Genomic DNA, 144179 nt, shown 5'->3' on the forward strand with positions numbered 1-144179 from the left:
CCCTGAACGAATTTTGTAAGAATTTCTCTCTCTTTCACTGTCTTTGTTTCACGGGTTTTTAAAAGTTAATTGATTTTCCTAATGGGGTTTAGCTGCTTTTCACTGCTGTGTTTATGCCGCTTTACTCCCACTTGACTCACTTACGGAGAGATATCAATACATAGGTTTGAAGATTCTTACTAGTCAGATCTATTCTTGGGCGGTGAATAGGGGGTGTTGAGTCCAGTTCACTGAGCAAGGAGTAGGTCTTGTCTATTACATATTGGGTTTATGGAACGGTATCTGAGCTAATTTGAAACCCTTGTTTTATGCATCACCCCACCTCGCCTTTCCCGTTAGGCAGCCATAGTGTGTTTTCTAAATGTGTGACTCTGTTCTGTTTTGTAATTCAGTTCAAGTGTAGCGGTTTTTACATTCCCTCTATAAGTGATATCTTATGATTAGTGTCTTTTTCTGTGTGACTTATTTCACTTAGAACCGTCGTACCTGAATCCACTCATCATGCTGCTACTAGCCTTATGACGTTGATTTCATGGCTGAGTGATATTCCATTGTACCTAAGGACCACAACTTCTTTATCCATTTTTCTCTTTCCTGGGATATTTAAGGTGGAATGAAGTGGAGGTTCTTGTCAACAGAGCAACCCTAAACTTTGGAGTGCCTGTGCCTTGCTGATTTTTAGTTTTCCCAAATTAGACGCCCATGAGTGGAAGTGCCCTATGCTCTCTAAGCCGAGTTTTTTAGATATTTCAGGACACACCGTACACTTCTCCAGAGTGGCTGTTGGCAATTTACCTCCCGCCCATCAGCGTAGCAAGGCTCCCATTTCTCCATGGCCTCTCCTGCATTTCTGGTTTTGACACTTTATTCAGCATGGCCCTTTTGACCGATGGGAAGCGAGACTTCTTTGTAGCGCTGATTTGCCTTTCCAGGTTGCTTGGTTGGCCAAAAAGGGCGTATGCGTTTTTTCCTGAATATATTCAGGAAAAAACGCATACGCCCTTTTTGGCCAAGGGCATCATTGTCGAGGTTTTGCCGCTTTTCCTGTGCTTTAAAGGCGATTCGAATCTACCTCCTGAAATCTGTTTCCTGCAATTCTGCCTTGCTTTCAAATCCTCTTCGTTGCCTTCCCTCAATATTTTTGTGGGCGAGAGTTATCATTTCTAACTCTGCAGGTTTGTGATTTGCAGTGCCCCTGAGCTCCATTTTTCAACTCGCTTTTTTGGGAGCTGGCCGCAAAAGCGTAGGATTGCTTCAGGCCCTATTCTGGTTCCGGGCGGCAGGCTGAGCCTGTGGTTAATTCTTCTTCCTGATGGGAAAATAGAGTGACCTGTGCCTTTCCCAACACCTAGAGCTAGTCGCTCATTGGTTCCCCCTCTTCCCGTTCATCCTCAGGACAAATTGCAACCTGTACGGAACAGGAGGTTAAAGGTGCTGATTCTCCAAGGAGGGAGATTGCTAGTAAAGCGGCTGGAATGGCGAACCCGAGCACAAGGAGATGAGAAATGAGGTGCGTTTTAGAAACCTTTCCCGATCACACGGTGTACCATCTTCTGGGGTTCTCATGCATGTTTTCGATGTAGGAAGATGCCCTTGAACCTGGAGATTTGGAACCCATCAGACGGGTACCACGCAGTATTAATTTAAAGGGTCTGCGTTTGCTCACCCAACCTCACCAAACCTCTCAGCCCCAAGAGTGTCCACCCTTATGTCTCAATCAGCTGTGGGTCTAGATATGGTCAATCCAGGTGGCATCACAGCTCCTGAACGAATTTTGTAAGAATTTCTCTCTCTTGCACTGTCTTTGTTTCACGGGTTTTTAAAAGTAATTGATTTTCCTAATGGGGTTTAGCTGCTTTTCACTGCTGTGTTTATGCCGCTTTACTCCCACTTGACTCACTTACGGAGAGATATCAATACATAGGTTTGAAGATTCTTACTAGTCAGATCTATTCTTGGGCGGTGAATAGGGGGTGTTGAGTCCAGTTCACTGAGCAAGCAGTAGGTCTTGTCTATTACATATTGGGTTTATGGAACGGTATCTGAGCTAATTTGAAACCCTTGTTTTAGGCATCACCCCACCTCGCCTTTCCCGTTAGGCAGCCATAGTGTGTTTTCTAAATGTGTGACTCTGTTCTGTTTTGTAATTCAGTTCAAGTGTAGCGGTTTTTACATTCCCTCTATAAGTGATATCTTCTGATTAGTGTCTTTTTCTGTGTGACTTCCTTCACTTAGAACCGTCGTACCTGAATCCACTCATCATGCTGCTACTAGCCTTATGACGTTGATTTCATGGCTGAGTGATATTCCATTGTACCTAAGGACCACAACTTCTTTATCCATTTTTCTCTTTCCTGGGATATTTAAGGTGGAATGAAGTGGAGGTTCTTGTCAACAGAGCAACCCTAAACTTTGGAGTGCCTGTGCCTTGCTGATTTTTAGTTTTCCCAAATTAGACGCCCATGAGTGGAAGTGCCCTATGCTCTCTAAGCCGAGTTTTTTAGATGTTTCAGGACACACCGTACACTTCTCCAGAGTGGCTGTTGGCAATTTACATCCCGCCCATCAGCGTAGCAAGGCTCCCATTTCTCCATGGCCTCTCCTGCATTTCTGGTATTGACACTTTATTCAGCATGGCCCTTTTGACCGATGGGAAGCGAGACTTCTTTGTAGCGCTGATTTGCCTTTCCAGGTTGCTTGGTTGGCCAAAAAGGGCGTATGCGTTTTTTCCTGAATATATTCAGGAAAAAACGCATACGCCCTTTTTGGCCAAGGGCATCATTGTCGAGGTTTTGCCGCTTTTCCTGTGCTTTAAAGGTGATTCGAATCTACCTCCTGAAATCTGTTTCCTGCAATTCTGCCTTGCTTTCAAATCCTCTTCGTTGCCTTCCCTCAATATTTTTGTGGGCGAGAGTTATCATTTCTAACTCTGCAGGTTTGTGATTTGCAGGGCCCCTGAGCTCCATTTTTCAACTCGCTTTTTTGGGAGCTGGCCGCAAAAGCGTAGGATTGCTTCAGGCCCTATTCTGGTTCCGGGCGGCAGGCTGAGCCTGTGGTTAATTCTTCTTCCTGATGGGAAAATAGAGTGACCTGTGCCTTTCCCAACACCTAGAGCTAGTCGCTCATTGGTTCCCCCTCTTCCCGTTCATCCTCAGGACAAATTGCAACCTGTACGGAACAGGAGGTTAAACGTGCTGATTCTCCAAGGAGGGAGATTGCTAGTAAAGCGGCTGGAATGGCGAACCCGAGCACAAGGAGATGAGAAATGAGGTGCGTTTTAGAAACCTTTCCCGATCACACGGTGTACCATCTTCTGGGGTTCTCATGCATGTTTTCGATGTAGGAAGATGCCCTTGAACCTGGAGATTTGGGACCCATCAGACGGGTACCACGCAGTATTACTTTAAAGGGTCTGCGTTTGCTCACCCAACCTCACCAAACCTCTCAGCCCCAAGAGTGTCCACCCTTATGTCTCAATCAGCTGTGGGTCTAGATATGGTCAATCCAGGTGGCATCACAGCCCCTGAACGAATTTTGTAAGAATTTCTCTCTCTTTCACTGTCTTTGTTTCACGGGTTTTTAAAAGTTAATTGATTTTCCTAATGGGGTTTAGCTGCTTTTCACTGCTGTGTTTATGCCGCTTTACTCCCACTTGACTCACTTACGGAGAGATATCAATACATAGGTTTGAAGATTCTTACTAGTCAGATCTATTCTTGGGCGGTGAATAGGGGGTGTTGAGTCCAGTTCACTGAGCAAGGAGTAGGTCTTGTCTATTACATATTGGGTTTATGGAACGGTATCTGAGCTAATTTGAAACCCTTGTTTTAGGCATCACCCCACCTCACCTTTCCCGTTAGGCAGCCATAGTGTGTTTTCTAAATGTGTGACTCTGTTCTGTTTTGTAATTCAGTTCAAGTGTAGCGGTTTTTACATTCCCTCTATAAGTGATATCTTCTGATTAGTGTCTTTTTCTGTGTGACTTATTTCACTTAGAACCGTCGTACCTGAATCCACTCATCATGCTGCTACTAGCCTTATGACGTTGATTTCATGGCTGAGTGATATTCCATTGTACCTAAGGACCACAACTTCTTTATCCATTTTTCTCTTTCCTGGGATATTTAAGGTGGAATGAAGTGGAGGTTCTTGTCAACAGAGCAACCCTAAACTTTGGAGTGCCTGTGCCTTGCTGATTTTTAGTTTTCCCAAATTAGACGCCCATGAGTGGAAGTGCCCTATGCTCTCTAAGCCGAGTTTTTTAGATGTTTCAGGACACACCGTACACTTCTCCAGAGTGGCTGTTGGCAATTTACATCCCGCCCATCAGCGTAGCAAGGCTCCCATTTCTCCATGGCCTCTCCTGCATTTCTGGTATTGACACTTTATTCAGCATGGCCCTTTTGACCGATGGGAAGCGAGACTTCTTTGTAGCGCTGATTTGCCTTTCCAGGTTGCTTGGTTGGCCAAAAAGGGCGTATGCGTTTTTTCCTGAATATATTCAGGAAAAAACGCATACGCCCTTTTTGGCCAAGGGCATCATTGTCGAGGTTTTGCCGCTTTTCCTGTGCTTTAAAGGCGATTCGAATCTACCTCCTGAAATCTGTTTCCTGCAATTCTGCCTTGCTTTCAAATCCTCTTCGTTGCCTTCCCTCAATATTTTTGTGGGCGAGAGTTATCATTTCTAACTCTGCAGGTTTGTGATTTGCAGGGCCCCTGAGCTCCATTTTTCAACTCGCTTTTTTGGGAGCTGGCCGCAAAAGCGTAGGATTGCTTCAGGCCCTATTCTGGTTCCGGGCGGCAGGCTGAGCCTGTGGTTAATTCTTCTTCCTGATGGGAAAATAGAGTGACCTGTGCCTTTCCCAACACCTAGAGCTAGTCGCTCATTGGTTCCCCCTCTTCCCGTTCATCCTCAGGACAAATTGCAACCTGTACGGAACAGGAGGTTAAACGTGCTGATTCTCCAAGGAGGGAGATTGCTAGTAAAGCGGCTGGAATGGCGAACCCGAGCACAAGGAGATGAGAAATGAGGTGCGTTTTAGAAACCTTTCCCGATCACACGGTGTACCATCTTCTGGGGTTCTCATGCATGTTTTCGATGTAGGAAGATGCCCTTGAACCTGGAGATTTGGGACCCATCAGACGGGTACCACGCAGTATTACTTTAAAGGGTCTGCGTTTGCTCACCCAACCTCACCAAACCTCTCAGCCCCAAGAGTGTCCACCCTTATGTCTCAATCAGCTGTGGGTCTAGATATGGTCAATCCAGGTGGCATCACAGCCCCTGAACGAATTTTGTAAGAATTTCTCTCTCTTTCACTGTCTTTGTTTCACGGGTTTTTAAAAGTTAAATGATTTTCCTAATGGGGTTTAGCTGCTTTTCACTGCTGTGTTTATGCCGCTTTACTCCCACTTGACTCACTTACGGAGAGATATCAATACATAGGTTTGAAGATTCTTACTAGTCAGATCTATTCTTGGGCGGTGAATAGGGGGTGTTGAGTCCAGTTCACTGAGCAAGGAGTAGGTCTTGTCTATTACATATTGGGTTTATGGAACGGTATCTGAGCTAATTTGAAACCCTTGTTTTATGCATCACCCCACCTCGCCTTTCCCGTTAGGCAGACATAGTGTGTTTTCTAAATGTGTGACTCTGTTCTGTTTTGTAATTCAGTTCAAGTGTAGCGGTTTTTACATTCCCTTTATAAGTGATATCTTCTGATTAGTGTCTTTTTCTGTGTGACTTATTTCACTTAGAACCGTCGTACCTGAATCCACTCATCATGCTGCTACTAGCCTTATGACGTTGATTTCATGGCTGAGTGATATTCCATTGTACCTAAGGACCACAACTTCTTTATCCATTTTTCTCTTTCCTGGGATATTTAAGGTGGAATGAAGTGGAGGTTCTTGTCAACAGAGCAACCCTAAACTTTGGAGTGCCTGTGCCTTGCTGATTTTTAGTTTTCCCAAATTAGACGCCCATGAGTGGAAGTGCCCTATGCTCTCTAAGCCGAGTTTTTTAGATATTTCAGGACACACCGTACACTTCTCCAGAGTGGCTGTTGGCAATTTACCTCCCGCCCATCAGCGTAGCAAGGCTCCCATTTCTCCATGGCCTCTCCTGCATTTCTGGTTTTGACACTTTATTCAGCATGGCCCTTTTGACCGATGGGAAGCGAGACTTCTTTGTAGCGCTGATTTGCCTTTCCAGGTTGCTTGGTTGGCCAAAAAGGGCGTATGCGTTTTTTCCTGAATATATTCAGGAAAAAACGCATACGCCCTTTTTGGCCAAGGGCATCATTGTCGAGGTTTTGCCGCTTTTCCTGTGCTTTAAAGGCGATTCGAATCTACCTCCTGAAATCTTTTTCCTGCAATTCTGCCTTGCTTTCAAATCCTCTTCGTTGCCTTCCCTCAATATTTTTGTGGGCGAGAGTTATCATTTCTAACTCTGCAGGTTTGTGATTTGCAGGGCCCCTGAGCTCCATTTTTCAACTCGCTTTTTTGGGAGCTGGCCGCAAAAGCGTAGGATTGCTTCAGGCCCTATTCTGGTTCCGGGCGGCAGGCTGAGCCTGTGGTTAATTCTTCTTCCTGATGGGAAAATAGAGTGACCTGTGCCTTTCCCAACACCTAGAGCTAGTCGCTCATTGGTTCCCCCTCTTCCCGTTCATCCTCAGGACAAATTGCAACCTGTACGGAACAGGAGGTTAAAGGTGCTGATTCTCCAAGGAGGGAGATTGCTAGTAAAGCGGCTGGAATGGCGAACCCGAGCACAAGGAGATGAGAAATGAGGTGCGTTTTAGAAACCTTTCCCGATCACACGGTGTACCATCTTCTGGGGTTCTCATGCATGTTTTCGATGTAGGAAGATGCCCTTGAACCTGGAGATTTGGAACCCATCAGACGGGTACCACGCAGTATTACTTTAAAGGGTCTGTGTTTGCTCACCCAACCTCACCAAACCTCTCAGCCCCAAGAGTGTCCACCCTTATGTCTCAATCAGCTGTGGGTCTAGATATGGTCAATCCAGGTGGCATCACAGCTCCTGAACGAATTTTGTAAGAATTTCTCTCTCTTGCACTGTCTTTGTTTCACGGGTTTTTAAAAGTAATTGATTTTCCTAATGGGGTTTAGCTGCTTTTCACTGCTGTGTTTATGCCGCTTTACTCCCACTTGACTCACTTACGGAGAGATATCAATACATAGGTTTGAAGATTCTTACTAGTCAGATCTATTCTTGGGCGGTGAATAGGGGGTGTTGAGTCCAGTTCACTGAGCAAGCAGTAGGTCTTGTCTATTACATATTGGGTTTATGGAACGGTATCTGAGCTAATTTGAAACCCTTGTTTTATGCATCACCCCACCTCGCCTTTCCCGTTAGGCAGCCATAGTGTGTTTTCTAAATGTGTGACTCTGTTCTGTTTTGTAATTCAGTTCAAGTGTAGCGGTTTTTACTTTCCCTCTATAAGTGATATCTTATGATTAGTGTCTTTTTCTGTGTGACTTATTTCACTTAGAACCGTCGTACCTGAATCCACTCATCATGCTGCTACTAGCCTTATGACGTTGATTTCATGGCTGAGTGATATTCCATTGTACCTAAGGACCACAACTTCTTTATCCATTTTTCTCTTTCCTGGGATATTTAAGGTGGAATGAAGTGGAGGTTCTTGTCAACAGAGCAACCCTAAACTTTGGAGTGCCTGTGCCTTGCTGATTTTTAGTTTTCCCAAATTAGACGCCCATGAGTGGAAGTGCCCTATGCTCTGTAAGCCGAGTTTTTTAGATATTTCAGGACACACCGTACACTTCTCCAGAGTGGCTGTTGGCAATTTACCTCCCGCCCATCAGCGTAGCAAGGCTCCCATTTCTCCATGGCCTCTCCTGCATTTCTGGTTTTGACACTTTATTCAGCATGGCCCTTTTGACCGATGGGAAGCGAGACTTCTTTGTAGCGCTGATTTGCCTTTCCAGGTTGCTTGGTTGGCCAAAAAGGGCGTATGCGTTTTTTTCTGAATATATTCAGGAAAAAACGCATACGCCCTTTTTGGCCAAGGGCATCATTGTCGAGGTTTTGCCGCTTTTCCTGTGCTTTAAAGGCGATTCGAATCTACCTCCTGAAATCTGTTTCCTGCAATTCTGCCTTGCTTTCAAATCCTCTTCGTTGCCTTCCCTCAATATTTTTGTGGGCGAGAGTTATCATTTCTAACTCTGCAGGTTTGTGATTTGCAGGGCCCCTGAGCTCCATTTTTCAACTCGCTTTTTTGGGAGCTGGCCGCAAAAGCGTAGGATTGCTTCAGGCCCTATTCTGGTTCCGGGCGGCAGGCTGAGCCTGTGGTTAATTCTTCTTCCTGATGGGAAAATAGAGTGACCTGTGCCTGTCCCACCACCTAGAGCTAGTCGCTCATTGGTTCCCCCTCTTCCCGTTCATCCTCAGGACAAATTGCAACCTGTACGGAACAGGAGGTTAAACGTGCTGATTCTCCAAGGAGGGAGATTGCTAGTAAAGCGGCTGGAATGGCGACCCCGAGCACAAGGAGATGAGAAATGAGGTGCGTTTTAGAAACCTTTCCCGATCACACGGTGTACCATCTTCTGGGTTTCTCATGCATGTTTTCGATGTAGGAAGATGCCCTTGAACCTGGAGATTTGGGACCCATGGGATGGGTACAACCCAGTATTACTTTAAAGGGTCTGCGTTTGCTCACCCAACCTCACCAAACCTCTCAGCCCCAAGAGTGTCCACCCTTATGTCTCAATCAGCTGTGGGTCTAGATATGGTCAATCCAGGTGGCATCACAGCCCCTGAACGAATTTTGTAAGAATTTCTCTCTCTTTCACTGTCTTTGTTTCACGGGTTTTTAAAAGTAATTGATTTTCCTAATGGGGTTTAGCTGCTTTTCACTGCTGTGTTTATGCCGCTTTACTCCCACTTGACTCACTTACGGAGAGATATCAATACATAGGTTTGAAGATTCTTACTAGTCAGATCTATTCTTGGGCGGTGAATAGGGGGTGTTGAGTCCAGTTCACTGAGCAAGCAGTAGGTCTTGTCTATTACATATTGGGTTTATGGAACGGTATCTGAGCTAATTTGAAACCCTTGTTTTAGGCATCACCCCACCTCGCCTTTCCCGTTAGGCAGCCATAGTGTGTTTTCTAAATGTGTGACTCTGTTCTGTTTTGTAATTCAGTTCAAGTGTAGCGGTTTTTACTTTCCCTCTATAAGTGATATCTTATGATTAGTGTCTTTTTCTGTGTGACTTATTTCACTTAGAACCGTCGTACCTGAATCCACTCATCATGCTGCTACTAGCCTTATGACGTTGATTTCATGGCTGAGTGATATTCCATTGTACCTAAGGACCACAACTTCTTTATCCATTTTTCTCTTTCCTGGGATATTTAAGGTGGAATGAAGTGGAGGTTCTTGTCAACAGAGCAACCCTAAACTTTGCAGTGCCTGTGCCTTGCTGATTTTTAGTTTTCCCAAATTAGACGCCCATGAGTGGAAGTGCCCTATGCTCTCTAAGCCGAGTTTTTTAGATGTTTCAGGACACACCGTACACTTCTCCAGAGTGGCTGTTGGCAATTTACCTCCCGCCCATCAGCGTAGCAAGGCTCCCATTTCTCCATGGCCTCTCCTGCATTTCTGGTTTTGACACTTTATTCAGCATGGCCCTTTTGACCGATGGGAAGCGAGACTTCTTTGTAGCGCTGATTTGCCTTTCCAGGTTGCTTGGTTGGCCAAAAAGGGCGTATGCGTTTTTTCCTGAATATATTCAGGAAAAAACGCATACGCCTTTTTTTGCCAAGGGCATCATTGTCGAGGTTTTGCCGCTTTTCCTGTGCTTTAAAGGCGATTCGAATCTACCTCCTGAAATCTGTTTCCTGCAATTCTGCCTTGCTTTCAAATCCTCTTCGTTGCCTTCCCTCAATATTTTTGTGGGCGAGAGTTATCATTTCTAACTCTGCAGGTTTGTGATTTGCAGTGCCCCTGAGCTCCATTTTTCAACTCGCTTTTTTGGGAGCTGGCCGCAAAACCGTAGGATTGCTTCAGGCCCTATTCTGGTTCCGGGCGGCAGGCTGAGCCTGTGGTTAATTCTTCTTCCTGATGGGAAAATAGAGTGACCTGTGCCTTTCCCAACACCTAGAGCTAGTCGCTCATTGGTTCCCCCTCTTCCCGTTCATCCTCAGGACAAATTGCAACCTGTACGGAACAGGAGGTTAAAGGTGCTGATTCTCCAAGGAGGGAGATTGCTAGTAAAGCGGCTGGAATGGCGAACCCGAGCACAAGGAGATGAGAAATGAGGTGCGTTTTAGAAACCTTTCCCGATCACACGGTGTACCATCTTCTGGGTTTCTCATGCATGTTTTCGATGTAGGAAGATGGCCTTGAACCTGGTGATTTGGGACCCATGGGATGGGTACCACGCAGTATTACTTTAAAGGGTCTGCGTTTGCTCACCCAACCTCACCAAACCTCTCAGCCCCAAGAGTGTCCACCCTTATGTCTCAATCAGCTGTGGGTCTAGATATGGTCAATCCAGGTGGCATCACAGCCCCTGAACGAATTTTGTAAGAATTTCTCTGTCTTTCACTGTCTTTGTTTCACGGGTTTTTAAAAGTAATTGATTTTCCTAATGGGGTTTAGCTGCTTTTCACTGCTGTGTTTATGCCGCTTTACTCCCACTTGACTCACTTACGGAGAGATATCAATACATAGGTTTGAAGATTCTTACTAGTCAGATCTATTCTTGGGCGGTGAATAGGGGGTGTTGAGTCCAGTTCACTGAGCAAGGAGTAGGTCTTGTCTATTACATATTGGGTTTATGGAACGGTATCTGAGCTAATTTGAAACCCTTGTTTTAGGCATCACCCCACCTCACCTTTCCCGTTAGGCAGCCATAGTGTGTTTTCTAAATGTGTGACTCTGTTCTGTTTTGTAATTCAGTTCAAGTGTAGCGGTTTTTACATTCCCTCTATAAGTGATATCTTCTGATTAGTGTCTTTTTCTGTGTGACTTATTTCACTTAGAACCGTCGTACCTGAATCCACTCATCATGCTGCTACTAGCCTTATGACGTTGATTTCATGGCTGAGTGATATTCCATTGTACCTAAGGACCACAACTTCTTTATCCATTTTTCTCTTTCCTGGGATATTTAAGGTGGAATGAAGTGGAGGTTCTTGTCAACAGAGCAACCCTAAACTTTGGAGTGCCTGTGCCTTGCTGATTTTTAGTTTTCCCAAATTAGACGCCCATGAGTGGAAGTGCCCTATGCTCTCTAAGCCGAGTTTTTTAGATGTTTCAGGACACACCGTACACTTCTCCAGAGTGGCTGTTGGCAATTTACATCCCGCCCATCAGCGTAGCAAGGCTCCCATTTCTCCATGGCCTCTCCTGCATTTCTGGTATTGACACTTTATTCAGCATGGCCCTTTTGACCGATGGGAAGCGAGACTTCTTTGTAGCGTTGATTTGCCTTTCCAGGTTGCTTGGTTGGCCAAAAAGGGCATATGCGTTTTTTCCTGAATATATTCAGGAAAAAACGCATACGCCCTTTTTGGCCAAGGGCATCATTGTCGAGGTTTTGCCGCATTTCCTGTGCTTTAAAGGCGATTCGAATCTACCTCCTGAAATCTGTTTCTTGCAATTCTGCCTTGCTTTCAAATCCTCTTCGTTGCCTTCCCTCAATATTTTTGTGGGCGAGAGTTATCATTTCTAACTCTGCAGGTTTGTGATTTGCAGTGCCCCTGAGCTCCATTTTTCAACTCGCTTTTTTGGGAGCTGGCCGCAAAAGCGTAGGATTGCTTCAGGCCCTATTCTGGTTCCGGGCGGCAGGCTGAGCCTGTGGTTAATTCTTCTTCCTGATGGGAAAATAGAGTGACCTGTGCCTTTCCCAACACCTAGAGCTAGTCGCTCATTGGTTCCCCTCTTCCCGTTCATCCTCAGGACAAATTGCAACCTGTACGGAACAGGAGGTTAAACGTGCTGATTCTCCAAGGAGGGAGATTGCTATTAAAGTGGCTGGAATGGCGAACCCGAGCACAAGGAGATGAGAAATGAGGTGCGTTTTAGAAACCTTTCCCGATCACATGGTGTACCATCTTCTGGGTTTCTCATGCATGTTTTCGATGTAGGAAGATGGCCTTGAACCTGGTGATTTGGGACCCATGGGATGGGTACCACGCAGTATTACTTTAAAGGGTCTGCGTTTGCTCACCCAACCTCACCAAACCTCTCAGCCCCAAGAGTGTCCACCCTTATGTCTCAATCAGCTGTGGGTCTAGATATGGTCAATCCAGGTGGCATCACAGCCCCTGAACGAATTTTGTAAGAATTTCTCTCTCTTTCACTGTCTTTGTTTCACGGGTTTTTAAAAGTAATTGATTTTCCTAATGGGGTTTAGCTGCTTTTCACTGCTGTGTTTATGCCGCTTTACTCCCACTTGATTCACTTACGGAGAGATATCAATACATAGGTTTGAAGATTCTTACTAGTCAGATCTATTCTTGGGCGGTGAATAGGGGGTGTTGAGTCCAGTTCACTGAGCAAGGAGTAGGTCTTGTCTATTACATATTGGGTTTATGGAACGGTATCTGAGCTAATTTGAAACCCTTGTTTTAGGCATCACCCCACCTCACCTTTCCCGTTAGGCAGCCATAGTGTGTTTTCTAAATGTGTGACTCTGTTCTGTTTTGTAATTCAGTTCAAGTGTAGCGGTTTTTACATTCCCTCTATAAGTGATATCTTCTGATTAGTGTCTTTTTCTGTGTGACTTATTTCACTTAGAACCGTCGTACCTGAATCCACTCATCATGCTGCTACTAGCCTTATGACGTTGATTTCATGGCTGAGTGATATTCCATTGTACCTAAGGACCACAACTTCTTTATCCATTTTTCTCTTTCCTGGGATATTTAAGGTGGAATGAAGTGGAGGTTCTTGTCAACAGAGCAACCCTAAACTTTGGAGTGCCTGTGCCTTGCTGATTTTTAGTTTTCCCAAATTAGACGCCCATGAGTGGAAGTGCCCTATGCTCTCTAAGCCGAGTTTTTTAGATGTTTCAGGACACACCGTACACTTCTCCAGAGTGGCTGTTGGCAATTTACATCCCGCCCATCAGCGTAGCAAGGCTCCCATTTCTCCATGGCCTCTCCTGCATTTCTGGTATTGACACTTTATTCAGCATGGCCCTTTTGACCGATGGGAAGCGAGACTTCTTTGTAGCGTTGATTTGCCTTTCCAGGTTGCTTGGTTGGCCAAAAAGGGCGTATGCGTTTTTTCCTGAATATATTCAGGAAAAAACGCATACGCCCTTTTTGGCCAAGGGCATCATTGTCGAGGTTTTGCCGCATTTCCTGTGCTTTAAAGGCGATTCGAATCTACCTCCTGAAATCTGTTTCTTGCAATTCTGCCTTGCTTTCAAATCCTCTTCGTTGCCTTCCCTCAATATTTTTGTGGGCGAGAGTTATCATTTCTAACTCTGCAGGTTTGTGATTTGCAGTGCCCCTGAGCTCCATTTTTCAACTCGCTTTTTTGGGAGCTGGCCGCAAAAGCGTAGGATTGCTTCAGGCCCTATTCTGGTTCCGGGCGGCAGGCTGAGCCTGTGGTTAATTCTTCTTCCTGATGGGAAAATAGAGTGACCTGTGCCTTTCCCAACACCTAGAGCTAGTCGCTCATTGGTTCCCCTCTTCCCGTTCATCCTCAGGACAAATTGCAACCTGTACGGAACAGGAGGTTAAACGTGCTGATTCTCCAAGGAGGGAGATTGCTATTAAAGTGGCTGGAATGGCGAACCCGAGCACAAGGAGATGAGAAATGAGGTGCGTTTTAGAAACCTTTCCCGATCACACGGTGTACCATCTTCTGGGTTTCTCATGCATGTTTTCGATGTAGGAAGATGGCCTTGAACCTGGTGATTTGGGACCCATGGGATGGGTACCACGCAGTATTACTTTAAAGGGTCTGCGTTTGCTCACCCAACCTCACCAAACCTCTCAGCCCCAAGAGTGTCCACCCTTATGTCTCAATCAGCTGTGGGTCTAGATATGGTCAATCCAGGTGGCATCACAGCCCCTGAACGAATTTTGTAAGAATTTCTCTCTCTTTCACTGTCTTTGTTTCACGGGTTTTTAAAAGTTAATTGATTTTCCTAATGGGGTTTAGCTGCTTTTCACTGCTGTGTTTATGCCGCTTTACTCCCACTTGACTCACTTACGGAGAGATATCAATACATAGGTTTGAAGATTCTTACTAGTCAGATCTATTCTTGGGCGGTGAATAGGGGGTGTTGAGTCCAGTTCACTGAGCAAGGAGTAGGTCTTGTCTATTACATATTGGGTTTATGGAACGGTATCTGAGCTAATTTGAAACCCTTGTTTTATGCATCACCCCACCTCGCCTTTCCCGTTAGGCAGCCATAGTGTGTTTTCTAAATGTGTGACTCTGTTCTGTTTTGTAATTCAGTTCAAGTGTAGCGGTTTTTACATTCCCTCTATAAGTGATATCTTATGATTAGTGTCTTTTTCTGTGTGACTTATTTCACTTAGAACCGTCGTACCTGAATCCACTCATCATGCTGCTACTAGCCTTATGACGTTGATTTCATGGCTGAGTGATATTCCATTGTACCTAAGGACCACAACTTCTTTATCCATTTTTCTCTTTCCTGGGATATTTAAGGTGGAATGAAGTGGAGGTTCTTGTCAACAGAGCAACCCTAAACTTTGGAGTGCCTGTGCCTTGCTGATTTTTAGTTTTCCCAAATTAGACGCCCATGAGTGGAAGTGCCCTATGCTCTCTAAGCCGAGTTTTTTAGATATTTCAGGACACACCGTACACTTCTCCAGAGTGGCTGTTGGCAATTTACCTCCCGCCCATCAGCGTAGCAAGGCTCCCATTTCTCCATGGCCTCTCCTGCATTTCTGGTTTTGACACTTTATTCAGCATGGCCCTTTTGACCGATGGGAAGCGAGACTTCTTTGTAGCGCTGATTTGCCTTTCCAGGTTGCTTGGTTGGCCAAAAAGGGCGTATGCGTTTTTTCCTGAATATATTCAGGAAAAAACGCATACGCCCTTTTTGGCCAAGGGCATCATTGTCGAGGTTTTGCCGCTTTTCCTGTGCTTTAAAGGCGATTCGAATCTACCTCCTGAAATCTGTTTCCTGCAATTCTGCCTTGCTTTCAAATCCTCTTCGTTGCCTTCCCTCAATATTTTTGTGGGCGAGAGTTATCATTTCTAACTCTGCAGGTTTGTGATTTGCAGTGCCCCTGAGCTCCATTTTTCAACTCGCTTTTTTGGGAGCTGGCCGCAAAAGCGTAGGATTGCTTCAGGCCCTATTCTGGTTCCGGGCGGCAGGCTGAGCCTGTGGTTAATTCTTCTTCCTGATGGGAAAATAGAGTGACCTGTGCCTTTCCCAACACCTAGAGCTAGTCGCTCATTGGTTCCCCCTCTTCCCGTTCATCCTCAGGACAAATTGCAACCTGTACGGAACAGGAGGTTAAAGGTGCTGATTCTCCAAGGAGGGAGATTGCTAGTAAAGCGGCTGGAATGGCGAACCCGAGCACAAGGAGATGAGAAATGAGGTGCGTTTTAGAAACCTTTCCCGATCACACGGTGTACCATCTTCTGGGGTTCTCATGCATGTTTTCGATGTAGGAAGATGCCCTTGAACCTGGAGATTTGGAACCCATCAGACGGGTACCACGCAGTATTAATTTAAAGGGTCTGCGTTTGCTCACCCAACCTCACCAAACCTCTCAGCCCCAAGAGTGTCCACCCTTATGTCTCAATCAGCTGTGGGTCTAGATATGGTCAATCCAGGTGGCATCACAGCTCCTGAACGAATTTTGTAAGAATTTCTCTCTCTTGCACTGTCTTTGTTTCACGGGTTTTTAAAAGTAATTGATTTTCCTAATGGGGTTTAGCTGCTTTTCACTGCTGTGTTTATGCCGCTTTACTCCCACTTGACTCACTTACGGAGAGATATCAATACATAGGTTTGAAGATTCTTACTAGTCAGATCTATTCTTGGGCGGTGAATAGGGGGTGTTGAGTCCAGTTCACTGAGCAAGCAGTAGGTCTTGTCTATTACATATTGGGTTTATGGAACGGTATCTGAGCTAATTTGAAACCCTTGTTTTAGGCATCACCCCACCTCGCCTTTCCCGTTAGGCAGCCATAGTGTGTTTTCTAAATGTGTGACTCTGTTCTGTTTTGTAATTCAGTTCAAGTGTAGCGGTTTTTACATTCCCTCTATAAGTGATATCTTCTGATTAGTGTCTTTTTCTGTGTGACTTCCTTCACTTAGAACCGTCGTACCTGAATCCACTCATCATGCTGCTACTAGCCTTATGACGTTGATTTCATGGCTGAGTGATATTCCATTGTACCTAAGGACCACAACTTCTTTATCCATTTTTCTCTTTCCTGGGATATTTAAGGTGGAATGAAGTGGAGGTTCTTGTCAACAGAGCAACCCTAAACTTTGGAGTGCCTGTGCCTTGCTGATTTTTAGTTTTCCCAAATTAGACGCCCATGAGTGGAAGTGCCCTATGCTCTCTAAGCCGAGTTTTTTAGATGTTTCAGGACACACCGTACACTTCTCCAGAGTGGCTGTTGGCAATTTACATCCCGCCCATCAGCGTAGCAAGGCTCCCATTTCTCCATGGCCTCTCCTGCATTTCTGGTATTGACACTTTATTCAGCATGGCCCTTTTGACCGATGGGAAGCGAGACTTCTTTGTAGCGTTGATTTGCCTTTCCAGGTTGCTTGGTTGGCCAAAAAGGGCATATGCGTTTTTTCCTGAATATATTCAGGAAAAAACGCATACGCCCTTTTTGGCCAAGGGCATCATTGTCGAGGTTTTGCCGCATTTCCTGTGCTTTAAAGGCGATTCGAATCTACCTCCTGAAATCTGTTTCTTGCAATTCTGCCTTGCTTTCAAATCCTCTTCGTTGCCTTCCCTCAATATTTTTGTGGGCGAGAGTTATCATTTCTAACTCTGCAGGTTTGTGATTTGCAGTGCCCCTGAGCTCCATTTTTCAACTCGCTTTTTTGGGAGCTGGCCGCAAAAGCGTAGGATTGCTTCAGGCCCTATTCTGGTTCCGGGCGGCAGGCTGAGCCTGTGGTTAATTCTTCTTCCTGATGGGAAAATAGAGTGACCTGTGCCTTTCCCAACACCTAGAGCTAGTCGCTCATTGGTTCCCCTCTTCCCGTTCATCCTCAGGACAAATTGCAACCTGTACGGAACAGGAGGTTAAACGTGCTGATTCTCCAAGGAGGGAGATTGCTATTAAAGTGGCTGGAATGGCGAACCCGAGCACAAGGAGATGAGAAATGAGGTGCGTTTTAGAAACCTTTCCCGATCACATGGTGTACCATCTTCTGGGTTTCTCATGCATGTTTTCGATGTAGGAAGATGGCCTTGAACCTGGTGATTTGGGACCCATGGGATGGGTACCACGCAGTATTACTTTAAAGGGTCTGCGTTTGCTCACCCAACCTCACCAAACCTCTCAGCCCCAAGAGTGTCCACCCTTATGTCTCAATCAGCTGTGGGTCTAGATATGGTCAATCCAGGTGGCATCACAGCCCCTGAACGAATTTTGTAAGAATTTCTCTCTCTTTCACTGTCTTTGTTTCACGGGTTTTTAAAAGTAATTGATTTTCCTAATGGGGTTTAGCTGCTTTTCACTGCTGTGTTTATGCCGCTTTACTCCCACTTGATTCACTTACGGAGAGATATCAATACATAGGTTTGAAGATTCTTACTAGTCAGATCTATTCTTGGGCGGTGAATAGGGGGTGTTGAGTCCAGTTCACTGAGCAAGGAGTAGGTCTTGTCTATTACATATTGGGTTTATGGAACGGTATCTGAGCTAATTTGAAACCCTTGTTTTAGGCATCACCCCACCTCACCTTTCCCGTTAGGCAGCCATAGTGTGTTTTCTAAATGTGTGACTCTGTTCTGTTTTGTAATTCAGTTCAAGTGTAGCGGTTTTTACATTCCCTCTATAAGTGATATCTTCTGATTAGTGTCTTTTTCTGTGTGACTTATTTCACTTAGAACCGTCGTACCTGAATCCACTCATCATGCTGCTACTAGCCTTATGACGTTGATTTCATGGCTGAGTGATATTCCATTGTACCTAAGGACCACAACTTCTTTATCCATTTTTCTCTTTCCTGGGATATTTAAGGTGGAATGAAGTGGAGGTTCTTGTCAACAGAGCAACCCTAAACTTTGGAGTGCCTGTGCCTTGCTGATTTTTAGTTTTCCCAAATTAGACGCCCATGAGTGGAAGTGCCCTATGCTCTCTAAGCCGAGTTTTTTAGATGTTTCAGGACACACCGTACACTTCTCCAGAGTGGCTGTTGGCAATTTACATCCCGCCCATCAGCGTAGCAAGGCTCCCATTTCTCCATGGCCTCTCCTGCATTTCTGGTATTGACACTTTATTCAGCATGGCCCTTTTGACCGATGGGAAGCGAGACTTCTTTGTAGCGTTGATTTGCCTTTCCAGGTTGCTTGGTTGGCCAAAAAGGGCGTATGCGTTTTTTCCTGAATATATTCAGGAAAAAACGCATACGCCCTTTTTGGCCAAGGGCATCATTGTCGAGGTTTTGCCGCATTTCCTGTGCTTTAAAGGCGATTCGAATCTACCTCCTGAAATCTGTTTCTTGCAATTCTGCCTTGCTTTCAAATCCTCTTCGTTGCCTTCCCTCAATATTTTTGTGGGCGAGAGTTATCATTTCTAACTCTGCAGGTTTGTGATTTGCAGTGCCCCTGAGCTCCATTTTTCAACTCGCTTTTTTGGGAGCTGGCCGCAAAAGCGTAGGATTGCTTCAGGCCCTATTCTGGTTCCGGGCGGCAGGCTGAGCCTGTGGTTAATTCTTCTTCCTGATGGGAAAATAGAGTGACCTGTGCCTTTCCCAACACCTAGAGCTAGTCGCTCATTGGTTCCCCTCTTCCCGTTCATCCTCAGGACAAATTGCAACCTGTACGGAACAGGAGGTTAAACGTGCTGATTCTCCAAGGAGGGAGATTGCTATTAAAGTGGCTGGAATGGCGAACCCGAGCACAAGGAGATGAGAAATGAGGTGCGTTTTAGAAACCTTTCCCGATCACACGGTGTACCATCTTCTGGGTTTCTCATGCATGTTTTCGATGTAGGAAGATGGCCTTGAACCTGGTGATTTGGGACCCATGGGATGGGTACCACGCAGTATTACTTTAAAGGGTCTGCGTTTGCTCACCCAACCTCACCAAACCTCTCAGCCCCAAGAGTGTCCACCCTTATGTCTCAATCAGCTGTGGGTCTAGATATGGTCAATCCAGGTGGCATCACAGCCCCTGAACGAATTTTGTAAGAATTTCTCTCTCTTTCACTGTCTTTGTTTCACGGGTTTTTAAAAGTTAATTGATTTTCCTAATGGGGTTTAGCTGCTTTTCACTGCTGTGTTTATGCCGCTTTACTCCCACTTGACTCACTTACGGAGAGATATCAATACATAGGTTTGAAGATTCTTACTAGTCAGATCTATTCTTGGGCGGTGAATAGGGGGTGTTGAGTCCAGTTCACTGAGCAAGGAGTAGGTCTTGTCTATTACATATTGGGTTTATGGAACGGTATCTGAGCTAATTTGAAACCCTTGTTTTATGCATCACCCCACCTCGCCTTTCCCGTTAGGCAGCCATAGTGTGTTTTCTAAATGTGTGACTCTGTTCTGTTTTGTAATTCAGTTCAAGTGTAGCGGTTTTTACATTCCCTCTATAAGTGATATCTTATGATTAGTGTCTTTTTCTGTGTGACTTATTTCACTTAGAACCGTCGTACCTGAATCCACTCATCATGCTGCTACTAGCCTTATGACGTTGATTTCATGGCTGAGTGATATTCCATTGTACCTAAGGACCACAACTTCTTTATCCATTTTTCTCTTTCCTGGGATATTTAAGGTGGAATGAAGTGGAGGTTCTTGTCAACAGAGCAACCCTAAACTTTGGAGTGCCTGTGCCTTGCTGATTTTTAGTTTTCCCAAATTAGACGCCCATGAGTGGAAGTGCCCTATGCTCTCTAAGCCGAGTTTTTTAGATATTTCAGGACACACCGTACACTTCTCCAGAGTGGCTGTTGGCAATTTACCTCCCGCCCATCAGCGTAGCAAGGCTCCCATTTCTCCATGGCCTCTCCTGCATTTCTGGTTTTGACACTTTATTCAGCATGGCCCTTTTGACCGATGGGAAGCGAGACTTCTTTGTAGCGCTGATTTGCCTTTCCAGGTTGCTTGGTTGGCCAAAAAGGGCGTATGCGTTTTTTCCTGAATATATTCAGGAAAAAACGCATACGCCCTTTTTGGCCAAGGGCATCATTGTCGAGGTTTTGCCGCTTTTCCTGTGCTTTAAAGGCGATTCGAATCTACCTCCTGAAATCTGTTTCCTGCAATTCTGCCTTGCTTTCAAATCCTCTTCGTTGCCTTCCCTCAATATTTTTGTGGGCGAGAGTTATCATTTCTAACTCTGCAGGTTTGTGATTTGCAGTGCCCCTGAGCTCCATTTTTCAACTCGCTTTTTTGGGAGCTGGCCGCAAAAGCGTAGGATTGCTTCAGGCCCTATTCTGGTTCCGGGCGGCAGGCTGAGCCTGTGGTTAATTCTTCTTCCTGATGGGAAAATAGAGTGACCTGTGCCTTTCCCAACACCTAGAGCTAGTCGCTCATTGGTTCCCCCTCTTCCCGTTCATCCTCAGGACAAATTGCAACCTGTACGGAACAGGAGGTTAAAGGTGCTGATTCTCCAAGGAGGGAGATTGCTAGTAAAGCGGCTGGAATGGCGAACCCGAGCACAAGGAGATGAGAAATGAGGTGCGTTTTAGAAACCTTTCCCGATCACACGGTGTACCATCTTCTGGGGTTCTCATGCATGTTTTCGATGTAGGAAGATGCCCTTGAACCTGGAGATTTGGAACCCATCAGACGGGTACCACGCAGTATTAATTTAAAGGGTCTGCGTTTGCTCACCCAACCTCACCAAACCTCTCAGCCCCAAGAGTGTCCACCCTTATGTCTCAATCAGCTGTGGGTCTAGATATGGTCAATCCAGGTGGCATCACAGCTCCTGAACGAATTTTGTAAGAATTTCTCTCTCTTGCACTGTCTTTGTTTCACGGGTTTTTAAAAGTAATTGATTTTCCTAATGGGGTTTAGCTGCTTTTCACTGCTGTGTTTATGCCGCTTTACTCCCACTTGACTCACTTACGGAGAGATATCAATACATAGGTTTGAAGATTCTTACTAGTCAGATCTATTCTTGGGCGGTGAATAGGGGGTGTTGAGTCCAGTTCACTGAGCAAGCAGTAGGTCTTGTCTATTACATATTGGGTTTATGGAACGGTATCTGAGCTAATTTGAAACCCTTGTTTTAGGCATCACCCCACCTCGCCTTTCCCGTTAGGCAGCCATAGTGTGTTTTCTAAATGTGTGACTCTGTTCTGTTTTGTAATTCAGTTCAAGTGTAGCGGTTTTTACATTCCCTCTATAAGTGATATCTTCTGATTAGTGTCTTTTTCTGTGTGACTTCCTTCACTTAGAACCGTCGTACCTGAATCCACTCATCATGCTGCTACTAGCCTTATGACGTTGATTTCATGGCTGAGTGATATTCCATTGTACCTAAGGACCACAACTTCTTTATCCATTTTTCTCTTTCCTGGGATATTTAAGGTGGAATGAAGTGGAGGTTCTTGTCAACAGAGCAACCCTAAACTTTGGAGTGCCTGTGCCTTGCTGATTTTTAGTTTTCCCAAATTAGACGCCCATGAGTGGAAGTGCCCTATGCTCTCTAAGCCGAGTTTTTTAGATGTTTCAGGACACACCGTACACTTCTCCAGAGTGGCTGTTGGCAATTTACATCCCGCCCATCAGCGTAGCAAGGCTCCCATTTCTCCATGGCCTCTCCTGCATTTCTGGTATTGACACTTTATTCAGCATGGCCCTTTTGACCGATGGGAAGCGAGACTTCTTTGTAGCGCTGATTTGCCTTTCCAGGTTGCTTGGTTGGCCAAAAAGGGCGTATGCGTTTTTTCCTGAATATATTCAGGAAAAAACGCATACGCCCTTTTTGGCCAAGGGCATCATTGTCGAGGTTTTGCCGCTTTTCCTGTGCTTTAAAGGTGATTCGAATCTACCTCCTGAAATCTGTTTCCTGCAATTCTGCCTTGCTTTCAAATCCTCTTCGTTGCCTTCCCTCAATATTTTTGTGGGCGAGAGTTATCATTTCTAACTCTGCAGGTTTGTGATTTGCAGGGCCCCTGAGCTCCATTTTTCAACTCGCTTTTTTGGGAGCTGGCCGCAAAAGCGTAGGATTGCTTCAGGCCCTATTCTGGTTCCGGGCGGCAGGCTGAGCCTGTGGTTAATTCTTCTTCCTGATGGGAAAATAGAGTGACCTGTGCCTTTCCCAACACCTAGAGCTAGTCGCTCATTGGTTCCCCCTCTTCCCGTTCATCCTCAGGACAAATTGCAACCTGTACGGAACAGGAGGTTAAACGTGCTGATTCTCCAAGGAGGGAGATTGCTAGTAAAGCGGCTGGAATGGCGAACCCGAGCACAAGGAGATGAGAAATGAGGTGCGTTTTAGAAACCTTTCCCGATCACACGGTGTACCATCTTCTGGGGTTCTCATGCATGTTTTCGATGTAGGAAGATGCCCTTGAACCTGGAGATTTGGGACCCATCAGACGGGTACCACGCAGTATTACTTTAAAGGGTCTGCGTTTGCTCACCCAACCTCACCAAACCTCTCAGCCCCAAGAGTGTCCACCCTTATGTCTCAATCAGCTGTGGGTCTAGATATGGTCAATCCAGGTGGCATCACAGCCCCTGAACGAATTTTGTAAGAATTTCTCTCTCTTTCACTGTCTTTGTTTCACGGGTTTTTAAAAGTTAATTGATTTTCCTAATGGGGTTTAGCTGCTTTTCACTGCTGTGTTTATGCCGCTTTACTCCCACTTGACTCACTTACGGAGAGATATCAATACATAGGTTTGAAGATTCTTACTAGTCAGATCTATTCTTGGGCGGTGAATAGGGGGTGTTGAGTCCAGTTCACTGAGCAAGGAGTAGGTCTTGTCTATTACATATTGGGTTTATGGAACGGTATCTGAGCTAATTTGAAACCCTTGTTTTATGCATCACCCCACCTCGCCTTTCCCGTTAGGCAGCCATAGTGTGTTTTCTAAATGTGTGACTCTGTTCTGTTTTGTAATTCAGTTCAAGTGTAGCGGTTTTTACATTCCCTCTATAAGTGATATCTTCTGATTAGTGTCTTTTTCTGTGTGACTTCCTTCACTTAGAACCGTCGTACCTGAATCCACTCATCATGCTGCTACTAGCCTTATGACGTTGATTTCATGGCTGAGTGATATTCCATTGTACCTAAGGACCACAACTTCTTTATCCATTTTTCTCTTTCCTGGGATATTTAAGGTGGAATGAAGTGGAGGTTCTTGTCAACAGAGCAACCCTAAACTTTGGAGTGCCTGTGCCTTGCTGATTTTTAGTTTTCCCAAATTAGACGCCCATGAGTGGAAGTGCCCTATGCTCTCTAAGCCGAGTTTTTTAGATATTTCAGGACACACCGTACACTTCTCCAGAGTGGCTGTTGGCAATTTACCTCCCGCCCATCAGCGTAGCAAGGCTCCCATTTCTCCATGGCCTCTCCTGCATTTCTGGTTTTGACACTTTATTCAGCATGGCCCTTTTGACCGATGGGAAGCGAGACTTCTTTGTAGCGCTGATTTGCCTTTCCAGGTTGCTTGGTTGGCCAAAAAGGGCGTATGCGTTTTTTCCTGAATATATTCAGGAAAAAACGCATACGCCCTTTTTGGCCAAGGGCATCATTGTCGAGGTTTTGCCGCTTTTCCTGTGCTTTAAAGGCGATTCGAATCTACCTCCTGAAATCTGTTTCCTGCAATTCTGCCTTGCTTTCAAATCCTCTTCGTTGCCTTCCCTCAATATTTTTGTGGGCGAGAGTTATCATTTCTAACTCTGCAGGTTTGTGATTTGCAGTGCCCCTGAGCTCCATTTTTCAACTCGCTTTTTTGGGAGCTGGCCGCAAAAGCGTAGGATTGCTTCAGGCCCTATTCTGGTTCCGGGCGGCAGGCTGAGCCTGTGGTTAATTCTTCTTCCTGATGGGAAAATAGAGTGACCTGTGCCTTTCCCAACACCTAGAGCTAGTCGCTCATTGGTTCCCCCTCTTCCCGTTCATCCTCAGGACAAATTGCAACCTGTACGGAACAGGAGGTTAAACGTGCTGATTCTCCAAGGAGGGAGATTGCTAGTAAAGCGGCTGGAATGGCGAACCCGAGCACAAGGAGATGAGAAATGAGGTGCGTTTTAGAAACCTTTCCCGATCACACGGTGTACCATCTTCTGGGGTTCTCATGCATGTTTTCGATGTAGGAAGATGCCCTTGAACCTGGAGATTTGGGACCCATCAGACGGGTACCACGCAGTATTACTTTAAAGGGTCTGCGTTTGCTCACCCAACCTCACCAAACCTCTCAGCCCCAAGAGTGTCCACCCTTATGTCTCAATCAGCTGTGGGTCTAGATATGGTCAATCCAGGTGGCATCACAGCCCCTGAACGAATTTTGTAAGAATTTCTCTCTCTTTCACTGTCTTTGTTTCACGGGTTTTTAAAAGTTAATTGATTTTCCTAATGGGGTTTAGCTGCTTTTCACTGCTGTGTTTATGCCGCTTTACTCCCACTTGACTCACTTACGGAGAGATATCAATACATAGGTTTGAAGATTCTTACTAGTCAGATCTATTCTTGGGCGGTGAATAGGGGGTGTTGAGTCCAGTTCACTGAGCAAGGAGTAGGTCTTGTCTATTACATATTGGGTTTATGGAACGGTATCTGAGCTAATTTGAAACCCTTGTTTTATGCATCACCCCACCTCGCCTTTCCCGTTAGGCAGCCATAGTGTGTTTTCTAAATGTGTGACTCTGTTCTGTTTTGTAATTCAGTTCAAGTGTAGCGGTTTTTACATTCCCTCTATAAGTGATATCTTATGATTAGTGTCTTTTTCTGTGTGACTTATTTCACTTAGAACCGTCGTACCTGAATCCACTCATCATGCTGCTACTAGCCTTATGACGTTGATTTCATGGCTGAGTGATATTCCATTGTACCTAAGGACCACAACTTCTTTATCCATTTTTCTCTTTCCTGGGATATTTAAGGTGGAATGAAGTGGAGGTTCTTGTCAACAGAGCAACCCTAAACTTTGGAGTGCCTGTGCCTTGCTGATTTTTAGTTTTCCCAAATTAGACGCCCATGAGTGGAAGTGCCCTATGCTCTCTAAGCCGAGTTTTTTAGATATTTCAGGACACACCGTACACTTCTCCAGAGTGGCTGTTGGCAATTTACCTCCCGCCCATCAGCGTAGCAAGGCTCCCATTTCTCCATGGCCTCTCCTGCATTTCTGGTTTTGACACTTTATTCAGCATGGCCCTTTTGACCGATGGGAAGCGAGACTTCTTTGTAGCGCTGATTTGCCTTTCCAGGTTGCTTGGTTGGCCAAAAAGGGCGTATGCGTTTTTTCCTGAATATATTCAGGAAAAAACGCATACGCCCTTTTTGGCCAAGGGCATCATTGTCGAGGTTTTGCCGCTTTTCCTGTGCTTTAAAGGCGATTCGAATCTACCTCCTGAAATCTGTTTCCTGCAATTCTGCCTTGCTTTCAAATCCTCTTCGTTGCCTTCCCTCAATATTTTTGTGGGCGAGAGTTATCATTTCTAATTCTGCAGGTTTGTGATTTGCAGTGCCCCTGAGCTCCATTTTTCAACTCGCTTTTTTGGGAGCTGGCCGCAAAAGCGTAGGATTGCTTCAGGCCCTATTCTGGTTCCGGGCGGCAGGCTGAGCCTGTGGTTAATTCTTCTTCCTGATGGGAAAATAGAGTGACCTGTGCCTTTCCCAACACCTAGAGCTAGTCGCTCATTGGTTCCCCCTCTTCCCGTTCATCCTCAGGACAAATTGCAACCTGTACGGAACAGGAGGTTAAAGGTGCTGATTCTCCAAGGAGGGAGATTGCTAGTAAAGCGGCTGGAATGGCGAACCCGAGCACAAGGAGATGAGAAATGAGGTGCGTTTTAGAAACCTTTCCCGATCACACGGTGTACCATCTTCTGGGGTTCTCATGCATGTTTTCGATGTAGGAAGATGCCCTTGAACCTGGAGATTTGGAACCCATCAGACGGGTACCACGCAGTATTACTTTAAAGGGTCTGTGTTTGCTCACCCAACCTCACCAAACCTCTCAGCCCCAAGAGTGTCCACCCTTATGTCTCAATCAGCTGTGGGTCTAGATATGGTCAATCCAGGTGGCATCACAGCTCCTGAACGAATTTTGTAAGAATTTCTCTGTCTTGCACTGTCTTTGTTTCACGGGTTTTTAAAAGTAATTGATTTTCCTAATGGGGTTTAGCTGCTTTTCACTGCTGTGTTTATGCCGCTTTACTCCCACTTGACTCACTTCCGGAGAGATATCAATACATAGGTTTGAAGATTCTTACTAGTCAGATCTATTCTTGGGCGGTGAATAGGGGGTGTTGAGTCCAGTTCACTGAGCAAGCAGTAGGTCTTGTCTATTACATATTGGGTTTATGGAACGGTATCTGAGCTAATTTGAAACCCTTGTTTTATGCATCACCCCACCTCGCCTTTCCCGTTAGGCAGCCATAGTGTGTTTTCTAAATGTGTGACTCTGTTCTGTTTTGTAATTCAGTTCAAGTGTAGCGGTTTTTACATTCCCTCTATAAGTGATATCTTCTGATTAGTGTCTTTTTCTGTGTGACTTATTTCACTTAGAACCGTCGTACCTGAATCCACTCATCATGCTGCTACTAGCCTTATGACGTTGATTTCATGGCTGAGTGATATTCCATTGTACCTAAGGACCACAACTTCTTTATCCATTTTTCTCTTTCCTGGGATATTTAAGGTGGAATGAAGTGGAGGTTCTTGTCAACAGAGCAACCCTAAACTTTGGAGTGCCTGTGCCTTGCTGATTTTTAGTTTTCCCAAATTAGACGCCCATGAGTGGAAGTGCCCTATGCTCTCTAAGCCGAGTTTTTTAGATATTTCAGGACACACCGTACACTTCTCCAGAGTGGCTGTTGGCAATTTACCTCCCGCCCATCAGCGTAGCAAGGCTCCCATTTCTCCATGGCCTCTCCTGCATTTCTGGTTTTGACACTTTATTCAGCATGGCCCTTTTGACCGATGGGAAGCGAGACTTCTTTGTAGCGCTGATTTGCCTTTCCAGGTTGCTTGGTTGGCCAAAAAGGGCGTATGCGTTTTTTCCTGAATATATTCAGGAAAAAACGCATACGCCCTTTTTGGCCAAGGGCATCATTGTCGAGGTTTTGCCGCATTTCCTGTGCTTTAAAGGCGATTCGAATCTACCTCCTGAAATCTGTTTCTTGCAATTCTGCCTTGCTTTCAAATCCTCTTCGTTGCCTTCCCTCAATATTTTTGTGGGCGAGAGTTATCATTTCTAACTCTGCAGGTTTGTGATTTGCAGTGCCCCTGAGCTCCATTTTTCAACTCGCTTTTTTGGGAGCTGGCCGCAAAAGCGTAGGATTGCTTCAGGCCCTATTCTGGTTCCGGGCGGCAGGCTGAGCCTGTGGTTAATTCTTCTTCCTGATGGGAAAATAGAGTGACCTGTGCCTTTCCCAACACCTAGAGCTAGTCGCTCATTGGTTCCCCTCTTCCCGTTCATCCTCAGGACAAATTGCAACCTGTACGGAACAGGAGGTTAAACGTGCTGTTTCTCCAAGGAGGGAGATTGCTATTAAAGTGGCTGGAATGGCGAACCCGAGCACAAGGAGATGAGAAATGAGGTGCGTTTTAGAAACCTTTCCCGATCACACGGTGTACCATCTTCTGGGTTTCTCATGCATGTTTTCGATGTAGGAAGATGGCCTTGAACCTGGTGATTTGGGACCCATGGGATGGGTACCACGCAGTATTACTTTAAAGGGTCTGCGTTTGCTCACCCAACCTCACCAAACCTCTCAGCCCCAAGAGTGTCCACCCTTATGTCTCAATCAGCTGTGGGTCTAGATATGGTCAATCCAGGTGGCATCACAGCCCCTGAACGAATTTTGTAAGAATTTCTCTCTCTTTCACTGTCTTTGTTTCACGGGTTTTTAAAAGTAATTGATTTTCCTAATGGGGTTTAGCTGCTTTTCACTGCTGTGTTTATGCCGCTTTACTCCCACTTGATTCACTTACGGAGAGATATCAATACATAGGTTTGAAGATTCTTACTAGTCAGATCTATTCTTGGGCGGTGAATAGGGGGTGTTGAGTCCAGTTCACTGAGCAAGGAGTAGGTCTTGTCTATTACATATTGGGTTTATGGAACGGTATCTGAGCTAATTTGAAACCCTTGTTTTAGGCATCACCCCACCTCACCTTTCCCGTTAGGCAGCCATAGTGTGTTTTCTAAATGTGTGACTCTGTTCTGTTTTGTAATTCAGTTCAAGTGTAGCGGTTTTTACATTCCCTCTATAAGTGATATCTTCTGATTAGTGTCTTTTTCTGTGTGACTTATTTCACTTAGAACCGTCGTACCTGAATCCACTCATCATGCTGCTACTAGCCTTATGACGTTGATTTCATGGCTGAGTGATATTCCATTGTACCTAAGGACCACAACTTCTTTATCCATTTTTCTCTTTCCTGGGATATTTAAGGTGGAATGAAGTGGAGGTTCTTGTCAACAGAGCAACCCTAAACTTTGGAGTGCCTGTGCCTTGCTGATTTTTAGTTTTCCCAAATTAGACGCCCATGAGTGGAAGTGCCCTATGCTCTCTAAGCCGAGTTTTTTAGATGTTTCAGGACACACCGTACACTCCTCCAGAGTGGCTGTTGGCAATTTACATCCCGCCCATCAGCATAGCAAGGCTCCCATTTCTCCATGGCCTCTCCTGCATTTCTGGTATTGACACTTTATTCAGCATGGCCCTTTTGACCGATGGGAAGCGAGACTTCTTTGTAGCGCTGATTTGCCTTTCCAGGTTGCTTGGTTGGCCAAAAAGGGCGTATGCGTTTTTTCCTGAATATATTCAGGAAAAAACGCATACGCCCTTTTTGGCCAAGGGCATCATTGTCGAGGTTTTGCCGCTTTTCCTGTGCTTTAAAGGTGATTCGAATCTACCTCCTGAAATCTGTTTCCTGCAATTCTGCCTTGCTTTCAAATCCTCTTCGTTGCCTTCCCTCAATATTTTTGTGGGCGAGAGTTATCATTTCTAACTCTGCAGGTTTGTGATTTGCAGGGCCCCTGAGCTCCATTTTTCAACTCGCTTTTTTGGGAGCTGTCCGCAAAAGCGTAGGATTGCTTCAGGCCCTATTCTGGTTCCGGGCGGCAGGCTGAGCCTGTGGTTAATTCTTCTTCCTGATGGGAAAATAGAGTGACCTGTGCCTTTCCCAACACCTAGAGCTAGTCGCTCATTGGTTCCCCCTCTTCCCGTTCATCCTCAGGACAAATTGCAACCTGTACGGAACAGGAGGTTAAACGTGCTGATTCTCCAAGGAGGGAGATTGCTAGTAAAGCGGCTGGAATGGCGAACCCGAGCACAAGGAGATGAGAAATGAGGTGCGTTTTAGAAACCTTTCCCGATCACACGGTGTACCATCTTCTGGGGTTCTCATGCATGTTTTCGATGTAGGAAGATGCCCTTGAACCTGGAGATTTGGGACCCATCAGACGGGTACCACGCAGTATTACTTTAAAGGGTCTGCGTTTGCTCACCCAACCTCACCAAACCTCTCAGCCCCAAGAGTGTCCACCCTTATGTCTCAATCAGCTGTGGGTCTAGATATGGTCAATCCAGGTGGCATCACAGCCCCTGAACGAATTTTGTAAGAATTTCTCTCTCTTTCACTGTCTTTGTTTCACGGGTTTTTAAAAGTTAATTGATTTTCCTAATGGGGTTTAGCTGCTTTTCACTGCTGTGTTTATGCCGCTTTACTCCCACTTGACTCACTTACGGAGAGATATCAATACATAGGTTTGAAGATTCTTACTAGTCAGATCTATTCTTGGGCGGTGAATAGGGGGTGTTGAGTCCAGTTCACTGAGCAAGGAGTAGGTCTTGTCTATTACATATTGGGTTTATGGAACGGTATCTGAGCTAATTTGAAACCCTTGTTTTATGCATCACCCCACCTCGCCTTTCCCGTTAGGCAGCCATAGTGTGTTTTCTAAATGTGTGACTCTGTTCTGTTTTGTAATTCAGTTCAAGTGTAGCGGTTTTTACATTCCCTCTATAAGTGATATCTTATGATTAGTGTCTTTTTCTGTGTGACTTATTTCACTTAGAACCGTCGTACCTGAATCCACTCATCATGCTGCTACTAGCCTTATGACGTTGATTTCATGGCTGAGTGATATTCCATTGTACCTAAGGACCACAACTTCTTTATCCATTTTTCTCTTTCCTGGGATATTTAAGGTGGAATGAAGTGGAGGTTCTTGTCAACAGAGCAACCCTAAACTTTGGAGTGCCTGTGCCTTGCTGATTTTTAGTTTTCCCAAATTAGACGCCCATGAGTGGAAGTGCCCTATGCTCTCTAAGCCGAGTTTTTTAGATATTTCAGGACACACCGTACACTTCTCCAGAGTGGCTGTTGGCAATTTACCTCCCGCCCATCAGCGTAGCAAGGCTCCCATTTCTCCATGGCCTCTCCTGCATTTCTGGTTTTGACACTTTATTCAGCATGGCCCTTTTGACCGATGGGAAGCGAGACTTCTTTGTAGCGCTGATTTGCCTTTCCAGGTTGCTTGGTTGGCCAAAAAGGGCGTATGCGTTTTTTCCTGAATATATTCAGGAAAAAACGCATACGCCCTTTTTGGCCAAGGGCATCATTGTCGAGGTTTTGCCGCTTTTCCTGTGCTTTAAAGGCGATTCGAATCTACCTCCTGAAATCTGTTTCCTGCAATTCTGCCTTGCTTTCAAATCCTCTTCGTTGCCTTCCCTCAATATTTTTGTGGGCGAGAGTTATCATTTCTAACTCTGCAGGTTTGTGATTTGCAGTGCCCCTGAGCTCCATTTTTCAACTCGCTTTTTTGGGAGCTGGCCGCAAAAGCGTAGGATTGCTTCAGGCCCTATTCTGGTTCCGGGCGGCAGGCTGAGCCTGTGGTTAATTCTTCTTCCTGATGGGAAAATAGAGTGACCTGTGCCTTTCCCAACACCTAGAGCTAGTCGCTCATTGGTTCCCCCTTTTCCCGTTCATCCTCAGGACAAATTGCAACCTGTACGGAACAGGAGGTTAAAGGTGCTGATTCTCCAAGGAGGGAGATTGCTAGTAAAGCGGCTGGAATGGCGAACCCGAGCACAAGGAGATGAGAAATGAGGTGCGTTTTAGAAACCTTTCCCGATCACACGGTGTACCATCTTCTGGGTTTCTCATGCATGTTTTCGATGTAGGAAGATGCCCTTGAACTTGGAGATTTGGGACCCATCAGACGGGTACCACGCAGTATTACTTTAAAGGGTCTGCGTTTGCTCACCCAAGCTCACCAAACCTCTCAGCCCCAAGAGTGTCCACCCTTATGTCTCAATCAGCTGTGGGTCTAGATATGGTCAATCCAGGTGGCATCACAGCCCCTGAACGAATTTTGTAAGAATTTCTCTCTCTTTCACTGTCTTTGTTTCACGGGTTTTTAAAAGTAATTGATTTTCCTAATGGGGTTTAGCTGCTTTTCACTGCTGTGTTTATGCCGCTTTACTCCCACTTGACTCACTTACGGAGAGATATCAATACATAGGTTTGAAGATTCTTACTAGTCAGATCTATTCTTGGGCGTTGAATAGGGGGTGTTGAGTCCAGTTCACTGAGCAAGGAGTAGGTCTTGTCTATTACATATTGGGTTTATGGAACGGTATCTGAGCTAATTTGAAACCCTTGTTTTAGGCATCACCCCACCTCACCTTTCCCGTTAGGCAGCCATAGTGTGTTTTCTAAATGTGTGACTCTGTTCTGTTTTGTAATTCAGTTCAAGTGTAGCGGTTTTTACATTCCCTCTATAAGTGATATCTTCTGATTAGTGTCTTTTTCTGTGTGACTTATTTCACTTAGAACCGTCGTACCTGAATCCACTCATCATGCTGCTACTAGCCTTATGACGTTGATTTCATGGCTGAGTGATATTCCATTGTACCTAAGGACCACAACTTCTTTATCCATTTTTCTCTTTCCTGGGATATTTAAGGTGGAATGAAGTGGAGGTTCTTGTCAACAGAGCAACCCTAAATTTTGGAGTGCCTGTGCCTTGCTGATTTTTAGTTTTCCCAAATTAGACGCCCATGAGTGGAAGTGCCCTATGCTCTCTAAGCCGAGTTTTTTAGATGTTTCAGGACACACCGTACACTTCTCCAGAGTGGCTGTTGGCAATTTACATCCCGCCCATCAGCGTAGCAAGGCTCCCATTTCTCCATGGCCTCTCCTGCATTTCTGGTATTGACACTTTATTCAGCATGGCCCTTTTGACCGATGGGAAGCGAGACTTCTTTGTAGCGTTGATTTGCCTTTCCAGGTTGCTTGGTTGGCCAAAAAGGGCGTATGCGTTTTTTCCTGAATATATTCAGGAAAAAACGCATACGCCCTTTTTGGCCAAGGGCATCATTGTCGAGGTTTTGCTGCTTTTCCTGTGCTTTAAAGGCGATTCGAATCTACCTCCTGAAATCTGCTTCCTGCAATTCTGCCTTGCTTTCAAATCCTCTTCGTTGCCTTCCCTCAATATTTTTGTGGGCGAGAGTTATCATTTCTAACTCTGCAGGTTTGTGATTTGCAGTGCCCCTGAGCTCCATTTTTCAACTCGCTTTTTTGGGAGCTGGCCGCAAAAGCGTAGGATTGCTTCAGGCCCTATTCTGGTTCCGGGCGGCAGGCTGAGCCTGTGGTTAATTCTTCTTCCTGATGGGAAAATAGAGTGACCTGTGCCTTTCCCAACACCTAGAGCTAGTCGCTCATTGGTTCCCCCTCTTCCCGTTCATCCTCAGGACAAATTGCAACCTGTACGGAACAGGAGGTTAAACGTGCTGATTCTCCAAGGAGGGAGATTGCTAGTAAAGCGGCTGGAATGGCGAACCCGAGCACAAGGAGATGAGAAATGAGGTGCGTTTTAGAAACCTTTCCCGATCACACGGTGTACCATCTTCTGGGGTTCTCATGCATGTTTTCGATGTAGGAAGATGCCCTTGAACCTGGAGATTTGGGACCCATCAGACGGGTACCACGCAGTATTACTTTAAAGGGTCTGCGTTTGCTCACCCAACCTCACCAAACCTCTCAGCCCCAAGAGTGTCCACCCTTATGTCTCAATCAGCTGTGGGTCTAGATATGGTCAATCCAGGTGGCATCACAGCCCCTGAACGAATTTTGTAAGAATTTCTCTCTCTTTCACTGTCTTTGTTTCACGGGTTTTTAAAAGTTAATTGATTTTCCTAATGGGGTTTAGCTGCTTTTCACTGCTGTGTTTATGCCGCTTTACTCCCACTTGACTCACTTACGGAGAGATATCAATACATAGGTTTGAAGATTCTTACTAGTCAGATCTATTCTTGGGCGGTGAATAGGGGGTGTTGAGTCCAGTTCACTGAGCAAGGAGTAGGTCTTGTCTATTACATATTGGGTTTATGGAACGGTATCTGAGCTAATTTGAAACCCTTGTTTTATGCATCACCCCACCTCGCCTTTCCCGTTAGGCAGCCATAGTGTGTTTTCTAAATGTGTGACTCTGTTCTGTTTTGTAATTCAGTTCAAGTGTAGCGGTTTTTACATTCCCTCTATAAGTGATATCTTATGATTAGTGTCTTTTTCTGTGTGACTTATTTCACTTAGAACCGTCGTACCTGAATCCACTCATCATGCTGCTACTAGCCTTATGACGTTGATTTCATGGCTGAGTGATATTCCATTGTACCTAAGGACCACAACTTCTTTATCCATTTTTCTCTTTCCTGGGATATTTAAGGTGGAATGAAGTGGAGGTTCTTGTCAACAGAGCAACCCTAAACTTTGGAGTACCTGTGCCTTGCTGATTTTTAGTTTTCCCAAATTAGACGCCCATGAGTGGAAGTGCCCTATGCTCTCTAAGCCGAGTTTTTTAGATGTTTCAGGACACACCGTACACTTCTCCAGAGTGGCTGTTGGCAATTTACATCCCGCCCATCAGCGTAGCAAGGCTCCCATTTCTCCATGGCCTCTCCTGCATTTCTGGTATTGACACTTTATTCAGCATGGCCCTTTTGACCGATGGGAAGCGAGACTTCTTTGTAGCGCTGATTTGCCTTTCCAGGTTGCTTGGTTGGCCAAAAAGGGCGTATGCGTTTTTTCCTGAATATATTCAGGAAAAAACGCATACGCCCTTTTTGGCCAAGGGCATCATTGTCGAGGTTTTGCCGCTTTTCCTGTGCTTTAAAGGCGATTCGAATCTACCTCCTGAAATCTGTTTCCTGCAATTCTGCCTTGCTTTCAAATCCTCTTCGTTGCCTTCCCTCAATATTTTGTGGGCGAGAGTTATCATTTCTAACTCTGCAGGTTTGTGATTTGCAGTGCCCCTGAGCTCCATTTTTCAACTCGCTTTTTTGGGAGCTGGCCGCAAAAGCGTAGGATTGCTTCAGGCCCTATTCTGGTTCCGGGCGGCAGGCTGAGCCTGTGGTTAATTCTTCTTCCTGATGGGAAAATAGAGTGACCTGTGCCTTTCCCAACACCTAGAGCTAGTCGCTCATTGGTTCCCCCTCTTCCCGTTCATCCTCAGGACAAATTGCAACCTGTACGGAACAGGAGGTTAAACGTGCTGATTCTCCAAGGAGGGAGATTGCTAGTAAAGCGGCTGGAATGGCGAACCCGAGCACAAGGAGATGAGAAATGAGGTGCGTTTTAGAAACCTTTCCCGATCACACGGTGTACCATCTTCTGGGGTTCTCATGCATGTTTTCGATGTAGGAAGATGCCCTTGAACCTGGAGATTTGGGACCCATCAGACGGGTACCACGCAGTATTACTTTAAAGGGTCTGCGTTTGCTCACCCAACCTCACCAAACCTCTCAGCCCCAAGAGTGTCCACCCTTATGTCTCAATCAGCTGTGGGTCTAGATATGGTCAATCCAGGTGGCATCACAGCCCCTGAACGAATTTTGTAAGAATTTCTCTCTCTTTCACTGTCTTTGTTTCACGGGTTTTTAAAAGTAATTGATTTTCCTAATGGGGTTTAGCTGCTTTTCACTGCTGTGTTTATGCCGCTTTACTCCCACTTGACTCACTTACGGAGAGATATCAATACATAGGTTTGAAGATTCTTACTAGTCAGATCTATTCTTGGGCGGTGAATAGGGGGTGTTGAGTCCAGTTCACTGAGCAAGCAGTAGGTCTTGTCTATTACATATTGGGTTTATGGAACGGTATCTGAGCTAATTTGAAACCCTTGTTTTAGGCATCACCCCACCTCACCTTTCCCGTTAGGCAGCCATAGTGTGTTTTCTAAATGTGTGACTCTGTTCTGTTTTGTAATTCAGTTCATGTGTAGCGGTTTTTACATTCCCTCTATAAGTGATATCTTCTGATTAGTGTCTTTTTCTGTGTGACTTATTTCACTTAGAACCGTCGTACCTGAATCCACTCATCATGCTGCTACTAGCCTTATGACGTTGATTTCATGGCTGAGTGATATTCCATTGTACCTAAGGACCACAACTTCTTTATCCATTTTTCTCTTTCCTGGGATATTTAAGGTGGAATGAAGTGGAGGTTCTTGTCAACAGAGCAACCCTAAACTTTGGAGTGCCTGTGCCTTGCTGATTTTTAGTTTTCCCAAATTAGACGCCCATGAGTGGAAGTGCCCTATGCTCTCTAAGCCGAGTTTTTTAGATGTTTCAGGACACACCGTACACTTCTCCAGAGTGGCTGTTGGCAATTTACATCCCGACCATCAGCGTAGCAAGGCTCCCATTTCTCCATGGCCTCTCCTGCATTTCTGGTATTGACACTTTATTCAGCATGGCCCTTTTGACCGATGGGAAGCGAGACTTCTTTGTAGCGTTGATTTGCCTTTCCAGGTTGCTTGGTTGGCCAAAAAGGGCGTATGCGTTTTTTCCTGAATATATTCAGGAAAAAACGCATACGCCCTTTTTGGCCAAGGGCATCATTGTCGAGGTTTTGCCGCTTTTCCTGTGCTTTAAAGGCGATTCGAATCTACCTCCTGAAATCTGTTTCTTGCAATTCTGCCTTGCTTTCAAATCCTCTTCGTTGCCTTCCCTCAATATTTTTGTGGGCGAGAGTTATCATTTCTAACTCTGCAGGTTTGTGATTTGCAGTGCCCCTGAGCTCCATTTTTCAACTCGCTTTTTTGGGAGCTGGCCGCAAAAGCGTAGGATTGCTTCAGGCCCTATTCTGGTTCCGGGCGGCAGGCTGAGCCTGTGGTTAATTCTTCTTCCTGATGGGAAAATAGAGTGACCTGTGCCTTTCCCAACACCTAGAGCTAGTCGCTCATTGGTTCCCCTCTTCCCGTTCATCCTCAGGACAAATTGCAACCTGTACGGAACAGGAGGTTAAACGTGCTGATTCTCCAAGGAGGGAGATTGCTATTAAAGTGGCTGGAATGGCGAACCCGAGCACAAGGAGATGAGAAATGAGGTGCGTTTTAGAAACCTTTCCCGATCACACGGTGTACCATCTTCTGGGTTTCTCATGCATGTTTTCGATGTAGGAAGATGCCCTTGAACCTGGAGATTTGGGACCCATGGGATGGGTACCACGCAGTATTACTTTAAAGGGTCTGCGTTTGCTCACCCAACCTCACCAAACCTCTCAGCCCCAAGAGTGTCCACCCTTATGTCTCAATCAGCTGTGGGTCTAGATATGGTCAATCCAGGTGGCATCACAGCCCCTGAACGAATTTTGTAAGAATTTCTCTCTCTTTCACTGTCTTTGTTTCACGGGTTTTTAAAAGTAATTCATTTTCCTAATGGGGTTTAGCTGCTTTTCACTGCTGTGTTTATGCCGCTTTACTCCCACTTGACTCACTTACGGAGAGATATCAATACATAGGTTTGAAGATTCTTACTAGTCAGATCTATTCTTGGTTCGGTGAATAGGGGGTGTTGAGTCCAGTTCACTGAGAAAGGAGTAGGTCTTGTCTATTACATATTGGGTTTATGGAACGGTATCTGAGCTAATTTGAAACCCTTGTTTTAGGCATCACCCCACCTCACCTTTCCCGTTAGGCAGCCATAGTGTGTTTTCTAAATGTGTGACTCTGTTCTGTTTTGTAATTCAGTTCAAGTGTAGCGGTTTTTACATTCCCTCTATAAGTGATAACTTCAGATTAGTGTCTTTTTCTGTGTGACTTATTTCACTTAGAACCGTCGTACCTGAATCCACTCATCATGCTGCTACTAGCCTTATGACGTTGATTTCATGGCTGAGTGATATTCCATTGTACCTAAGGACCACAACTTCTTTATCCATTTTTCTCTTTCCTGGGATATTTAAGGTGGAATGAAGTGGAGGTTCTTGTCAACAGAGCAACCCTAAACTTTGGAGTGCCTGTGCCTTGCTGAATTTTAGTTTTCCCAAATTAGACGCCCATGAGTGGAAGTGCCCTATGCTCTCTAAGCCGAGTTTTTTAGATGTTTCAGGACACACCGTACACTTCTCCAGAGTGGCTGTTGGCAATTTACATCCCGCCCATCAGCGTAGCAAGGCTCCCATTTCTCCATGGCCTCTCCTGCATTTCTGGTATTGACACTTTATTCAGCATGGCCCTTTTGACCGATGGGAAGCGAGACTTCTTTGTAGCGCTGATTTGCCTTTCCAGGTTGCTTGGTTGGCCAAAAAGGGCGTATGCGTTTTTTCCTGAATATATTCAGGAAAAAACGCATACGCCCTTTTTGGCCAAGGGCATCATTGTCGAGGTTTTGCCGCTTTTCCTGTGCTTTAAAGGCGATTCGAATCTACCTCCTGAAATCTGTTTCCTGCAATTCTGCCTTGCTTTCAAATCCTCTTCGTTGCCTTCCCTCAATATTTTTGTGGGCGAGAGTTATCATTTCTAACTCTGCAGGTTTGTGATTTGCAGTGCCCCTGAGCTCCATTTTTCAACTCGCTTTTTTGGGAGCTGGCCGCAAAAGCGTAGGATTGCTTCAGGCCCTATTCTGGTTCCGGGCGGCAGGCTGAGCCTGTGGTTAATTCTTCTTCCTGATGGGAAAATAGAGTGACCTGTGCCTTTCCCAACACCTAGAGCTAGTCGCTCATTGGTTCCCCCTCTTCCCGTTCATCCTCAGGACAAATTGCAACCTGTACGGAACAGGAGGTTAAAGGTGCTGATTCTCCAAGGAGGGAGATTGCTAGTAAAGCGGCTGGAATGGCGAACCCGAGCACAAGGAGATGAGAAATGAGGTGCGTTTTAGAAACCTTTCCCGATCACACGGTGTACCATCTTCTGGGGTTCTCATGCATGTTTTCGATGTAGGAAGATTCCCTTGAACCTGGAGATTTGGGACCCATGGGATGGGTACCACGCAGTATTACTTTAAAGGGTCTGCGTTTGCTCACCCAACCTCACCAAACCTCTCAGCCCCAAGAGTGTCCACCCTTATGTCTCAATCAGCTGTGGGTCTAGATATGGTCAATCCAGGTGGCATCACAGCCCCTGAACGAATTTTGTAAGAATTTCTCTCTCTTTCACTGTCTTTGTTTCACGGGTTTTTAAAAGTAATTGATTTTCCTAATGGGGTTTAGCTGCTTTTCACTGCTGTGTTTATGCCGCTTTACTCCCACTTGACTCACTTACGGAGAGATATCAATACATAGGTTTGAAGATTCTTACTAGTCAGATCTATTCTTGGGCGGTGAATAGGGGGTGTTGAGTCCAGTTCACTGAGCAAGCAGTAGGTCTTGTCTATTACATATTGGGTTTATGGAACGGTATCTGAGCTAATTTGAAACCCTTGTTTTATGCATCACCCCACCTCGCCTTTCCCGTTAGGCAGCCATAGTGTGTTTTCTAAATGTGTGACTCTGTTCTGTTTTGTAATTCAGTTCAAGTGTAGCGGTTTTTACATTCCCTCTATAAGTGATATCTTCTGATTAGTGTCTTTTTCTGTGTGACTTATTTCACTTAGAACCGTCGTACCTGAATCCACTCATCATGCTGCTACTAGCCTTATGACGTTGATTTCATGGCTGAGTGATATTCCATTGTACCTAAGGACCACAACTTCTTTATCCATTTTTCTCTTTCCTGGGATATTTAAGGTGGAATGAAGTGGAGGTTCTTGTCAACAGAGCAACCCTAAACTTTGGAGTGCCTGTGCCTTGCTGATTTTTAGTTTTCCCAAATTAGACGCCCATGAGTGGAAGTGCCCTATGCTCTCTAAGCCGAGTTTTTTAGATGTTTCAGGACACACCGTACACTTCTCCAGAGTGGCTGTTGGCAATTTACATCCCGCCCATCAGCGTAGCAAGGCTCCCATTTCTCCATGGCCTCTCCTGCATTTCTGGTATTGACACTTTATTCAGCATGGCCCTTTTGACCGATGGGAAGCGAGACTTCTTTGTAGCGCTGATTTGCCTTTCCAGGTTGCTTGGTTGGCCAAAAAGGGCGTATGCGTTTTTTCCTGAATATATTCAAGAAAAAACGCATACGCCTTTTTTGGCCAAGGGCATCACTGTCGAGGTTTTGCCGCTTTTCCTGTGCTTTAAAGGCGATTCGAATCTACCTCCTGAAATCTGTTTCCTGCAATTCTGCCTTGCTTTCAAATCCTCTTCGTTGCCTTCCCTCAATATTTTTGTGGGCGAGAGTTATCATTTCTAACTCTGCAGGTTTGTGATTTGCAGTGCCCCTGAGCTCCATTTTTCAACTCGCTTTTTTGGGAGCTGGCCGCAAAAGCGTAGGATTGCTTCAGGCCCTATTCTGGTTCCGGGCGGCAGGCTGAGCCTGTGGTTAATTCTTCTTCCTGATGGGAAAATAGAGTGACCTGTGCCTTTCCCAAAACCTAGAGCTAGTCGCTCATTGGTTCCCCCTCTTCCCGTTCATCCTCAGGACAAATTGCAACCTGTACGGAACAGGAGGTTAAAGGTGCTGATTCTCCAAGGAGGGAGATTGCTAGTAAAGCGGCTGGAATGGCGAACCCGAGCACAAGGAGATGAGAAATGAGGTGCGTTTTAGAAACCTTTCCCGATCACACGGTGTACCATCTTCTGGGTTTCTCATGCATGTTTTCGATGTAGGAAGATGCCCTTGAACTTGGAGATTTGGGACCCATCAGACGGGTACCACGCAGTATTACTTTAAAGGGTCTGTGTTTGCTCACCCAACCTCACCAAACCTCTCAGCCCCAAGAGTGTCCACCCTTATGTCTCAATCAGCTGTGGGTCTAGATATGGTCAATCCAGGTGGCATCACAGCCCCTGAACGAATTTTGTAAGAATTTCTCTCTCTTGCACTGTCTTTGTTTCACGGGTTTTTAAAAGTAATTGATATTCCTAATGGGGTTTAGCTGCTTTTCACTGCTGTGTTTATGCCGCTTTACTCCCACTTGACTCACTTACGGAGAGATATCAATACATAGGTTTGAAGATTCTTACTAGTCAGATCTATTCTTGGGCGGTGAATAGGGGGTGTTGAGTCCAGTTCACTGAGCAAGCAGTAGGTCTTGTCTATTACATATTGGGTTTATGGAACGGTATCTGAGCTAATTTGAAACCCTTGTTTTATGCATCACCCCACCTCGCCTTTCCCGTTAGGCAGCCATAGTGTGTTTTCTAAATGTGTGACTCTGTTCTGTTTTGTAATTCAGTTCAAGTGTAGCGGTTTTTACATTCCCTCTATAAGTGATATCTTCTGATTAGTGTCTTTTTCTGTGTGACTTATTTCACTTAGAACCGTCATACCTGAATCCACTCATCATGCTGCTACTAGCCTTATGACGTTGATTTCATGGCTGAGTGATATTCCATTGTACCTAAGGACCACAACTTCTTTATCCATTTTTCTCTTTCCTGGGATATTTAAGGTGGAATGAAGTGGAGGTTCTTGTCAACAGAGCAACCCTAAACTTTGGAGTGCCTGTGCCTTGCTGATTTTTAGTTTTCCCAAATTAGACGCCCATGAGTGGAAGTGCCCTATGCTCTCTAAGCCGAGTTTTTTAGATGTTTCAGGACACACCGTACACTTCTCCAGAGTGGCTGTTGGCAATTTACATCCCGCCCATCAGCGTAGCAAGGCTCCCATTTCTCCATGGCCTCTCCTGCATTTCTGGTATTGACACTTTATTCAGCATGGCCCTTTTGACCGATGGGAAGCGAGACTTCTTTGTAGCGCTGATTTGCCTTTCCAGGTTGCTTGGTTGGCCAAAAAGGGCGTATGCGTTTTTTCCTGAATATATTCAGGAAAAAACGCATACGCCCTTTTTGGCCAAGGGCATCATTGTCGAGGTTTTGCCGCTTTTCCTGTGCTTTAAAGGCGATTCGAATCTACCTCCTGAAATCTGTTTCCTGCAATTCTGCCTTGCTTTCAAATCCTCTTCGTTGCCTTCCCTCAATATTTTTGTGGGCGAGAGTTATCATTTCTAACTCTGCAGGTTTGTGATTTGCAGTGCCCCTGAGCTCCATTTTTCAACTCGCTTTTTTGGGAGCTGGCCGCAAAAGCGTAGGATTGCTTCAGGCCCTATTCTGGTTCCGGGCGGCAGGCTGAGCCTGTGGTTAATTCTTCTTCCTGATGGGAAAATAGAGTGACCTGTGCCTGTCCCAACACCTAGAGCTAGTCGCTCATTGGTTCCCCCTCTTCCCGTTCATCCTCAGGACAAATTGCAACCTGTACGGAACAGGAGGTTAAACGTGCTGATTCTCCAAGGAGGGAGATTGCTATTAAAGTGGCTGGAATGGCGAACCCGAGCACAAGGAGATGAGAAATGAGGTGCGTTTTAGAAACCTTTCCCGATCACACGGTGTACCATCTTCTGGGTTTCTCATGCATGTTTTCGATGTAGGAAGATGCCCTTGAACCTGGAGATTTGGGACCCATGGGATGGGTACCACGCAGTATTACTTTAAAGGGTCTGCGTTTGCTCACCCAACCTCACCAAACCTCTCAGCCCCAAGAGTGTCCACCCTTATGTCTCAATCAGCTGTGGGTCTAGATATGGTCAATCCAGGTGGCATCACAGCCCCTGAACGAATTTTGTAAGAATTTCTCTCTCTTTCACTGTCTTTGTTTCACGGGTTTTTAAAAGTAATTGATTTTCCTAATGGGGTTTAGCTGCTTTTCACTGCTGTGTTTATGCCGCTTTACTCCCACTTGACTCACTTACGGAGAGATATCAATACATAGGTTTGAAGATTCTTACTAGTCAGATCTATTCTTGGGCGGTGAATAGGGGGTGTTGAGTCCAGTTCACTGAGCAAGCAGTAGGTCTTGTCTATTACATATTGGGTTTATGGAACGGTATCTGAGCTAATTTGAAACCCTTGTTTTAGGCATCACCCCACCTCACCTTTCCCGTTAGGCAGCCATAGTGTGTTTTCTAAATGTGTGACTCTGTTCTGTTTTGTAATTCAGTTCATGTGTAGCGGTTTTTACATTCCCTCTATAAGTGATATCTTCTGATTAGTGTCTTTTTCTGTGTGACTTATTTCACTTAGAACCGTCGTACCTGAATCCACTCATGCTGCTACTAGCCTTATGACGTTGATTTCATGGCTGAGTGATATTCCATTGTACCTAAGGACCACAACTTCTTTATCCATTTTTCTCTTTCCTGGGATATTTAAGGTGGAATGAAGTGGAGGTTCTTGTCAACAGAGCAACCCTAAACTTTGGAGTGCCTGTGCCTTGCTGATTTTTAGTTTTCCCAAATTAGACGCCCATGAGTGGAAGTGCCCTATGCTCTCTAAGCCGAGTTTTTTAGATGTTTCAGGACACACCGTACACTTCTCCAGAGTGGCTGTTGGCAATTTACATCCCGACCATCAGCGTAGCAAGGCTCCCATTTCTCCATGGCCTCTCCTGCATTTCTGGTATTGACACTTTATTCAGCATGGCCCTTTTGACCGATGGGAAGCGAGACTTCTTTGTAGCGTTGATTTGCCTTTCCAGGTTGCTTGGTTGGCCAAAAAGGGCGTATGCGTTTTTTCCTGAATATATTCAGGAAAAAACGCATACGCCCTTTTTGGCCAAGGGCATCATTGTCGAGGTTTTGCCGCTTTTCCTGTGCTTTAAAGGCGATTCGAATCTACCTCCTGAAATCTGTTTCTTGCAATTCTGCCTTGCTTTCAAATCCTCTTCGTTGCCTTCCCTCAATATTTTTGTGGGCGAGAGTTATCATTTCTAACTCTGCAGGTTTGTGATTTGCAGTGCCCCTGAGCTCCATTTTTCAACTCGCTTTTTTGGGAGCTGGCCGCAAAAGCGTAGGATTGCTTCAGGCCCTATTCTGGTTCCAGGCGGCAGGCTGAGCCTGTGGTTAATTCTTCTTCCTGATGGGAAAATAGAGTGACCTGTGCCTTTCCCAACACCTAGAGCTAGTCGCTCATTGGTTCCCCTCTTCCCGTTCATCCTCAGGACAAATTGCAACCTGTACGGAACAGGAGGTTAAACGTGCTGATTCTCCAAGGAGGGAGATTGCTATTAAAGTGGCTGGAATGGCGAACCCGAGCACAAGGAGATGAGAAATGAGGTGCGTTTTAGAAACCTTTCCCGATCACACGGTGTACCATCTTCTGGGTTTCTCATGCATGTTTTCGATGTAGGAAGATGCCCTTGAACCTGGAGATTTGGGACCCATGGGATGGGTACCACGCAGTATTACTTTAAAGGGTCTGCGTTTGCTCACCCAACCTCACCAAACCTCTCAGCCCCAAGAGTGTCCACCCTTATGTCTCAATCAGCTGTGGGTCTAGATATGGTCAATCCAGGTGGCATCACAGCCCCTGAACGAATTTTGTAAGAATTTCTCTCTCTTTCACTGTCTTTGTTTCACGGGTTTTAAAAGTAATTCATTTTCCTAATGGGGTTTAGCTGCTTTTCACTGCTGTGTTTATGCCGCTTTACTCCCACTTGACTCACTTACGGAGAGATATCAATACATAGGTTTGAAGATTCTTACTAGTCAGATCTATTCTTGGGCGGTGAATAGGGGGTGTTGAGTCCAGTTCACTGAGCAAGGAGTAGGTCTTGTCTATTACATATTGGGTTTATGGAACGGTATCTGAGCTAATTTGAAACCCTTGTTTTAGGCATCACCCCACCTCACCTTTCCCGTTAGGCAGCCATAGTGTGTTTTCTAAATGTGTGACTCTGTTCTGTTTTGTAATTCAGTTCAAGTGTAGCGGTTTTTACATTCCCTCTATAAGTGATAACTTCTGATTAGTGTCTTTTTCTGTGTGACTTATTTCACTTAGAACCGTCGTACCTGAATCCACTCATCATGCTGCTACTAGCCTTATGGCGTTGATTTCATGGCTGAGTGATATTCCATTGTACCTAAGGACCACAACTTCTTTATCCATTTTTCTCTTTCCTGGGATATTTAAGGTGGAATGAAGTGGAGGTTCTTGTCAACAGAGCAACCCTAAACTTTGGAGTGCCTGTGCCTTGCTGAATTTTAGTTTTCCCAAATTAGACGCCCATGAGTGGAAGTGCCCTATGCTCTCTAAGCCGAGTTTTTTAGATGTTTCAGGACACACCGTACACTTCTCCAGAGTGGCTGTTGGCAATTTACATCCCGCCCATCAGCGTAGCAAGGCTCCCATTTCTCCATGGCCTCTCCTGCATTTCTGGTATTGACACTTTATTCAGCATGGCCCTTTTGACCGATGGGAAGCGAGACTTCTTTGTAGCGCTGATTTGCCTTTCCAGGTTGCTTGGTTGGCCAAAAAGGGCGTATGCGTTTTTTCCTGAATATATTCAGGAAAAAACGCATACGCCCTTTTTGGCCAAGGGCATCATTGTCGAGGTTTTGCCGCTTTTCCTGTGCTTTAAAGGCGATTCGAATCTACCTCCTGAAATCTGTTTCCTGCAATTCTGCCTTGCTTTCAAATCCTCTTCGTTGCCTTCCCTCAATATTTTTGTGGGCGAGAGTTATCATTTCTAACTCTGCAGGTTTGTGATTTGCAGTGCCCCTGAGCTCCATTTTTCAACTCGCTTTTTTGGGAGCTGGCCGCAAAAGCGTAGGATTGCTTCAGGCCCTATTCTGGTTCCGGGCGGCAGGCTGAGCCTGTGGTTAATTCTTCTTCCTGATGGGAAAATAGAGTGACCTGTGCCTTTCCCAACACCTAGAGCTAGTCGCTCATTGGTTCCCCCTCTTCCCGTTCATCCTCAGGACAAATTGCAACCTGTACGGAACAGGAGGTTAAAGGTGCTGATTCTCCAAGGAGGGAGATTGCTAGTAAAGCGGCTGGAATGGCGAACCCGAGCACAAGGAGATGAGAAATGAGGTGCGTTTTAGAAACCTTTCCCGATCACACGGTGTACCATCTTCTGGGTTTCTCATGCATGTTTTCGATGTAGGAAGATGCCCTTGAACTTGGAGATTTGGGACCCATCAGACGGGTACCACGCAGTATTACTTTAAAGGGTCTGTGTTTGCTCACCCAACCTCACCAAACCTCTCAGCCCCAAGAGTGTCCACCCTTATGTCTCAATCAGCTGTGGGTCTAGATATGGTCAATCCAGGTGGCATCACAGCCCCTGAACGAATTTTGTAAGAATTTCTCTCTCTTGCACTGTCTTTGTTTCACGGGTTTTTAAAAGTAATTGATATTCCTAATGGGGTTTAGCTGCTTTTCACTGCTGTGTTTATGCCGCTTTACTCCCACTTGACTCACTTACGGAGAGATATCAATACATAGGTTTGAAGATTCTTACTAGTCAGATCTATTCTTGGGCGGTGAATAGGGGGTGTTGAGTCCAGTTCACTGAGCAAGCAGTAGGTCTTGTCTATTACATATTGGGTTTATGGAACGGTATCTGAGCTAATTTGAAACCCTTGTTTTATGCATCACCCCACCTCGCCTTTCCCGTTAGGCAGCCATAGTGTGTTTTCTAAATGTGTGACTCTGTTCTGTTTTGTAATTCAGTTCAAGTGTAGCGGTTTTTACATTCCCTCTATAAGTGATATCTTCTGATTAGTGTCTTTTTCTGTGTGACTTATTTCACTTAGAACCGTCGTACCTGAATCCACTCATCATGCTGCTACTAGCCTTATGACGTTGATTTCATGGCTGAGTGATATTCCATTGTACCTAAGGACCACAACTTCTTTATCCATTTTTCTCTTTCCTGGGATATTTAAGGTGGAATGAAGTGGAGGTTCTTGTCAACAGAGCAACCCTAAACTTTGGAGTGCCTGTGCCTTGCTGATTTTTAGTTTTCCCAAATTAGACGCCCATGAGTGGAAGTGCCCTATGCTCTCTAAGCCGAGTTTTTTAGATGTTTCAGGACACACCGTACACTTCTCCAGAGTGGCTGTTGGCAATTTACATCCCGCCCATCAGCGTAGCAAGGCTCCCATTTCTCCATGGCCTCTCCTGCATTTCTGGTATTGACACTTTATTCAGCATGGCCCTTTTGACCGATGGGAAGCGAGACTTCTTTGTAGCGCTGATTTGCCTTTCCAGGTTGCTTGGTTGGCCAAAAAGGGCGTATGCGTTTTTTCCTGAATATATTCAGGAAAAAACGCATACGCCCTTTTTGGCCAAGGGCATCATTGTCGAGGTTTTGCCGCTTTTCCTGTGCTTTAAAGGCGATTCGAATCTACCTCCTGAAATCTGTTTCCTGCAATTCTGCCTTGCTTTCAAATCCTCTTCGTTGCCTTCCCTCAATATTTTTGTGGGCGAGAGTTATCATTTCTAACTCTGCAGGTTTGTGATTTGCAGTGCCCCTGAGCTCCATTTTTCAACTCGCTTTTTTGGGAGCTGGCCGCAAAAGCGTAGGATTGCTTCAGGCCCTATTCTGGTTCCGGGCGGCAGGCTGAGCCTGTGGTTAATTCTTCTTCCTGATGGGAAAATAGAGTGACCTGTGCCTGTCCCAACACCTAGAGCTAGTCGCTCATTGGTTCCCCCTCTTCCCGTTCATCCTCAGGACAAATTGCAACCTGTACGGAACAGGAGGTTAAACGTGCTGATTCTCCAAGGAGGGAGATTGCTATTAAAGTGGCTGGAATGGCGAACCCGAGCACAAGGAGATGAGAAATGAGGTGCGTTTTAGAAACCTTTCCCGATCACACGGTGTACCATCTTCTGGGTTTCTCATGCATGTTTTCGATGTAGGAAGATGCCCTTGAACCTGGAGATTTGGGACCCATGGGATGGGTACCACGCAGTATTACTTTAAAGGGTCTGCGTTTGCTCACCCAACCTCACCAAACCTCTCAGCCCCAAGAGTGTCCACCCTTATGTCTCAATCAGCTGTGGGTCTAGATATGGTCAATCCAGGTGGCATCACAGCCCCTGAACGAATTTTGTAAGAATTTCTCTCTCTTTCACTGTCTTTGTTTCACGGGTTTTTAAAAGTAATTCATTTTCCTAATGGGGTTTAGCTGCTTTTCACTGCTGTGTTTATGCCGCTTTACTCCCACTTGACTCACTTACGGAGAGATATCAATACATAGGTTTGAAGATTCTTACTAGTCAGATCTATTCTTGGGCGGTGAATAGGGGGTGTTGAGTCCAGTTCACTGAGCAAGGAGTAGGTCTTGTCTATTACATATTGGGTTTATGGAACGGTATCTGAGCTAATTTGAAACCCTTGTTTTAGGCATCACCCCACCTCACCTTTCCCGTTAGGCAGCCATAGTGTGTTTTCTAAATGTGTGACTCTGTTCTGTTTTGTAATTCAGTTCAAGTGTAGCGGTTTTTACATTCCCTCTATAAGTGATAACTTCTGATTAGTGTCTTTTTCTGTGTGACTTATTTCACTTAGAACCGTCGTACCTGAATCCACTCATCATGCTGCTACTAGCCTTATGACGTTGATTTCATGGCTGAGTGATATTCCATTGTACCTAAGGACCACAACTTCTTTATCCATTTTTCTCTTTCCTGGGATATTTAAGGTGGAATGAAGTGGAGGTTCTTGTCAACAGAGCAACCCTAAACTTTGGAGTGCCTGTGCCTTGCTGAATTTTAGTTTTCCCAAATTAGACGCCCATGAGTGGAAGTGCCCTATGCTCTCTAAGCCGAGTTTTTTAGATGTTTCAGGACACACCGTACACTTCTCCAGAGTGGCTGTTGGCAATTTACATCCCGCCCATCAGCGTAGCAAGGCTCCCATTTCTCCATGGCCTCTCCTGCATTTCTGGTATTGACACTTTATTCAGCATGGCCCTTTTGACCGATGGGAAGCGAGACTTCTTTGTAGCGCTGATTTGCCTTTCCAGGTTGCTTGGTTGGCCAAAAAGGGCGTATGCGTTTTTTCCTGAATATATTCAGGAAAAAACGCATACGCCCTTTTTGGCCAAGGGCATCATTGTCGAGGTTTTGCCGCTTTTCCTGTGCTTTAAAGGCGATTCGAATCTACCTCCTGAAATCTGTTTCCTGCAATTCTGCCTTGCTTTCAAATCCTCTTCGTTGCCTTCCCTCAATATTTTTGTGGGCGAGAGTTATCATTTCTAACTCTGCAGGTTTGTGATTTGCAGTGCCCCTGAGCTCCATTTTTCAACTCGCTTTTTTGGGAGCTGGCCGCAAAAGCGTAGGATTGCTTCAGGCCCTATTCTGGTTCCGGGCGGCAGGCTGAGCCTGTGGTTAATTCTTCTTCCTGATGGGAAAATAGAGTGACCTGTGCCTTTCCCAACACCTAGAGCTAGTCGCTCATTGGTTCCCCCTCTTCCCGTTCATCCTCAGGACAAATTGCAACCTGTACGGAACAGGAGGTTAAAGGTGCTGATTCTCCAAGGAGGGAGATTGCTAGTAAAGCGGCTGGAATGGCGAACCCGAGCACAAGGAGATGAGAAATGAGGTGCGTTTTAGAAACCTTTCCCGATCACACGGTGTACCATCTTCTGGGTTTCTCATGCATGTTTTCGATGTAGGAAGATGCCCTTGAACTTGGAGATTTGGGACCCATCAGACGGGTACCACGCAGTATTACTTTAAAGGGTCTGTGTTTGCTCACCCAACCTCACCAAACCTCTCAGCCCCAAGAGTGTCCACCCTTATGTCTCAATCAGCTGTGGGTCTAGATATGGTCAATCCAGGTGGCATCACAGCCCCTGAACGAATTTTGTAAGAATTTCTCTCTCTTGCACTGTCTTTGTTTCACGGGTTTTTAAAAGTAATTGATATTCCTAATGGGGTTTAGCTGCTTTTCACTGCTGTGTTTATGCCGCTTTACTCCCACTTGACTCACTTACGGAGAGATATCAATACATAGGATTGAAGATTCTTACTAGTCAGATCTATTCTTGGGCGGTGAATAGGGGGTGTTGAGTCCAGTTCACTGAGCAAGCAGTAGGTCTTGTCTATTACATATTGGGTTTATGGAACGGTATCTGAGCTAATTTGAAACCCTTGTTTTATGCATCACCCCACCTCGCCTTTCCCGTTAGGCAGCCATAGTGTGTTTTCTAAATGTGTGACTCTGTTCTGTTTTGTAATTCAGTTCAAGTGTAGCGGTTTTTACATTCCCTCTATAAGTGATATCTTCTGATTAGTGTCTTTTTCTGTGTGACTTATTTCACTTAGAACCGTCGTACCTGAATCCACTCATCATGCTGCTACTAGCCTTATGACGTTGATTTCATGGCTGAGTGATATTCCATTGTACCTAAGGACCACAACTTCTTTATCCATTTTTCTCTTTCCTGGGATATTTAAGGTGGAATGAAGTGGAGGTTCTTGTCAACAGAGCAACCCTAAACTTTGGAGTGCCTGTGCCTTGCTGATTTTTAGTTTTCCCAAATTAGACGCCCATGAGTGGAAGTGCCCTATGCTCTCTAAGCCGAGTTTTTTAGATGTTTCAGGACACACCGTACACTTCTCCAGAGTGGCTGTTGGCAATTTACATCCCGCCCATCAGCGTAGCAAGGCTCCCATTTCTCCATGGCCTCTCCTGCATTTCTGGTATTGACACTTTATTCAGCATGGCCCTTTTGACCGATGGGAAGCGAGACTTCTTTGTAGCGCTGATTTGCCTTTCCAGGTTGCTTGGTTGGCCAAAAAGGGCGTATGCGTTTTTTCCTGAATATATTCAGGAAAAAACGCATACGCCCTTTTTGGCCAAGGGCATCATTGTCGAGGTTTTGCCGCTTTTCCTGTGCTTTAAAGGCGATTCGAATCTACCTCCTGAAATCTGTTTCCTGCAATTCTGCCTTGCTTTCAAATCCTCTTCGTTGCCTTCCCTCAATATTTTTGTGGGCGAGAGTTATCATTTCTAACTCTGCAGGTTTGTGATTTGCAGTGCCCCTGAGCTCCATTTTTCAACTCGCTTTTTTGGGAGCTGGCCGCAAAAGCGTAGGATTGCTTCAGGCCCTATTCTGGTTCCGGGCGGCAGGCTGAGCCTGTGGTTAATTCTTCTTCCTGATGGGAAAATAGAGTGACCTGTGCCTGTCCCAACACCTAGAGCTAGTCGCTCATTGGTTCCCCCTCTTCCCGTTCATCCTCAGGACAAATTGCAACCTGTACGGAACAGGAGGTTAAACGTGCTGATTCTCCAAGGAGGGAGATTGCTATTAAAGTGGCTGGAATGGCGAACCCGAGCACAAGGAGATGAGAAATGAGGTGCGTTTTAGAAACCTTTCCCGATCACACGGTGTACCATCTTCTGGGTTTCTCATGCATGTTTTCGATGTAGGAAGATGCCCTTGAACCTGGAGATTTGGGACCCATGGGATGGGTACCACGCAGTATTACTTTAAAGGGTCTGCGTTTGCTCACCCAACCTCACCAAACCTCTCAGCCCCAAGAGTGTCCACCCTTATGTCTCAATCAGCTGTGGGTCTAGATATGGTCAATCCAGGTGGCATCACAGCCCCTGAACGAATTTTGTAAGAATTTCTCTCTCTTTCACTGTCTTTGTTTCACGGGTTTTTAAAAGTAATTGATTTTCCTAATGGGGTTTAGCTGCTTTTCACTGCTGTGTTTATGCCGCTTTACTCCCACTTGACTCACTTACGGAGAGATATCAATACATAGGTTTGAAGATTCTTACCAGTCAGATCTATTCTTGGGCGGTGAATAGGGGGTGTTGAGTCCAGTTCACTGAGCAAGGAGTAGGTCTTGTCTATTACATATTTGGTTTATGGAACGGTATCTGAGCTAATTTGAAACCCTTGTTTTAGGCATCACCCCACCTCACCTTTCCCGTTAGGCAGCCATAGTGTGTTTTCTAAATGTGTGACTCTGTTCTGTTTTGTAATTCAGTTCAAGTGTAGCGGTTTTTACATTCCCTCTATAAGTGATATCTTCTGATTAGTGTCTTTTTCTGTGTGACTTATTTCACTTAGAACCGTCGTACCTGAATCCACTCATCATGCTGCTACTAGCCTTATGACGTTGATTTCATGGCTGAGTGATATTCCATTGTACCTAAGGACCACAACTTCTTTATCCATTTTTCTCTTTCCTGGGATATTTAAGGTGGAATGAAGTGGAGGTTCTTGTCAACAGAGCAACCCTAAACTTTGGAGTGCCTGTGCCTTGCTGATTTTTAGTTTTCCCAAATTAGACGCCCATGAGTGGAAGTGCCCTATGCTCTCTAAGCCGAGTTTTTTAGATGTTTCAGGACACACCGTACACTTCTACAGAGTGGCTGTTGGAAATTTACATCCCGCCCATCAGCGTAGCAAGGCTCCCATTTCTCCATGGCCTCTCCTGCATTTCTGGTATTGACACTTTATTCAGCATGGCCCTTTTGACCGATGGGAAGCGAGACTTCTTTGTAGCGCTGATTTGCCTTTCCAGGTTGCTTGGTTGGCCAAAAAGGGCGTATGCGTTTTTTCCTGAATATATTCAAGAAAAAACGCATACGCCTTTTTTGGCCAAGGGCATCACTGTCGAGGTTTTGCCGCTTTTCCTGTGCTTTAAAGGCGATTCGAATCTACCTCCTGAAATCTGTTTCCTGCAATTCTGCCTTGCTTTCAAATCCTCTTCGTTGCCTTCCCTCAATATTTTTGTGGGCGAGAGTTATCATTTCTAACTCTGCAGGTTTGTGATTTGCAGTGCCCCTGAGCTCCATTTTTCAACTCGCTTTTTTGGGAGCTGGCCGCAAAAGCGTAGGATTGCTTCAGGCCCTATTCTGGTTCCGGGCGGCAGGCTGAGCCTGTGGTTAATTCTTCTTCCTGATGGGAAAATAGAGTGACCTGTGCCTTTCCCAAAACCTAGAGCTAGTCGCTCATTGGTTCCCCCTCTTCCCGTTCATCCTCAGGACAAATTGCAACCTGTACGGAACAGGAGGTTAAAGGTGCTGATTCTCCAAGGAGGGAGATTGCTAGTAAAGCGGCTGGAATGGCGAACCCGAGCACAAGGAGATGAGAAATGAGGTGCGTTTTAGAAACCTTTCCCGATCACACGGTGTACCATCTTCTGGGTTTCTCATGCATGTTTTCGATGTAGGAAGATGCCCTTGAACTTGGAGATTTGGGACCCATCAGACGGGTACCACGCAGTATTACTTTAAAGGGTCTGTGTTTGCTCACCCAACCTCACCAAACCTCTCAGCCCCAAGAGTGTCCACCCTTATGTCTCAATCAGCTGTGGGTCTAGATATGGTCAATCCAGGTGGCATCACAGCCCCTGAACGAATTTTGTAAGAATTTCTCTCTCTTGCACTGTCTTTGTTTCACGGGTTTTTAAAAGTAATTGATATTCCTAATGGGGTTTAGCTGCTTTTCACTGCTGTGTTTATGCCGCTTTACTCCCACTTGACTCACTTACGGAGAGATATCAATACATAGGTTTGAAGATTCTTACTAGTCAGATCTATTCTTGGGCGGTGAATAGGGGGTGTTGAGTCCAGTTCACTGAGCAAGCAGTAGGTCTTGTCTATTACATATTGGGTTTATGGAACGGTATCTGAGCTAATTTGAAACCCTTGTTTTATGCATCACCCCACCTCGCCTTTCCCGTTAGGCAGCCATAGTGTGTTTTCTAAATGTGTGACTCTGTTCTGTTTTGTAATTCAGTTCAAGTGTAGCGGTTTTTACATTCCCTCTATAAGTGATATCTTCTGATTAGTGTCTTTTTCTGTGTGACTTATTTCACTTAGAACCGTCATACCTGAATCCACTCATCATGCTGCTACTAGCCTTATGACGTTGATTTCATGGCTGAGTGATATTCCATTGTACCTAAGGACCACAACTTCTTTATCCATTTTTCTCTTTCCTGGGATATTTAAGGTGGAATGAAGTGGAGGTTCTTGTCAACAGAGCAACCCTAAACTTTGGAGTGCCTGTGCCTTGCTGATTTTTAGTTTTCCCAAATTAGACGCCCATGAGTGGAAGTGCCCTATGCTCTCTAAGCCGAGTTTTTTAGATGTTTCAGGACACACCGTACACTTCTCCAGAGTGGCTGTTGGCAATTTACATCCCGCCCATCAGCGTAGCAAGGCTCCCATTTCTCCATGGCCTCTCCTGCATTTCTGGTATTGACACTTTATTCAGCATGGCCCTTTTGACCGATGGGAAGCGAGACTTCTTTGTAGCGCTGATTTGCCTTTCCAGGTTGCTTGGTTGGCCAAAAAGGGCGTATGCGTTTTTTCCTGAATATATTCAGGAAAAAACGCATACGCCCTTTTTGGCCAAGGGCATCATTGTCGAGGTTTTGCCGCTTTTCCTGTGCTTTAAAGGCGATTCGAATCTACCTCCTGAAATCTGTTTCCTGCAATTCTGCCTTGCTTTCAAATCCTCTTCGTTGCCTTCCCTCAATATTTTTGTGGGCGAGAGTTATCATTTCTAACTCTGCAGGTTTGTGATTTGCAGTGCCCCTGAGCTCCATTTTTCAACTCGCTTTTTTGGGAGCTGGCCGCAAAAGCGTAGGATTGCTTCAGGCCCTATTCTGGTTCCGGGCGGCAGGCTGAGCCTGTGGTTAATTCTTCTTCCTGATGGGAAAATAGAGTGACCTGTGCCTGTCCCAACACCTAGAGCTAGTCGCTCATTGGTTCCCCCTCTTCCCGTTCATCCTCAGGACAAATTGCAACCTGTACGGAACAGGAGGTTAAACGTGCTGATTCTCCAAGGAGGGAGATTGCTATTAAAGTGGCTGGAATGGCGAACCCGAGCACAAGGAGATGAGAAATGAGGTGCGTTTTAGAAACCTTTCCCGATCACACGGTGTACCATCTTCTGGGTTTCTCATGCATGTTTTCGATGTAGGAAGATGCCCTTGAACCTGGAGATTTGGGACCCATGGGATGGGTACCACGCAGTATTACTTTAAAGGGTCTGCGTTTGCTCACCCAACCTCACCAAACCTCTCAGCCCCAAGAGTGTCCACCCTTATGTCTCAATCAGCTGTGGGTCTAGATATGGTCAATCCAGGTGGCATCACAGCCCCTGAACGAATTTTGTAAGAATTTCTCTCTCTTTCACTGTCTTTGTTTCACGGGTTTTTAAAAGTAATTGATTTTCCTAATGGGGTTTAGCTGCTTTTCACTGCTGTGTTTATGCCGCTTTACTCCCACTTGACTCACTTACGGAGAGATATCAATACATAGGTTTGAAGATTCTTACTAGTCAGATCTATTCTTGGGCGGTGAATAGGGGGTGTTGAGTCCAGTTCACTGAGCAAGCAGTAGGTCTTGTCTATTACATATTGGGTTTATGGAACGGTATCTGAGCTAATTTGAAACCCTTGTTTTAGGCATCACCCCACCTCACCTTTCCCGTTAGGCAGCCATAGTGTGTTTTCTAAATGTGTGACTCTGTTCTGTTTTGTAATTCAGTTCATGTGTAGCGGTTTTTACATTCCCTCTATAAGTGATATCTTCTGATTAGTGTCTTTTTCTGTGTGACTTATTTCACTTAGAACCGTCGTACCTGAATCCACTCATCATGCTGCTACTAGCCTTATGACGTTGATTTCATGGCTGAGTGATATTCCATTGTACCTAAGGACCACAACTTCTTTATCCATTTTTCTCTTTCCTGGGATATTTAAGGTGGAATGAAGTGGAGGTTCTTGTCAACAGAGCAACCCTAAACTTTGGAGTGCCTGTGCCTTGCTGATTTTTAGTTTTCCCAAATTAGACGCCCATGAGTGGAAGTGCCCTATGCTCTCTAAGCCGAGTTTTTTAGATGTTTCAGGACACACCGTACACTTCTCCAGAGTGGCTGTTGGCAATTTACATCCCGACCATCAGCGTAGCAAGGCTCCCATTTCTCCATGGCCTCTCCTGCATTTCTGGTATTGACACTTTATTCAGCATGGCCCTTTTGACCGATGGGAAGCGAGACTTCTTTGTAGCGTTGATTTGCCTTTCCAGGTTGCTTGGTTGGCCAAAAAGGGCGTATGCGTTTTTTCCTGAATATATTCAGGAAAAAACGCATACGCCCTTTTTGGCCAAGGGCATCATTGTCGAGGTTTTGCCGCTTTTCCTGTGCTTTAAAGGCGATTCGAATCTACCTCCTGAAATCTGTTTCTTGCAATTCTGCCTTGCTTTCAAATCCTCTTCGTTGCCTTCCCTCAATATTTTTGTGGGCGAGAGTTATCATTTCTAACTCTGCAGGTTTGTGATTTGCAGTGCCCCTGAGCTCCATTTTTCAACTCGCTTTTTTCGGAGCTGGCCGCAAAAGCGTAGGATTGCTTCAGGCCCTATTCTGGTTCCAGGCGGCAGGCTGAGCCTGTGGTTAATTCTTCTTCCTGATGGGAAAATAGAGTGACCTGTGCCTTTCCCAACACCTAGAGCTAGTCGCTCATTGGTTCCCCTCTTCCCGTTCATCCTCAGGACAAATTGCAACCTGTACGGAACAGGAGGTTAAACGTGCTGATTCTCCAAGGAGGGAGATTGCTATTAAAGTGGCTGGAATGGCGAACCCGAGCACAAGGAGATGAGAAATGAGGTGCGTTTTAGAAACCTTTCCCGATCACACGGTGTACCATCTTCTGGGTTTCTCATGCATGTTTTCGATGTAGGAAGATGCCCTTGAACCTGGAGATTTGGGACCCATGGGATGGGTACCACGCAGTATTACTTTAAAGGGTCTGCGTTTGCTCACCCAACCTCACCAAACCTCTCAGCCCCAAGAGTGTCCACCCTTATGTCTCAATCAGCTGTGGGTCTAGATATGGTCAATCCAGGTGGCATCACAGCCCCTGAACGAATTTTGTAAGAATTTCTCTCTCTTTCACTGTCTTTGTTTCACGGGTTTTAAAAGTAATTCATTTTCCTAATGGGGTTTAGCTGCTTTTCACTGCTGTGTTTATGCCGCTTTACTCCCACTTGACTCACTTACGGAGAGATATCAATACATAGGTTTGAAGATTCTTACTAGTCAGATCTATTCTTGGGCGGTGAATAGGGGGTGTTGAGTCCAGTTCACTGAGCAAGGAGTAGGTCTTGTCTATTACATATTGGGTTTATGGAACGGTATCTGAGCTAATTTGAAACCCTTGTTTTAGGCATCACCCCACCTCACCTTTCCCGTTAGGCAGCCATAGTGTGTTTTCTAAATGTGTGACTCTGTTCTGTTTTGTAATTCAGTTCAAGTGTAGCGGTTTTTACATTCCCTCTATAAGTGATAACTTCTGATTAGTGTCTTTTTCTGTGTGACTTATTTCACTTAGAACCGTCGTACCTGAATCCACTCATCATGCTGCTACTAGCCTTATGGCGTTGATTTCATGGCTGAGTGATATTCCATTGTACCTAAGGACCACAACTTCTTTATCCATTTTTCTCTTTCCTGGGATATTTAAGGTGGAATGAAGTGGAGGTTCTTGTCAACAGAGCAACCCTAAACTTTGGAGTGCCTGTGCCTTGCTGAATTTTAGTTTTCCCAAATTAGACGCCCATGAGTGGAAGTGCCCTATGCTCTCTAAGCCGAGTTTTTTAGATGTTTCAGGACACACCGTACACTTCTCCAGAGTGGCTGTTGGCAATTTACATCCCGCCCATCAGCGTAGCAAGGCTCCCATTTCTCCATGGCCTCTCCTGCATTTCTGGTATTGACACTTTATTCAGCATGGCCCTTTTGACCGATGGGAAGCGAGACTTCTTTGTAGCGCTGATTTGCCTTTCCAGGTTGCTTGGTTGGCCAAAAAGGGCGTATGCGTTTTTTCCTGAATATATTCAGGAAAAAACGCATACGCCCTTTTTGGCCAAGGGCATCATTGTCGAGGTTTTGCCGCTTTTCCTGTGCTTTAAAGGCGATTCGAATCTACCTCCTGAAATCTGTTTCCTGCAATTCTGCCTTGCTTTCAAATCCTCTTCGTTGCCTTCCCTCAATATTTTTGTGGGCGAGAGTTATCATTTCTAACTCTGCAGGTTTGTGATTTGCAGTGCCCCTGAGCTCCATTTTTCAACTCGCTTTTTTGGGAGCTGGCCGCAAAAGCGTAGGATTGCTTCAGGCCCTATTCTGGTTCCGGGCGGCAGGCTGAGCCTGTGGTTAATTCTTCTTCCTGATGGGAAAATAGAGTGACCTGTGCCTTTCCCAACACCTAGAGCTAGTCGCTCATTGGTTCCCCCTCTTCCCGTTCATCCTCAGGACAAATTGCAACCTGTACGGAACAGGAGGTTAAAGGTGCTGATTCTCCAAGGAGGGAGATTGCTAGTAAAGCGGCTGGAATGGCGAACCCGAGCACAAGGAGATGAGAAATGAGGTGCGTTTTAGAAACCTTTCCCGATCACACGGTGTACCATCTTCTGGGTTTCTCATGCATGTTTTCGATGTAGGAAGATGCCCTTGAACTTGGAGATTTGGGACCCATCAGACGGGTACCACGCAGTATTACTTTAAAGGGTCTGTGTTTGCTCACCCAACCTCACCAAACCTCTCAGCCCCAAGAGTGTCCACCCTTATGTCTCAATCAGCTGTGGGTCTAGATATGGTCAATCCAGGTGGCATCACAGCCCCTGAACGAATTTTGTAAGAATTTCTCTCTCTTGCACTGTCTTTGTTTCACGGGTTTTTAAAAGTAATTGATATTCCTAATGGGGTTTAGCTGCTTTTCACTGCTGTGTTTATGCCGCTTTACTCCCACTTGACTCACTTACGGAGAGATATCAATACATAGGTTTGAAGATTCTTACTAGTCAGATCTATTCTTGGGCGGTGAATAGGGGGTGTTGAGTCCAGTTCACTGAGCAAGCAGTAGGTCTTGTCTATTACATATTGGGTTTATGGAACGGTATCTGAGCTAATTTGAAACCCTTGTTTTATGCATCACCCCACCTCGCCTTTCCCGTTAGGCAGCCATAGTGTGTTTTCTAAATGTGTGACTCTGTTCTGTTTTGTAATTCAGTTCAAGTGTAGCGGTTTTTACATTCCCTCTATAAGTGATATCTTCTGATTAGTGTCTTTTTCTGTGTGACTTATTTCACTTAGAACCGTCGTACCTGAATCCACTCATCATGCTGCTACTAGCCTTATGACGTTGATTTCATGGCTGAGTGATATTCCATTGTACCTAAGGACCACAACTTCTTTATCCATTTTTCTCTTTCCTGGGATATTTAAGGTGGAATGAAGTGGAGGTTCTTGTCAACAGAGCAACCCTAAACTTTGGAGTGCCTGTGCCTTGCTGATTTTTAGTTTTCCCAAATTAGACGCCCATGAGTGGAAGTGCCCTATGCTCTCTAAGCCGAGTTTTTTAGATGTTTCAGGACACACCGTACACTTCTCCAGAGTGGCTGTTGGCAATTTACATCCCGCCCATCAGCGTAGCAAGGCTCCCATTTCTCCATGGCCTCTCCTGCATTTCTGGTATTGACACTTTATTCAGCATGGCCCTTTTGACCGATGGGAAGCGAGACTTCTTTGTAGCGCTGATTTGCCTTTCCAGGTTGCTTGGTTGGCCAAAAAGGGCGTATGCGTTTTTTCCTGAATATATTCAGGAAAAAACGCATACGCCCTTTTTGGCCAAGGGCATCATTGTCGAGGTTTTGCCGCTTTTCCTGTGCTTTAAAGGCGATTCGAATCTACCTCCTGAAATCTGTTTCCTGCAATTCTGCCTTGCTTTCAAATCCTCTTCGTTGCCTTCCCTCAATATTTTTGTGGGCGAGAGTTATCATTTCTAACTCTGCAGGTTTGTGATTTGCAGTGCCCCTGAGCTCCATTTTTCAACTCGCTTTTTTGGGAGCTGGCCGCAAAAGCGTAGGATTGCTTCAGGCCCTATTCTGGTTCCGGGCGGCAGGCTGAGCCTGTGGTTAATTCTTCTTCCTGATGGGAAAATAGAGTGACCTGTGCCTGTCCCAACACCTAGAGCTAGTCGCTCATTGGTTCCCCCTCTTCCCGTTCATCCTCAGGACAAATTGCAACCTGTACGGAACAGGAGGTTAAACGTGCTGATTCTCCAAGGAGGGAGATTGCTATTAAAGTGGCTGGAATGGCGAACCCGAGCACAAGGAGATGAGAAATGAGGTGCGTTTTAGAAACCTTTCCCGATCACACGGTGTACCATCTTCTGGGTTTCTCATGCATGTTTTCGATGTAGGAAGATGCCCTTGAACCTGGAGATTTGGGACCCATGGGATGGGTACCACGCAGTATTACTTTAAAGGGTCTGCGTTTGCTCACCCAACCTCACCAAACCTCTCAGCCCCAAGAGTGTCCACCCTTATGTCTCAATCAGCTGTGGGTCTAGATATGGTCAATCCAGGTGGCATCACAGCCCCTGAACGAATTTTGTAAGAATTTCTCTCTCTTTCACTGTCTTTGTTTCACGGGTTTTTAAAAGTAATTCATTTTCCTAATGGGGTTTAGCTGCTTTTCACTGCTGTGTTTATGCCGCTTTACTCCCACTTGACTCACTTACGGAGAGATATCAATACATAGGTTTGAAGATTCTTACTAGTCAGATCTATTCTTGGGCGGTGAATAGGGGGTGTTGAGTCCAGTTCACTGAGCAAGGAGTAGGTCTTGTCTATTACATATTGGGTTTATGGAACGGTATCTGAGCTAATTTGAAACCCTTGTTTTAGGCATCACCCCACCTCACCTTTCCCGTTAGGCAGCCATAGTGTGTTTTCTAAATGTGTGACTCTGTTCTGTTTTGTAATTCAGTTCAAGTGTAGCGGTTTTTACATTCCCTCTATAAGTGATAACTTCTGATTAGTGTCTTTTTCTGTGTGACTTATTTCACTTAGAACCGTCGTACCTGAATCCACTCATCATGCTGCTACTAGCCTTATGACGTTGATTTCATGGCTGAGTGATATTCCATTGTACCTAAGGACCACAACTTCTTTATCCATTTTTCTCTTTCCTGGGATATTTAAGGTGGAATGAAGTGGAGGTTCTTGTCAACAGAGCAACCCTAAACTTTGGAGTGCCTGTGCCTTGCTGAATTTTAGTTTTCCCAAATTAGACGCCCATGAGTGGAAGTGCCCTATGCTCTCTAAGCCGAGTTTTTTAGATGTTTCAGGACACACCGTACACTTCTCCAGAGTGGCTGTTGGCAATTTACATCCCGCCCATCAGCGTAGCAAGGCTCCCATTTCTCCATGGCCTCTCCTGCATTTCTGGTATTGACACTTTATTCAGCATGGCCCTTTTGACCGATGGGAAGCGAGACTTCTTTGTAGCGCTGATTTGCCTTTCCAGGTTGCTTGGTTGGCCAAAAAGGGCGTATGCGTTTTTTCCTGAATATATTCAGGAAAAAACGCATACGCCCTTTTTGGCCAAGGGCATCATTGTCGAGGTTTTGCCGCTTTTCCTGTGCTTTAAAGGCGATTCGAATCTACCTCCTGAAATCTGTTTCCTGCAATTCTGCCTTGCTTTCAAATCCTCTTCGTTGCCTTCCCTCAATATTTTTGTGGGCGAGAGTTATCATTTCTAACTCTGCAGGTTTGTGATTTGCAGTGCCCCTGAGCTCCATTTTTCAACTCGCTTTTTTGGGAGCTGGCCGCAAAAGCGTAGGATTGCTTCAGGCCCTATTCTGGTTCCGGGCGGCAGGCTGAGCCTGTGGTTAATTCTTCTTCCTGATGGGAAAATAGAGTGACCTGTGCCTTTCCCAACACCTAGAGCTAGTCGCTCATTGGTTCCCCCTCTTCCCGTTCATCCTCAGGACAAATTGCAACCTGTACGGAACAGGAGGTTAAAGGTGCTGATTCTCCAAGGAGGGAGATTGCTAGTAAAGCGGCTGGAATGGCGAACCCGAGCACAAGGAGATGAGAAATGAGGTGCGTTTTAGAAACCTTTCCCGATCACACGGTGTACCATCTTCTGGGTTTCTCATGCATGTTTTCGATGTAGGAAGATGCCCTTGAACCTGGAGATTTGGGACCCATGGGATGGGTACCACGCAGTATTACTTTAAAGGGTCTGCGTTTGCTCACCCAACCTCACCAAACCTCTCAGCCCCAAGAGTGTCCACCCTTATGTCTCAATCAGCTGTGGGTCTAGATATGGTCAATCCAGGTGGCATCACAGCCCCTGAACGAATTTTGTAAGAATTTCTCTCTCTTGCACTGTCTTTGTTTCACGGGTTTTTAAAAGTAATTGATATTCCTAATGGGGTTTAGCTGCTTTTCACTGCTGTGTTTATGCCGCTTTACTCCCACTTGACTCACTTACGGAGAGATATCAATACATAGGATTGAAGATTCTTACTAGTCAGATCTATTCTTGGGCGGTGAATAGGGGGTGTTGAGTCCAGTTCACTGAGCAAGCAGTAGGTCTTGTCTATTACATATTGGGTTTATGGAACGGTATCTGAGCTAATTTGAAACCCTTGTTTTATGCATCACCCCACCTCGCCTTTCCCGTTAGGCAGCCATAGTGTGTTTTCTAAATGTGTGACTCTGTTCTGTTTTGTAATTCAGTTCAAGTGTAGCGGTTTTTACATTCCCTCTATAAGTGATATCTTCTGATTAGTGTCTTTTTCTGTGTGACTTATTTCACTTAGAACCGTCGTACCTGAATCCACTCATCATGCTGCTACTAGCCTTATGACGTTGATTTCATGGCTGAGTGATATTCCATTGTACCTAAGGACCACAACTTCTTTATCCATTTTTCTCTTTCCTGGGATATTTAAGGTGGAATGAAGTGGAGGTTCTTGTCAACAGAGCAACCCTAAACTTTGGAGTGCCTGTGCCTTGCTGATTTTTAGTTTTCCCAAATTAGACGCCCATGAGTGGAAGTGCCCTATGCTCTCTAAGCCGAGTTTTTTAGATGTTTCAGGACACACCGTACACTTCTCCAGAGTGGCTGTTGGCAATTTACATCCCGCCCATCAGCGTAGCAAGGCTCCCATTTCTCCATGGCCTCTCCTGCATTTCTGGTATTGACACTTTATTCAGCATGGCCCTTTTGACCGATGGGAAGCGAGACTTCTTTGTAGCGCTGATTTGCCTTTCCAGGTTGCTTGGTTGGCCAAAAAGGGCGTATGCGTTTTTTCCTGAATATATTCAGGAAAAAACGCATACGCCCTTTTTGGCCAAGGGCATCATTGTCGAGGTTTTGCCGCTTTTCCTGTGCTTTAAAGGCGATTCGAATCTACCTCCTGAAATCTGTTTCCTGCAATTCTGCCTTGCTTTCAAATCCTCTTCGTTGCCTTCCCTCAATATTTTTGTGGGCGAGAGTTATCATTTCTAACTCTGCAGGTTTGTGATTTGCAGTGCCCCTGAGCTCCATTTTTCAACTCGCTTTTTTGGGAGCTGGCCGCAAAAGCGTAGGATTGCTTCAGGCCCTATTCTGGTTCCGGGCGGCAGGCTGAGCCTGTGGTTAATTCTTCTTCCTGATGGGAAAATAGAGTGACCTGTGCCTGTCCCAACACCTAGAGCTAGTCGCTCATTGGTTCCCCCTCTTCCCGTTCATCCTCAGGACAAATTGCAACCTGTACGGAACAGGAGGTTAAACGTGCTGATTCTCCAAGGAGGGAGATTGCTATTAAAGTGGCTGGAATGGCGAACCCGAGCACAAGGAGATGAGAAATGAGGTGCGTTTTAGAAACCTTTCCCGATCACACGGTGTACCATCTTCTGGGTTTCTCATGCATGTTTTCGATGTAGGAAGATGCCCTTGAACCTGGAGATTTGGGACCCATGGGATGGGTACCACGCAGTATTACTTTAAAGGGTCTGCGTTTGCTCACCCAACCTCACCAAACCTCTCAGCCCCAAGAGTGTCCACCCTTATGTCTCAATCAGCTGTGGGTCTAGATATGGTCAATCCAGGTGGCATCACAGCCCCTGAACGAATTTTGTAAGAATTTCTCTCTCTTTCACTGTCTTTGTTTCACGGGTTTTTAAAAGTAATTGATTTTCCTAATGGGGTTTAGCTGCTTTTCACTGCTGTGTTTATGCCGCTTTACTCCCACTTGACTCACTTACGGAGAGATATCAATACATAGGTTTGAAGATTCTTACCAGTCAGATCTATTCTTGGGCGGTGAATAGGGGGTGTTGAGTCCAGTTCACTGAGCAAGGAGTAGGTCTTGTCTATTACATATTTGGTTTATGGAACGGTATCTGAGCTAATTTGAAACCCTTGTTTTAGGCATCACCCCACCTCACCTTTCCCGTTAGGCAGCCATAGTGTGTTTTCTAAATGTGTGACTCTGTTCTGTTTTGTAATTCAGTTCAAGTGTAGCGGTTTTTACATTCCCTCTATAAGTGATATCTTCTGATTAGTGTCTTTTTCTGTGTGACTTATTTCACTTAGAACCGTCGTACCTGAATCCACTCATCATGCTGCTACTAGCCTTATGACGTTGATTTCATGGCTGAGTGATATTCCATTGTACCTAAGGACCACAACTTCTTTATCCATTTTTCTCTTTCCTGGGATATTTAAGGTGGAATGAAGTGGAGGTTCTTGTCAACAGAGCAACCCTAAACTTTGGAGTGCCTGTGCCTTGCTGATTTTTAGTTTTCCCAAATTAGACGCCCATGAGTGGAAGTGCCCTATGCTCTCTAAGCCGAGTTTTTTAGATGTTTCAGGACACACCGTACACTTCTCCAGAGTGGCTGTTGGCAATTTACATCCCGCCCATCAGCGTAGCAAGGCTCCCATTTCTCCATGGCCTCTCCTGCATTTCTGGTATTGACACTTTATTCACCATGGCCCTTTTGACCGATGGGAAGCGAGACTTCTTTGTAGCGCTGATTTGCCTTTCCAGGTTGCTTGGTTGGCCAAAAAGGGCGTATGCGTTTTTTCCTGAATATATTCAGGAAAAAACGCATACGCCCTTTTTGGCCAAGGGCATCATTGTCGAGGTTTTGCCGCTTTTCCTGTGCTTTAAAGGTGATTCGAATCTACCTCCTGAAATCTGTTTCCTGCAATTCTGCCTTGCTTTCAAATCCTCTTCGTTGCTTTCCCTCAATATTTTTGTGGGCGAGAGTTATCATTTCTAACTCTGCAGGTTTGTGATTTGCAGTGCCCCTGAGCTCCATTTTTCAACTCGCTTTTTTGGGAGCTGGCCGCAAAAGCGTAGGATTGCTTCAGGCCCTATTCTGGTTCCGGGCGGCAGGCTGAGCCTGTGGTTAATTCTTCTTCCTGATGGGAAAATAGAGTGACCTGTGCCTTTCCCAACACCTAGAGCTAGTCGCTCATTGGTTCCCCCTTTTCCCGTTCATCCTCAGGACAAATTGCAACCTCTACGGAACAGGAGGTTAAACGTGCTGATTCTCCAAGGAGGGAGATTGCTAGTAAAGCGGCTGGAATGGCGAACCCGAGCACAAGGAGATGAGAAATGAGGTGCGTTTTAGAAACCTTTCCCGATCACACGGTGTACCATCTTCTGGGGTTCTCATGCATGTTTTCGATGTAGGAAGATGCCCTTGAACCTGGAGATTTGGGACCCATCAGACGGGTACCACGCAGTATTACTTTAAAGGGTCTGTGTTTGCTCACCCAACCTCACCAAACCTCTCAGCCCCAAGAGTGTCCACCCTTATGTCTCAATCAGCTGTGGGTCTAGATATGGTCAATCCAGGTGGCATCACAGCCCCTGAACGAATTTTGTAAGAATTTCTCTCTCTTGCACTGTCTTTGTTTCACGGGTTTTTAAAAGTAATTGATTTTCCTAATGGGGTTTAGCTGCTTTTCACTGCTGTGTTTATGCCGCTTTACTCCCACTTGACTCACTTACGGAGAGATATCAATACATAGGTTTGAAGATTCTTACTAGTCAGATCTATTCTTGGGCGGTGAATAGGGGGTGTTGAGTCCAGTTCACTGAGCAAGCAGTAGGTCTTGTCTATTACATATTGGGTTTATGGAACGGTATCTGAGCTAATTTGAAACCCTTGTTTTATGCATCACCCCACCTCGCCTTTCCCGTTAGGCAGCCATAGTGTGTTTTCTAAATGTGTGACTCTGTTCTGTTTTGTAATTCAGTTCAAGTGTAGCGGTTTTTACATTCCCTCTATAAGTGATATCTTCTGATTAGTGTCTTTTTCTGTGTGACTTATTTCACTTAGAACCGTCGTACCTGAATCCACTCATCATGCTGCTACTAGCCTTATGACGTTGATTTCATGGCTGAGTGATATTCCATTGTACCTAAGGACCACAACTTCTTTATCCATTTTTCTCTTTCCTGGGATATTTAAGGTGGAATGAAGTGGAGGTTCTTGTCAACAGAGCAACCCTAAACTTTGGAGTGCCTGTGCCTTGCTGATTTTTAGTTTTCCCAAATTAGACGCCCATGAGTGGAAGTGCCCTATGCTCTCTAAGCCGAGTTTTTTAGATGTTTCAGGACACACCGTACACTTCTACAGAGTGGCTGTTGGAAATTTACATCCCGCCCATCAGCGTAGCAAGGCTCCCATTTCTCCATGGCCTCTCCTGCATTTCTGGTATTGACACTTTATTCAGCATGGCCCTTTTGACCGATGGGAAGCGAGACTTCTTTGTAGCGCTGATTTGCCTTTCCAGGTTGCTTGGTTGGCCAAAAAGGGCGTATGCGTTTTTTCCTGAATATATTCAGGAAAAAACGCATACGCCCTTTTTGGCCAAGGGCATCATTGTCGAGGTTTTGCCGCTTTTCCTGTGCTTTAAAGGCGATTCGAATCTACCTCCTGAAATCTGTTTCCTGCAATTCTGCCTTGCTTTCAAATCCTCTTCGTTGCCTTCCCTCAATATTTTTGTGGGCGAGAGTTATCATTTCTAACTCTGCAGGTTTGTGATTTGCAGTGCCCCTGAGCTCCATTTTTCAACTCGCTTTTTTGGGAGCTGGCCGCAAAAGCGTAGGATTGCTTCAGGCCCTATTCTGGTTCCGGGCGGCAGGCTGAGCCTGTGGTTAATTCTTCTTCCTGATGGGAAAATAGAGTGACCTGTGCCTGTCCCAACACCTAGAGCTAGTCGCTCATTGGTTCCCCCTCTTCCCGTTCATCCTCAGGACAAATTGCAACCTGTACGGAACAGGAGGTTAAACGTGCTGATTCTCCAAGGAGGGAGATTGCTATTAAAGTGGCTGGAATGGCGAACCCGAGCACAAGGAGATGAGAAATGAGGTGCGTTTTAGAAACCTTTCCCGATCACACGGTGTACCATCTTCTGGGTTTCTCATGCATGTTTTCGATGTAGGAAGATGCCCTTGAACCTGGAGATTTGGGACCCATCAGACGGGTACCACGCAGTATTACTTTAAAGGGTCTGCGTTTGCTCACCCAACCTCACCAAACCTCTCAGCCCCAAGAGTGTCCACCCTTATGTCTCAATCAGCTGTGGGTCTAGATATGGTCAATCCAGGTGGCATCACAGCCCCTGAACGAATTTTGTAAGAATTTCTCTCTCTTGCACTGTCTTTGTTTCACGGGTTTTTAAAAGTAATTCATTTTCCTAATGGGGTTTAGCTGCTTTTCACTGCTGTGTTTATGCCGCTTTACTCCCACTTGACTCACTTACGGAGAGATATCAATACATAGGTTTGAAGATTCTTACTAGTCAGATCTATTCTTGGGCGGTGAATAGGGGGTGTTGAGTCCAGTTCACTGAGCAAGCAGTAGGTCTTGTCTATTACATATTGGGTTTATGGAACGGTATCTGAGCTAATTTGAAACCCTTGTTTTATGCATCACCCCACCTCGCCTTTCCCGTTAGGCAGCCATAGTGTGTTTTCTAAATGTGTGACTCTGTTCTGTTTTGTAATTCAGTTCAAGTGTAGCGGTTTTTACATTCCCTCTATAAGTGATATCTTCTGATTAGTGTCTTTTTCTGTGTGACTTATTTCACTTAGAACCGTCGTACCTGAATCCACTCATCATGCTGCTACTAGCCTTATGACGTTGATTTCATGGCTGAGTGATATTCCATTGTACCTAAGGACCACAACTTCTTTATCCATTTTTCTCTTTCCTGGGATATTTAAGGTGGAATGAAGTGGAGGTTCTTGTCAACAGAGCAACCCTAAACTTTGGAGTGCCTGTGCCTTGCTGATTTTTAGTTTTCCCAAATGAGACGCCCATGAGTGGAAGTGCCCTATGCTCTCTAAGCCGAGTTTTTTAGATGTTTCAGGACACACCGTACACTTCTCCAGAGTGGCTGTTGGCAATTTACATCCCGCCCATCAGCGTAGCAAGGCTCCCATTTCTCCATGGCCTCTCCTGCATTTCTGGTATTGACACTTTATTCAGCATGGCCCTTTTGACCGATGGGAAGCGAGACTTCTTTGTAGCGCTGATTTGCCTTTCCAGGTTGCTTGGTTGGCCAAAAAGGGCGTATGCGTTTTTTCCTGAATATATTCAGGAAAAAACGCATACGCCCTTTTTGGCCAAGGGCATCATTGTCGAGGTTTTGCCGCTTTTCCTGTGCTTTAAAGGCGATTCGAATCTACCTCCTGAAATCTGTTTCCTGCAATTCTGCCTTGCTTTCAAATCCTCTTCGTTGCCTTCCCTCAATATTTTTGTGGGCGAGAGTTATCATTTCTAACTCTGCAGGTTTGTGATTTGCAGTGCCCCTGAGCTCCATTTTTCAACTCGCTTTTTTGGGAGCTGGCCGCAAAAGCGTAGGATTGCTTCAGGCCCTATTCTGGTTCCGGGCGGCAGGCTGAGCCTGTGGTTAATTCTTCTTCCTGATGGGAAAATAGAGTGACCTGTGCCTGTCCCAACACCTAGAGCTAGTCGCTCATTCGTTCCCCCTCTTCCCGTTCATCCTCAGGACAAATTGCAACCTGTACGGAACAGGAGGTTAAACGTGCTGATTCTCCAAGGAGGGAGATTGCTATTAAAGTGGCTGGAATGGCGAACCCGAGCACAAGGAGATGAGAAATGAGGTGCGTTTTAGAAACCTTTCCCGATCACACGGTGTACCATCTTCTGGGTTTCTCATGCATGTTTTCGATGTAGGAAGATGCCCTTGAACCTGGAGATTTGGGACCCATCAGACGGGTACCACGCAGTATTACTTTAAAGGGTCTGCGTTTGCTCACCCAACCTCACCAAACCTCTCAGCCCCAAGAGTGTCCACCCTTATGTCTCAATCAGCTGTGGGTCTAGATATGGTCAATCCAGGTGGCATCACAGCCCCTGAACGAATTTTGTAAGAATTTCTCTCTCTTGCACTGTCTTTGTTTCACGGGTTTTTAAAAGTAATTGATTTTCCTAATGGGGTTTAGCTGCTTTTCACTGCTGTGTTTATGCCGCTTTACTCCCACTTGACTCACTTACGGAGAGATATCAATACATAGGTTTGAAGATTCTTACTAGTCAGATCTATTCTTGGGCGGTGAATAGGGGGTGTTGAGTCCAGTTCACTGAGCAAGGAGTAGGTCTTGTCTATTACATATTGGGTTTATGGAACGGTATCTGAGCTAATTTGAAACCCTTGTTTTAGGCATCACCCCACCTCACCTTTCCCGTTAGGCAGCCATAGTGTGTTTTCTAAATGTGTGACTCTGTTCTGTTTTGTAATTCAGTTCAAGTGTAGCGGTTTTTACATTCCCTCTATAAGTGATATCTTCTGATTAGTGTCTTTTTCTGTGTGACTTATTTCACTTAGAACCGTCGTACCTGAATCCACTCATCATGCTGCTACTAGCCTTATGACGTTGATTTCATGGCTGAGTGATATTCCATTGTACCTAAGGACCACAACTTCTTTATCCATTTTTCTCTTTCCTGGGATATTTAAGGTGGAATGAAGTGGAGGTTCTTGTCAACAGAGCAACCCTAAACTTTGGAGTGCCTGTGCCTTGCTGATTTTTAGTTTTCCCAAATTAGACGCCCATGAGTGGAAGTGCCCTATGCTCTCTAAGCCTAGTTTTTTAGATGTTTCAGGACACACCGTACACTTCTCCAGAGTGGCTGTTGGCAATTTACATCCCGCCCATCAGCGTAGCAAGGCTCCCATTTCTCCATGGCCTCTCCTGCATTTCTGGTATTGACACTTTATTCACCATGGCCCTTTTGACCGATGGGAAGCGAGACTTCTTTGTAGCGCTGATTTGCCTTTCCAGGTTGCTTGGTTGGCCAAAAAGGGCGTATGCGTTTTTTCCTGAATATATTCAGGAAAAAACGCATACGCCCTTTTTGGCCAAGGGCATCATTGTCGAGGTTTTGCCGCTTTTCCTGTGCTTTAAAGGCGATTCGAATCTACCTCCTGAAATCTGTTTCCTGCAATTCTGCCTTGCTTTCAAATCCTCTTCGTTGCTTTCCCTCAATATTTTTGTGGGCGAGAGTTATCATTTCTAACTCTGCAGGTTTGTGATTTGCAGTGCCCCTGAGCTCCATTTTTCAACTCGCTTTTTTGGGAGCTGGCCGCAAAAGCGTAGGATTGCTTCAGGCCCTATTCTGGTTCCGGGCGGCAGGCTGAGCCTGTGGTTAATTCTTCTTCCTGATGGGAAAATAGAGTGACCTGTGCCTTTCCCAACACCTAGAGCTAGTCGCTCATTGGTTCCCCCTTTTCCCGTTCATCCTCAGGACAAATTGCAACCTCTACGGAACAGGAGGTTAAACGTGCTGATTCTCCAAGGAGGGAGATTGCTAGTAAAGCGGCTGGAATGGCGAACCCGAGCACAAGGAGATGAGAAATGAGGTGCGTTTTAGAAACCTTTCCCGATCACACGGTGTACCATCTTCTGGGGTTCTCATGCATGTTTTCGATGTAGGAAGATGCCCTTGAACCTGGAGATTTGGGACCCATCAGACGGGTACCACGCAGTATTACTTTAAAGGGTCTGTGTTTGCTCACCCAACCTCACCAAACCTCTCAGCCCCAAGAGTGTCCACCCTTATGTCTCAATCAGCTGTGGGTCTAGATATGGTCAATCCAGGTGGCATCACAGCCCCTGAACGAATTTTGTAAGAATTTCTCTCTCTTGCACTGTCTTTGTTTCACGGGTTTTTAAAAGTAATTGATTTTCCTAATGGGGTTTAGCTGCTTTTCACTGCTGTGTTTATGCCGCTTTACTCCCACTTGACTCACTTACGGAGAGATATCAATACATAGGTTTGAAGATTCTTACTAGTCAGATCTATTCTTGGGCGGTGAATAGGGGGTGTTGAGTCCAGTTCACTGAGCAAGCAGTAGGTCTTGTCTATTACATATTGGGTTTATGGAACGGTATCTGAGCTAATTTGAAACCCTTGTTTTATGCATCACCCCACCTCGCCTTTCCCGTTAGGCAGCCATAGTGTGTTTTCTAAATGTGTGACTCTGTTCTGTTTTGTAATTCAGTTCAAGTGTAGCGGTTTTTACATTCCCTCTATAAGTGATATCTTCTGATTAGTGTCTTTTTCTGTGTGACTTATTTCACTTAGAACCGTCGTACCTGAATCCACTCATCATGCTGCTACTAGCCTTATGACGTTGATTTCATGGCTGAGTGATATTCCATTGTACCTAAGGACCACAACTTCTTTATCCATTTTTCTCTTTCCTGGGATATTTAAGGTGGAATGAAGTGGAGGTTCTTGTCAACAGAGCAACCCTAAACTTTGGAGTGCCTGTGCCTTGCTGATTTTTAGTTTTCCCAAATTAGACGCCCATGAGTGGAAGTGCCCTATGCTCTCTAAGCCGAGTTTTTTAGATGTTTCAGGACACACCGTACACTTCTACAGAGTGGCTGTTGGCAATTTACATCCCGCCCATCAGCGTAGCAAGGCTCCCATTTCTCCATGGCCTCTCCTGCATTTCTGGTATTGACACTTTATTCAGCATGGCCCTTTTGACCGATGGGAAGCGAGACTTCTTTGTAGCGCTGATTTGCCTTTCCAGGTTGCTTGGTTGGCCAAAAAGGGCGTATGCGTTTTTTCCTGAATATATTCAGGAAAAAACGCATTCGCCCTTTTTGGCCAAGGGCATCATTGTCGAGGTTTTGCCGCTTTTCCTGTGCTTTAAAGGCGATTCGAATCTACCTCCTGAAATCTGTTTCCTGCAATTCTGCCTTGCTTTCAAATCCTCTTCGTTGCCTTCCCTCAATATTTTTGTGGGCGAGAGTTATCATTTCTAACTCTGCAGGTTTGTGATTTGCAGTGCCCCTGAGCTCCATTTTTCAACTCGCTTTTTTGGGAGCTGGCCGCAAAAGCTTCGGATTGCTTCAGGCCCTATTCTGGTTCCGGGCGGCAGGCTGAGCCTGTGGTTAATTCTTCTTCCTGATGGGAAAATAGAGTGACCTGTGCCTTTCCCAACACCTAGAGCTAGTCGCTCATTGGTTCCCCCTCTTCCCGTTCATCCTCAGGACAAATTGCAACCTGTACGGAACAGGAGGTTAAAGGTGCTGATTCTCCAAGGAGGGTGATTGCTAGTAAAGCGGCTGGAATGGCGAACCCGAGCACAAGGAGATGAGAAATGAGGTGCGTTTTAGAAACCTTTCCCGATCACACGGTGTACCATCTTCTGGGTTTCTCATGCATGTTTTCGATGTAGGAAGATGCCCTTGAACCTGGAGATTTGGGACCCATCAGACGGGTACCACGCAGTATTACTTTAAAGGGTCTGCGTTTGCTCACCCAACCTCACCAAACCTCTCAGCCCCAAGAGTGTCCACCCTTATGTCTCAATCAGCTGTGGGTCTAGATATGGTCAATCCAGGTGGCATCACAGCCCCTGAACGAATTTTGTAAGAATTTCTCTCTCTTTCACTGTCTTTGTTTCACGGGTTTTTAAAAGTAATTGATTTTCCTAATGGGGTTTAGCTGCTTTTCACTGCTGTGTTTATGCCGCTTTACTCCCACTTGACTCACTTACGGAGAGATATCAATACATAGGTTTCAAGATTCTTACTAGTCAGATCTATTCTTGGGCGGTGAATAGGGGGTGTTGAGTCCAGTTCACTGAGCAAGCAGTAGGTCTTGTCTATTACATATTGGGTTTATGGAACGGTATCTGAGCTAATTTGAAACCCTTGTTTTATGCATCACCCCACCTCGCCTTTCCCGTTAGGCAGCCATAGTGTGTTTTCTAAATGTGTGACTCTGTTCTGTTTTGTAATTCAGTTCAAGTGTAGCGGTTTTTACATTCCCTCTATAAGTGATATCTTCTGATTAGTGTCTTTTTCTGTGTGACTTATTTCACTTAGAACCGTCGTACCTGAATCCACTCATCATGCTGCTACTAGCCTTATGACGTTGATTTCATGGCTGAGTGATATTCCATTGTACCTAAGGACCACAACTTCTTTATCCATTTTTCTCTTTCCTGGGATATTTAAGGTGGAATGAAGTGGAGGTTCTTGTCAACAGAGCAACCCTAAACTTTGGAGTGCCTGTGCCTTGCTGATTTTTAGTTTTCCCAAATTAGACGCCCATGAGTGGAAGTGCCCTATGCTCTCTAAGCCGAGTTTTTTAGATGTTTCAGGACACACCGTACACTTCTCCAGAGTGGCTGTTGGCAATTTACATCCCGCCCATCAGCGTAGCAAGGCTCCCATTTCTCCATGGCCTCTCCTGCATTTCTGGTATTGACACTTTATTCAGCATGGCCCTTTTGACCGATGGGAAGCGAGACTTCTTTGTAGCGCTGATTTGCCTTTCCAGGTTGCTTGGTTGGCCAAAAAGGGCGTATGCGTTTTTTCCTGAATATATTCAAGAAAAAACGCATACGCCTTTTTTGGCCAAGGGCATCACTGTCGAGGTTTTGCCGCTTTTCCTGTGCTTTAAAGGCGATTCGAATCTACCTCCTGAAATCTGTTTCCTGCAATTCTGCCTTGCTTTCAAATCCTCTTCGTTGCCTTCCCTCAATATTTTTGTGGGCGAGAGTTATCATTTCTAACTCTGCAGGTTTGTGATTTGCAGTGCCCCTGAGCTCCATTTTTCAACTCGCTTTTTTGGGAGCTGGCCGCAAAAGCGTAGGATTGCTTCAGGCCCTATTCTGGTTCCGGGCGGCAGGCTGAGCCTGTGGTTAATTCTTCTTCCTGATGGGAAAATAGAGTGACCTGTGCCTGTCCCAACACCTAGAGCTAGTCGCTCATTGGTTCCCCCTCTTCCCGTTCATCCTCAGGACAAATTGCAACCTGTACGGAACAGGAGGTTAAACGTGCTGATTCTCCAAGGAGGGAGATTGCTATTAAAGTGGCTGGAATGGCGAACCCGAGCACAAGGAGATGAGAAATGAGGTGCGTTTTAGAAACCTTTCCCGATCACACGGTGTACCATCTTCTGGGTTTCTCATGCATGTTTTCGATGTAGGAAGATGCCCTTGAACCTGGAGATTTGGGACCCATGGGATGGGTACCACGCAGTATTACTTTAAAGGGTCTGCGTTTGCTCACCCAACCTCACCAAACCTCTCAGCCCCAAGAGTGTCCACCCTTATGTCTCAATCAGCTGTGGGTCTAGATATGGTCAATCCAGGTGGCATCACAGCCCCTGAACGAATTTTGTAAGAATTTCTCTCTCTTTCACTGTCTTTGTTTCACGGGTTTTTAAAAGTAATTGATTTTCCTAATGGGGTTTAGCTGCTTTTCACTGCTGTGTTTATGCCGCTTTACTCCCACTTGACTCACTTACGGAGAGATATCAATACATAGGTTTGAAGATTCTTACTAGTCAGATCTATTCTTGGGCGGTGAATAGGGGGTGTTGAGTCCAGTTCACTGAGCAAGGAGTAGGTCTTGTCTATTACATATTGGGTTTATGGAACGGTATCTGAGCTAATTTGAAACCCTTGTTTTAGGAATCACCCCACCTCACCTTTCCCGTTAGGCAGCCATAGTGTGTTTTCTAAATGTGTGACTCTGTTCTGTTTTGTAATTCAGTTCAAGTGTAGCGGTTTTTACATTCCCTCTATAAGTGATATCTTCTGATTAGTGTCTTTTTCTGTGTGACTTATTTCACTTAGAACCGTCGTACCTGAATCCACTCATCATGCTGCTACTAGCCTTATGACGTTGATTTCATGGCTGAGTGATATTCCATTGTACCTAAGGACCACAACTTCTTTATCCATTTTTCTCTTTCCTGGGATATTTAAGGTGGAATGAAGTGGAGGTTCTTGTCAACAGAGCAACCCTAAACTTTGGAGTGCCTGTGCCTTGCTGATTTTTAGTTTTCCCAAATTAGACGCCCATGAGTGGAAGTGCCCTATGCTCTCTAAGCCTAGTTTTTTAGATGTTTCAGGACACACCGTACACTTCTCCAGAGTGGCTGTTGGCAATTTACATCCCGCCCATCAGCGTAGCAAGGCTCCCATTTCTCCATGGCCTCTCCTGCATTTCTGGTATTGACACTTTATTCACCATGGCCCTTTTGACCGATGGGAAGCGAGACTTCTTTGTAGCGCTGATTTGCCTTTCCAGGTTGCTTGGTTGGCCAAAAAGGGCGTATGCGTTTTTTCCTGAATATATTCAGGAAAAAACGCATACGCCCTTTTTGGCCAAGGGCATCATTGTCGAGGTTTTGCCGCTTTTCCTGTGCTTTAAAGGCGATTCGAATCTACCTCCTGAAATCTGTTTCCTGCAATTCTGCCTTGCTTTCAAATCCTCTTCGTTGCTTTCCCTCAATATTTTTGTGGGCGAGAGTTATCATTTCTAACTCTGCAGGTTTGTGATTTGCAGTGCCCCTGAGCTCCATTTTTCAACTCGCTTTTTTGGGAGCTGGCCGCAAAAGCGTAGGATTGCTTCAGGCCCTATTCTGGTTCCGGGCGGCAGGCTGAGCCTGTGGTTAATTCTTCTTCCTGATGGGAAAATAGAGTGACCTGTGCCTTTCCCAACACCTAGAGCTAGTCGCTCATTGGTTCCCCCTTTTCCCGTTCATCCTCAGGACAAATTGCAACCTCTACGGAACAGGAGGTTAAACGTGCTGATTCTCCAAGGAGGGAGATTGCTAGTAAAGCGGCTGGAATGGCGAACCCGAGCACAAGGAGATGAGAAATGAGGTGCGTTTTAGAAACCTTTCCCGATCACACGGTGTACCATCTTCTGGGGTTCTCATGCATGTTTTCGATGTAGGAAGATGCCCTTGAACCTGGAGATTTGGGACCCATCAGACGGGTACCACGCAGTATTACTTTAAAGGGTCTGTGTTTGCTCACCCAACCTCACCAAACCTCTCAGCCCCAAGAGTGTCCACCCTTATGTCTCAATCAGCTGTGGGTCTAGATATGGTCAATCCAGGTGGCATCACAGCCCCTGAACGAATTTTGTAAGAATTTCTCTCTCTTGCACTGTCTTTGTTTCACGGGTTTTTAAAAGTAATTGATTTTCCTAATGGGGTTTAGCTGCTTTTCACTGCTGTGTTTATGCCGCTTTACTCCCACTTGACTCACTTACGGAGAGATATCAATACATAGGTTTGAAGATTCTTACTAGTCAGATCTATTCTTGGGCGGTGAATAGGGGGTGTTGAGTCCAGTTCACTGAGCAAGCAGTAGGTCTTGTCTATTACATATTGGGTTTATGGAACGGTATCTGAGCTAATTTGAAACCCTTGTTTTATGCATCACCCCACCTCGCCTTTCCCGTTAGGCAGCCATAGTGTGTTTTCTAAATGTGTGACTCTGTTCTGTTTTGTAATTCAGTTCAAGTGTAGCGGTTTTTACATTCCCTCTATAAGTGATATCTTCTGATTAGTGTCTTTTTCTGTGTGACTTATTTCACTTAGAACCGTCGTACCTGAATCCACTCATCATGCTGCTACTAGCCTTATGACGTTGATTTCATGGCTGAGTGATATTCCATTGTACCTAAGGACCACAACTTCTTTATCCATTTTTCTCTTTCCTGGGATATTTAAGGTGGAATGAAGTGGAGGTTCTTGTCAACAGAGCAACCCTAAACTTTGGAGTGCCTGTGCCTTGCTGATTTTTAGTTTTCCCAAATTAGACGCCCATGAGTGGAAGTGCCCTATGCTCTCTAAGCCGAGTTTTTTAGATGTTTCAGGACACACCGTACACTTCTCCAGTGTGGCTGTTGGCAATTTACATCCCGCCCATCAGCGTAGCAAGGCTCCCATTTCTCCATGGCCTCTCCTGCATTTCTGGTATTGACACTTTATTCAGCATGGCCCTTTTGACCGATGGGAAGCGAGACTTCTTTGTAGCGCTGATTTGCCTTTCCAGGTTGCTTGGTTGGCCAAAAAGGGCGTATGCGTTTTTTCCTGAATATATTCAGGAAAAAACGCATACGCCCTTTTTGGCCAAGGGCATCATTGTCGAGGTTTTGCCGCTTTTCCTGTGCTTTAAAGGCGATTCGAATCTACCTCCTGAAATCTGTTTCCTGCAATTCTGCCTTGCTTTCAAATCCTCTTCGTTGCCTTCCCTCAATATTTTTGTGGGCGAGAGTTATCATTTCTAACTCTGCAGGTTTGTGATTTGCAGTGCCCCTGAGCTCCATTTTTCAACTCGCTTTTTTGGGAGCTGGCCGCAAAAGCGTAGGATTGCTTCAGGCCCTATTCTGGTTCCGGGCGGCAGGCTGAGCCTGTGGTTAATTCTTCTTCCTGATGGGAAAATAGAGTGACCTGTGCCTGTCCCAACACCTAGAGCTAGTCGCTCATTGGTTCCCCCTCTTCCCGTTCATCCTCAGGACAAATTGCAACCTGTACGGAACAGGAGGTTAAACGTGCTGATTCTCCAAGGAGGGAGATTGCTATTAAAGTGGCTGGAATGGCGAACCCGAGCACAAGGAGATGAGAAATGAGGTGCGTTTTAGAAACCTTTCCCGATCACACGGTGTACCATCTTCTGGGTTTCTCATGCATGTTTTCGATGTAGGAAGATGCCCTTGAACCTGGAGATTTGGGACCCATCAGACGGGTACCACGCAGTATTACTTTAAAGGGTCTGCGTTTGCTCACCCAACCTCACCAAACCTCTCAGCCCCAAGAGTGTCCACCCTTATGTCTCAATCAGCTGTGGGTCTAGATATGGTCAATCCAGGTGGCATCACAGCCCCTGAACGAATTTTGTAAGAATTTCTCTCTCTTGCACTGTCTTTGTTTCACGGGTTTTTAAAAGTAATTGATTTTCCTAATGGGGTTTAGCTGCTTTTCACTGCTGTGTTTATGCCGCTTTACTCCCACTTGACTCACTTACGGAGAGATATCAATACATAGGTTTGAAGATTCTTACTAGTCAGATCTATTCTTGGGCGGTGAATAGGGGGTGTTGAGTCCAGTTCACTGAGCAAGGAGTAGGTCTTGTCTATTACATATTGGGTTTATGGAACGGTATCTGAGCTAATTTGAAACCCTTGTTTTAGGCATCACCCCACCTCACCTTTCCCGTTAGGCAGCCATAGTGTGTTTTCTAAATGTGTGACTCTGTTCTGTTTTGTAATTCAGTTCAAGTGTAGCGGTTTTTACATTCCCTCTATAAGTGATATCTTCTGATTAGTGTCTTTTTCTGTGTGACTTATTTCACTTAGAACCGTCGTACCTGAATCCACTCATCATGCTGCTACTAGCCTTATGACGTTGATTTCATGGCTGAGTGATATTCCATTGTACCTAAGGACCACAACTTCTTTATCCATTTTTCTCTTTCCTGGGATATTTAAGGTGGAATGAAGTGGAGGTTCTTGTCAACAGAGCAACCCTAAACTTTGGAGTGCCTGTGCCTTGCTGATTTTTAGTTTTCCCAAATTAGACGCCCATGAGTGGAAGTGCCCTATGCTCTCTAAGCCTAGTTTTTTAGATGTTTCAGGACACACCGTACACTTCTCCAGAGTGGCTGTTGGCAATTTACATCCCGCCCATCAGCGTAGCAAGGCTCCCATTTCTCCATGGCCTCTCCTGCATTTCTGGTATTGACACTTTATTCACCATGGCCCTTTTGACCGATGGGAAGCGAGACTTCTTTGTAGCGCTGATTTGCCTTTCCAGGTTGCTTGGTTGGCCAAAAAGGGCGTATGCGTTTTTTCCTGAATATATTCAGGAAAAAACGCATACGCCCTTTTTGGCCAAGGGCATCATTGTCGAGGTTTTGCCGCTTTTCCTGTGCTTTAAAGGCGATTCGAATCTACCTCCTGAAATCTGTTTCCTGCAATTCTGCCTTGCTTTCAAATCCTCTTCGTTGCTTTCCCTCAATATTTTTGTGGGCGAGAGTTATCATTTCTAACTCTGCAGGTTTGTGATTTGCAGTGCCCCTGAGCTCCATTTTTCAACTCGCTTTTTTGGGAGCTGGCCGCAAAAGCGTAGGATTGCTTCAGGCCCTATTCTGGTTCCGGGCGGCAGGCTGAGCCTGTGGTTAATTCTTCTTCCTGATGGGAAAATAGAGTGACCTGTGCCTTTCCCAACACCTAGAGCTAGTCGCTCATTGGTTCCCCCTTTTCCCGTTCATCCTCAGGACAAATTGCAACCTCTACGGAACAGGAGGTTAAACGTGCTGATTCTCCAAGGAGGGAGATTGCTAGTAAAGCGGCTGGAATGGCGAACCCGAGCACAAGGAGATGAGAAATGAGGTGCGTTTTAGAAACCTTTCCCGATCACACGGTGTACCATCTTCTGGGGTTCTCATGCATGTTTTCGATGTAGGAAGATGCCCTTGAACCTGGAGATTTGGGACCCATCAGACGGGTACCACGCAGTATTACTTTAAAGGGTCTGTGTTTGCTCACCCAACCTCACCAAACCTCTCAGCCCCAAGAGTGTCCACCCTTATGTCTCAATCAGCTGTGGGTCTAGATATGGTCAATCCAGGTGGCATCACAGCCCCTGAACGAATTTTGTAAGAATTTCTCTCTCTTGCACTGTCTTTGTTTCACGGGTTTTTAAAAGTAATTGATTTTCCTAATGGGGTTTAGCTGCTTTTCACTGCTGTGTTTATGCCGCTTTACTCCCACTTGACTCACTTACGGAGAGATATCAATACATAGGTTTGAAGATTCTTACTAGTCAGATCTATTCTTGGGCGGTGAATAGGGGGTGTTGAGTCCAGTTCACTGAGCAAGCAGTAGGTCTTGTCTATTACATATTGGGTTTATGGAACGGTATCTGAGCTAATTTGAAACCCTTGTTTTATGCATCACCCCACCTCGCCTTTCCCGTTAGGCAGCCATAGTGTGTTTTCTAAATGTGTGACTCTGTTCTGTTTTGTAATTCAGTTCAAGTGTAGCGGTTTTTACATTCCCTCTATAAGTGATATCTTCTGATTAGTGTCTTTTTCTGTGTGACTTATTTCACTTAGAACCGTCGTACCTGAATCCACTCATCATGCTGCTACTAGCCTTATGACGTTGATTTCATGGCTGAGTGATATTCCATTGTACCTAAGGACCACAACTTCTTTATCCATTTTTCTCTTTCCTGGGATATTTAAGGTGGAATGAAGTGGAGGTTCTTGTCAACAGAGCAACCCTAAACTTTGGAGTGCCTGTGCCTTGCTGATTTTTAGTTTTCCCAAATTAGACGCCCATGAGTGGAAGTGCCCTATGCTCTCTAAGCCGAGTTTTTTAGATGTTTCAGGACACACCGTACACTTCTACAGAGTGGCTGTTGGAAATTTACATCCCGCCCATCAGCGTAGCAAGGCTCCCATTTCTCCATGGCCTCTCCTGCATTTCTGGTATTGACACTTTATTCAGCATGGCCCTTTTGACCGATGGGAAGCGAGACTTCTTTGTAGCGCTGATTTGCCTTTCCAGGTTGCTTGGTTGGCCAAAAAGGGCGTATGCGTTTTTTCCTGAATATATTCAGGAAAAAACGCATACGCCCTTTTTGGCCAAGGGCATCATTGTCGAGGTTTTGCCGCTTTTCCTGTGCTTTAAAGGCGATTCGAATCTACCTCCTGAAATCTGTTTCCTGCAATTCTGCCTTGCTTTCAAATCCTCTTCGTTGCCTTCCCTCAATATTTTTGTGGGCGAGAGTTATCATTTCTAACTCTGCAGGTTTGTGATTTGCAGTGCCCCTGAGCTCCATTTTTCAACTCGCTTTTTGGGGAGCTGGCCGCAAAAGCTTCGGATTGCTTCAGGCCCTATTCTGGTTCCGGGCGGCAGGCTGAGCCTGTGGTTAATTCTTCTTCCTGATGGGAAAATAGAGTGACCTGTGCCTTTCCCAACACCTAGAGCTAGTCGCTCATTGGTTCCCCCTCTTCCCGTTCATCCTCAGGACAAATTGCAACCTGTACGGAACAGGAGGTTAAAGGTGCTGATTCTCCAAGGAGGGTGATTGCTAGTAAAGCGGCTGGAATGGCGAACCCGAGCACAAGGAGATGAGAAATGAGGTGCGTTTTAGAAACCTTTCCCGATCACACGGTGTACCATCTTCTGGGTTTCTCATGCATGTTTTCGATGTAGGAAGATGCCCTTGAACCTGGAGATTTGGGACCCATCAGACGGGTACCACGCAGTATTACTTTAAAGGGTCTGCGTTTGCTCACCCAACCTCACCAAACCTCTCAGCCCCAAGAGTGTCCACCCTTATGTCTCAATCAGCTGTGGGTCTAGATATGGTCAATCCAGGTGGCATCACAGCCCCTGAACGAATTTTGTAAGAATTTCTCTCTCTTTCACTGTCTTTGTTTCACGGGTTTTTAAAAGTAATTGATTTTCCTAATGGGGTTTAGCTGCTTTTCACTGCTGTGTTTATGCCGCTTTACTCCCACTTGACTCACTTACGGAGAGATATCAATACATAGGTTTGAAGATTCTTACTAGTCAGATCTATTCTTGGGCGGTGAATAGGGGGTGTTGAGTCCAGTTCACTGAGCAAGCAGTAGGTCTTGTCTATTACATATTGGGTTTATGGAACGGTATCTGAGCTAATTTGAAACCCTTGTTTTATGCATCACCCCACCTCGCCTTTCCCGTTAGGCAGCCATAGTGTGTTTTCTAAATGTGTGACTCTGTTCTGTTTTGTAATTCAGTTCAAGTGTAGCGGTTTTTACATTCCCTCTATAAGTGATATCTTCTGATTAGTGTCTTTTTCTGTGTGACTTATTTCACTTAGAACCGTCGTACCTGAATCCACTCATCATGCTGCTACTAGCCTTATGACGTTGATTTCATGGCTGAGTGATATTCCATTGTACCTAAGGACCACAACTTCTTTATCCATTTTTCTCTTTCCTGGGATATTTAAGGTGGAATGAAGTGGAGGTTCTTGTCAACAGAGCAACCCTAAACTTTGGAGTGCCTGTGCCTTGCTGATTTTTAGTTTTCCCAAATTAGACGCCCATGAGTGGAAGTGCCCTATGCTCTCTAAGCCGAGTTTTTTAGATGTTTCAGGACACACCGTACACTTCTCCAGAGTGGCTGTTGGCAATTTACATCCCGCCCATCAGCGTAGCAAGGCTCCCATTTCTCCATGGCCTCTCCTGCATTTCTGGTATTGACACTTTATTCAGCATGGCCCTTTTGACCGATGGGAAGCGAGACTTCTTTGTAGCGCTGATTTGCCTTTCCAGGTTGCTTGGTTGGCCAAAAAGGGCGTATGCGTTTTTTCCTGAATATATTCAGGAAAAAACGCATACGCCCTTTTTGGCCAAGGGCATCATTGTCGAGGTTTTGCCGCATTTCCTGTGCTTTAAAGGCGATTCGAATCTACCTCCTGAAATCTGTTTCTTGCAATTCTGCCTTGCTTTCAAATCCTCTTCGTTGCCTTCCCTCAATATTTTTGTGGGCGAGAGTTATCATTTCTAACTCTGCAGGTTTGTGATTTGCAGTGCCCCTGAGCTCCATTTTTCAACTCGCTTTTTTGGGAGCTGGCCGCAAAAGCGTAGGATTGCTTCAGGCCCTATTCTGGTTCCGGGCGGCAGGCTGAGCCTGTGGTTAATTCTTCTTCCTGATGGGAAAATAGAGTGACCTGTGCCTTTCCCAACACCTAGAGCTAGTCGCTCATTGGTTCCCCTCTTCCCGTTCATCCTCAGGACAAATTGCAACCTGTACGGAACAGGAGGTTAAACGTGCTGATTCTCCAAGGAGGGAGATTGCTATTAAAGTGGCTGGAATGGCGAACCCGAGCACAAGGAGATGAGAAATGAGGTGCGTTTTAGAAACCTTTCCCGATCACACGGTGTACCATCTTCTGGGTTTCTCATGCATGTTTTCGATGTAGGAAGATGGCCTTGAACCTGGTGATTTGGGACCCATGGGATGGGTACCACGCAGTATTACTTTAAAGGGTCTGCGTTTGCTCACCCAACCTCACCAAACCTCTCAGCCCCAAGAGTGTCCACCCTTATGTCTCAATCAGCTGTGGGTCTAGATATGGTCAATCCAGGTGGCATCACAGCCCCTGAACGAATTTTGTAAGAATTTCTCTCTCTTTCACTGTCTTTGTTTCACGGGTTTTTAAAAGTTAATTGATTTTCCTAATGGGGTTTAGCTGCTTTTCACTGCTGTGTTTATGCCGCTTTACTCCCACTTGACTCACTTACGGAGAGATATCAATACATAGGTTTGAAGATTCTTACTAGTCAGATCTATTCTTGGGCGGTGAATAGGGGGTGTTGAGTCCAGTTCACTGAGCAAGGAGTAGGTCTTGTCTATTACATATTGGGTTTATGGAACGGTATCTGAGCTAATTTGAAACCCTTGTTTTATGCATCACCCCACCTCGCCTTTCCCATTAGGCAGCCATAGTGTGTTTTCTAAATGTGTGACTCTGTTCTGTTTTGTAATTCAGTTCAAGTGTAGCGGTTTTTACATTCCCTCTATAAGTGATATCTTATGATTAGTGTCTTTTTCTGTGTGACTTATTTCACTTAGAACCGTCGTACCTGAATCCACTCATCATGCTGCTACTAGCCTTATGACGTTGATTTCATGGCTGAGTGATATTCCATTGTACCTAAGGACCACAACTTCTTTATCCATTTTTCTCTTTCCTGGGATATTTAAGGTGGAATGAAGTGGAGGTTCTTGTCAACAGAGCAACCCTAAACTTTGGAGTGCCTGTGCCTTGCTGATTTTTAGTTTTCCCAAATTAGACGCCCATGAGTGGAAGTGCCCTATGCTCTCTAAGCCGAGTTTTTTAGATATTTCAGGACACACCGTACACTTCTCCAGAGTGGCTGTTGGCAATTTACCTCCCGCCCATCAGCGTAGCAAGGCTCCCATTTCTCCATGGCCTCTCCTGCATTTCTGGTTTTGACACTTTATTCAGCATGGCCCTTTTGACCGATGGGAAGCGAGACTTCTTTGTAGCGCTGATTTGCCTTTCCAGGTTGCTTGGTTGGCCAAAAAGGGCGTATGCGTTTTTTCCTGAATATATTCAGGAAAAAACGCATACGCCCTTTTTGGCCAAGGGCATCATTGTCGAGGTTTTGCCGCTTTTCCTGTGCTTTAAAGGCGATTCGAATCTACCTCCTGAAATCTGTTTCCTGCAATTCTGCCTTGCTTTCAAATCCTCTTCGTTGCCTTCCCTCAATATTTTTGTGGGCGAGAGTTATCATTTCTAACTCTGCAGGTTTGTGATTTGCAGTGCCCCTGAGCTCCATTTTTCAACTCGCTTTTTTGGGAGCTGGCCGCAAAAGCGTAGGATTGCTTCAGGCCCTATTCTGGTTCCGGGCGGCAGGCTGAGCCTGTGGTTAATTCTTCTTCCTGATGGGAAAATAGAGTGACCTGTGCCTTTCCCAACACCTAGAGCTAGTCGCTCATTGGTTCCCCCTCTTCCCGTTCATCCTCAGGACAAATTGCAACCTGTACGGAACAGGAGGTTAAAGGTGCTGATTCTCCAAGGAGGGAGATTGCTAGTAAAGCGGCTGGAATGGCGAACCCGAGCACAAGGAGATGAGAAATGAGGTGCGTTTTAGAAACCTTTCCCGATCACACGGTGTACCATCTTCTGGGGTTCTCATGCATGTTTTCGATGTAGGAAGATGCCCTTGAACCTGGAGATTTGGAACCCATCAGACGGGTACCACGCAGTATTAATTTAAAGGGTCTGCGTTTGCTCACCCAACCTCACCAAACCTCTCAGCCCCAAGAGTGTCCACCCTTATGTCTCAATCAGCTGTGGGTCTAGATATGGTCAATCCAGGTGGCATCACAGCTCCTGAACGAATTTTGTAAGAATTTCTCTCTCTTGCACTGTCTTTGTTTCACGGGTTTTTAAAAGTAATTGATTTTCCTAATGGGGTTTAGCTGCTTTTCACTGCTGTGTTTATGCCGCTTTACTCCCACTTGACTCACTTACGGAGAGATATCAATACATAGGTTTGAAGATTCTTACTAGTCAGATCTATTCTTGGGCGGTGAATAGGGGGTGTTGAGTCCAGTTCACTGAGCAAGCAGTAGGTCTTGTCTATTACATATTGGGTTTATGGAACGGTATCTGAGCTAATTTGAAACCCTTGTTTTAGGCATCACCCCACCTCGCCTTTCCCGTTAGGCAGCCATAGTGTGTTTTCTAAATGTGTGACTCTGTTCTGTTTTGTAATTCAGTTCAAGTGTAGCGGTTTTTACATTCCCTCTATAAGTGATATCTTCTGATTAGTGTCTTTTTCTGTGTGACTTCCTTCACTTAGAACCGTCGTACCTGAATCCACTCATCATGCTGCTACTAGCCTTATGACGTTGATTTCATGGCTGAGTGATATTCCATTGTACCTAAGGACCACAACTTCTTTATCCATTTTTCTCTTTCCTGGGATATTTAAGGTGGAATGAAGTGGAGGTTCTTGTCAACAGAGCAACCCTAAACTTTGGAGTGCCTGTGCCTTGCTGATTTTTAGTTTTCCCAAATTAGACGCCCATGAGTGGAAGTGCCCTATGCTCTCTAAGCCGAGTTTTTTAGATGTTTCAGGACACACCGTACACTTCTCCAGAGTGGCTGTTGGCAATTTACATCCCGCCCATCAGCGTAGCAAGGCTCCCATTTCTCCATGGCCTCTCCTGCATTTCTGGTATTGACACTTTATTCAGCATGGCCCTTTTGACCGATGGGAAGCGAGACTTCTTTGTAGCGCTGATTTGCCTTTCCAGGTTGCTTGGTTGGCCAAAAAGGGCGTATGCGTTTTTTCCTGAATATATTCAGGAAAAAACGCATACGCCCTTTTTGGCCAAGGGCATCATTGTCGAGGTTTTGCCGCTTTTCCTGTGCTTTAAAGGTGATTCGAATCTACCTCCTGAAATCTGTTTCCTGCAATTCTGCCTTGCTTTCAAATCCTCTTCGTTGCCTTCCCTCAATATTTTTGTGGGCGAGAGTTATCATTTCTAACTCTGCAGGTTTGTGATTTGCAGGGCCCCTGAGCTCCATTTTTCAACTCGCTTTTTTGGGAGCTGGCCGCAAAAGCGTAGGATTGCTTCAGGCCCTATTCTGGTTCCGGGCGGCAGGCTGAGCCTGTGGTTAATTCTTCTTCCTGATGGGAAAATAGAGTGACCTGTGCCTTTCCCAACACCTAGAGCTAGTCGCTCATTGGTTCCCCCTCTTCCCGTTCATCCTCAGGACAAATTGCAACCTGTACGGAACAGGAGGTTAAACGTGCTGATTCTCCAAGGAGGGAGATTGCTAGTAAAGCGGCTGGAATGGCGAACCCGAGCACAAGGAGATGAGAAATGAGGTGCGTTTTAGAAACCTTTCCCGATCACACGGTGTACCATCTTCTGGGGTTCTCATGCATGTTTTCGATGTAGGAAGATGCCCTTGAACCTGGAGATTTGGGACCCATCAGACGGGTACCACGCAGTATTACTTTAAAGGGTCTGCGTTTGCTCACCCAACCTCACCAAACCTCTCAGCCCCAAGAGTGTCCACCCTTATGTCTCAATCAGCTGTGGGTCTAGATATGGTCAATCCAGGTGGCATCACAGCCCCTGAACGAATTTTGTAAGAATTTCTCTCTCTTTCACTGTCTTTGTTTCACGGGTTTTTAAAAGTTAATTGATTTTCCTAATGGGGTTTAGCTGCTTTTCACTGCTGTGTTTATGCCGCTTTACTCCCACTTGACTCACTTACGGAGAGATATCAATACATAGGTTTGAAGATTCTTACTAGTCAGATCTATTCTTGGGCGGTGAATAGGGGGTGTTGAGTCCAGTTCACTGAGCAAGGAGTAGGTCTTGTCTATTACATATTGGGTTTATGGAACGGTATCTGAGCTAATTTGAAACCCTTGTTTTATGCATCACCCCACCTCGCCTTTCCCGTTAGGCAGCCATAGTGTGTTTTCTAAATGTGTGACTCTGTTCTGTTTTGTAATTCAGTTCAAGTGTAGCGGTTTTTACATTCCCTCTATAAGTGATATCTTCTGATTAGTGTCTTTTTCTGTGTGACTTATTTCACTTAGAACCGTCGTACCTGAATCCACTCATCATGCTGCTACTAGCCTTATGACGTTGATTTCATGGCTGAGTGATATTCCATTGTACCTAAGGACCACAACTTCTTTATCCATTTTTCTCTTTCCTGGGATATTTAAGGTGGAATGAAGTGGAGGTTCTTGTCAACAGAGCAACCCTAAACTTTGGAGTGCCTGTGCCTTGCTGATTTTTAGTTTTCCCAAATTAGACGCCCATGAGTGGAAGTGCCCTATGCTCTCTAAGCCGAGTTTTTTAGATATTTCAGGACACACCGTACACTTCTCCAGAGTGGCTGTTGGCAATTTACCTCCCGCCCATCAGCGTAGCAAGGCTCCCATTTCTCCATGGCCTCTCCTGCATTTCTGGTTTTGACACTTTATTCAGCATGGCCCTTTTGACCGATGGGAAGCGAGACTTCTTTGTAGCGCTGATTTGCCTTTCCAGGTTGCTTGGTTGGCCAAAAAGGGCGTATGCGTTTTTTCCTGAATATATTCAGGAAAAAACGCATACGCCCTTTTTGGCCAAGGGCATCATTGTCGAGGTTTTGCCGCTTTTCCTGTGCTTTAAAGGCGATTCGAATCTACCTCCTGAAATCTGTTTCCTGCAATTCTGCCTTGCTTTCAAATCCTCTTCGTTGCCTTCCCTCAATATTTTTGTGGGCGAGAGTTATCATTTCTAACTCTGCAGGTTTGTGATTTGCAGTGCCCCTGAGCTCCATTTTTCAACTCGCTTTTTTGGGAGCTGGCCGCAAAAGCGTAGGATTGCTTCAGGCCCTATTCTGGTTCCGGGCGGCAGGCTGAGCCTGTGGTTAATTCTTCTTCCTGATGGGAAAATAGAGTGACCTGTGCCTTTCCCAACACCTAGAGCTAGTCGCTCATTGGTTCCCCCTCTTCCCGTTCATCCTCAGGACAAATTGCAACCTGTACGGAACAGGAGGTTAAAGGTGCTGATTCTCCAAGGAGGGAGATTGCTAGTAAAGCGGCTGGAATGGCGAACCCGAGCACAAGGAGATGAGAAATGAGGTGCGTTTTAGAAACCTTTCCCGATCACACGGTGTACCATCTTCTGGGGTTCTCATGCATGTTTTCGATGTAGGAAGATGCCCTTGAACCTGGAGATTTGGAACCCATCAGACGGGTACCACGCAGTATTAATTTAAAGGGTCTGCGTTTGCTCACCCAACCTCACCAAACCTCTCAGCCCCAAGAGTGTCCACCCTTATGTCTCAATCAGCTGTGGGTCTAGATATGGTCAATCCAGGTGGCATCACAGCTCCTGAACGAATTTTGTAAGAATTTCTCTCTCTTGCACTGTCTTTGTTTCACGGGTTTTTAAAAGTAATTGATTTTCCTAATGGGGTTTAGCTGCTTTTCACTGCTGTGTTTATGCCGCTTTACTCCCACTTGACTCACTTACGGAGAGATATCAATACATAGGTTTGAAGATTCTTACTAGTCAGATCTATTCTTGGGCGGTGAATAGGGGGTGTTGAGTCCAGTTCACTGAGCAAGCAGTAGGTCTTGTCTATTACATATTGGGTTTATGGAACGGTATCTGAGCTAATTTGAAACCCTTGTTTTAGGCATCACCCCACCTCGCCTTTCCCGTTAGGCAGCCATAGTGTGTTTTCTAAATGTGTGACTCTGTTCTGTTTTGTAATTCAGTTCAAGTGTAGCGGTTTTTACATTCCCTCTATAAGTGATATCTTCTGATTAGTGTCTTTTTCTGTGTGACTTCCTTCACTTAGAACCGTCGTACCTGAATCCACTCATCATGCTGCTACTAGCCTTATGACGTTGATTTCATGGCTGAGTGATATTCCATTGTACCTAAGGACCACAACTTCTTTATCCATTTTTCTCTTTCCTGGGATATTTAAGGTGGAATGAAGTGGAGGTTCTTGTCAACAGAGCAACCCTAAACTTTGGAGTGCCTGTGCCTTGCTGATTTTTAGTTTTCCCAAATTAGACGCCCATGAGTGGAAGTGCCCTATGCTCTCTAAGCCGAGTTTTTTAGATGTTTCAGGACACACCGTACACTTCTCCAGAGTGGCTGTTGGCAATTTACATCCCGCCCATCAGCATAGCAAGGCTCCCATTTCTCCATGGCCTCTCCTGCATTTCTGGTATTGACACTTTATTCAGCATGGCCCTTTTGACCGATGGGAAGCGAGACTTCTTTGTAGCGCTGATTTGCCTTTCCAGGTTGCTTGGTTGGCCAAAAAGGGCGTATGCGTTTTTTCCTGAATATATTCAGGAAAAAACGCATACGCCCTTTTTGGCCAAGGGCATCATTGTCGAGGTTTTGCCGCTTTTCCTGTGCTTTAAAGGTGATTCGAATCTACCTCCTGAAATCTGTTTCCTGCAATTCTGCCTTGCTTTCAAATCCTCTTCGTTGCCTTCCCTCAATATTTTTGTGGGCGAGAGTTATCATTTCTAACTCTGCAGGTTTGTGATTTGCAGGGCCCCTGAGCTCCATTTTTCAACTCGCTTTTTTGGGAGCTGGCCGCAAAAGCGTAGGATTGCTTCAGGCCCTATTCTGGTTCCGGGCGGCAGGCTGAGCCTGTGGTTAATTCTTCTTCCTGATGGGAAAATAGAGTGACCTGTGCCTTTCCCAACACCTAGAGCTAGTCGCTCATTGGTTCCCCCTCTTCCCGTTCATCCTCAGGACAAATTGCAACCTGTACGGAACAGGAGGTTAAACGTGCTGATTCTCCAAGGAGGGAGATTGCTAGTAAAGCGGCTGGAATGGCGAACCCGAGCACAAGGAGATGAGAAATGAGGTGCGTTTTAGAAACCTTTCCCGATCACACGGTGTACCATCTTCTGGGGTTCTCATGCATGTTTTCGATGTAGGAAGATGCCCTTGAACCTGGAGATTTGGGACCCATCAGACGGGTACCACGCAGTATTACTTTAAAGGGTCTGCGTTTGCTCACCCAACCTCACCAAACCTCTCAGCCCCAAGAGTGTCCACCCTTATGTCTCAATCAGCTGTGGGTCTAGATATGGTCAATCCAGGTGGCATCACAGCCCCTGAACGAATTTTGTAAGAATTTCTCTCTCTTTCACTGTCTTTGTTTCACGGGTTTTTAAAAGTTAATTGATTTTCCTAATGGGGTTTAGCTGCTTTTCACTGCTGTGTTTATGCCGCTTTACTCCCACTTGACTCACTTACGGAGAGATATCAATACATAGGTTTGAAGATTCTTACTAGTCAGATCTATTCTTGGGCGGTGAATAGGGGGTGTTGAGTCCAGTTCACTGAGCAAGGAGTAGGTCTTGTCTATTACATATTGGGTTTATGGAACGGTATCTGAGCTAATTTGAAACCCTTGTTTTATGCATCACCCCACCTCGCCTTTCCCGTTAGGCAGCCATAGTGTGTTTTCTAAATGTGTGACTCTGTTCTGTTTTGTAATTCAGTTCAAGTGTAGCGGTTTTTACATTCCCTCTATAAGTGATATCTTATGATTAGTGTCTTTTTCTGTGTGACTTATTTCACTTAGAACCGTCGTACCTGAATCCACTCATCATGCTGCTACTAGCCTTATGACGTTGATTTCATGGCTGAGTGATATTCCATTGTACCTAAGGACCACAACTTCTTTATCCATTTTTCTCTTTCCTGGGATATTTAAGGTGGAATGAAGTGGAGGTTCTTGTCAACAGAGCAACCCTAAACTTTGGAGTGCCTGTGCCTTGCTGATTTTTAGTTTTCCCAAATTAGACGCCCATGAGTGGAAGTGCCCTATGCTCTCTAAGCCGAGTTTTTTAGATATTTCAGGACACACCGTACACTTCTCCAGAGTGGCTGTTGGCAATTTACCTCCCGCCCATCAGCGTAGCAAGGCTCCCATTTCTCCATGGCCTCTCCTGCATTTCTGGTTTTGACACTTTATTCAGCATGGCCCTTTTGACCGATGGGAAGCGAGACTTCTTTGTAGCGCTGATTTGCCTTTCCAGGTTGCTTGGTTGGCCAAAAAGGGCGTATGCGTTTTTTCCTGAATATATTCAGGAAAAAACGCATACGCCCTTTTTGGCCAAGGGCATCATTGTCGAGGTTTTGCCGCTTTTCCTGTGCTTTAAAGGCGATTCGAATCTACCTCCTGAAATCTGTTTCCTGCAATTCTGCCTTGCTTTCAAATCCTCTTCGTTGCCTTCCCTCAATATTTTTGTGGGCGAGAGTTATCATTTCTAATTCTGCAGGTTTGTGATTTGCAGTGCCCCTGAGCTCCATTTTTCAACTCGCTTTTTTGGGAGCTGGCCGCAAAAGCGTAGGATTGCTTCAGGCCCTATTCTGGTTCCGGGCGGCAGGCTGAGCCTGTGGTTAATTCTTCTTCCTGATGGGAAAATAGAGTGACCTGTGCCTTTCCCAACACCTAGAGCTAGTCGCTCATTGGTTCCCCCTCTTCCCGTTCATCCTCAGGACAAATTGCAACCTGTACGGAACAGGAGGTTAAAGGTGCTGATTCTCCAAGGAGGGAGATTGCTAGTAAAGCGGCTGGAATGGCGAACCCGAGCACAAGGAGATGAGAAATGAGGTGCGTTTTAGAAACCTTTCCCGATCACACGGTGTACCATCTTCTGGGGTTCTCATGCATGTTTTCGATGTAGGAAGATGCCCTTGAACCTGGAGATTTGGAACCCATCAGACGGGTACCACGCAGTATTACTTTAAAGGGTCTGTGTTTGCTCACCCAACCTCACCAAACCTCTCAGCCCCAAGAGTGTCCACCCTTATGTCTCAATCAGCTGTGGGTCTAGATATGGTCAATCCAGGTGGCATCACAGCTCCTGAACGAATTTTGTAAGAATTTCTCTGTCTTGCACTGTCTTTGTTTCACGGGTTTTTAAAAGTAATTGATTTTCCTAATGGGGTTTAGCTGCTTTTCACTGCTGTGTTTATGCCGCTTTACTCCCACTTGACTCACTTCCGGAGAGATATCAATACATAGGTTTGAAGATTCTTACTAGTCAGATCTATTCTTGGGCGGTGAATAGGGGGTGTTGAGTCCAGTTCACTGAGCAAGCAGTAGGTCTTGTCTATTACATATTGGGTTTATGGAACGGTATCTGAGCTAATTTGAAACCCTTGTTTTATGCATCACCCCACCTCGCCTTTCCCGTTAGGCAGCCATAGTGTGTTTTCTAAATGTGTGACTCTGTTCTGTTTTGTAATTCAGTTCAAGTGTAGCGGTTTTTACATTCCCTCTATAAGTGATATCTTCTGATTAGTGTCTTTTTCTGTGTGACTTATTTCACTTAGAACCGTCGTACCTGAATCCACTCATCATGCTGCTACTAGCCTTATGACGTTGATTTCATGGCTGAGTGATATTCCATTGTACCTAAGGACCACAACTTCTTTATCCATTTTTCTCTTTCCTGGGATATTTAAGGTGGAATGAAGTGGAGGTTCTTGTCAACAGAGCAACCCTAAACTTTGGAGTGCCTGTGCCTTGCTGATTTTTAGTTTTCCCAAATTAGACGCCCATGAGTGGAAGTGCCCTATGCTCTCTAAGCCGAGTTTTTTAGATATTTCAGGACACACCGTACACTTCTCCAGAGTGGCTGTTGGCAATTTACCTCCCGCCCATCAGCGTAGCAAGGCTCCCATTTCTCCATGGCCTCTCCTGCATTTCTGGTTTTGACACTTTATTCAGCATGGCCCTTTTGACCGATGGGAAGCGAGACTTCTTTGTAGCGCTGATTTGCCTTTCCAGGTTGCTTGGTTGGCCAAAAAGGGCGTATGCGTTTTTTCCTGAATATATTCAGGAAAAAACGCATACGCCCTTTTTGGCCAAGGGCATCATTGTCGAGGTTTTGCCGCATTTCCTGTGCTTTAAAGGCGATTCGAATCTACCTCCTGAAATCTGTTTCTTGCAATTCTGCCTTGCTTTCAAATCCTCTTCGTTGCCTTCCCTCAATATTTTTGTGGGCGAGAGTTATCATTTCTAACTCTGCAGGTTTGTGATTTGCAGTGCCCCTGAGCTCCATTTTTCAACTCGCTTTTTTGGGAGCTGGCCGCAAAAGCGTAGGATTGCTTCAGGCCCTATTCTGGTTCCGGGCGGCAGGCTGAGCCTGTGGTTAATTCTTCTTCCTGATGGGAAAATAGAGTGACCTGTGCCTTTCCCAACACCTAGAGCTAGTCGCTCATTGGTTCCCCTCTTCCCGTTCATCCTCAGGACAAATTGCAACCTGTACGGAACAGGAGGTTAAACGTGCTGTTTCTCCAAGGAGGGAGATTGCTATTAAAGTGGCTGGAATGGCGAACCCGAGCACAAGGAGATGAGAAATGAGGTGCGTTTTAGAAACCTTTCCCGATCACACGGTGTACCATCTTCTGGGTTTCTCATGCATGTTTTCGATGTAGGAAGATGGCCTTGAACCTGGTGATTTGGGACCCATGGGATGGGTACCACGCAGTATTACTTTAAAGGGTCTGCGTTTGCTCACCCAACCTCACCAAACCTCTCAGCCCCAAGAGTGTCCACCCTTATGTCTCAATCAGCTGTGGGTCTAGATATGGTCAATCCAGGTGGCATCACAGCCCCTGAACGAATTTTGTAAGAATTTCTCTCTCTTTCACTGTCTTTGTTTCACGGGTTTTTAAAAGTAATTGATTTTCCTAATGGGGTTTAGCTGCTTTTCACTGCTGTGTTTATGCCGCTTTACTCCCACTTGATTCACTTACGGAGAGATATCAATACATAGGTTTGAAGATTCTTACTAGTCAGATCTATTCTTGGGCGGTGAATAGGGGGTGTTGAGTCCAGTTCACTGAGCAAGGAGTAGGTCTTGTCTATTACATATTGGGTTTATGGAACGGTATCTGAGCTAATTTGAAACCCTTGTTTTAGGCATCACCCCACCTCACCTTTCCCGTTAGGCAGCCATAGTGTGTTTTCTAAATGTGTGACTCTGTTCTGTTTTGTAATTCAGTTCAAGTGTAGCGGTTTTTACATTCCCTCTATAAGTGATATCTTCTGATTAGTGTCTTTTTCTGTGTGACTTATTTCACTTAGAACCGTCGTACCTGAATCCACTCATCATGCTGCTACTAGCCTTATGACGTTGATTTCATGGCTGAGTGATATTCCATTGTACCTAAGGACCACAACTTCTTTATCCATTTTTCTCTTTCCTGGGATATTTAAGGTGGAATGAAGTGGAGGTTCTTGTCAACAGAGCAACCCTAAACTTTGGAGTGCCTGTGCCTTGCTGATTTTTAGTTTTCCCAAATTAGACGCCCATGAGTGGAAGTGCCCTATGCTCTCTAAGCCGAGTTTTTTAGATGTTTCAGGACACACCGTACACTCCTCCAGAGTGGCTGTTGGCAATTTACATCCCGCCCATCAGCATAGCAAGGCTCCCATTTCTCCATGGCCTCTCCTGCATTTCTGGTATTGACACTTTATTCAGCATGGCCCTTTTGACCGATGGGAAGCGAGACTTCTTTGTAGCGCTGATTTGCCTTTCCAGGTTGCTTGGTTGGCCAAAAAGGGCGTATGCGTTTTTTCCTGAATATATTCAGGAAAAAACGCATACGCCCTTTTTGGCCAAGGGCATCATTGTCGAGGTTTTGCCGCTTTTCCTGTGCTTTAAAGGTGATTCGAATCTACCTCCTGAAATCTGTTTCCTGCAATTCTGCCTTGCTTTCAAATCCTCTTCGTTGCCTTCCCTCAATATTTTTGTGGGCGAGAGTTATCATTTCTAACTCTGCAGGTTTGTGATTTGCAGGGCCCCTGAGCTCCATTTTTCAACTCGCTTTTTTGGGAGCTGTCCGCAAAAGCGTAGGATTGCTTCAGGCCCTATTCTGGTTCCGGGCGGCAGGCTGAGCCTGTGGTTAATTCTTCTTCCTGATGGGAAAATAGAGTGACCTGTGCCTTTCCCAACACCTAGAGCTAGTCGCTCATTGGTTCCCCCTCTTCCCGTTCATCCTCAGGACAAATTGCAACCTGTACGGAACAGGAGGTTAAACGTGCTGATTCTCCAAGGAGGGAGATTGCTAGTAAAGCGGCTGGAATGGCGAACCCGAGCACAAGGAGATGAGAAATGAGGTGCGTTTTAGAAACCTTTCCCGATCACACGGTGTACCATCTTCTGGGGTTCTCATGCATGTTTTCGATGTAGGAAGATGCCCTTGAACCTGGAGATTTGGGACCCATCAGACGGGTACCACGCAGTATTACTTTAAAGGGTCTGCGTTTGCTCACCCAACCTCACCAAACCTCTCAGCCCCAAGAGTGTCCACCCTTATGTCTCAATCAGCTGTGGGTCTAGATATGGTCAATCCAGGTGGCATCACAGCCCCTGAACGAATTTTGTAAGAATTTCTCTCTCTTTCACTGTCTTTGTTTCACGGGTTTTTAAAAGTAATTGATTTTCCTAATGGGGTTTAGCTGCTTTTCACTGCTGTGTTTATGCCGCTTTACTCCCACTTGATTCACTTACGGAGAGATATCAATACATAGGTTTGAAGATTCTTACTAGTCAGATCTATTCTTGGGCGGTGAATAGGGGGTGTTGAGTCCAGTTCACTGAGCAAGGAGTAGGTCTTGTCTATTACATATTGGGTTTATGGAACGGTATCTGAGCTAATTTGAAACCCTTGTTTTAGGCATCACCCCACCTCACCTTTCCCGTTAGGCAGCCATAGTGTGTTTTCTAAATGTGTGACTCTGTTCTGTTTTGTAATTCAGTTCAAGTGTAGCGGTTTTTACATTCCCTCTATAAGTGATATCTTCTGATTAGTGTCTTTTTCTGTGTGACTTATTTCACTTAGAACCGTCGTACCTGAATCCACTCATCATGCTGCTACTAGCCTTATGACGTTGATTTCATGGCTGAGTGATATTCCATTGTACCTAAGGACCACAACTTCTTTATCCATTTTTCTCTTTCCTGGGATATTTAAGGTGGAATGAAGTGGAGGTTCTTGTCAACAGAGCAACCCTAAACTTTGGAGTGCCTGTGCCTTGCTGATTTTTAGTTTTCCCAAATTAGACGCCCATGAGTGGAAGTGCCCTATGCTCTCTAAGCCGAGTTTTTTAGATGTTTCAGGACACACCGTACACTCCTCCAGAGTGGCTGTTGGCAATTTACATCCCGCCCATCAGCATAGCAAGGCTCCCATTTCTCCATGGCCTCTCCTGCATTTCTGGTATTGACACTTTATTCAGCATGGCCCTTTTGACCGATGGGAAGCGAGACTTCTTTGTAGCGCTGATTTGCCTTTCCAGGTTGCTTGGTTGGCCAAAAAGGGCGTATGCGTTTTTTCCTGAATATATTCAGGAAAAAACGCATACGCCCTTTTTGGCCAAGGGCATCATTGTCGAGGTTTTGCCGCTTTTCCTGTGCTTTAAAGGTGATTCGAATCTACCTCCTGAAATCTGTTTCCTGCAATTCTGCCTTGCTTTCAAATCCTCTTCGTTGCCTTCCCTCAATATTTTTGTGGGCGAGAGTTATCATTTCTAACTCTGCAGGTTTGTGATTTGCAGGGCCCCTGAGCTCCATTTTTCAACTCGCTTTTTTGGGAGCTGTCCGCAAAAGCGTAGGATTGCTTCAGGCCCTATTCTGGTTCCGGGCGGCAGGCTGAGCCTGTGGTTAATTCTTCTTCCTGATGGGAAAATAGAGTGACCTGTGCCTTTCCCAACACCTAGAGCTAGTCGCTCATTGGTTCCCCCTCTTCCCGTTCATCCTCAGGACAAATTGCAACCTGTACGGAACAGGAGGTTAAACGTGCTGATTCTCCAAGGAGGGAGATTGCTAGTAAAGCGGCTGGAATGGCGAACCCGAGCACAAGGAGATGAGAAATGAGGTGCGTTTTAGAAACCTTTCCCGATCACACGGTGTACCATCTTCTGGGGTTCTCATGCATGTTTTCGATGTAGGAAGATGCCCTTGAACCTGGAGATTTGGGACCCATCAGACGGGTACCACGCAGTATTACTTTAAAGGGTCTGCGTTTGCTCACCCAACCTCACCAAACCTCTCAGCCCCAAGAGTGTCCACCCTTATGTCTCAATCAGCTGTGGGTCTAGATATGGTCAATCCAGGTGGCATCACAGCCCCTGAACGAATTTTGTAAGAATTTCTCTCTCTTTCACTGTCTTTGTTTCACGGGTTTTTAAAAGTTAATTGATTTTCCTAATGGGGTTTAGCTGCTTTTCACTGCTGTGTTTATGCCGCTTTACTCCCACTTGACTCACTTACGGAGAGATATCAATACATAGGTTTGAAGATTCTTACTAGTCAGATCTATTCTTGGGCGGTGAATAGGGGGTGTTGAGTCCAGTTCACTGAGCAAGGAGTAGGTCTTGTCTATTACATATTGGGTTTATGGAACGGTATCTGAGCTAATTTGAAACCCTTGTTTTATGCATCACCCCACCTCGCCTTTCCCGTTAGGCAGCCATAGTGTGTTTTCTAAATGTGTGACTCTGTTCTGTTTTGTAATTCAGTTCAAGTGTAGCGGTTTTTACATTCCCTCTATAAGTGATATCTTATGATTAGTGTCTTTTTCTGTGTGACTTATTTCACTTAGAACCGTCGTACCTGAATCCACTCATCATGCTGCTACTAGCCTTATGACGTTGATTTCATGGCTGAGTGATATTCCATTGTACCTAAGGACCACAACTTCTTTATCCATTTTTCTCTTTCCTGGGATATTTAAGGTGGAATGAAGTGGAGGTTCTTGTCAACAGAGCAACCCTAAACTTTGGAGTGCCTGTGCCTTGCTGATTTTTAGTTTTCCCAAATTAGACGCCCATGAGTGGAAGTGCCCTATGCTCTCTAAGCCGAGTTTTTTAGATATTTCAGGACACACCGTACACTTCTCCAGAGTGGCTGTTGGCAATTTACCTCCCGCCCATCAGCGTAGCAAGGCTCCCATTTCTCCATGGCCTCTCCTGCATTTCTGGTTTTGACACTTTATTCAGCATGGCCCTTTTGACCGATGGGAAGCGAGACTTCTTTGTAGCGCTGATTTGCCTTTCCAGGTTGCTTGGTTGGCCAAAAAGGGCGTATGCGTTTTTTCCTGAATATATTCAGGAAAAAACGCATACGCCCTTTTTGGCCAAGGGCATCATTGTCGAGGTTTTGCCGCTTTTCCTGTGCTTTAAAGGCGATTCGAATCTACCTCCTGAAATCTGTTTCCTGCAATTCTGCCTTGCTTTCAAATCCTCTTCGTTGCCTTCCCTCAATATTTTTGTGGGCGAGAGTTATCATTTCTAATTCTGCAGGTTTGTGATTTGCAGTGCCCCTGAGCTCCATTTTTCAACTCGCTTTTTTGGGAGCTGGCCGCAAAAGCGTAGGATTGCTTCAGGCCCTATTCTGGTTCCGGGCGGCAGGCTGAGCCTGTGGTTAATTCTTCTTCCTGATGGGAAAATAGAGTGACCTGTGCCTTTCCCAACACCTAGAGCTAGTCGCTCATTGGTTCCCCCTCTTCCCGTTCATCCTCAGGACAAATTGCAACCTGTACGGAACAGGAGGTTAAAGGTGCTGATTCTCCAAGGAGGGAGATTGCTAGTAAAGCGGCTGGAATGGCGAACCCGAGCACAAGGAGATGAGAAATGAGGTGCGTTTTAGAAACCTTTCCCGATCACACGGTGTACCATCTTCTGGGGTTCTCATGCATGTTTTCGATGTAGGAAGATGCCCTTGAACCTGGAGATTTGGAACCCATCAGACGGGTACCACGCAGTATTACTTTAAAGGGTCTGTGTTTGCTCACCCAACCTCACCAAACCTCTCAGCCCCAAGAGTGTCCACCCTTATGTCTCAATCAGCTGTGGGTCTAGATATGGTCAATCCAGGTGGCATCACAGCTCCTGAACGAATTTTGTAAGAATTTCTCTGTCTTGCACTGTCTTTGTTTCACGGGTTTTTAAAAGTAATTGATTTTCCTAATGGGGTTTAGCTGCTTTTCACTGCTGTGTTTATGCCGCTTTACTCCCACTTGACTCACTTCCGGAGAGATATCAATACATAGGTTTGAAGATTCTTACTAGTCAGATCTATTCTTGGGCGGTGAATAGGGGGTGTTGAGTCCAGTTCACTGAGCAAGCAGTAGGTCTTGTCTATTACATATTGGGTTTATGGAACGGTATCTGAGCTAATTTGAAACCCTTGTTTTATGCATCACCCCACCTCGCCTTTCCCGTTAGGCAGCCATAGTGTGTTTTCTAAATGTGTGACTCTGTTCTGTTTTGTAATTCAGTTCAAGTGTAGCGGTTTTTACATTCCCTCTATAAGTGATATCTTCTGATTAGTGTCTTTTTCTGTGTGACTTATTTCACTTAGAACCGTCGTACCTGAATCCACTCATCATGCTGCTACTAGCCTTATGACGTTGATTTCATGGCTGAGTGATATTCCATTGTACCTAAGGACCACAACTTCTTTATCCATTTTTCTCTTTCCTGGGATATTTAAGGTGGAATGAAGTGGAGGTTCTTGTCAACAGAGCAACCCTAAACTTTGGAGTGCCTGTGCCTTGCTGATTTTTAGTTTTCCCAAATTAGACGCCCATGAGTGGAAGTGCCCTATGCTCTCTAAGCCGAGTTTTTTAGATATTTCAGGACACACCGTACACTTCTCCAGAGTGGCTGTTGGCAATTTACCTCCCGCCCATCAGCGTAGCAAGGCTCCCATTTCTCCATGGCCTCTCCTGCATTTCTGGTTTTGACACTTTATTCAGCATGGCCCTTTTGACCGATGGGAAGCGAGACTTCTTTGTAGCGCTGATTTGCCTTTCCAGGTTGCTTGGTTGGCCAAAAAGGGCGTATGCGTTTTTTCCTGAATATATTCAGGAAAAAACGCATACGCCCTTTTTGGCCAAGGGCATCATTGTCGAGGTTTTGCCGCATTTCCTGTGCTTTAAAGGCGATTCGAATCTACCTCCTGAAATCTGTTTCTTGCAATTCTGCCTTGCTTTCAAATCCTCTTCGTTGCCTTCCCTCAATATTTTTGTGGGCGAGAGTTATCATTTCTAACTCTGCAGGTTTGTGATTTGCAGTGCCCCTGAGCTCCATTTTTCAACTCGCTTTTTTGGGAGCTGGCCGCAAAAGCGTAGGATTGCTTCAGGCCCTATTCTGGTTCCGGGCGGCAGGCTGAGCCTGTGGTTAATTCTTCTTCCTGATGGGAAAATAGAGTGACCTGTGCCTTTCCCAACACCTAGAGCTAGTCGCTCATTGGTTCCCCTCTTCCCGTTCATCCTCAGGACAAATTGCAACCTGTACGGAACAGGAGGTTAAACGTGCTGTTTCTCCAAGGAGGGAGATTGCTATTAAAGTGGCTGGAATGGCGAACCCGAGCACAAGGAGATGAGAAATGAGGTGCGTTTTAGAAACCTTTCCCGATCACACGGTGTACCATCTTCTGGGTTTCTCATGCATGTTTTCGATGTAGGAAGATGGCCTTGAACCTGGTGATTTGGGACCCATGGGATGGGTACCACGCAGTATTACTTTAAAGGGTCTGCGTTTGCTCACCCAACCTCACCAAACCTCTCAGCCCCAAGAGTGTCCACCCTTATGTCTCAATCAGCTGTGGGTCTAGATATGGTCAATCCAGGTGGCATCACAGCCCCTGAACGAATTTTGTAAGAATTTCTCTCTCTTTCACTGTCTTTGTTTCACGGGTTTTTAAAAGTAATTGATTTTCCTAATGGGGTTTAGCTGCTTTTCACTGCTGTGTTTATGCCGCTTTACTCCCACTTGATTCACTTACGGAGAGATATCAATACATAGGTTTGAAGATTCTTACTAGTCAGATCTATTCTTGGGCGGTGAATAGGGGGTGTTGAGTCCAGTTCACTGAGCAAGGAGTAGGTCTTGTCTATTACATATTGGGTTTATGGAACGGTATCTGAGCTAATTTGAAACCCTTGTTTTAGGCATCACCCCACCTCACCTTTCCCGTTAGGCAGCCATAGTGTGTTTTCTAAATGTGTGACTCTGTTCTGTTTTGTAATTCAGTTCAAGTGTAGCGGTTTTTACATTCCCTCTATAAGTGATATCTTCTGATTAGTGTCTTTTTCTGTGTGACTTATTTCACTTAGAACCGTCGTACCTGAATCCACTCATCATGCTGCTACTAGCCTTATGACGTTGATTTCATGGCTGAGTGATATTCCATTGTACCTAAGGACCACAACTTCTTTATCCATTTTTCTCTTTCCTGGGATATTTAAGGTGGAATGAAGTGGAGGTTCTTGTCAACAGAGCAACCCTAAACTTTGGAGTGCCTGTGCCTTGCTGATTTTTAGTTTTCCCAAATTAGACGCCCATGAGTGGAAGTGCCCTATGCTCTCTAAGCCGAGTTTTTTAGATGTTTCAGGACACACCGTACACTCCTCCAGAGTGGCTGTTGGCAATTTACATCCCGCCCATCAGCATAGCAAGGCTCCCATTTCTCCATGGCCTCTCCTGCATTTCTGGTATTGACACTTTATTCAGCATGGCCCTTTTGACCGATGGGAAGCGAGACTTCTTTGTAGCGCTGATTTGCCTTTCCAGGTTGCTTGGTTGGCCAAAAAGGGCGTATGCGTTTTTTCCTGAATATATTCAGGAAAAAACGCATACGCCCTTTTTGGCCAAGGGCATCATTGTCGAGGTTTTGCCGCTTTTCCTGTGCTTTAAAGGCGATTCGAATCTACCTCCTGAAATCTGTTTCCTGCAATTCTGCCTTGCTTTCAAATCCTCTTCGTTGCCTTCCCTCAATATTTTTGTGGGCGAGAGTTATCATTTCTAACTCTGCAGGTTTGTGATTTGCAGGGCCCCTGAGCTCCATTTTTCAACTCGCTTTTTTGGGAGCTGTCCGCAAAAGCGTAGGATTGCTTCAGGCCCTATTCTGGTTCCGGGCGGCAGGCTGAGCCTGTGGTTAATTCTTCTTCCTGATGGGAAAATAGAGTGACCTGTGCCTTTCCCAACACCTAGAGCTAGTCGCTCATTGGTTCCCCCTCTTCCCGTTCATCCTCAGGACAAATTGCAACCTGTACGGAACAGGAGGTTAAACGTGCTGATTCTCCAAGGAGGGAGATTGCTAGTAAAGCGGCTGGAATGGCGAACCCGAGCACAAGGAGATGAGAAATGAGGTGCGTTTTAGAAACCTTTCCCGATCACACGGTGTACCATCTTCTGGGGTTCTCATGCATGTTTTCGATGTAGGAAGATGCCCTTGAACCTGGAGATTTGGGACCCATCAGACGGGTACCACGCAGTATTACTTTAAAGGGTCTGCGTTTGCTCACCCAACCTCACCAAACCTCTCAGCCCCAAGAGTGTCCACCCTTATGTCTCAATCAGCTGTGGGTCTAGATATGGTCAATCCAGGTGGCATCACAGCCCCTGAACGAATTTTGTAAGAATTTCTCTCTCTTTCACTGTCTTTGTTTCACGGGTTTTTAAAAGTTAATTGATTTTCCTAATGGGGTTTAGCTGCTTTTCACTGCTGTGTTTATGCCGCTTTACTCCCACTTGACTCACTTACGGAGAGATATCAATACATAGGTTTGAAGATTCTTACTAGTCAGATCTATTCTTGGGCGGTGAATAGGGGGTGTTGAGTCCAGTTCACTGAGCAAGGAGTAGGTCTTGTCTATTACATATTGGGTTTATGGAACGGTATCTGAGCTAATTTGAAACCCTTGTTTTATGCATCACCCCACCTCGCCTTTCCCGTTAGGCAGCCATAGTGTGTTTTCTAAATGTGTGACTCTGTTCTGTTTTGTAATTCAGTTCAAGTGTAGCGGTTTTTACATTCCCTCTATAAGTGATATCTTATGATTAGTGTCTTTTTCTGTGTGACTTATTTCACTTAGAACCGTCGTACCTGAATCCACTCATCATGCTGCTACTAGCCTTATGACGTTGATTTCATGGCTGAGTGATATTCCATTGTACCTAAGGACCACAACTTCTTTATCCATTTTTCTCTTTCCTGGGATATTTAAGGTGGAATGAAGTGGAGGTTCTTGTCAACAGAGCAACCCTAAACTTTGGAGTGCCTGTGCCTTGCTGATTTTTAGTTTTCCCAAATTAGACGCCCATGAGTGGAAGTGCCCTATGCTCTCTAAGCCGAGTTTTTTAGATATTTCAGGACACACCGTACACTTCTCCAGAGTGGCTGTTGGCAATTTACCTCCCGCCCATCAGCGTAGCAAGGCTCCCATTTCTCCATGGCCTCTCCTGCATTTCTGGTTTTGACACTTTATTCAGCATGGCCCTTTTGACCGATGGGAAGCGAGACTTCTTTGTAGCGCTGATTTGCCTTTCCAGGTTGCTTGGTTGGCCAAAAAGGGCGTATGCGTTTTTTCCTGAATATATTCAGGAAAAAACGCATACGCCCTTTTTGGCCAAGGGCATCATTGTCGAGGTTTTGCCGCTTTTCCTGTGCTTTAAAGGCGATTCGAATCTACCTCCTGAAATCTGTTTCCTGCAATTCTGCCTTGCTTTCAAATCCTCTTCGTTGCCTTCCCTCAATATTTTTGTGGGCGAGAGTTATCATTTCTAACTCTGCAGGTTTGTGATTTGCAGTGCCCCTGAGCTCCATTTTTCAACTCGCTTTTTTGGGAGCTGGCCGCAAAAGCGTAGGATTGCTTCAGGCCCTATTCTGGTTCCGGGCGGCAGGCTGAGCCTGTGGTTAATTCTTCTTCCTGATGGGAAAATAGAGTGACCTGTGCCTTTCCCAACACCTAGAGCTAGTCGCTCATTGGTTCCCCCTCTTCCCGTTCATCCTCAGGACAAATTGCAACCTGTACGGAACAGGAGGTTAAAGGTGCTGATTCTCCAAGGAGGGAGATTGCTAGTAAAGCGGCTGGAATGGCGAACCCGAGCACAAGGAGATGAGAAATGAGGTGCGTTTTAGAAACCTTTCCCGATCACACGGTGTACCATCTTCTGGGTTTCTCATGCATGTTTTCGATGTAGGAAGATGCCCTTGAACTTGGAGATTTGGGACCCATCAGACGGGTACCACGCAGTATTACTTTAAAGGGTCTGCGTTTGCTCACCCAAGCTCACCAAACCTCTCAGCCCCAAGAGTGTCCACCCTTATGTCTCAATCAGCTGTGGGTCTAGATATGGTCAATCCAGGTGGCATCACAGCCCCTGAACGAATTTTGTAAGAATTTCTCTCTCTTTCACTGTCTTTGTTTCACGGGTTTTTAAAAGTAATTGATTTTCCTAATGGGGTTTAGCTGCTTTTCACTGCTGTGTTTATGCCGCTTTACTCCCACTTGACTCACTTACGGAGAGATATCAATACATAGGTTTGAAGATTCTTACTAGTCAGATCTATTCTTGGGCGTTGAATAGGGGGTGTTGAGTCCAGTTCACTGAGCAAGGAGTAGGTCTTGTCTATTACATATTGGGTTTATGGAACGGTATCTGAGCTAATTTGAAACCCTTGTTTTAGGCATCACCCCACCTCACCTTTCCCGTTAGGCAGCCATAGTGTGTTTTCTAAATGTGTGACTCTGTTCTGTTTTGTAATTCAGTTCAAGTGTAGCGGTTTTTACATTCCCTCTATAAGTGATATCTTCTGATTAGTGTCTTTTTCTGTGTGACTTATTTCACTTAGAACCGTCGTACCTGAATCCACTCATCATGCTGCTACTAGCCTTATGACGTTGATTTCATGGCTGAGTGATATTCCATTGTACCTAAGGACCACAACTTCTTTATCCATTTTTCTCTTTCCTGGGATATTTAAGGTGGAATGAAGTGGAGGTTCTTGTCAACAGAGCAACCCTAAATTTTGGAGTGCCTGTGCCTTGCTGATTTTTAGTTTTCCCAAATTAGACGCCCATGAGTGGAAGTGCCCTATGCTCTCTAAGCCGAGTTTTTTAGATGTTTCAGGACACACCGTACACTTCTCCAGAGTGGCTGTTGGCAATTTACATCCCGCCCATCAGCGTAGCAAGGCTCCCATTTCTCCATGGCCTCTCCTGCATTTCTGGTATTGACACTTTATTCAGCATGGCCCTTTTGACCGATGGGAAGCGAGACTTCTTTGTAGCGTTGATTTGCCTTTCCAGGTTGCTTGGTTGGCCAAAAAGGGCGTATGCGTTTTTTCCTGAATATATTCAGGAAAAAACGCATACGCCCTTTTTGGCCAAGGGCATCATTGTCGAGGTTTTGCTGCTTTTCCTGTGCTTTAAAGGCGATTCGAATCTACCTCCTGAAATCTGCTTCCTGCAATTCTGCCTTGCTTTCAAATCCTCTTCGTTGCCTTCCCTCAATATTTTTGTGGGCGAGAGTTATCATTTCTAACTCTGCAGGTTTGTGATTTGCAGTGCCCCTGAGCTCCATTTTTCAACTCGCTTTTTTGGGAGCTGGCCGCAAAAGCGTAGGATTGCTTCAGGCCCTATTCTGGTTCCGGGCGGCAGGCTGAGCCTGTGGTTAATTCTTCTTCCTGATGGGAAAATAGAGTGACCTGTGCCTTTCCCAACACCTAGAGCTAGTCGCTCATTGGTTCCCCCTCTTCCCGTTCATCCTCAGGACAAATTGCAACCTGTACGGAACAGGAGGTTAAACGTGCTGATTCTCCAAGGAGGGAGATTGCTAGTAAAGCGGCTGGAATGGCGAACCCGAGCACAAGGAGATGAGAAATGAGGTGCGTTTTAGAAACCTTTCCCGATCACACGGTGTACCATCTTCTGGGGTTCTCATGCATGTTTTCGATGTAGGAAGATGCCCTTGAACCTGGAGATTTGGGACCCATCAGACGGGTACCACGCAGTATTACTTTAAAGGGTCTGCGTTTGCTCACCCAACCTCACCAAACCTCTCAGCCCCAAGAGTGTCCACCCTTATGTCTCAATCAGCTGTGGGTCTAGATATGGTCAATCCAGGTGGCATCACAGCCCCTGAACGAATTTTGTAAGAATTTCTCTCTCTTTCACTGTCTTTGTTTCACGGGTTTTTAAAAGTTAATTGATTTTCCTAATGGGGTTTAGCTGCTTTTCACTGCTGTGTTTATGCCGCTTTACTCCCACTTGACTCACTTACGGAGAGATATCAATACATAGGTTTGAAGATTCTTACTAGTCAGATCTATTCTTGGGCGGTGAATAGGGGGTGTTGAGTCCAGTTCACTGAGCAAGGAGTAGGTCTTGTCTATTACATATTGGGTTTATGGAACGGTATCTGAGCTAATTTGAAACCCTTGTTTTATGCATCACCCCACCTCGCCTTTCCCGTTAGGCAGCCATAGTGTGTTTTCTAAATGTGTGACTCTGTTCTGTTTTGTAATTCAGTTCAAGTGTAGCGGTTTTTACATTCCCTCTATAAGTGATATCTTATGATTAGTGTCTTTTTCTGTGTGACTTATTTCACTTAGAACCGTCGTACCTGAATCCACTCATCATGCTGCTACTAGCCTTATGACGTTGATTTCATGGCTGAGTGATATTCCATTGTACCTAAGGACCACAACTTCTTTATCCATTTTTCTCTTTCCTGGGATATTTAAGGTGGAATGAAGTGGAGGTTCTTGTCAACAGAGCAACCCTAAACTTTGGAGTACCTGTGCCTTGCTGATTTTTAGTTTTCCCAAATTAGACGCCCATGAGTGGAAGTGCCCTATGCTCTCTAAGCCGAGTTTTTTAGATGTTTCAGGACACACCGTACACTTCTCCAGAGTGGCTGTTGGCAATTTACATCCCGCCCATCAGCGTAGCAAGGCTCCCATTTCTCCATGGCCTCTCCTGCATTTCTGGTATTGACACTTTATTCAGCATGGCCCTTTTGACCGATGGGAAGCGAGACTTCTTTGTAGCGCTGATTTGCCTTTCCAGGTTGCTTGGTTGGCCAAAAAGGGCGTATGCGTTTTTTCCTGAATATATTCAGGAAAAAACGCATACGCCCTTTTTGGCCAAGGGCATCATTGTCGAGGTTTTGCCGCTTTTCCTGTGCTTTAAAGGCGATTCGAATCTACCTCCTGAAATCTGTTTCCTGCAATTCTGCCTTGCTTTCAAATCCTCTTCGTTGCCTTCCCTCAATATTTTGTGGGCGAGAGTTATCATTTCTAACTCTGCAGGTTTGTGATTTGCAGTGCCCCTGAGCTCCATTTTTCAACTCGCTTTTTTGGGAGCTGGCCGCAAAACCGTAGGATTGCTTCAGGCCCTATTCTGGTTCCGGGCGGCAGGCTGAGCCTGTGGTTAATTCTTCTTCCTGATGGGAAAATAGAGTGACCTGTGCCTTTCCCAACACCTAGAGCTAGTCGCTCATTGGTTCCCCCTCTTCCCGTTCATCCTCAGGACAAATTGCAACCTGTACGGAACAGGAGGTTAAACGTGCTGATTCTCCAAGGAGGGAGATTGCTAGTAAAGCGGCTGGAATGGCGAACCCGAGCACAAGGAGATGAGAAATGAGGTGCGTTTTAGAAACCTTTCCCGATCACACGGTGTACCATCTTCTGGGGTTCTCATGCATGTTTTCGATGTAGGAAGATGCCCTTGAACCTGGAGATTTGGGACCCATCAGACGGGTACCACGCAGTATTACTTTAAAGGGTCTGCGTTTGCTCACCCAACCTCACCAAACCTCTCAGCCCCAAGAGTGTCCACCCTTATGTCTCAATCAGCTGTGGGTCTAGATATGGTCAATCCAGGTGGCATCACAGCCCCTGAACGAATTTTGTAAGAATTTCTCTCTCTTTCACTGTCTTTGTTTCACGGGTTTTTAAAAGTAATTGATTTTCCTAATGGGGTTTAGCTGCTTTTCACTGCTGTGTTTATGCCGCTTTACTCCCACTTGACTCACTTACGGAGAGATATCAATACATAGGTTTGAAGATTCTTACTAGTCAGATCTATTCTTGGGCGGTGAATAGGGGGTGTTGAGTCCAGTTCACTGAGCAAGCAGTAGGTCTTGTCTATTACATATTGGGTTTATGGAACGGTATCTGAGCTAATTTGAAACCCTTGTTTTAGGCATCACCCCACCTCACCTTTCCCGTTAGGCAGCCATAGTGTGTTTTCTAAATGTGTGACTCTGTTCTGTTTTGTAATTCAGTTCATGTGTAGCGGTTTTTACATTCCCTCTATAAGTGATATCTTCTGATTAGTGTCTTTTTCTGTGTGACTTATTTCACTTAGAACCGTCGTACCTGAATCCACTCATCATGCTGCTACTAGCCTTATGACGTTGATTTCATGGCTGAGTGATATTCCATTGTACCTAAGGACCACAACTTCTTTATCCATTTTTCTCTTTCCTGGGATATTTAAGGTGGAATGAAGTGGAGGTTCTTGTCAACAGAGCAACCCTAAACTTTGGAGTGCCTGTGCCTTGCTGATTTTTAGTTTTCCCAAATTAGACGCCCATGAGTGGAAGTGCCCTATGCTCTCTAAGCCGAGTTTTTTAGATGTTTCAGGACACACCGTACACTTCTCCAGAGTGGCTGTTGGCAATTTACATCCCGACCATCAGCGTAGCAAGGCTCCCATTTCTCCATGGCCTCTCCTGCATTTCTGGTATTGACACTTTATTCAGCATGGCCCTTTTGACCGATGGGAAGCGAGACTTCTTTGTAGCGTTGATTTGCCTTTCCAGGTTGCTTGGTTGGCCAAAAAGGGCGTATGCGTTTTTTCCTGAATATATTCAGGAAAAAACGCATACGCCCTTTTTGGCCAAGGGCATCATTGTCGAGGTTTTGCCGCTTTTCCTGTGCTTTAAAGGCGATTCGAATCTACCTCCTGAAATCTGTTTCTTGCAATTCTGCCTTGCTTTCAAATCCTCTTCGTTGCCTTCCCTCAATATTTTTGTGGGCGAGAGTTATCATTTCTAACTCTGCAGGTTTGTGATTTGCAGTGCCCCTGAGCTCCATTTTTCAACTCGCTTTTTTGGGAGCTGGCCGCAAAAGCGTAGGATTGCTTCAGGCCCTATTCTGGTTCCGGGCGGCAGGCTGAGCCTGTGGTTAATTCTTCTTCCTGATGGGAAAATAGAGTGACCTGTGCCTTTCCCAACACCTAGAGCTAGTCGCTCATTGGTTCCCCTCTTCCCGTTCATCCTCAGGACAAATTGCAACCTGTACGGAACAGGAGGTTAAACGTGCTGATTCTCCAAGGAGGGAGATTGCTATTAAAGTGGCTGGAATGGCGAACCCGAGCACAAGGAGATGAGAAATGAGGTGCGTTTTAGAAACCTTTCCCGATCACACGGTGTACCATCTTCTGGGTTTCTCATGCATGTTTTCGATGTAGGAAGATGCCCTTGAACCTGGAGATTTGGGACCCATGGGATGGGTACCACGCAGTATTACTTTAAAGGGTCTGCGTTTGCTCACCCAACCTCACCAAACCTCTCAGCCCCAAGAGTGTCCACCCTTATGTCTCAATCAGCTGTGGGTCTAGATATGGTCAATCCAGGTGGCATCACAGCCCCTGAACGAATTTTGTAAGAATTTCTCTCTCTTTCACTGTCTTTGTTTCACGGGTTTTTAAAAGTAATTCATTTTCCTAATGGGGTTTAGCTGCTTTTCACTGCTGTGTTTATGCCGCTTTACTCCCACTTGACTCACTTACGGAGAGATATCAATACATAGGTTTGAAGATTCTTACTAGTCAGATCTATTCTTGGGCGGTGAATAGGGGGTGTTGAGTCCAGTTCACTGAGAAAGGAGTAGGTCTTGTCTATTACATATTGGGTTTATGGAACGGTATCTGAGCTAATTTGAAACCCTTGTTTTAGGCATCACCCCACCTCACCTTTCCCGTTAGGCAGCCATAGTGTGTTTTCTAAATGTGTGACTCTGTTCTGTTTTGTAATTCAGTTCAAGTGTAGCGGTTTTTACATTCCCTCTATAAGTGATAACTTCTGATTAGTGTCTTTTTCTGTGTGACTTATTTCACTTAGAACCGTCGTACCTGAATCCACTCATCATGCTGCTACTAGCCTTATGACGTTGATTTCATGGCTGAGTGATATTCCATTGTACCTAAGGACCACAACTTCTTTATCCATTTTTCTCTTTCCTGGGATATTTAAGGTGGAATGAAGTGGAGGTTCTTGTCAACAGAGCAACCCTAAACTTTGGAGTGCCTGTGCCTTGCTGAATTTTAGTTTTCCCAAATTAGACGCCCATGAGTGGAAGTGCCCTATGCTCTCTAAGCCGAGTTTTTTAGATGTTTCAGGACACACCGTACACTTCTCCAGAGTGGTTGTTGGCAATTTACATCCCGCCCATCAGCGTAGCAAGGCTCCCATTTCTCCATGGCCTCTCCTGCATTTCTGGTATTGACACTTTATTCAGCATGGCCCTTTTGACCGATGGGAAGCGAGACTTCTTTGTAGCGCTGATTTGCCTTTCCAGGTTGCTTGGTTGGCCAAAAAGGGCGTATGCGTTTTTTCCTGAATATATTCAGGAAAAAACGCATACGCCCTTTTTGGCCAAGGGCATCATTGTCGAGGTTTTGCCGCTTTTCCTGTGCTTTAAAGGCGATTCGAATCTACCTCCTGAAATCTGTTTCCTGCAATTCTGCCTTGCTTTCAAATCCTCTTCGTTGCCTTCCCTCAATATTTTTGTGGGCGAGAGTTATCATTTCTAACTCTGCAGGTTTGTGATTTGCAGTGCCCCTGAGCTCCATTTTTCAACTCGCTTTTTTGGGAGCTGGCCGCAAAAGCGTAGGATTGCTTCAGGCCCTATTCTGGTTCCGGGCGGCAGGCTGAGCCTGTGGTTAATTCTTCTTCCTGATGGGAAAATAGAGTGACCTGTGCCTTTCCCAACACCTAGAGCTAGTCGCTCATTGGTTCCCCCTCTTCCCGTTCATCCTCAGGACAAATTGCAACCTGTACGGAACAGGAGGTTAAAGGTGCTGATTCTCCAAGGAGGGAGATTGCTAGTAAAGCGGCTGGAATGGCGAACCCGAGCACAAGGAGATGAGAAATGAGGTGCGTTTTAGAAACCTTTCCCGATCACACGGTGTACCATCTTCTGGGGTTCTCATGCATGTTTTCGATGTAGGAAGATTCCCTTGAACCTGGAGATTTGGGACCCATGGGATGGGTACCACGCAGTATTACTTTAAAGGGTCTGCGTTTGCTCACCCAACCTCACCAAACCTCTCAGCCCCAAGAGTGTCCACCCTTATGTCTCAATCAGCTGTGGGTCTAGATATGGTCAATCCAGGTGGCATCACAGCCCCTGAACGAATTTTGTAAGAATTTCTCTCTCTTTCACTGTCTTTGTTTCACGGGTTTTTAAAAGTAATTGATTTTCCTAATGGGGTTTAGCTGCTTTTCACTGCTGTGTTTATGCCGCTTTACTCCCACTTGACTCACTTACGGAGAGATATCAATACATAGGTTTGAAGATTCTTACTAGTCAGATCTATTCTTGGGCGGTGAATAGGGGGTGTTGAGTCCAGTTCACTGAGCAAGCAGTAGGTCTTGTCTATTACATATTGGGTTTATGGAACGGTATCTGAGCTAATTTGAAACCCTTGTTTTATGCATCACCCCACCTCGCCTTTCCCGTTAGGCAGCCATAGTGTGTTTTCTAAATGTGTGACTCTGTTCTGTTTTGTAATTCAGTTCAAGTGTAGCGGTTTTTACATTCCCTCTATAAGTGATATCTTCTGATTAGTGTCTTTTTCTGTGTGACTTATTTCACTTAGAACCGTCGTACCTGAATCCACTCATCATGCTGCTACTAGCCTTATGACGTTGATTTCATGGCTGAGTGATATTCCATTGTACCTAAGGACCACAACTTCTTTATCCATTTTTCTCTTTCCTGGGATATTTAAGGTGGAATGAAGTGGAGGTTCTTGTCAACAGAGCAACCCTAAACTTTGGAGTGCCTGTGCCTTGCTGATTTTTAGTTTTCCCAAATTAGACGCCCATGAGTGGAAGTGCCCTATGCTCTCTAAGCCGAGTTTTTTAGATGTTTCAGGACACACCGTACACTTCTCCAGAGTGGCTGTTGGCAATTTACATCCCGCCCATCAGCGTAGCAAGGCTCCCATTTCTCCATGGCCTCTCCTGCATTTCTGGTATTGACACTTTATTCAGCATGGCCCTTTTGACCGATGGGAAGCGAGACTTCTTTGTAGCGCTGATTTGCCTTTCCAGGTTGCTTGGTTGGCCAAAAAGGGCGTATGCGTTTTTTCCTGAATATATTCAAGAAAAAACGCATACGCCTTTTTTGGCCAAGGGCATCACTGTCGAGGTTTTGCCGCTTTTCCTGTGCTTTAAAGGCGATTCGAATCTACCTCCTGAAATCTGTTTCCTGCAATTCTGCCTTGCTTTCAAATCCTCTTCGTTGCCTTCCCTCAATATTTTTGTGGGCGAGAGTTATCATTTCTAACTCTGCAGGTTTGTGATTTGCAGTGCCCCTGAGCTCCATTTTTCAACTCGCTTTTTTGGGAGCTGGCCGCAAAAGCGTAGGATTGCTTCAGGCCCTATTCTGGTTCCGGGCGGCAGGCTGAGCCTGTGGTTAATTCTTCTTCCTGATGGGAAAATAGAGTGACCTGTGCCTTTCCCAAAACCTAGAGCTAGTCGCTCATTGGTTCCCCCTCTTCCCGTTCATCCTCAGGACAAATTGCAACCTGTACGGAACAGGAGGTTAAAGGTGCTGATTCTCCAAGGAGGGAGATTGCTAGTAAAGCGGCTGGAATGGCGAACCCGAGCACAAGGAGATGAGAAATGAGGTGCGTTTTAGAAACCTTTCCCGATCACACGGTGTACCATCTTCTGGGTTTCTCATGCATGTTTTCGATGTAGGAAGATGCCCTTGAACTTGGAGATTTGGGACCCATCAGACGGGTACCACGCAGTATTACTTTAAAGGGTCTGTGTTTGCTCACCCAACCTCACCAAACCTCTCAGCCCCAAGAGTGTCCACCCTTATGTCTCAATCAGCTGTGGGTCTAGATATGGTCAATCCAGGTGGCATCACAGCCCCTGAACGAATTTTGTAAGAATTTCTCTCTCTTGCACTGTCTTTGTTTCACGGGTTTTTAAAAGTAATTGATTTTCCTAATGGGGTTTAGCTGCTTTTCACTGCTGTGTTTATGCCGCTTTACTCCCACTTGACTCACTTACGGAGAGATATCAATACATAGGTTTGAAGATTCTTACTAGTCAGATCTATTCTTGGGCGGTGAATAGGGGGTGTTGAGTCCAGTTCACTGAGCAAGCAGTAGGTCTTGTCTATTACATATTGGGTTTATGGAACGGTATCTGAGCTAATTTGAAACCCTTGTTTTATGCATCACCCCACCTCGCCTTTCCCGTTAGGCAGCCATAGTGTGTTTTCTAAATGTGTGACTCTGTTCTGTTTTGTAATTCAGTTCAAGTGTAGCGGTTTTTACATTCCCTCTATAAGTGATATCTTCTGATTAGTGTCTTTTTCTGTGTGACTTATTTCACTTAGAACCGTCATACCTGAATCCACTCATCATGCTGCTACTAGCCTTATGACGTTGATTTCATGGCTGAGTGATATTCCATTGTACCTAAGGACCACAACTTCTTTATCCATTTTTCTCTTTCCTGGGATATTTAAGGTGGAATGAAGTGGAGGTTCTTGTCAACAGAGCAACCCTAAACTTTGGAGTGCCTGTGCCTTGCTGATTTTTAGTTTTCCCAAATTAGACGCCCATGAGTGGAAGTGCCCTATGCTCTCTAAGCCGAGTTTTTTAGATGTTTCAGGACACACCGTACACTTCTCCAGAGTGGCTGTTGGCAATTTACATCCCGCCCATCAGCGTAGCAAGGCTCCCATTTCTCCATGGCCTCTCCTGCATTTCTGGTATTGACACTTTATTCAGCATGGCCCTTTTGACCGATGGGAAGCGAGACTTCTTTGTAGCGCTGATTTGCCTTTCCAGGTTGCTTGGTTGGCCAAAAAGGGCGTATGCGTTTTTTCCTGAATATATTCAGGAAAAAACGCATACGCCCTTTTTGGCCAAGGGCATCATTGTCGAGGTTTTGCCGCTTTTCCTGTGCTTTAAAGGCGATTCGAATCTACCTCCTGAAATCTGTTTCCTGCAATTCTGCCTTGCTTTCAAATCCTCTTCGTTGCCTTCCCTCAATATTTTTGTGGGCGAGAGTTATCATTTCTAACTCTGCAGGTTTGTGATTTGCAGTGCCCCTGAGCTCCATTTTTCAACTCGCTTTTTTGGGAGCTGGCCGCAAAAGCGTAGGATTGCTTCAGGCCCTATTCTGGTTCCGGGCGGCAGGCTGAGCCTGTGGTTAATTCTTCTTCCTGATGGGAAAATAGAGTGACCTGTGCCTGTCCCAACACCTAGAGCTAGTCGCTCATTGGTTCCCCCTCTTCCCGTTCATCCTCAGGACAAATTGCAACCTGTACGGAACAGGAGGTTAAACGTGCTGATTCTCCAAGGAGGGAGATTGCTATTAAAGTGGCTGGAATGGCGAACCCGAGCACAAGGAGATGAGAAATGAGGTGCGTTTTAGAAACCTTTCCCGATCACACGGTGTACCATCTTCTGGGTTTCTCATGCATGTTTTCGATGTAGGAAGATGCCCTTGAACCTGGAGATTTGGGACCCATGGGATGGGTACCACGCAGTATTACTTTAAAGGGTCTGCGTTTGCTCACCCAACCTCACCAAACCTCTCAGCCCCAAGAGTGTCCACCCTTATGTCTCAATCAGCTGTGGGTCTAGATATGGTCAATCCAGGTGGCATCACAGCCCCTGAACGAATTTTGTAAGAATTTCTCTCTCTTTCACTGTCTTTGTTTCACGGGTTTTTAAAAGTAATTGATTTTCCTAATGGGGTTTAGCTGCTTTTCACTGCTGTGTTTATGCCGCTTTACTCCCACTTGACTCACTTACGGAGAGATATCAATACATAGGTTTGAAGATTCTTACTAGTCAGATCTATTCTTGGGCGGTGAATAGGGGGTGTTGAGTCCAGTTCACTGAGCAAGCAGTAGGTCTTGTCTATTACATATTGGGTTTATGGAACGGTATCTGAGCTAATTTGAAACCCTTGTTTTAGGCATCACCCCACCTCACCTTTCCCGTTAGGCAGCCATAGTGTGTTTTCTAAATGTGTGACTCTGTTCTGTTTTGTAATTCAGTTCATGTGTAGCGGTTTTTACATTCCCTCTATAAGTGATATCTTCTGATTAGTGTCTTTTTCTGTGTGACTTATTTCACTTAGAACCGTCGTACCTGAATCCACTCATCATGCTGCTACTAGCCTTATGACGTTGATTTCATGGCTGAGTGATATTCCATTGTACCTAAGGACCACAACTTCTTTATCCATTTTTCTCTTTCCTGGGATATTTAAGGTGGAATGAAGTGGAGGTTCTTGTCAACAGAGCAACCCTAAACTTTGGAGTGCCTGTGCCTTGCTGATTTTTAGTTTTCCCAAATTAGACGCCCATGAGTGGAAGTGCCCTATGCTCTCTAAGCCGAGTTTTTTAGATGTTTCAGGACACACCGTACACTTCTCCAGAGTGGCTGTTGGCAATTTACATCCCGACCATCAGCGTAGCAAGGCTCCCATTTCTCCATGGCCTCTCCTGCATTTCTGGTATTGACACTTTATTCAGCATGGCCCTTTTGACCGATGGGAAGCGAGACTTCTTTGTAGCGTTGATTTGCCTTTCCAGGTTGCTTGGTTGGCCAAAAAGGGCGTATGCGTTTTTTCCTGAATATATTCAGGAAAAAACGCATACGCCCTTTTTGGCCAAGGGCATCATTGTCGAGGTTTTGCCGCTTTTCCTGTGCTTTAAAGGCGATTCGAATCTACCTCCTGAAATCTGTTTCTTGCAATTCTGCCTTGCTTTCAAATCCTCTTCGTTGCCTTCCCTCAATATTTTTGTGGGCGAGAGTTATCATTTCTAACTCTGCAGGTTTGTGATTTGCAGTGCCCCTGAGCTCCATTTTTCAACTCGCTTTTTTGGGAGCTGGCCGCAAAAGCGTAGGATTGCTTCAGGCCCTATTCTGGTTCCAGGCGGCAGGCTGAGCCTGTGGTTAATTCTTCTTCCTGATGGGAAAATAGAGTGACCTGTGCCTTTCCCAACACCTAGAGCTAGTCGCTCATTGGTTCCCCTCTTCCCGTTCATCCTCAGGACAAATTGCAACCTGTACGGAACAGGAGGTTAAACGTGCTGATTCTCCAAGGAGGGAGATTGCTATTAAAGTGGCTGGAATGGCGAACCCGAGCACAAGGAGATGAGAAATGAGGTGCGTTTTAGAAACCTTTCCCGATCACACGGTGTACCATCTTCTGGGTTTCTCATGCATGTTTTCGATGTAGGAAGATGCCCTTGAACCTGGAGATTTGGGACCCATGGGATGGGTACCACGCAGTATTACTTTAAAGGGTCTGCGTTTGCTCACCCAACCTCACCAAACCTCTCAGCCCCAAGAGTGTCCACCCTTATGTCTCAATCAGCTGTGGGTCTAGATATGGTCAATCCAGGTGGCATCACAGCCCCTGAACGAATTTTGTAAGAATTTCTCTCTCTTTCACTGTCTTTGTTTCACGGGTTTTAAAAGTAATTCATTTTCCTAATGGGGTTTAGCTGCTTTTCACTGCTGTGTTTATGCCGCTTTACTCCCACTTGACTCACTTACGGAGAGATATCAATACATAGGTTTGAAGATTCTTACTAGTCAGATCTATTCTTGGGCGGTGAATAGGGGGTGTTGAGTCCAGTTCACTGAGCAAGGAGTAGGTCTTGTCTATTACATATTGGGTTTATGGAACGGTATCTGAGCTAATTTGAAACCCTTGTTTTAGGCATCACCCCACCTCACCTTTCCCGTTAGGCAGCCATAGTGTGTTTTCTAAATGTGTGACTCTGTTCTGTTTTGTAATTCAGTTCAAGTGTAGCGGTTTTTACATTCCCTCTATAAGTGATAACTTCTGATTAGTGTCTTTTTCTGTGTGACTTATTTCACTTAGAACCGTCGTACCTGAATCCACTCATCATGCTGCTACTAGCCTTATGGCGTTGATTTCATGGCTGAGTGATATTCCATTGTACCTAAGGACCACAACTTCTTTATCCATTTTTCTCTTTCCTGGGATATTTAAGGTGGAATGAAGTGGAGGTTCTTGTCAACAGAGCAACCCTAAACTTTGGAGTGCCTGTGCCTTGCTGAATTTTAGTTTTCCCAAATTAGACGCCCATGAGTGGAAGTGCCCTATGCTCTCTAAGCCGAGTTTTTTAGATGTTTCAGGACACACCGTACACTTCTCCAGAGTGGCTGTTGGCAATTTACATCCCGCCCATCAGCGTAGCAAGGCTCCCATTTCTCCATGGCCTCTCCTGCATTTCTGGTATTGACACTTTATTCAGCATGGCCCTTTTGACCGATGGGAAGCGAGACTTCTTTGTAGCGCTGATTTGCCTTTCCAGGTTGCTTGGTTGGCCAAAAAGGGCGTATGCGTTTTTTCCTGAATATATTCAGGAAAAAACGCATACGCCCTTTTTGGCCAAGGGCATCATTGTCGAGGTTTTGCCGCTTTTCCTGTGCTTTAAAGGCGATTCGAATCTACCTCCTGAAATCTGTTTCCTGCAATTCTGCCTTGCTTTCAAATCCTCTTCGTTGCCTTCCCTCAATATTTTTGTGGGCGAGAGTTATCATTTCTAACTCTGCAGGTTTGTGATTTGCAGTGCCCCTGAGCTCCATTTTTCAACTCGCTTTTTTGGGAGCTGGCCGCAAAAGCGTAGGATTGCTTCAGGCCCTATTCTGGTTCCGGGCGGCAGGCTGAGCCTGTGGTTAATTCTTCTTCCTGATGGGAAAATAGAGTGACCTGTGCCTTTCCCAACACCTAGAGCTAGTCGCTCATTGGTTCCCCCTCTTCCCGTTCATCCTCAGGACAAATTGCAACCTGTACGGAACAGGAGGTTAAAGGTGCTGATTCTCCAAGGAGGGAGATTGCTAGTAAAGCGGCTGGAATGGCGAACCCGAGCACAAGGAGATGAGAAATGAGGTGCGTTTTAGAAACCTTTCCCGATCACACGGTGTACCATCTTCTGGGTTTCTCATGCATGTTTTCGATGTAGGAAGATGCCCTTGAACTTGGAGATTTGGGACCCATCAGACGGGTACCACGCAGTATTACTTTAAAGGGTCTGTGTTTGCTCACCCAACCTCACCAAACCTCTCAGCCCCAAGAGTGTCCACCCTTATGTCTCAATCAGCTGTGGGTCTAGATATGGTCAATCCAGGTGGCATCACAGCCCCTGAACGAATTTTGTAAGAATTTCTCTCTCTTGCACTGTCTTTGTTTCACGGGTTTTTAAAAGTAATTGATATTCCTAATGGGGTTTAGCTGCTTTTCACTGCTGTGTTTATGCCGCTTTACTCCCACTTGACTCACTTACGGAGAGATATCAATACATAGGTTTGAAGATTCTTACTAGTCAGATCTATTCTTGGGCGGTGAATAGGGGGTGTTGAGTCCAGTTCACTGAGCAAGCAGTAGGTCTTGTCTATTACATATTGGGTTTATGGAACGGTATCTGAGCTAATTTGAAACCCTTGTTTTATGCATCACCCCACCTCGCCTTTCCCGTTAGGCAGCCATAGTGTGTTTTCTAAATGTGTGACTCTGTTCTGTTTTGTAATTCAGTTCAAGTGTAGCGGTTTTTACATTCCCTCTATAAGTGATATCTTCTGATTAGTGTCTTTTTCTGTGTGACTTATTTCACTTAGAACCGTCGTACCTGAATCCACTCATCATGCTGCTACTAGCCTTATGACGTTGATTTCATGGCTGAGTGATATTCCATTGTACCTAAGGACCACAACTTCTTTATCCATTTTTCTCTTTCCTGGGATATTTAAGGTGGAATGAAGTGGAGGTTCTTGTCAACAGAGCAACCCTAAACTTTGGAGTGCCTGTGCCTTGCTGATTTTTAGTTTTCCCAAATTAGACGCCCATGAGTGGAAGTGCCCTATGATCTCTAAGCCGAGTTTTTTAGATGTTTCAGGACACACCGTACACTTCTCCAGAGTGGCTGTTGGCAATTTACATCCCGCCCATCAGCGTAGCAAGGCTCCCATTTCTCCATGGCCTCTCCTGCATTTCTGGTATTGACACTTTATTCAGCATGGCCCTTTTGACCGATGGGAAGCGAGACTTCTTTGTAGCGCTGATTTGCCTTTCCAGGTTGCTTGGTTGGCCAAAAAGGGCGTATGCGTTTTTTCCTGAATATATTCAGGAAAAAACGCATACGCCCTTTTTGGCCAAGGGCATCATTGTCGAGGTTTTGCCGCTTTTCCTGTGCTTTAAAGGCGATTCGAATCTACCTCCTGAAATCTGTTTCCTGCAATTCTGCCTTGCTTTCAAATCCTCTTCGTTGCCTTCCCTCAATATTTTTGTGGGCGAGAGTTATCATTTCTAACTCTGCAGGTTTGTGATTTGCAGTGCCCCTGAGCTCCATTTTTCAACTCGCTTTTTTGGGAGCTGGCCGCAAAAGCGTAGGATTGCTTCAGGCCCTATTCTGGTTCCGGGCGGCAGGCTGAGCCTGTGGTTAATTCTTCTTCCTGATGGGAAAATAGAGTGACCTGTGCCTGTCCCAACACCTAGAGCTAGTCGCTCATTGGTTCCCCCTCTTCCCGTTCATCCTCAGGACAAATTGCAACCTGTACGGAACAGGAGGTTAAACGTGCTGATTCTCCAAGGAGGGAGATTGCTATTAAAGTGGCTGGAATGGCGAACCCGAGCACAAGGAGATGAGAAATGAGGTGCGTTTTAGAAACCTTTCCCGATCACACGGTGTACCATCTTCTGGGTTTCTCATGCATGTTTTCGATGTAGGAAGATGCCCTTGAACCTGGAGATTTGGGACCCATGGGATGGGTACCACGCAGTATTACTTTAAAGGGTCTGCGTTTGCTCACCCAACCTCACCAAACCTCTCAGCCCCAAGAGTGTCCACCCTTATGTCTCAATCAGCTGTGGGTCTAGATATGGTCAATCCAGGTGGCATCACAGCCCCTGAACGAATTTTGTAAGAATTTCTCTCTCTTTCACTGTCTTTGTTTCACGGGTTTTTAAAAGTAATTCATTTTCCTAATGGGGTTTAGCTGCTTTTCACTGCTGTGTTTATGCCGCTTTACTCCCACTTGACTCACTTACGGAGAGATATCAATACATAGGTTTGAAGATTCTTACTAGTCAGATCTATTCTTGGGCGGTGAATAGGGGGTGTTGAGTCCAGTTCACTGAGCAAGGAGTAGGTCTTGTCTATTACATATTGGGTTTATGGAACGGTATCTGAGCTAATTTGAAACCCTTGTTTTAGGCATCACCCCACCTCACCTTTCCCGTTAGGCAGCCATAGTGTGTTTTCTAAATGTGTGACTCTGTTCTGTTTTGTAATTCAGTTCAAGTGTAGCGGTTTTTACATTCCCTCTATAAGTGATAACTTCTGATTAGTGTCTTTTTCTGTGTGACTTATTTCACTTAGAACCGTCGTACCTGAATCCACTCATCATGCTGCTACTAGCCTTATGACGTTGATTTCATGGCTGAGTGATATTCCATTGTACCTAAGGACCACAACTTCTTTATCCATTTTTCTCTTTCCTGGGATATTTAAGGTGGAATGAAGTGGAGGTTCTTGTCAACAGAGCAACCCTAAACTTTGGAGTGCCTGTGCCTTGCTGAATTTTAGTTTTCCCAAATTAGACGCCCATGAGTGGAAGTGCCCTATGCTCTCTAAGCCGAGTTTTTTAGATGTTTCAGGACACACCGTACACTTCTCCAGAGTGGCTGTTGGCAATTTACATCCCGCCCATCAGCGTAGCAAGGCTCCCATTTCTCCATGGCCTCTCCTGCATTTCTGGTATTGACACTTTATTCAGCATGGCCCTTTTGACCGATGGGAAGCGAGACTTCTTTGTAGCGCTGATTTGCCTTTCCAGGTTGCTTGGTTGGCCAAAAAGGGCGTATGCGTTTTTTCCTGAATATATTCAGGAAAAAACGCATACGCCCTTTTTGGCCAAGGGCATCATTGTCGAGGTTTTGCCGCTTTTCCTGTGCTTTAAAGGCGATTCGAATCTACCTCCTGAAATCTGTTTCCTGCAATTCTGCCTTGCTTTCAAATCCTCTTCGTTGCCTTCCCTCAATATTTTTGTGGGCGAGAGTTATCATTTCTAACTCTGCAGGTTTGTGATTTGCAGTGCCCCTGAGCTCCATTTTTCAACTCGCTTTTTTGGGAGCTGGCCGCAAAAGCGTAGGATTGCTTCAGGCCCTATTCTGGTTCCGGGCGGCAGGCTGAGCCTGTGGTTAATTCTTCTTCCTGATGGGAAAATAGAGTGACCTGTGCCTTTCCCAACACCTAGAGCTAGTCGCTCATTGGTTCCCCCTCTTCCCGTTCATCCTCAGGACAAATTGCAACCTGTACGGAACAGGAGGTTAAAGGTGCTGATTCTCCAAGGAGGGAGATTGCTAGTAAAGCGGCTGGAATGGCGAACCCGAGCACAAGGAGATGAGAAATGAGGTGCGTTTTAGAAACCTTTCCCGATCACACGGTGTACCATCTTCTGGGTTTCTCATGCATGTTTTCGATGTAGGAAGATGCCCTTGAACTTGGAGATTTGGGACCCATCAGACGGGTACCACGCAGTATTACTTTAAAGGGTCTGTGTTTGCTCACCCAACCTCACCAAACCTCTCAGCCCCAAGAGTGTCCACCCTTATGTCTCAATCAGCTGTGGGTCTAGATATGGTCAATCCAGGTGGCATCACAGCCCCTGAACGAATTTTGTAAGAATTTCTCTCTCTTGCACTGTCTTTGTTTCACGGGTTTTTAAAAGTAATTGATATTCCTAATGGGGTTTAGCTGCTTTTCACTGCTGTGTTTATGCCGCTTTACTCCCACTTGACTCACTTACGGAGAGATATCAATACATAGGATTGAAGATTCTTACTAGTCAGATCTATTCTTGGGCGGTGAATAGGGGGTGTTGAGTCCAGTTCACTGAGCAAGCAGTAGGTCTTGTCTATTACATATTGGGTTTATGGAACGGTATCTGAGCTAATTTGAAACCCTTGTTTTATGCATCACCCCACCTCGCCTTTCCCGTTAGGCAGCCATAGTGTGTTTTCTAAATGTGTGACTCTGTTCTGTTTTGTAATTCAGTTCAAGTGTAGCGGTTTTTACATTCCCTCTATAAGTGATATCTTCTGATTAGTGTCTTTTTCTGTGTGACTTATTTCACTTAGAACCGTCGTACCTGAATCCACTCATCATGCTGCTACTAGCCTTATGACGTTGATTTCATGGCTGAGTGATATTCCATTGTACCTAAGGACCACAACTTCTTTATCCATTTTTCTCTTTCCTGGGATATTTAAGGTGGAATGAAGTGGAGGTTCTTGTCAACAGAGCAACCCTAAACTTTGGAGTGCCTGTGCCTTGCTGATTTTTAGTTTTCCCAAATTAGACGCCCATGAGTGGAAGTGCCCTATGCTCTCTAAGCCGAGTTTTTTAGATGTTTCAGGACACACCGTACACTTCTCCAGAGTGGCTGTTGGCAATTTACATCCCGCCCATCAGCGTAGCAAGGCTCCCATTTCTCCATGGCCTCTCCTGCATTTCTGGTATTGACACTTTATTCAGCATGGCCCTTTTGACCGATGGGAAGCGAGACTTCTTTGTAGCGCTGATTTGCCTTTCCAGGTTGCTTGGTTGGCCAAAAAGGGCGTATGCGTTTTTTCCTGAATATATTCAGGAAAAAACGCATACGCCCTTTTTGGCCAAGGGCATCATTGTCGAGGTTTTGCCACTTTTCCTGTGCTTTAAAGGCGATTCGAATCTACCTCCTGAAATCTGTTTCCTGCAATTCTGCCTTGCTTTCAAATCCTCTTCGTTGCCTTCCCTCAATATTTTTGTGGGCGAGAGTTATCATTTCTAACTCTGCAGGTTTGTGATTTGCAGTGCCCCTGAGCTCCATTTTTCAACTCGCTTTTTTGGGAGCTGGCCGCAAAAGCGTAGGATTGCTTCAGGCCCTATTCTGGTTCCGGGCGGCAGGCTGAGCCTGTGGTTAATTCTTCTTCCTGATGGGAAAATAGAGTGACCTGTGCCTGTCCCAACACCTAGAGCTAGTCGCTCATTGGTTCCCCCTCTTCCCGTTCATCCTCAGGACAAATTGCAACCTGTACGGAACAGGAGGTTAAACGTGCTGATTCTCCAAGGAGGGAGATTGCTATTAAAGTGGCTGGAATGGCGAACCCGAGCACAAGGAGATGAGAAATGAGGTGCGTTTTAGAAACCTTTCCCGATCACACGGTGTACCATCTTCTGGGTTTCTCATGCATGTTTTCGATGTAGGAAGATGCCCTTGAACCTGGAGATTTGGGACCCATGGGATGGGTACCACGCAGTATTACTTTAAAGGGTCTGCGTTTGCTCACCCAACCTCACCAAACCTCTCAGCCCCAAGAGTGTCCACCCTTATGTCTCAATCAGCTGTGGGTCTAGATATGGTCAATCCAGGTGGCATCACAGCCCCTGAACGAATTTTGTAAGAATTTCTCTCTCTTTCACTGTCTTTGTTTCACGGGTTTTTAAAAGTAATTGATTTTCCTAATGGGGTTTAGCTGCTTTTCACTGCTGTGTTTATGCCGCTTTACTCCCACTTGACTCACTTACGGAGAGATATCAATACATAGGTTTGAAGATTCTTACTAGTCAGATCTATTCTTGGGCGGTGAATAGGGGGTGTTGAGTCCAGTTCACTGAGCAAGGAGTAGGTCTTGTCTATTACATATTTGGTTTATGGAACGGTATCTGAGCTAATTTGAAACCCTTGTTTTAGGCATCACCCCACCTCACCTTTCCCGTTAGGCAGCCATAGTGTGTTTTCTAAATGTGTGACTCTGTTCTGTTTTGTAATTCAGTTCAAGTGTAGCGGTTTTTACATTCCCTCTATAAGTGATATCTTCTGATTAGTGTCTTTTTCTGTGTGACTTATTTCACTTAGAACCGTCGTACCTGAATCCACTCATCATGCTGCTACTAGCCTTATGACGTTGATTTCATGGCTGAGTGATATTCCATTGTACCTAAGGACCACAACTTCTTTATCCATTTTTCTCTTTCCTGGGATATTTAAGGTGGAATGAAGTGGAGGTTCTTGTCAACAGAGCAACCCTAAACTTTGGAGTGCCTGTGCCTTGCTGATTTTTAGTTTTCCCAAATTAGACGCCCATGAGTGGAAGTGCCCTATGCTCTCTAAGCCTAGTTTTTTAGATGTTTCAGGACACACCGTACACTTCTCCAGAGTGGCTGTTGGCAATTTACATCCCGCCCATCAGCGTAGCAAGGCTCCCATTTCTCCATGGCCTCTCCTGCATTTCTGGTATTGACACTTTATTCACCATGGCCCTTTTGACCGATGGGAAGCGAGACTTCTTTGTAGCGCTGATTTGCCTTTCCAGGTTGCTTGGTTGGCCAAAAAGGGCGTATGCGTTTTTTCCTGAATATATTCAGGAAAAAACGCATACGCCCTTTTTGGCCAAGGGCATCATTGTCGAGGTTTTGCCGCTTTTCCTGTGCTTTAAAGGTGATTCGAATCTACCTCCTGAAATCTGTTTCCTGCAATTCTGCCTTGCTTTCAAATCCTCTTCGTTGCTTTCCCTCAATATTTTTGTGGGCGAGAGTTATCATTTCTAACTCTGCAGGTTTGTGATTTGCAGTGCCCCTGAGCTCCATTTTTCAACTCGCTTTTTTGGGAGCTGGCCGCAAAAGCGTAGGATTGCTTCAGGCCCTATTCTGGTTCCGGGCGGCAGGCTGAGCCTGTGGTTAATTCTTCTTCCTGATGGGAAAATAGAGTGACCTGTGCCTTTCCCAACACCTAGAGCTAGTCGCTCATTGGTTCCCCCTTTTCCCGTTCATCCTCAGGACAAATTGCAACCTCTACGGAACAGGAGGTTAAACGTGCTGATTCTCCAAGGAGGGAGATTGCTAGTAAAGCGGCTGGAATGGCGAACCCGAGCACAAGGAGATGAGAAATGAGGTGCGTTTTAGAAACCTTTCCCGATCACACGGTGTACCATCTTCTGGGGTTCTCATGCATGTTTTCGATGTAGGAAGATGCCCTTGAACCTGGAGATTTGGGACCCATCAGACGGGTACCACGCAGTATTACTTTAAAGGGTCTGTGTTTGCTCACCCAACCTCACCAAACCTCTCAGCCCCAAGAGTGTCCACCCTTATGTCTCAATCAGCTGTGGGTCTAGATATGGTCAATCCAGGTGGCATCACAGCCCCTGAACGAATTTTGTAAGAATTTCTCTCTCTTGCACTGTCTTTGTTTCACGGGTTTTTAAAAGTAATTGATTTTCCTAATGGGGTTTAGCTGCTTTTCACTGCTGTGTTTATGCCGCTTTACTCCCACTTGACTCACTTACGGAGAGATATCAATACATAGGTTTGAAGATTCTTACTAGTCAGATCTATTCTTGGGCGGTGAATAGGGGGTGTTGAGTCCAGTTCACTGAGCAAGCAGTAGGTCTTGTCTATTACATATTGGGTTTATGGAACGGTATCTGAGCTAATTTGAAACCCTTGTTTTATGCATCACCCCACCTCGCCTTTCCCGTTAGGCAGCCATAGTGTGTTTTCTAAATGTGTGACTCTGTTCTGTTTTGTAATTCAGTTCAAGTGTAGCGGTTTTTACATTCCCTCTATAAGTGATATCTTCTGATTAGTGTCTTTTTCTGTGTGACTTATTTCACTTAGAACCGTCGTACCTGAATCCACTCATCATGCTGCTACTAGCCTTATGACGTTGATTTCATGGCTGAGTGATATTCCATTGTACCTAAGGACCACAACTTCTTTATCCATTTTTCTCTTTCCTGGGATATTTAAGGTGGAATGAAGTGGAGGTTCTTGTCAACAGAGCAACCCTAAACTTTGGAGTGCCTGTGCCTTGCTGATTTTTAGTTTTCCCAAATTAGACGCCCATGAGTGGAAGTGCCCTATGCTCTCTAAGCCGAGTTTTTTAGATGTTTCAGGACACACCGTACACTTCTACAGAGTGGCTGTTGGAAATTTACATCCCGCCCATCAGCGTAGCAAGGCTCCCATTTCTCCATGGCCTCTCCTGCATTTCTGGTATTGACACTTTATTCAGCATGGCCCTTTTGACCGATGGGAAGCGAGACTTCTTTGTAGCGCTGATTTGCCTTTCCAGGTTGCTTGGTTGGCCAAAAAGGGCGTATGCGTTTTTTCCTGAATATATTCAGGAAAAAACGCATACGCCCTTTTTGGCCAAGGGCATCATTGTCGAGGTTTTGCCGCTTTTCCTGTGCTTTAAAGGCGATTCGAATCTACCTCCTGAAATCTGTTTCCTGCAATTCTGCCTTGCTTTCAAATCCTCTTCGTTGCCTTCCCTCAATATTTTTGTGGGCGAGAGTTATCATTTCTAACTCTGCAGGTTTGTGATTTGCAGTGCCCCTGAGCTCCATTTTTCAACTCGCTTTTTTGGGAGCTGGCCGCAAAAGCGTAGGATTGCTTCAGGCCCTATTCTGGTTCCGGGCGGCAGGCTGAGCCTGTGGTTAATTCTTCTTCCTGATGGGAAAATAGAGTGACCTGTGCCTGTCCCAACACCTAGAGCTAGTCGCTCATTGGTTCCCCCTCTTCCCGTTCATCCTCAGGACAAATTGCAACCTGTACGGAACAGGAGGTTAAACGTGCTGATTCTCCAAGGAGGGAGATTGCTATTAAAGTGGCTGGAATGGCGAACCCGAGCACAAGGAGATGAGAAATGAGGTGCGTTTTAGAAACCTTTCCCGATCACACGGTGTACCATCTTCTGGGTTTCTCATGCATGTTTTCGATGTAGGAAGATGCCCTTGAACCTGGAGATTTGGGACCCATCAGACGGGTACCACGCAGTATTACTTTAAAGGGTCTGCGTTTGCTCACCCAACCTCACCAAACCTCTCAGCCACAAGAGTGTCCACCCTTATGTCTCAATCAGCTGTGGGTCTAGATATGGTCAATCCAGGTGGCATCACAGCCCCTGAACGAATTTTGTAAGAATTTCTCTCTCTTGCACTGTCTTTGTTTCACGGGTTTTTAAAAGTAATTCATTTTCCTAATGGGGTTTAGCTGCTTTTCACTGCTGTGTTTATGCCGCTTTACTCCCACTTGACTCACTTACGGAGAGATATCAATACATAGGTTTGAAGATTCTTACTAGTCAGATCTATTCTTGGGCGGTGAATAGGGGGTGTTGAGTCCAGTTCACTGAGCAAGCAGTAGGTCTTGTCTATTACATATTGGGTTTATGGAACGGTATCTGAGCTAATTTGAAACCCTTGTTTTATGCATCACCCCACCTCGCCTTTCCCGTTAGGCAGCCATAGTGTGTTTTCTAAATGTGTGACTCTGTTCTGTTTTGTAATTCAGTTCAAGTGTAGCGGTTTTTACATTCCCTCTATAAGTGATATCTTCTGATTAGTGTCTTTTTCTGTGTGACTTATTTCACTTAGAACCGTCGTACCTGAATCCACTCATCATGCTGCTACTAGCCTTATGACGTTGATTTCATGGCTGAGTGATATTCCATTGTACCTAAGGACCACAACTTCTTTATCCATTTTTCTCTTTCCTGGGATATTTAAGGTGGAATGAAGTGGAGGTTCTTGTCAACAGAGCAACCCTAAACTTTGGAGTGCCTGTGCCTTGCTGATTTTTAGTTTTCCCAAATGAGACGCCCATGAGTGGAAGTGCCCTATGCTCTCTAAGCCGAGTTTTTTAGATGTTTCAGGACACACCGTACACTTCTCCAGAGTGGCTGTTGGCAATTTACATCCCGCCCATCAGCGTAGCAAGGCTCCCATTTCTCCATGGCCTCTCCTGCATTTCTGGTATTGACACTTTATTCAGCATGGCCCTTTTGACCGATGGGAAGCGAGACTTCTTTGTAGCGCTGATTTGCCTTTCCAGGTTGCTTGGTTGGCCAAAAAGGGCGTATGCGTTTTTTCCTGAATATATTCAGGAAAAAACGCATACGCCCTTTTTGGCCAAGGGCATCATTGTCGAGGTTTTGCCGCTTTTCCTGTGCTTTAAAGGCGATTCGAATCTACCTCCTGAAATCTGTTTCCTGCAATTCTGCCTTGCTTTCAAATCCTCTTCGTTGCCTTCCCTCAATATTTTTGTGGGCGAGAGTTATCATTTCTAACTCTGCAGGTTTGTGATTTGCAGTGCCCCTGAGCTCCATTTTTCAACTCGCTTTTTTGGGAGCTGGCCGCAAAAGCGTAGGATTGCTTCAGGCCCTATTCTGGTTCCGGGCGGCAGGCTGAGCCTGTGGTTAATTCTTCTTCCTGATGGGAAAATAGAGTGACCTGTGCCTGTCCCAACACCTAGAGCTAGTCGCTCATTGGTTCCCCCTCTTCCCGTTCATCCTCAGGACAAATTGCAACCTGTACGGAACAGGAGGTTAAACGTGCTGATTCTCCAAGGAGGGAGATTGCTATTAAAGTGGCTGGAATGGCGAACCCGAGCACAAGGAGATGAGAAATGAGGTGCGTTTTAGAAACCTTTCCCGATCACACGGTGTACCATCTTCTGGGTTTCTCATGCATGTTTTCGATGTAGGAAGATGCCCTTGAACCTGGAGATTTGGGACCCATCAGACGGGTACCACGCAGTATTACTTTAAAGGGTCTGCGTTTGCTCACCCAACCTCACCAAACCTCTCAGCCCCAAGAGTGTCCACCCTTATGTCTCAATCAGCTGTGGGTCTAGATATGGTCAATCCAGGTGGCATCACAGCCCCTGAACGAATTTTGTAAGAATTTCTCTCTCTTGCACTGTCTTTGTTTCACGGGTTTTTAAAAGTAATTGATTTTCCTAATGGGGTTTAGCTGCTTTTCACTGCTGTGTTTATGCCGCTTTACTCCCACTTGACTCACTTACGGAGAGATATCAATACATAGGTTTGAAGATTCTTACTAGTCAGATCTATTCTTGGGCGGTGAATAGGGGGTGTTGAGTCCAGTTCACTGAGCAAGGAGTAGGTCTTGTCTATTACATATTGGGTTTATGGAACGGTATCTGAGCTAATTTGAAACCCTTGTTTTAGGCATCACCCCACCTCACCTTTCCCGTTAGGCAGCCATAGTGTGTTTTCTAAATGTGTGACTCTGTTCTGTTTTGTAATTCAGTTCAAGTGTAGCGGTTTTTACATTCCCTCTATAAGTGATATCTTCTGATTAGTGTCTTTTTCTGTGTGACTTATTTCACTTAGAACCGTCGTACCTGAATCCACTCATCATGCTGCTACTAGCCTTATGACGTTGATTTCATGGCTGAGTGATATTCCATTGTACCTAAGGACCACAACTTCTTTATCCATTTTTCTCTTTCCTGGGATATTTAAGGTGGAATGAAGTGGAGGTTCTTGTCAACAGAGCAACCCTAAACTTTGGAGTGCCTGTGCCTTGCTGATTTTTAGTTTTCCCAAATTAGACGCCCATGAGTGGAAGTGCCCTATGCTCTCTAAGCCTAGTTTTTTAGATGTTTCAGGACACACCGTACACTTCTCCAGAGTGGCTGTTGGCAATTTACATCCCGCCCATCAGCGTAGCAAGGCTCCCATTTCTCCATGGCCTCTCCTGCATTTCTGGTATTGACACTTTATTCACCATGGCCCTTTTGACCGATGGGAAGCGAGACTTCTTTGTAGCGCTGATTTGCCTTTCCAGGTTGCTTGGTTGGCCAAAAAGGGCGTATGCGTTTTTTCCTGAATATATTCAGGAAAAAACGCATACGCCCTTTTTGGCCAAGGGCATCATTGTCGAGGTTTTGCCGCTTTTCCTGTGCTTTAAAGGCGATTCGAATCTACCTCCTGAAATCTGTTTCCTGCAATTCTGCCTTGCTTTCAAATCCTCTTCGTTGCTTTCCCTCAATATTTTTGTGGGCGAGAGTTATCATTTCTAACTCTGCAGGTTTGTGATTTGCAGTGCCCCTGAGCTCCATTTTTCAACTCGCTTTTTTGGGAGCTGGCCGCAAAAGCGTAGGATTGCTTCAGGCCCTATTCTGGTTCCGGGCGGCAGGCTGAGCCTGTGGTTAATTCTTCTTCCTGATGGGAAAATAGAGTGACCTGTGCCTTTCCCAACACCTAGAGCTAGTCGCTCATTGGTTCCCCCTTTTCCCGTTCATCCTCAGGACAAATTGCAACCTCTACGGAACAGGAGGTTAAACGTGCTGATTCTCCAAGGAGGGAGATTGCTAGTAAAGCGGCTGGAATGGCGAACCCGAGCACAAGGAGATGAGAAATGAGGTGCGTTTTAGAAACCTTTCCCGATCACACGGTGTACCATCTTCTGGGGTTCTCATGCATGTTTTCGATGTAGGAAGATGCCCTTGAACCTGGAGATTTGGGACCCATCAGACGGGTACCACGCAGTATTACTTTAAAGGGTCTGTGTTTGCTCACCCAACCTCACCAAACCTCTCAGCCCCAAGAGTGTCCACCCTTATGTCTCAATCAGCTGTGGGTCTAGATATGGTCAATCCAGGTGGCATCACAGCCCCTGAACGAATTTTGTAAGAATTTCTCTCTCTTGCACTGTCTTTGTTTCACGGGTTTTTAAAAGTAATTGATTTTCCTAATGGGGTTTAGCTGCTTTTCACTGCTGTGTTTATGCCGCTTTACTCCCACTTGACTCACTTACGGAGAGATATCAATACATAGGTTTGAAGATTCTTACTAGTCAGATCTATTCTTGGGCGGTGAATAGGGGGTGTTGAGTCCAGTTCACTGAGCAAGCAGTAGGTCTTGTCTATTACATATTGGGTTTATGGAACGGTATCTGAGCTAATTTGAAACCCTTGTTTTATGCATCACCCCACCTCGCCTTTCCCGTTAGGCAGCCATAGTGTGTTTTCTAAATGTGTGACTCTGTTCTGTTTTGTAATTCAGTTCAAGTGTAGCGGTTTTTACATTCCCTCTATAAGTGATATCTTCTGATTAGTGTCTTTTTCTGTGTGACTTATTTCACTTAGAACCGTCGTACCTGAATCCACTCATCATGCTGCTACTAGCCTTATGACGTTGATTTCATGGCTGAGTGATATTCCATTGTACCTAAGGACCACAACTTCTTTATCCATTTTTCTCTTTCCTGGGATATTTAAGGTGGAATGAAGTGGAGGTTCTTGTCAACAGAGCAACCCTAAACTTTGGAGTGCCTGTGCCTTGCTGATTTTTAGTTTTCCCAAATTAGACGCCCATGAGTGGAAGTGCCCTATGCTCTCTAAGCCGAGTTTTTTAGATGTTTCAGGACACACCGTACACTTCTACAGAGTGGCTGTTGGAAATTTACATCCCGCCCATCAGCGTAGCAAGGCTCCCATTTCTCCATGGCCTCTCCTGCATTTCTGGTATTGACACTTTATTCAGCATGGCCCTTTTGACCGATGGGAAGCGAGACTTCTTTGTAGCGCTGATTTGCCTTTCCAGGTTGCTTGGTTGGCCAAAAAGGGCGTATGCGTTTTTTCCTGAATATATTCAGGAAAAAACGCATTCGCCCTTTTTGGCCAAGGGCATCATTGTCGAGGTTTTGCCGCTTTTCCTGTGCTTTAAAGGCGATTCGAATCTACCTCCTGAAATCTGTTTCCTGCAATTCTGCCTTGCTTTCAAATCCTCTTCGTTGCCTTCCCTCAATATTTTTGTGGGCGAGAGTTATCATTTCTAACTCTGCAGGTTTGTGATTTGCAGTGCCCCTGAGCTCCATTTTTCAACTCGCTTTTTGGGGAGCTGGCCGCAAAAGCTTCGGATTGCTTCAGGCCCTATTCTGGTTCCGGGCGGCAGGCTGAGCCTGTGGTTAATTCTTCTTCCTGATGGGAAAATAGAGTGACCTGTGCCTTTCCCAACACCTAGAGCTAGTCGCTCATTGGTTCCCCCTCTTCCCGTTCATCCTCAGGACAAATTGCAACCTGTACGGAACAGGAGGTTAAAGGTGCTGATTCTCCAAGGAGGGTGATTGCTAGTAAAGCGGCTGGAATGGCGAACCCGAGCACAAGGAGATGAGAAATGAGGTGCGTTTTAGAAACCTTTCCCGATCACACGGTGTACCATCTTCTGGGTTTCTCATGCATGTTTTCGATGTAGGAAGATGCCCTTGAACCTGGAGATTTGGGACCCATCAGACGGGTACCACGCAGTATTACTTTAAAGGGTCTGCGTTTGCTCACCCAACCTCACCAAACCTCTCAGCCCCAAGAGTGTCCACCCTTATGTCTCAATCAGCTGTGGGTCTAGATATGGTCAATCCAGGTGGCATCACAGCCCCTGAACGAATTTTGTAAGAATTTCTCTCTCTTTCACTGTCTTTGTTTCACGGGTTTTTAAAAGTAATTGATTTTCCTAATGGGGTTTAGCTGCTTTTCACTGCTGTGTTTATGCCGCTTTACTCCCACTTGACTCACTTACGGAGAGATATCAATACATAGGTTTGAAGATTCTTACTAGTCAGATCTATTCTTGGGCGGTGAATAGGGGGTGTTGAGTCCAGTTCACTGAGCAAGCAGTAGGTCTTGTCTATTACATATTGGGTTTATGGAACGGTATCTGAGCTAATTTGAAACCCTTGTTTTATGCATCACCCCACCTCGCCTTTCCCGTTAGGCAGCCATAGTGTGTTTTCTAAATGTGTGACTCTGTTCTGTTTTGTAATTCAGTTCAAGTGTAGCGGTTTTTACATTCCCTCTATAAGTGATATCTTCTGATTAGTGTCTTTTTCTGTGTGACTTATTTCACTTAGAACCGTCGTACCTGAATCCACTCATCATGCTGCTACTAGCCTTATGACGTTGATTTCATGGCTGAGTGATATTCCATTGTACCTAAGGACCACAACTTCTTTATCCATTTTTCTCTTTCCTGGGATATTTAAGGTGGAATGAAGTGGAGGTTCTTGTCAACAGAGCAACCCTAAACTTTGGAGTGCCTGTGCCTTGCTGATTTTTAGTTTTCCCAAATTAGACGCCCATGAGTGGAAGTGCCCTATGCTCTCTAAGCCGAGTTTTTTAGATGTTTCAGGACACACCGTACACTTCTCCAGAGTGGCTGTTGGCAATTTACATCCCGCCCATCAGCGTAGCAAGGCTCCCATTTCTCCATGGCCTCTCCTGCATTTCTGGTATTGACACTTTATTCAGCATGGCCCTTTTGACCGATGGGAAGCGAGACTTCTTTGTAGCGCTGATTTGCCTTTCCAGGTTGCTTGGTTGGCCAAAAAGGGCGTATGCGTTTTTTCCTGAATATATTCAAGAAAAAACGCATACGCCTTTTTTGGCCAAGGGCATCACTGTCGAGGTTTTGCCGCTTTTCCTGTGCTTTAAAGGCGATTCGAATCTACCTCCTGAAATCTGTTTCCTGCAATTCTGCCTTGCTTTCAAATCCTCTTCGTTGCCTTCCCTCAATATTTTTGTGGGCGAGAGTTATCATTTCTAACTCTGCAGGTTTGTGATTTGCAGTGCCCCTGAGCTCCATTTTTCAACTCGCTTTTTTGGGAGCTGGCCGCAAAAGCGTAGGATTGCTTCAGGCCCTATTCTGGTTCCGGGCGGCAGGCTGAGCCTGTGGTTAATTCTTCTTCCTGATGGGAAAATAGAGTGACCTGTGCCTGTCCCAACACCTAGAGCTAGTCGCTCATTGGTTCCCCCTCTTCCCGTTCATCCTCAGGACAAATTGCAACCTGTACGGAACAGGAGGTTAAACGTGCTGATTCTCCAAGGAGGGAGATTGCTATTAAAGTGGCTGGAATGGCGAACCCGAGCACAAGGAGATGAGAAATGAGGTGCGTTTTAGAAACCTTTCCCGATCACACGGTGTACCATCTTCTGGGTTTCTCATGCATGTTTTCGATGTAGGAAGATGCCCTTGAACCTGGAGATTTGGGACCCATGGGATGGGTACCACGCAGTATTACTTTAAAGGGTCTGCGTTTGCTCACCCAACCTCACCAAACCTCTCAGCCCCAAGAGTGTCCACCCTTATGTCTCAATCAGCTGTGGGTCTAGATATGGTCAATCCAGGTGGCATCACAGCCCCTGAACGAATTTTGTAAGAATTTCTCTCTCTTTCACTGTCTTTGTTTCACGGGTTTTTAAAAGTAATTGATTTTCCTAATGGGGTTTAGCTGCTTTTCACTGCTGTGTTTATGCCGCTTTACTCCCACTTGACTCACTTACGGAGAGATATCAATACATAGGTTTGAAGATTCTTACTAGTCAGATCTATTCTTGGGCGGTGAATAGGGGGTGTTGAGTCCAGTTCACTGAGCAAGGAGTAGGTCTTGTCTATTACATATTGGGTTTATGGAACGGTATCTGAGCTAATTTGAAACCCTTGTTTTAGGAATCACCCCACCTCACCTTTCCCGTTAGGCAGCCATAGTGTGTTTTCTAAATGTGTGACTCTGTTCTGTTTTGTAATTCAGTTCAAGTGTAGCGGTTTTTACATTCCCTCTATAAGTGATATCTTCTGATTAGTGTCTTTTTCTGTGTGACTTATTTCACTTAGAACCGTCGTACCTGAATCCACTCATCATGCTGCTACTAGCCTTATGACGTTGATTTCATGGCTGAGTGATATTCCATTGTACCTAAGGACCACAACTTCTTTATCCATTTTTCTCTTTCCTGGGATATTTAAGGTGGAATGAAGTGGAGGTTCTTGTCAACAGAGCAACCCTAAACTTTGGAGTGCCTGTGCCTTGCTGATTTTTAGTTTTCCCAAATTAGACGCCCATGAGTGGAAGTGCCCTATGCTCTCTAAGCCTAGTTTTTTAGATGTTTCAGGACACACCGTACACTTCTCCAGAGTGGCTGTTGGCAATTTACATCCCGCCCATCAGCGTAGCAAGGCTCCCATTTCTCCATGGCCTCTCCTGCATTTCTGGTATTGACACTTTATTCACCATGGCCCTTTTGACCGATGGGAAGCGAGACTTCTTTGTAGCGCTGATTTGCCTTTCCAGGTTGCTTGGTTGGCCAAAAAGGGCGTATGCGTTTTTTCCTGAATATATTCAGGAAAAAACGCATACGCCCTTTTTGGCCAAGGGCATCATTGTCGAGGTTTTGCCGCTTTTCCTGTGCTTTAAAGGCGATTCGAATCTACCTCCTGAAATCTGTTTCCTGCAATTCTGCCTTGCTTTCAAATCCTCTTCGTTGCTTTCCCTCAATATTTTTGTGGGCGAGAGTTATCATTTCTAACTCTGCAGGTTTGTGATTTGCAGTGCCCCTGAGCTCCATTTTTCAACTCGCTTTTTTGGGAGCTGGCCGCAAAAGCGTAGGATTGCTTCAGGCCCTATTCTGGTTCCGGGCGGCAGGCTGAGCCTGTGGTTAATTCTTCTTCCTGATGGGAAAATAGAGTGACCTGTGCCTTTCCCAACACCTAGAGCTAGTCGCTCATTGGTTCCCCCTTTTCCCGTTCATCCTCAGGACAAATTGCAACCTCTACGGAACAGGAGGTTAAACGTGCTGATTCTCCAAGGAGGGAGATTGCTAGTAAAGCGGCTGGAATGGCGAACCCGAGCACAAGGAGATGAGAAATGAGGTGCGTTTTAGAAACCTTTCCCGATCACACGGTGTACCATCTTCTGGGGTTCTCATGCATGTTTTCGATGTAGGAAGATGCCCTTGAACCTGGAGATTTGGGACCCATCAGACGGGTACCACGCAGTATTACTTTAAAGGGTCTGTGTTTGCTCACCCAACCTCACCAAACCTCTCAGCCCCAAGAGTGTCCACCCTTATGTCTCAATCAGCTGTGGGTCTAGATATGGTCAATCCAGGTGGCATCACAGCCCCTGAACGAATTTTGTAAGAATTTCTCTCTCTTGCACTGTCTTTGTTTCACGGGTTTTTAAAAGTAATTGATTTTCCTAATGGGGTTTAGCTGCTTTTCACTGCTGTGTTTATGCCGCTTTACTCCCACTTGACTCACTTACGGAGAGATATCAATACATAGGTTTGAAGATTCTTACTAGTCAGATCTATTCTTGGGCGGTGAATAGGGGGTGTTGAGTCCAGTTCACTGAGCAAGCAGTAGGTCTTGTCTATTACATATTGGGTTTATGGAACGGTATCTGAGCTAATTTGAAACCCTTGTTTTATGCATCACCCCACCTCGCCTTTCCCGTTAGGCAGCCATAGTGTGTTTTCTAAATGTGTGACTCTGTTCTGTTTTGTAATTCAGTTCAAGTGTAGCGGTTTTTACATTCCCTCTATAAGTGATATCTTCTGATTAGTGTCTTTTTCTGTGTGACTTATTTCACTTAGAACCGTCGTACCTGAATCCACTCATCATGCTGCTACTAGCCTTATGACGTTGATTTCATGGCTGAGTGATATTCCATTGTACCTAAGGACCACAACTTCTTTATCCATTTTTCTCTTTCCTGGGATATTTAAGGTGGAATGAAGTGGAGGTTCTTGTCAACAGAGCAACCCTAAACTTTGGAGTGCCTGTGCCTTGCTGATTTTTAGTTTTCCCAAATTAGACGCCCATGAGTGGAAGTGCCCTATGCTCTCTAAGCCGAGTTTTTTAGATGTTTCAGGACACACCGTACACTTCTCCAGTGTGGCTGTTGGCAATTTACATCCCGCCCATCAGCGTAGCAAGGCTCCCATTTCTCCATGGCCTCTCCTGCATTTCTGGTATTGACACTTTATTCAGCATGGCCCTTTTGACCGATGGGAAGCGAGACTTCTTTGTAGCGCTGATTTGCCTTTCCAGGTTGCTTGGTTGGCCAAAAAGGGCGTATGCGTTTTTTCCTGAATATATTCAGGAAAAAACGCATACGCCCTTTTTGGCCAAGGGCATCATTGTCGAGGTTTTGCCGCTTTTCCTGTGCTTTAAAGGCGATTCGAATCTACCTCCTGAAATCTGTTTCCTGCAATTCTGCCTTGCTTTCAAATCCTCTTCGTTGCCTTCCCTCAATATTTTTGTGGGCGAGAGTTATCATTTCTAACTCTGCAGGTTTGTGATTTGCAGTGCCCCTGAGCTCCATTTTTCAACTCGCTTTTTTGGGAGCTGGCCGCAAAAGCGTAGGATTGCTTCAGGCCCTATTCTGGTTCCGGGCGGCAGGCTGAGCCTGTGGTTAATTCTTCTTCCTGATGGGAAAATAGAGTGACCTGTGCCTGTCCCAACACCTAGAGCTAGTCGCTCATTGGTTCCCCCTCTTCCCGTTCATCCTCAGGACAAATTGCAACCTGTACGGAACAGGAGGTTAAACGTGCTGATTCTCCAAGGAGGGAGATTGCTATTAAAGTGGCTGGAATGGCGAACCCGAGCACAAGGAGATGAGAAATGAGGTGCGTTTTAGAAACCTTTCCCGATCACACGGTGTACCATCTTCTGGGTTTCTCATGCATGTTTTCGATGTAGGAAGATGCCCTTGAACCTGGAGATTTGGGACCCATCAGACGGGTACCACGCAGTATTACTTTAAAGGGTCTGCGTTTGCTCACCCAACCTCACCAAACCTCTCAGCCCCAAGAGTGTCCACCCTTATGTCTCAATCAGCTGTGGGTCTAGATATGGTCAATCCAGGTGGCATCACAGCCCCTGAACGAATTTTGTAAGAATTTCTCTCTCTTGCACTGTCTTTGTTTCACGGGTTTTTAAAAGTAATTGATTTTCCTAATGGGGTTTAGCTGCTTTTCACTGCTGTGTTTATGCCGCTTTACTCCCACTTGACTCACTTACGGAGAGATATCAATACATAGGTTTGAAGATTCTTACTAGTCAGATCTATTCTTGGGCGGTGAATAGGGGGTGTTGAGTCCAGTTCACTGAGCAAGGAGTAGGTCTTGTCTATTACATATTGGGTTTATGGAACGGTATCTGAGCTAATTTGAAACCCTTGTTTTAGGCATCACCCCACCTCACCTTTCCCGTTAGGCAGCCATAGTGTGTTTTCTAAATGTGTGACTCTGTTCTGTTTTGTAATTCAGTTCAAGTGTAGCGGTTTTTACATTCCCTCTATAAGTGATATCTTCTGATTAGTGTCTTTTTCTGTGTGACTTATTTCACTTAGAACCGTCGTACCTGAATCCACTCATCATGCTGCTACTAGCCTTATGACGTTGATTTCATGGCTGAGTGATATTCCATTGTACCTAAGGACCACAACTTCTTTATCCATTTTTCTCTTTCCTGGGATATTTAAGGTGGAATGAAGTGGAGGTTCTTGTCAACAGAGCAACCCTAAACTTTGGAGTGCCTGTGCCTTGCTGATTTTTAGTTTTCCCAAATTAGACGCCCATGAGTGGAAGTGCCCTATGCTCTCTAAGCCTAGTTTTTTAGATGTTTCAGGACACACCGTACACTTCTCCAGAGTGGCTGTTGGCAATTTACATCCCGCCCATCAGCGTAGCAAGGCTCCCATTTCTCCATGGCCTCTCCTGCATTTCTGGTATTGACACTTTATTCACCATGGCCCTTTTGACCGATGGGAAGCGAGACTTCTTTGTAGCGCTGATTTGCCTTTCCAGGTTGCTTGGTTGGCCAAAAAGGGCGTATGCGTTTTTTCCTGAATATATTCAGGAAAAAACGCATACGCCCTTTTTGGCCAAGGGCATCATTGTCGAGGTTTTGCCGCTTTTCCTGTGCTTTAAAGGCGATTCGAATCTACCTCCTGAAATCTGTTTCCTGCAATTCTGTCTTGCTTTCAAATCCTCTTCGTTGCTTTCCCTCAATATTTTTGTGGGCGAGAGTTATCATTTCTAACTCTGCAGGTTTGTGATTTGCAGTGCCCCTGAGCTCCATTTTTCAACTCGCTTTTTTGGGAGCTGGCCGCAAAAGCGTAGGATTGCTTCAGGCCCTATTCTGGTTCCGGGCGGCAGGCTGAGCCTGTGGTTAATTCTTCTTCCTGATGGGAAAATAGAGTGACCTGTGCCTTTCCCAACACCTAGAGCTAGTCGCTCATTGGTTCCCCCTTTTCCCGTTCATCCTCAGGACAAATTGCAACCTCTACGGAACAGGAGGTTAAACGTGCTGATTCTCCAAGGAGGGAGATTGCTAGTAAAGCGGCTGGAATGGCGAACCCGAGCACAAGGAGATGAGAAATGAGGTGCGTTTTAGAAACCTTTCCCGATCACACGGTGTACCATCTTCTGGGGTTCTCATGCATGTTTTCGATGTAGGAAGATGCCCTTGAACCTGGAGATTTGGGACCCATCAGACGGGTACCACGCAGTATTACTTTAAAGGGTCTGTGTTTGCTCACCCAACCTCACCAAACCTCTCAGCCCCAAGAGTGTCCACCCTTATGTCTCAATCAGCTGTGGGTCTAGATATGGTCAATCCAGGTGGCATCACAGCCCCTGAACGAATTTTGTAAGAATTTCTCTCTCTTGCACTGTCTTTGTTTCACGGGTTTTTAAAAGTAATTGATTTTCCTAATGGGGTTTAGCTGCTTTTCACTGCTGTGTTTATGCCGCTTTACTCCCACTTGACTCACTTACGGAGAGATATCAATACATAGGTTTGAAGATTCTTACTAGTCAGATCTATTCTTGGGCGGTGAATAGGGGGTGTTGAGTCCAGTTCACTGAGCAAGCAGTAGGTCTTGTCTATTACATATTGGGTTTATGGAACGGTATCTGAGCTAATTTGAAACCCTTGTTTTATGCATCACCCCACCTCGCCTTTCCCGTTAGGCAGCCATAGTGTGTTTTCTAAATGTGTGACTCTGTTCTGTTTTGTAATTCAGTTCAAGTGTAGCGGTTTTTACATTCCCTCTATAAGTGATATCTTCTGATTAGTGTCTTTTTCTGTGTGACTTATTTCACTTAGAACCGTCGTACCTGAATCCACTCATCATGCTGCTACTAGCCTTATGACGTTGATTTCATGGCTGAGTGATATTCCATTGTACCTAAGGACCACAACTTCTTTATCCATTTTTCTCTTTCCTGGGATATTTAAGGTGGAATGAAGTGGAGGTTCTTGTCAACAGAGCAACCCTAAACTTTGGAGTGCCTGTGCCTTGCTGATTTTTAGTTTTCCCAAATTAGACGCCCATGAGTGGAAGTGCCCTATGCTCTCTAAGCCGAGTTTTTTAGATGTTTCAGGACACACCGTACACTTCTACAGAGTGGCTGTTGGAAATTTACATCCCGCCCATCAGCGTAGCAAGGCTCCCATTTCTCCATGGCCTCTCCTGCATTTCTGGTATTGACACTTTATTCAGCATGGCCCTTTTGACCGATGGGAAGCGAGACTTCTTTGTAGCGCTGATTTGCCTTTCCAGGTTGCTTGGTTGGCCAAAAAGGGCGTATGCGTTTTTTCCTGAATATATTCAGGAAAAAACGCATACGCCCTTTTTGGCCAAGGGCATCATTGTCGAGGTTTTGCCGCTTTTCCTGTGCTTTAAAGGCGATTCGAATCTACCTCCTGAAATCTGTTTCCTGCAATTCTGCCTTGCTTTCAAATCCTCTTCGTTGCCTTCCCTCAATATTTTTGTGGGCGAGAGTTATCATTTCTAACTCTGCAGGTTTGTGATTTGCAGTGCCCCTGAGCTCCATTTTTCAACTCGCTTTTTGGGGAGCTGGCCGCAAAAGCTTCGGATTGCTTCAGGCCCTATTCTGGTTCCGGGCGGCAGGCTGAGCCTGTGGTTAATTCTTCTTCCTGATGGGAAAATAGAGTGACCTGTGCCTTTCCCAACACCTAGAGCTAGTCGCTCATTGGTTCCCCCTCTTCCCGTTCATCCTCAGGACAAATTGCAACCTGTACGGAACAGGAGGTTAAAGGTGCTGATTCTCCAAGGAGGGTGATTGCTAGTAAAGCGGCTGGAATGGCGAACCCGAGCACAAGGAGATGAGAAATGAGGTGCGTTTTAGAAACCTTTCCCGATCACACGGTGTACCATCTTCTGGGTTTCTCATGCATGTTTTCGATGTAGGAAGATGCCCTTGAACCTGGAGATTTGGGACCCATCAGACGGGTACCACGCAGTATTACTTTAAAGGGTCTGCGTTTGCTCACCCAACCTCACCAAACCTCTCAGCCCCAAGAGTGTCCACCCTTATGTCTCAATCAGCTGTGGGTCTAGATATGGTCAATCCAGGTGGCATCACAGCCCCTGAACGAATTTTGTAAGAATTTCTCTCTCTTTCACTGTCTTTGTTTCACGGGTTTTTAAAAGTAATTGATTTTCCTAATGGGGTTTAGCTGCTTTTCACTGCTGTGTTTATGCCGCTTTACTCCCACTTGACTCACTTACGGAGAGATATCAATACATAGGTTTGAAGATTCTTACTAGTCAGATCTATTCTTGGGCGGTGAATAGGGGGTGTTGAGTCCAGTTCACTGAGCAAGCAGTAGGTCTTGTCTATTACATATTGGGTTTATGGAACGGTATCTGAGCTAATTTGAAACCCTTGTTTTATGCATCACCCCACCTCGCCTTTCCCGTTAGGCAGCCATAGTGTGTTTTCTAAATGTGTGACTCTGTTCTGTTTTGTAATTCAGTTCAAGTGTAGCGGTTTTTACATTCCCTCTATAAGTGATATCTTCTGATTAGTGTCTTTTTCTGTGTGACTTATTTCACTTAGAACCGTCGTACCTGAATCCACTCATCATGCTGCTACTAGCCTTATGACGTTGATTTCATGGCTGAGTGATATTCCATTGTACCTAAGGACCACAACTTCTTTATCCATTTTTCTCTTTCCTGGGATATTTAAGGTGGAATGAAGTGGAGGTTCTTGTCAACAGAGCAACCCTAAACTTTGGAGTGCCTGTGCCTTGCTGATTTTTAGTTTTCCCAAATTAGACGCCCATGAGTGGAAGTGCCCTATGCTCTCTAAGCCGAGTTTTTTAGATGTTTCAGGACACACCGTACACTTCTCCAGAGTGGCTGTTGGCAATTTACATCCCGCCCATCAGCGTAGCAAGGCTCCCATTTCTCCATGGCCTCTCCTGCATTTCTGGTATTGACACTTTATTCAGCATGGCCCTTTTGACCGATGGGAAGCGAGACTTCTTTGTAGCGCTGATTTGCCTTTCCAGGTTGCTTGGTTGGCCAAAAAGGGCGTATGCGTTTTTTCCTGAATATATTCAGGAAAAAACGCATACGCCCTTTTTGGCCAAGGGCATCATTGTCGAGGTTTTGCTGCTTTTCCTGTGCTTTAAAGGCGATTCGAATCTACCTCCTGAAATCTGTTTCCTGCAATTCTGCCTTGCTTTCAAATCCTCTTCGTTGCCTTCCCTCAATATTTTTGTGGGCGAGAGTTATCATTTCTAACTCTGCAGGTTTGTGATTTGCAGTGCCCCTGAGCTCCATTTTTCAACTCGCTTTTTTGGGAGCTGGCCGCAAAAGCTTCGGATTGCTTCAGGCCCTATTCTGGTTCCGGGCGGCAGGCTGAGCCTGTGGTTAATTCTTCTTCCTGATGGGAAAATAGAGTGACCTGTGCCTTTCCCAACACCTAGAGCTAGTCGCTCATTGGTTCCCCCTCTTCCCGTTCATCCTCAGGACAAATTGCAACCTGTACGGAACAGGAGGTTAAAGGTGCTGATTCTCCAAGGAGGGTGATTGCTAGTAAAGCGGCTGGAATGGCGAACCCGAGCACAAGGAGATGAGAAATGAGGTGCGTTTTAGAAACCTATCCCGATCACACGGTGTACCATCTTCTGGGTTTCTCATGCATGTTTTCGATGTAGGAAGATGCCCTTGAACCTGGAGATTTGGGACCCATCAGACAGGTACCACGCAGTATTACTTTAAAGGGTCTGCGTTTGCTCACCCAACCTCACCAAACCTCTCAGCCCCAAGAGTGTCCACCCTTATGTCTCAATCAGCTGTGGGTCTAGATATGGTCAATCCAGGTGGCATCACAGCCCCTGAACGAATTTTGTAAGAATTTCTCTCTCTTTCACTGTCTTTGTTTCACGGGTTTTTAAAAGTAATTGATTTTCCTAATGGGGTTTAGCTGCTTTTCACTGCTGTGTTTATGCCGCTTTACTCCCACTTGACTCACTTACGGAGAGATATCAATACATAGGTTTGAAGATTCTTACTAGTCAGATCTATTCTTGGGCGGTGAATAGGGGGTGTTGAGTCCAGTTCACTGAGCAAGCAGTAGGTCTTGTCTATTACATATTGGGTTTATGGAACGGTATCTGAGCTAATTTGAAACCCTTGTTTTATGCATCACCCCACCTCGCCTTTCCCGTTAGGCAGCCATAGTGTGTTTTCTAAATGTGTGACTCTGTTCTGTTTTGTAATTCAGTTCAAGTGTAGCGGTTTTTACATTCCCTCTATAAGTGATATCTTCTGATTAGTGTCTTTTTCTGTGTGACTTATTTCACTTAGAACCGTCGTACCTGAATCCACTCATCATGCTGCTACTAGCCTTATGACGTTGATTTCATGGCTGAGTGATATTCCATTGTACCTAAGGACCACAACTTCTTTATCCATTTTTCTCTTTCCTGGGATATTTAAGGTGGAATGAAGTGGAGGTTCTTGTCAACAGAGCAACCCTAAACTTTGGAGTGCCTGTGCCTTGCTGATTTTTAGTTTTCCCAAATTAGACGCCCATGAGTGGAAGTGCCCTATGCTCTCTAAGCCTAGTTTTTTAGATGTTTCAGGACACACCGTACACTTCTCCAGAGTGGCTGTTGGCAATTTACATCCCGCCCATCAGCATAGCAAGGCTCCCATTTCTCCATGGCCTCTCCTGCATTTCTGGTATTGACACTTTATTCAGCATGGCCCTTTTGACCGATGGGAAGCGAGACTTCTTTGTAGCGCTGATTTGCTTTTCCAGGTTGCTTGGTTGGCCAAAAAGGGCGTATGCGTTTTTTCCTGAATATATTCAGGAAAAAACGCATACGCCCTTTTTGGCCAAGGGCATCATTGTCGAGGTTTTGCCGCTTTTCCTGTGCTTTAAAGGCGATTCGAATCTACCTCCTGAAATCTGTTTCCTGCAATTCTGTCTTGCTTTCAAATCCTCTTCGTTGCCTTCCCTCAATATTTTTGTGGGCGAGAGTTATCATTTCTAACTCTGCAGGTTTGTGATTTGCAGGGCCCCTGAGCTCCATTTTTCAACTCGCTTTTTTGGGAGCTGGCCGCAAAAGCGTAGGATTGCTTCAGGCCCTATTCTGGTTCCGGGCGGCAGGCTGAGCCTGTGGTTAATTCTTCTTCCTGATGGGAAAATAGAGTGACCTGTGCCTTTCCCAACACCTAGAGCTAGTCGCTCATTGGTTCCCCCTCTTCCCGTTCATCCTCAGGACAAATTGCAACCTGTACGGAACAGGAGGTTAAACGTGCTGATTCTCCAAGGAGGGAGATTGCTAGTAAAGCGGCTGGAATGGCGAACCCGAGCACAAGGAGATGAGAAATGAGGTGCGTTTTAGAAACCTTTCCCGATCACACGGTGTACCATCTTCTGGGGTTCTCATGCATGTTTTCGATGTAGGAAGATGCCCTTGAAACTGGAGATTTGGGACCCATCAGACGG

This window comes from Eschrichtius robustus, chromosome 5 (genome assembly GCF_028021215.1).
Source record: "Eschrichtius robustus isolate mEscRob2 chromosome 5, mEscRob2.pri, whole genome shotgun sequence".
NCBI classification, from domain to species: Eukaryota; Metazoa; Chordata; class Mammalia; order Artiodactyla; family Eschrichtiidae; genus Eschrichtius; species Eschrichtius robustus.